Genomic DNA, 144,179 nt, shown 5'->3' on the forward strand with positions numbered 1-144,179 from the left:
CTTCTGTTGAGGGAAGGGTCCATATATGCCTTTTAGGTCTAGTTTGCTTATAGCATTGTTCAAGTCTTTTATTTCTTTATTGATCTTTGCCTAGATGTTCTATCCATTATTGAATGGTATATTGAAATATCCTACCATTAATGTAGGCCTATTTCTCCCTCCAAATCTGTCACTATTTGCTTCATATATTTTTGGTTTTGCCATTGGGTGCATATATATGTATGTCTTTTCAATCGATCCCTTTATCAGTATATTGTGACATTCTTTGTCTCTCATAACAATTTTTGAAGTATTTTTTCTGATATTAGTTTAGCTACCCCAGCTCTCTCTTGTTTACTCTTTGTAAGGTATATTTTTTTTTCAGCCTTTTAATTTCAACTTACTTGTGTCTTTGAATTCAAGGCCTATTTTAAATAGCATATAATTGGGTCATCCTTTTTAAAAAATCAATTTTGTCAACATCTAACTTTTGACCAGAGTTTAACCCATTTACATTTAAAAGTAATAACTGATAATGCAGGACTTATGCCATTTAGCTCTTTAAATGTTTTATGCCTTTTTTCTCCCTAAATCCTTCCATTAATACTTTTGTATTTATTTGATTTTTTTTGTTCTGTACCATTTTGAGTCCTTCTCATTTCTTTCCATATATTTTCTTTCTTGTTACTAAGGGGCATAAATTTAACATTCTAAATCTATAACAATCAAGACTTTCAATAGCATACACAAACACTATTCCTATATCTCTGTTGCCCCACCTTTTTGTTGTACTTGTTATAAATTATATCTGTATACATTTTATGTCCCAAACCATAGATTTGTTATTTCTTTTATGCATTTGTATTTTAGAATCTGCAAGCAAAAAGTGGAGTTAAAAGATAAAAAACACTGGCATTTGTAGTTATCCACATGGTTACCTTTACTGGAGGTATTTATTTCTGCATTTCCCTTTGATCCACTGTCTGATGTTCTTTCCTTTCAGTCTGAATAACTCCCTTTAGAATTATTTGTTGGGCTTGTCTAATTGTGATTAATTTCATCAGCTTTTGTTTATCTGGAAATGTTTTAATCTCTCCCTCACTTTTGAAAAGACAGTCCCACAAGATATAAAGTTCTTGGCTGGCAATAGTTCTCATTCAGCTTTTATAAAGATTTCATCCCACTGCCTTCTTGCCTCCATGGAATTTGATGAGTATTCAACACAATCATATTGGGACTCCCTCTACCATAACATGTCACTTTTTTACAGCTTTCACAGCTCTTTCTTTATTCTTGGTATTGAACAATTTGACTACTATGTGTCTGGGTGTTGTTTATCCTATTTGGCATTTGTGGGGCTTTTCGAATATATGTATTTGTATTCATATTTTTTATTCAATTTGGGAAGCTTTCTGTCACTTTAAACATTCCTTCTGTCCCTTCCTTTCTTCTCCTTCTGAGACTACCACAATGCATAGATTGTTATGCTTTTTTAGGGTAAGGGGTGAAAAGACAGAGCCTGTTGGCTCTCCTGGGAGGGTAGTGGGTGGCTCCTGTGCATTGGAGTTGAGGGGACTTGTAGTGTTATGTGGCTTCTGCAACTTTTTAAAAAGGCAACTTTTTTGAGATATATTCACATACCATACAATCCATCTAAAGTGTACATTCAATGGCTTTTGGTATAATCACAGAGTTGTGCATTCATCAACCACAATCAACACCAGAGCACTCTCATCATTCCAAAAAGAAAAATCCCCTACTTTTTAGCAGTCACTTCTCAATCCCTCTACCCTCCTCCTGCCATACATATCTGCTAATCTAACTCCATCTTTATAAATTTATATTTACACTTTATTTGTAGGAGTCAAACAATACATAGTACTTTGTGTCTGGTTTGTCAGGTAGCACAATTCTTTTACAATTGATGAAGAAATATTATTATATTACTATTTTTTACACTATAGTCCATAGTTTGCTTTAGGTGTATTTTTGCCCATCTACCACCTTATTATTAACATCTTTTTATATAATTTGCATTTATGATTCATGGAACAGCATTCCTATATCTGTACTGTTAACCACACTCATTGTCAACAGGGTTCACTATGCTATACAGTCCCACATTCTATCCTTTAGCTTTCCCTCTAGTGACATACACAATGCTAAACTTCCCCTTGAAAGATTGTTATGCTTGATGATGTCCCACAGGTCTCTTTGGCTCTGTTCATTTTTTTTTTTCATCCATCCTTTCTTCTCTTCAGCCTGAAATCAATTGTCTCGTCTTTGAGTTCACTGATTCTTTCTTCTGATAGTTCTAATCTGTTGTTGAAATCCTCTAGAGAATTTTTCATCTCGGTTATTGTGGTATTCGACTGTAGCATTTGTTCTTCTTAAAATTTCTATTTCTTCACTGAGATTTTCATAGTTTATTGTTTTCTTAATATCCTTTTGTTCTTTTCTGTGTTCTCCTTTATTTCCTAGAGCATATTTGGGGATCACTTTTTAAAATAGTCTTTGCCCAGAATGTCCAAAGGCAAGAGTTTGCTGTTGATTTCGGGGCCATTGTATGGGCCAATATATCCTGTTTGGTTGTCTTATAATTTGAGTTGCACTTTGTACATTTTAATATTTCAAAGTGTAAACTCTGGGATTTAGTTCATGAGCTGTCTTTTCCTTAAGTTTATATCCAGCTAGTGATATGACAGATTTCCTTGAATGCGAGGGACTAATGAAACCATTGAATGGTTGCCACTGATGCTGAAGCTAAAAATCTAATGCTATGATTTATTAACCTTTTTCCTTGTTACTTAGCTGAACGAGTTATAACTGTGCTGTAAGCAGATGCTTTCAATGCCCCTCCTTTACAGCCAGATAATGTCCAATTCAGTTAGCTCAAGGACTTCTCAGGACCATGTTTATTCCCTACTAACAGTTAACTAAAAGAAACAACCAACCATAATAGCTCACTGACAATCCTTGTATAAGAAACGAATCATAATAAGGCAAATTACATCCTTAACATAATCAATCACAATGTGCCAATTTAGATTCTATCACTAACCTCATTCCCCTTTATTTAATCCCATAAAATCTTTAAGCACTTCCTAATTGGGGAAACAGATTTCACTTTGTTCCTGTCTCCTTATTTGGCTGCCTTGTAATAAAATTCTTTTTTCAAAATCCTGCTGTTGCAACACTGACTCCTGTGCACTTTAGGCAACAAGCCCACTTACTGAGCAACACTAACAAAAACAAGCCAGTACCCAAATTACCTTTCACAGCCTTTGCAAATTGGCTCTGCATTGTTTGGTGCTCTCTTTCAGAGAGGAGCCTGAGGAGAAAGAAAATTGCAGGGTCCTCTCCATCTTTTCTGAGTCTGTTTTATCCCGGGCTTGTGCTTTTTCATGGCCTTAGGAGACTTTCCCTGCTTACAGGAATTCATATGTCCTCTCTACTCCCTTTGAAGTCACTTTCCTTCCTTCTCAGGCACTCTATTGCATGTCTTAAAACAGAGAGTACTGCTATGTGCTAGGCATTGAAATACTCCTTTATCAAGGTGGTCAAGAATTTTCAATGTGTTCCATCACTAAAATGGGGAAGAGGTAAAATGTGTTGTCTGTGTACACAGGTATGGAGTCAGATCTTTGAAGTTAACATTCTGATTCCTTTGGTTATGAGCCACATCAACACTGGGCAAGTTACATAACATTGCTGTGGCTTGTTTCCACTGTAAAATGGAGATAATAGTTCCTTATAGGGTTGTTTTTGAGTTTTAAATAATACAATATACTTAGAATGGTGCATTTAGAACAATGTTTGACACAGCAAATACTCAAATGTTAACTGTTAGGAATTTATTTTACGCAATGTTTTAACTTTGCATACATAGCTGGATTTACAATCCAATGTCAACCTAAAGAAACCAGCATTACCATCACAGTGTCTAATACCATGTTTGGACATTGTATTTTATACTGATTACTAGGAAGACTCTTTTGGTCTGATTTACCCCTTTTTTCTGCTGACAGTAGTTATCAAATACAGGCATATGTCCTTCGGATAACCTGATATTAAAATCTGGACTTAGAAAAATAGGTTCAAGAATTGTTTTCCATAGGCATTTCAGTAAAACAAAGACCTTAAAAAAACAAAAAAACACCACTTGTGCTCTGCCACTGCCAAAAAGAATTTGAAGCAGCAAAAAATTAAGATTCAATACAATGAGAACTTTTTTTTTTTTAAAGCTAAGAGCCAAGTAAAAAGGTGTGTATGGGTGAGGAAGAAGTAAAACTGTATCCAAGCACTTTGGCTAAAGGAAATCACTGCAGTTGAAAAGAGAACTTTATTTCCTCAGAAGGCAGCCAAAGTAAAGAGGGAAATAATAGAGATGTCCCAATTTTCAGGAAATTCACCGTTAATCAGGAGGAATACTTTGTTGTTCTCAGCAAGCATAAGGTATATGGAGAACACTGATCATAATGGTTGAGAACTTTGACAATAGTTAAAGAAGAAACATCCATATTTGACAAATATCTTGTCTAATAGAAAACTCAATCTTATTCCAAAACTGTGTTCCTAATTCCACAGCCCCTCCCCAAACGGTTCCTCTCATAATCTTCCCCACTGCAGTGAATGGCAATTCCACTCTTGCTGAGTCTTATTTGAGCTTAATCATCCTTGATGCTTCTCCTTCATTACTTCCCAAATCTGATCTGCCATCAAATGCAGCCATCTCTGCCTTTCAAACATACCCAGAATCTGATCATTTCTCAGTCTCTACTGCCCCCACTTTGATACAGAGGACCATTTCTCTTCGGGATTATTTCGATAGCTTCCTAACTGCTCTCCCCATTTCCACTTCAGTTTGTTTGGATCCTTTTGAAATGTTAAGTCAAATCATGCCATTTATCCTGCCCCACTCAATGACTCTCTATGTCAGAGTAAAAGCCAAAATTCTCTTGAAGCCCTCCATGATGTAGTTTTATCCCCATCATTCACTTTACCTCTTTGATATTTCTTACTATCTTCCCCTTTGCATATTGCTTTGCCACACCGACCTCTTTGCTGGTTTGCAGTTATGTTTCTACTTCAACTCCCCTGCAATTGCTGTTCTGCCTCTCCCAAGTAGCCTCCACTCCCCTCAGCTCCTTCAGGTCTTTACTCAGCACTCTCTCAGTGAGGCTTTCCTGGTCCTCCTATTTAAAGGCCCTCCTCCTTGCATATGACATCTTCTATCTTCCTTTCCTGTTATCTGTCCTCTCAGCCCTCTTCACTATGTAACATGTTTTATCCTTCATTTTTCTTGTTCACTTCTATATTCCCTACCAAAATTCAAGCTGCATGAAGGTATTTTTTTTCCCCCTTGTTACAGAGCCTGGTGCAGAGTGGTAGTCAAAGATCTGTTGTAAGAAAAACTGGATGAAATTTGAAGGTATGGTATGAAAACGTACTTCTGTAAGAGTAATTCTGAAAATGGAGATGGCGGATAGATTATTTTAATGTATATTATTTAACCTAATAATTTTTTACATTATAGTTATGTATTCTTACCCTGCTTTATATATACCGTGAGGGAGCAAGAATTATAGTTTCAAGAAGATTACTTGGTTAAGGACTTCTATGTCTGGATATCTGTCCTATCTTACTTTATGGCTTTAAGTTTTAGATGGAAAATTTAATTCCCTTGTACAAATTAAACAATAATTGAACATTAGGATTTAATTGATGAAAGAGCTAATCTGTAAAGATTACCTTTCTTGAGAATGCATAAAGGAGACCTAAATACAACTTCTCCTCCTTGGCCAGAATATGGACATTCCTTTAATACAATTGAATAAGTAAAATTTATTAGGCAATGACAAATGGACAAAACTAATATTCAAAAAGCTCAAACAGAAAAACACCTAATGATTTAAATTACCTCAATTTTTAAAATTTGAATTTGCTAAAAAATGAAACAGATTTTTCCCCAGTTTATAGTAGGAAAGGTAGGCACTTTGGGAAGAACATGAACGTTGTATGGTCATGGAGGCATTATTTATTTTTTAAATAGTTCTTATATTGTACATAGATCACAAAAAAATGTTACATTAAAAAATATAAGAGGTTCCCATATACTCCACTCCCCATCCCCCTAATCTTCCCACATCAACAACCTCTTTCATCATTGCGGTGCTTTCATTGCATTTGATGAATACATTTTGGAGCACCGCTGCACTGCATGGATTATAGTTTACATTGTAGTTTACACTCTCCCCCAGTCCATTCAGTGGGTTATGGCAGGATATATAATGTCCAACATCTGTCCCTGTAATATCATTTAGGACAACTCCAAGTCCCAAAAATGCCCCCACATCACATCTCTTCTTCCATGGAGGCACTATTTAAATAGTCTAGTAGGCAAAGTGCAGAGAGTCAATTTTCTTGTAGGACTTAACTTAGAAAGGCCTTCAATTACTAAATCCTAACAAAGTTTCTTTATTAATAAGTAACAGATCCTTTCCCAAGAGAACCAGAGACTTTACGGTGTTATAACAGCAAATGCAAACTCTTAATTTATTTCAAATGAGAGTCTCTGGAGTATGGGGTAGGTTTGTCCACAGGTTTTCACTTCTGGTTTCCCATTCTCAGATATGCAAAAAACGAAGTCACAGAGACAAACTCAAATATGTTTTGAAAAGTATTTACTTAGTTTGAATAAATTAATTGCAAATAAAAATTAGCTACAATGTATAGCCTGAATAGAAATGATTAGAACAAATACAACACAGGACTTGATTTCCTTGCATTAGTCACAGGTGTGTAGAATCTAGAAAACTTCAAAATCAATTATATTTCTTTGGAAAAGGGGCTAACAGCAGTTACCGATACATAACTAGTAAACTTATAATACAAGTTTCCTGACATGCATTTCCTGAGTGAACCCAAATGATCATTTCTAAAAACAAGGAAATTCTGACAGTTGAAATAAAATAAAATAGTTCATGGCTTCTAAGCAACATTTTTTTTAACCAAAAGAAAATCCAGAACAGCATTATTATAGGATAAATTAAAGCTGTGCTACCACATACAAAAATTTGTTACTGTCAATTAAGTATCATACAACTTTTCAAACTAAAGAAAACAAATCAAAAGATTAAAAAATAATTCTATCTAATCTAAAAGTGCATTGATTTCTACAAATGTCACAAAAGAGTTTGTTGTAGTGCAACTGCCTATATTTTTCTTGTGGTGCAATAAAAAAAGGGCGAGGGGTGGAGAGAGACGTTCTCTCACTTTTGAAAGCAAAAATCTTATTGGAATTAAAGAATTAAAGGCAACACAATTTTGTTCTTTAACTCTGATGTCACTGGTGCTCATTTGCCAGCCAAACATCTACTTGGCTCACACTGGAAACTCACCTTAAGCTTCAAACCTACAGTTAAGGTTGGTTGCTAGCATTTTAAAGGGGGTACTGTTGTCATTCAACTCTTTGTATTCCTTAGATTTTCTAATGCCCAGATGAGGTCAAATACAGAGTAATTAATTAAACACTTCTTTTCCTAAAAGCAAATCAAGCCAATCTCTTTTCTTGTTATTTTATCTTTTTTCTCATGGGAGTGCTTTTTTTCCTAGAAACAGTGAATAGATGAACCACAGTTTATATCTAAAAAATAAACTTGCCAAATGCAGATACTAAAAACAGATTAGTTATCACGGGAGAAAAATAGATAATCTAGATTAAATTGCATATTCAAAGGAGCATATAAAAATGTGACTTAGCATTATGTTTTTGTTATAGTACTACACACAAAAGAAACAAGAAAAAAACCTTTCCTGATTATCTTCAATGTGGTTAAAAACAAACACATCTCACACAACGGTAATTAATATGAATTTGGCTTTACAAAGTATTCTAATCTACAAAATTTCATATTTAGATGGGGAGAGGGGACAGAGTGAAGAAGGAGATGCTCTCTTATCTTTCCCAGTCTTGCAAATGTTTGAACTATGCTCGCTAAACTACCGTTCACACCAAGGATGTGACACCATTGCTATCACACTATTCTATCAAGACCATTCTAAGACAGTTTCTATAATAAAGATAAATAGAAAAAAATGTTAATATACATGTTGCTGTATTTTACAATGTTTGCAACAAAATGTAAACTAACATAGTTTGAACCAACAGTACCCTCAGTTATACAAAACAATTTTTCAACACTGAGGATGGGTGATTCAAAAACACTAAAATGAAGGCATCAAATTAAGACTATGTCTATTTCTCCCCAAAATAAATCTCCAAAACTCTGAATTCAGAAGTCCTGTACTTTCAGAAGTCCCTTTGCTTGAGTTTCCCAGATTTTTGCTAAGAAATTGCTACTATTTATTATAAATGTTTTAAAAAATTCTTCATCTTAATGCAAATGATCAGAACAGAGAAACTGATATGGACAACAGGTTGGAAATCCCAAATCACTTAGCTTATAAATTTATAACGTAGTCCTGCAGGACAATTGTCTGTTAGTCTAGAGGTCCTTGGAAAATAAGTCTGATGTAGCCTTGTTCACCAGCCAACTGATGTGCGCAAAATGGACAGGCTGCATGAAAAGTATGAGTACCATGAGGAAGTGGGATCTGGGACCAATAGGCAGTTGTCTTTTCTGAACACACATGCCCACATGGGCTAAACGCATGGGTTGGAGGGCCGGCGTCCACATAAAATCCTGCTTCACATCCAAGCCACAGAGGGACATAGGGACCAATGGACCTACACATAGGACATTCACGATCTTTTCCATCACGTTCTTCTTTGTTTCCCCAATTATGATAGCCATGGACATGACCACAGTTTAGATATACCCATGGTTGTTTTTCATCTACAACATCTTTCCTCTTCATACTAGGAAATGCAAGTGTGTTGAACCCTACAGGGCACTGAGGTCGGGCTGCATTAATTTCCTGTCTTAAAGCTTCTAAATGCTTCACTGTAGGAGTGTGGGAAAGTCCTTCTGCAGTACGCCATAGCAAGGTTGCACCACAGAGGTCAATTAATGACCCATCTTGTAACTGATTGGTTTCAATTTCCACCTAAAGGAAAAAAGAAAACAAACAAAAAACTATTCACCATAGGATTTTGGGTTTTCACATCACAGTTTTGGTCTTAAGTGCTGCTTATTCAAGAAACTAGATTTCCTATGATTATTACTAAACTTTAAGAAACTCTGAGCACAGCCATGAAAAAATTAGCTTGAAAACAAGAATAAAATATTAAGCAGGACCATATTCTTTCCAGCCTCCTAAAAGCTGATTTTTGATGAAAACATCTGGCTAATCAGTAAGTCTATATTCTTAATTATGCAAATACCAGGTAAAATTAATATTTTAAAATATATTAACATAAGTATGACAGAAGAATAAATTTTTAGTGTCCTCACTAAAAAAATTAAAATACAACAAATTACCCTCTAGTGTAGTATTTGTTAGCCAGTATCTGATAGTAAGTACTGTGTCAGCAATAGATTTAAGAGTTCTTGGAATATATAATGCGTTTAGTCCAACTCATTCTAAGTGTTTATTGTATCTAAACAAGAGGCTACATCTCAGTACTTACCATTTTTCCTCTTTGCTGAGCAGACCTGGTTTCACGCAGGCTGAATACATTTCCACATACTGATATTTCTCTCCATATTCCAGGTTTGGAGTCTTCTGTGAACCCATTGCGTGGATGCATAACAAGAACTCCATTAGTGGTCAAACCATCCATCTGCCCGTCTGATGTCTTCCATTTGGCTGCCTTCTCCTAGAAAGGTTAAGAATGGCGAGTTTCCACTTATTTGTAGTGTGGAATGAGAAACTGGTATAAAATAATGCATCTCTTAGGAAAAAAGTGTTTACCCCAAGAAAGATGTTTTTTGATGAGTCAAATCCTGCAGCATAAATTCGTGCTGTAAATGGGGGATTCCGTTCACATATGATTCTACAGGCAAATCTTGATATAGTGCTTTGCACTGACTGTGTATCAGAATTACTTTGACTTCCAGGAACTGTGTCAGTTACTACAAAATCGATAGGACTTTCAGTTGACCGGCCAATCTAAGGAAAAAAGAAGTATCTATAAATCTATTCAAAGGAATATGGTGGAAAACCTATTCAAGAAAGGCAAGATAAGGTAAAAATATTAAGTCTCTGAAATTTCTAGAGTTCAAACTTATACTTAACTCTGGGGGCATCCATACCCTTGAAAACTAATCTGTCAGACTTTCTCTGATATAGTAATTAACTTAAAGTGCAAGTTGGAAACTTTTGATTTGATATAAATGAAACCCTCAGGGAATGAAGATATAAAGATAGCTAAGATTTTCTAGATGGCTGGAGATGACAATTTTAACCCTTTTGGATGACAAAAAGGGTTAAAATTCTACCAAGTGTTACTCACTTTCCTTTAGAAGAATATACTGAACATAAGTAAATCTTTTTTGATGACTCCAGGACATTTCACTATGATAGCATTTATATTAAACTGAAATGCAGTGAAGTCTTCAGGTTCTTTAAAGGATCATACTTCCTGATTCTTAAGGGAAAGCCTTACGCAGGCATGCTTTGAGGCCTATGTATACTTAGGTTATCATTTCTTGCTGTTAGACATGCTTGTCTCTAGTAGTATGACCCTCCTTTAACCAGCTATCCTTATTCTGCTATGGGTTGAGAAATTAAATAACTGAACTTAAGGGGATTCTTTCAGGGGACACAAAAAAGAATTTCAGTGCATGGACTTTGTGGCACTTATTTTATAAGCTCAGATTTCTTCCCTGGTTCTTCAAAAACAAGATTCCCAGTTAAGAGTTCTAGATGGGATAAGGTGTTAGGGAATTAAATATTATTTTGGAAGTAACAGATAGTAAATAAATTAGCTTCATTTTCAAAAATGCAACTTGAAAAGGAAAAAAAAATCAATGGGAAAGATAACAAAAGTGTCACAGAGTTTTAAAGAAAACATTAAAAAACTATCAGCTCATTAATGTATATGTTATTAAGTAGTTTCATAAAACTGAAGAATATGGGTACTGAGAAAAATTAATAACCCTCTATATTAAGATGATGTCTCTTAAAATGTCATTCTTTGCATAAGCCTGACCTCAGGAGTTCCTCATATCAGCACATTTTTAGATAAACACTTCATGCTTTAAAGTCTTTATTTACTTTGGATAGTTTTAGGTAGAAATAGGCTGGTTAACAAATAAACTAGATTGGATGCACCCCTTTTTAGGATAATGATATCCAAAGAAAACCTTCTCAGGCATTTTAAACAAAAGCTATTTTCTAAAATAAAAGGCTCTTTCGGAGTCAAAAGATGTAGACCAAGGAATGAATTGAGGATTAATATTCAGAATCAATATACTCAGAAGGGATACTTATTTGAGAAAAGAGATTATTCCAAAAGAGTTAACATTTGATCTGGGCCTTAGAGATTTACAACCTCAAAGAAATATTGGTAATGACAGGTGAGAAGAAGAAATCCTAAGTATATATAAAAAGAAAACACCTACACAGTTACAATGTGATGCCAAAAAATGACTTGTTAGGATAAACTTTAATAATAATTCTTCTAATTGCTACTACTAGCTTTAAAAATGCAAATCTTATCATGTTACTCTCCTGCATCTGATGAAAAATCTCAATGGTTCCTTACAGCCTACCCAAATTTTTATTTTCATATTTCTGACATTCAGGATCAGAAATGACCATCATGCCTAATTTCCTGTTATCTGCTCAAATAAAAGCATACTCTAGCTCCAGAAAGGTTACTTATCAATTTACCATACTGCGTACCTCTTCCTTGCCATCTCTTTTGCAGAATGTTTTTTCTACTTGTTGAACTGGCAAAATTCTACCCAACTTTTAAGGAGTGCAGATAAAAGGACACTATAATAAATTATTTTCCCCATTCCCTCTCCAACTCAATTGAAAGTCTGTCTTTACTTAGACCACCAATGTATCATGTAGACAAATAGATAACCTGTAATGTCTCCATTATTTACTTCATAGTGACAAGAAATGTAGAGTTAGAATCTGAATATTTTTTGGATTCAGCAATAAATGCTCTTGTTCAGCTTCGAAGACAGGCAATTTTAGAATGTTAATAAACCAGTTCCTTAAAGACTGGCTAGTTGGTCAATGTAGTTTCTGCTACATTCTCAGATATGTTGATGTAGAAATGTATGGATTTTCCATAGGTATTCTGCCTATAAAAGGGTACAATCAAAAATATTGTAACTTATTTGATGTCCTTCATAAGATGGTGAAGACACGTTCCACAATTCAGAAAGCCTGGTTTAATCCATTTGCTCTCCAACCAACTCTTTAATCTTTACCATTCAGGATTTCAGTAACAAGGGGTAGACTATAACATACACTACTTTCTAAAACTAAAATTCTAGTCTGTTATTAAATATCTAGGTACCATCTTAATCTAAAAAAAGGTAAGAACATTCATTTTTAACTAGTTGTCAGTGAAATAAAATGTGGAAAATTATCCTAAAGTCTTGTGGTAGGTTTTTCTTAAGATTTAAAGCTTTACCTTCATTAGGAATGTTATTTTATTTTTGGTAAAAGCAAGGAAGACATTAGTAAGCAACACAAAACCCTCAGATTCTAATATTAACTGTAGAAACACTACTCTTAAAAGAAACTGTTCTATTAAAAGGTTTGGGACAAGGAAATATCTTCATAGAAATACTTTACTATTGATTACAATTAAAGATATCTCCAAGCCTTTTCACCTTTATTTAATCTTGTAAAATAAAGAAATACAGAAAAACTACTGGGCTAATAATTTTAGAAGCAACATATATCAGGTTCTTTATATTCTACTTAAGTTCCCCTGCCTGTTCTCCCTCCACCCCAAAAAAAGGCCTTTCCAATATTAAGGGAAAAATATCATGAATTTTGTTTACATTTTTGAGTTTGCCTGGTCTGTATCTATTCATTTATAAAAACATCAGCACTGGATTGATACAAAGAATGAGAAGGAAAACAACACTTTTATTGCACTGGTAGCTTTGGGCAAATAAGCCTGAGAAACAAGTTTGATTTCACATATATGATGTGAATAATTAGAAATTGCCTGTACTTTTTTGTTGCATAAAGAGGAAAGTGGGAGGAAGTAGCAAAAAACAAACAAACAAACCCATAAATGTATACAGAATATTTCTTGGTCTCTTCTTTTGGAATAATGGCTAATATTTTTTGGGTGCTTACTCCTATGAGGCATAGCTCTAAACACTTTGCAACTAACCCAGTCTACACAGAATAGTAAAACTGTGACATAGAATGGCTAATTAACATTTATCAGGATCTTGATTCCACAGCTGATCTCTCAACCGTGTTATACTAACTTCTATATCTGGGGCTTAGAAATCAATATATATTTTAATGAAATACATAATTAAAATATAACTTTTTATTTAATCACAGCAAAAGTCACCAATAGGGTAGATTTTAAACTTTTTTTTTTTTAAAGGAAAAATATTCTGATGTTATAATACCTGAAACATATCAGTGTTGCTGTCATGAGTATATTCAACCACCACCGTCTGGGCCCGAGATAAGGTATATGATATACTATGTTGGTCTTTGTTGCTTATTGCCTGAGAAAGAAAGAGTAAATGGCAAAAATAATCATGCAGGTCAATCAAATTTGAGAATCCTTTCATTTAAAAAAACCTAAGTGTATTAAAAAAAACTAAGTGTATCAGACATATTCAAAGAGTTATAAAGTTAACCTTAAAATAAACAGTCAAATGATTTCCTAACTATTTTGTGACTCGACAGATGACAAGTGTTTGCCACACAGTGTGCCAGATACAAAAAACTCATGGAATTATTAAACATTACAAAAGGAAATAGATATAATACGACTGTTCTGACTTATCCAAAACTAAAAATATTGTTAAAAAGAACTTTTAGTTTTGTTTTCAGAAGTTTTCTGTGTATATAAATGAGGTAAAGAGAAAATCAGAAGAGGAAAAAACCTAGTCACTGCACAAGGAAGTGGAAACAGGTTGTGTAAAAGGAAAATAAATACAAAGACACACAGGAGTGATTATAAAGAGCAAAGAAACCAAATGAAAAAAAAAGTTTCTTAATTAGAATTTGGGCATTATAAAATTTTACTTGGTTTCAATTTTTTATCTAAAATATAATAAAGCCTTAAAACAACTGCCTTAAGATTAATATTGTGAAATTTACAATGAATTTAAAATGTGAAAGTTTCAAATATACAGAGAATAAATAAACACAAGGGTACCAACTACCCAGCTTTATGAAAGCTTCTGACTTTTTTTTAAGAAATTAAACTACAGATATATTCAAGGCTGTCCACATTTCCCTCCCTATTCCTCCTCCTTCTTAGAAGTAACCACTCAAAAATAGTGTTGATCATTCCCAAGCATACTATTATTTTTACTACATATTTATGCATTCATAAACATTACATAATTGTTTTATACAGGTTTTAAAATTAAAATTACTTTGTTAACTCAACATTAAGCAATTGACTTTTCAATTAATAACTGCTAAGTATTCTTTGGAATCCGTAATAACTTAAAACCTGTTTTTTGGGATGCTTTGATTATAATGTGTCTTGTGTTTCTTTTTTAATCTATTAAATCCACTCTTACATTGAGAATGAGAACTATATCAAGTTAAGTTTGGTTCTCAATGGACTGGAAGGGAGGGTTTTAACTACTTATCCTAAATAACTGCCAGACTAAACAATTAGTTTTCTTCATTTCCTCACTCACACTTTCCTGCAAAATTGAAAGAAGATTCAATATTTAATCCCTAAGGTTATTCTTATCTGATAAAGAGGATGAAAATGAGACGTTGAAAACATAAGAGGCATGACAGAGTAAAATGAGAAGAATTGGATACTATAGAGGTAAACATCTCCCGAGAATAGTGGTTCTCCACCAGGTCTATCTAGTATCAGTTGTTAAGGTAGGCATTTGGAAATAGAGTAGTGCATTTTTTTTACTGTCACAATGATTTGAGGGCTCAAATAACATTTAGTGGGTAGGGATCAAGAATATTAAACATCCTGAAACACATGGGATAGTTCACTGTCACACCCAAAATGTCAAGAGTCTTTCTGGGGGAAACACTGCAAAAAGTTCCTCAGATTGGATCAGTAAGTCATGCACCTTGACAACCTGGTTATTAGCATACCCATTCTCTGCACAGGAGCAGAAAGAAAAACCTAAACCGAGAGTCTCTTTTCTATATTCACTCACTGGTTTCCAAGTAGTAACAGAGGAGGCCTAGTCAAGACTTGAGGAGTCTGTTTTAGACAACAAACTGGTTATAAAACAAAGCCTAAAATCCAATTAGCTTCAGTAAGGAGAACTGTGACCTCAAAAAGGGCATTATATGTTAATTTTACTGTCTCTGGCTTAATTTCCAAAGATATACGTGAGATGCTATAATATTAATACACATCCTGGGCATTAATTATTGCATCTGAGGTAGATAAGTACTCCTAGAAATTAAGGCACTCTTTGTAATTTTTCTTATTTGTTCAATACTATCAATTTAGTCTATATTATAAAATTGGGAATAGAGGAAATCACTGGAAATGTAAAGATGTGAAATTCCCTCTATCACTCTAGTACAAGCCCAAGTGTCCTGAAATGGTAGTCCAGCTTTGGGAGATTCTGGTAGGGAAAGGAAGATGGGGCAAGAAACATTAAATAGGCAGAGGACTGAAAAGTTACATTGTGGATACAGTTAGCTATTAGCTTTCATAGTTTGGGTTCAATTAAACAATTACTGAGGTTAACTTATTCAAAGTATCACTTAAAAAGCTATGAGGGCCATAAAATAAAGGTAAAACTAGGGGAGCAGATACGGCTAAAGAAATTGAATGCTGTTCCCCACATAGGGGGTCTGGGATTGGTCCCTGGTGCCTCCTAAAAACAAACAACAAGCAAACAAAGGAAAAAACCAACTCAGGGGAGCAAGGTGGCTCAGTGGTTGAGCGCCAGTTTCCCACACACAAGGTCCTGGGTTCAATCTCCCACCCCGTTCTTCAAAAAGAAAAAAATAAGTAAAACCAAAAACATCCATGGACTCTTAGCTAAGACCCTTAGTTTAAAAAAATTGCTTAATCCAAAAATGCTTCTGATACCTGAATACACATATAACATTCTTCACCCAGTCTTGGCCAGGCCCCTCTAGTAACAGAGCAGAATTCCCTACCTCTCAGGGCAGAGAGCCACACAATCCAAATACTAGGTAAAGCGCCCCCAAACCTACCCCACCTTTTTTAAAAAAACAAAAATAAAGGAATGTTTTCTTCTAATTTCCACTTCCTGAACTGAGTTTGTTGTGTATAAAAAAGTTTGATTCCCCTTCCACATATTCTTCAAATATTATATCTCCGAAGTTTCTTCTCCAATTTAAACAAAGGGGAATTTCTGAAATAGGAATGTGAAGGGAATGCTAGGAAATAAAAGCAAAATATAAATTCTTTCAATTTCTGAGTTAATTAATTCAATATATATATATTTTTTACCTTTGCAGCTTGAGGAGTACAAGCAATATGCACAGTGCTGGGTTTCACCCCATTTGCCTTAGGTCTTTTAAACAAAGCAAACCTACTTTTCCTCCTTCCTCTATCGCCATTTGGGAGAGACCCATTATACCTGATGGAGGGAAAAAAAGTTTAGGTGATTTTGAGTTAAGGACCATAAAATTATAAAACAAATGTTTTACTTTGCTTTACAGAATCAATCCCCAATTAATTATCTATTAGCACATTATAATTACCTCATATTTCTTTGAGCAATTGTTGATCCCCAGACAAGTTGCCAGGGTATGAAACAAAATGAGACGTTTTCTGATTACATTCAACTCACAGAAAAGTAATTTTTGGATTATACATAGCTTTGAGTTGTTTCCTCCTCTTATATTGAAGACACTCAAGAGTCAATTAATGGAACACCTGACTTCTAACAACTTTCCTATTATTTTTAAGGTGAGTACCTACAAGTATTAATATAACCTTTAAAAGTACAGTATATATTGTTCAAAATAGAATCTGCTTTAATTTTCAATCAAATAGTTTAAATGCCTGCATTTTTGAAATAAGAATGTTTAGACCAGTCTGTTAAATCTCATACACATTCATATTATCCTGGCAGAACCTGTTCAACTGAGTTGTCATGCTGAGCAGTAGGCAAAAAACTTTTGTTGTTCAACCCTTATGACCATTTCTCCATAACATTTATGTGTCCTGAAGGTAAGCAAGATATAAGCAAAGACCAAACTAATAGGAAGACATTTAAAAAAATTTTTTTGAGTGTTTACAATAAATCAGGTACTAAGTTCTATCCCATAAAAACTGCATGATAGGTATCCCTGTTTCCATTTTTACAGGTTAGGAAACAGGATCAGAAGAATTGTGTTATTTTCCAAAGGTCACACGTGATGCTGGCAAAGCCAGAATTTTAATTCAGGTCTGTCTGTCATGCTTTTGTAACTCTTCTTTTTTGCTTTACTGAGGTATAAACAGTAGCTTAATAATAATCCCACCTTATTCCCTGACCCTGTCTTCCTTTACCCAACAAAATTTCTGGTCGACTGTATCCCATAGAGTTGGTCAATAATGGAAAATGAGGCAGGAAATAGGGACAATTTTTAAATTGGGGGAGAATGTGATCATAAAATGGCCTGCATTAGTGGCTGACAAGGAAGGACCATGTTCTAAAGCTATGAATTATTTCAATGACTGTCATGTATTATAGTGACTCTTTATAAAAAATAAAAATGCTGATTTCTACTGGAGAAAACCCTTGCTATTCATACTAGCCCTAGCTAAAAATCCAGAACACAGTCCCTTAGCTCCTGCATTAATTTTTGCTATCCTAGGCAGTTTGTTCCCACAAGGACCACTGAGGGTTCCTCACTGACCCTCCCTACCATCCTCCATGTTTGCATAGCTTTTTCCTTTAGATCTATGCTCTCTATTCCCACACTGTGTTCCTGTAGCTAAAGCTCCTTTTAAAGTAGCAAGAGCACAAAACTGACAATCTTATCCAGCCTCACCTCTCCTTCTGAAAAGCTGGGAAGAAATATTATTTGCATTTTACATACTAAGTGCCAAATACAGAGCTCATTACTATTATTAAGAATTAACTGAGAAATTGCTAGGTTAAGGGATGCAATTTAATTTTAAATTCTATTTTTCAAATGACTTGCAAAGTTCTTGCAAGAAGAATTTAACTTAGTATAGTTTTTGGTAGTTAAAAGTTGCCATCAAATCAACCTATGTGATTTGAAGTTGTTATATTTTATTTATTAATATTTTTTAAGTTTTGTTTTGACAAAGATTTATTTTAAGCCTCAAAGAGCCTTAGATGATCTCTTTAAATTGTCATTTTACAGAGAAGCAAACTATGACCCATAATGGTTCAGTAACTTGCCCAAGGTCACACAGCTAGCAGTGTTGGAATAAGTACAGGTATCTAGTATTCCTGACTTCCAGTTAAGCTCAGTAATACCATATTATCTCCCCAGTTTCTCTTACTCTCTCATCTGAAACAACTTACTCTCTCTAAAACAACTGTACAAACCTGACTCTAAAATGTGTTCCAATGTTTCTATAGGCAGAAGGAGAGGAACAGCAGGGAAAGAGTAAGTTTTACAACTTGTTGTTTATGAGCTTTCTAGTTAATAGAGACAGTTACGGCAAATTTGGATTGAAGAAATTGAAATAATGGAACCACCTATGCCTCAGTTTTCAGATTGGGTCTATGGAAATTATGTGGATGAGATTACTTTTGAAGTAAAAAGGCATCATGGTCCTGAGCTCAAGTCATTATATTACCATATGCCTATAAAACTTTCAAGAAGTACATCACAACTGGACCATAAGTTCGAAGTAACAGGTATCTCAGAGAGTCAAAAGAACAAATAAATACTAAAGTCCATGAAATGACTTAAAGCAGAGGATAGAGGAGGGGGGTTTAGGTAGTCTGCTAAAGCAACTTTTCTGGAATATGGTATAGGGAAGACATATGGAATGATTATGTGTTATTAGATAATTTTTTCATTTCATCTTTAGGAACCTTTGCCCCCTCTGGGGCTGAGGGTGACACAAAGTTTATGCAGTATTTGAGAACTTTTAAAAGATGGCATAAATAGGACAATTTAAAATATTTCTTCACTTGGTAATATTGCCTTGCAGTTTTAAATCCCCTGTGGAAGGAAGTAGGATATAAATTCTGAATAAATACTTGTAAAAGAAATGCCGAAGTTTCAATATATTATTAATTTTATGTCTCATCAGATGGAGAAACCTTACCCTAAGACAATGAGTTCACCATATTTTACTGGTGCTTTGGATGGATGATTTTCTTGATCAGGAGAAAACATGAGCTTGGTTGTCTTTCTCAAATATTTACTGATCAGGAGCTTGGGGACACCTTTTGCATTATCTCCTAGAGGGGAAAAGTTTCAATTAATAATGTGAACAATGAATTTCAGGTTAAATAAAAATGTTTTTTTCTAGTAGTCATATTGAACATAGATTTATGCAGAGTCATATAGTACACTAACTATTTGGCATTTCCCCCAATAATAATTACAAATTTGTCACAACAACCATTTAAATTTTTAGGAGCAAAATGTAATCTGGGAACTTCCCCTCCCAGGAGATGGAAAAAATGTGCTTTTCCCTTTTCTCCCACTAAGCACAATTAAAAACCTTGGATATTAAATATAAAAACATAAGACCTTGAAAAAGTGACCAGGACCCAAGGAAGAACACAATGGTGAATTTTTTGGCTATCCTTTTTGCTCAATACATTCCAGACTTGGAGCTGAAGGCGGCAACAACCTATTAATGTCAACCAGCACCGACAAAAACAAAAACAAAAAACATCCCAACAGCAACAAAAAAAGCTTGTTTTCTCCAGCCAAAGGAACAGGAAGGTGGAGGCCCAGTAAGATAGACACATCTGACAATAAGCGCTCTACTCCAGTCAAACATAGAAAACAATGTGTCCCCAGCTCCAGCAAAGGCCAAATGGGAAGCACAGACTCACTCTGCCACCAGCAGCATGTCCCTTCCTCTTGGTGGATACCACATGAACAGACTGGATTTCCATTCCTACCAGTAAAGAGTCACCCCTCCTTCTTTCTACTGGCTGCCAGCTGAGGCTTAATGAAGGGTCAGGACTCACTATAGGGCAGTGGTAATGAGGTATACCCCACTGTGGTATCAGTAGAGATCACATGGGGAGCAGGAATTCTCACCCTATCTGGTAGTAACAAGGATCCCTTTTGTACAGGTGTCAGTGGAGCCAGGCTGAGAACCAGGACTTCTATGCCCACCTGACGGTAATGAGGCAGCACCTCCTATTTCCCTGTCAGAGGGGTAAGAGAGGAAGCCAGTGAAAACAGTTTTAGATAATTTCCACAGTCTCAGATCATAATATGAAAATGTCCACATTTCAACAGAATATCACTCATCATACCAAGAACCAACAAGAAAAACCAAGTTAGACAACTGAAAGATGCCCACACTGAAATGACAAAGATATTCGCTCTAACAAAGATTTGAAAGACCTGTGATAAAAATAATTTAACAATTACAAAACATGCTTGAAATAAAAAAGTAGAAAGTCTTATCAAAAGAATTCTCAGGGAAGAAATAAAAATATAAAGAAGAACCAAATGGAAGTGTTAGAACTAATAAATACATTAACCAAAATAAAAAGTTTAGTGGTTGGGCTTGACAGCAGAAAGGAAGGACAGAGGAAAGAATCAGTGAATGGGAGGACAGAACAATAAAATTACTGAATCTGAACACAGAGAAAATAGACTGAAACAAACAAGCAAACAAAGAGAGCCTCAAGGGTCTGTGGTACTATAACAAAAGATCTAACATTTGTGTCACTGGAACCTGGAACACGAAAAGAGTGAGCAGGGCTGGAAGAGTATGTGAAAAAAATAATGACTGAAAACATCTGAAGTTTGAAATGAAATATGAAACTATAGATTAAAGCAGCTGAGCAAACCCCAAACAGGATAAACTCAAAGAAATCCAAGCTAAAACAAGTCATAATTGAAACTCTGAAAAGTAAAGACAAAGAATAAATCTTGAAAGCAGCCACAGGAAAAGAATATCTTTTACTTATGAGGGAAAAACAAATAGAATGACAGTGGGTTTCTTATCAGAAACCATGGAGGCCAGAAGAAAGTGGCACAATACTTTCAGGGGCTGAGAGGAAAGAACTGCCAACCCAGAATCCTGTTTGCAGTAATAACATTCTTTAGGAATAAAGGTGAAATCAAGATATTGTCAGATGAAGGAAAACTAAGAGAATCTGTTGCCAGCAGACCTATGCTTAAAAAATGGTGAAAGGAAGTTCTCTGAACAGAAGAGAATTTTGAAAGGACTTTGGAACATTAGGAAAGAAGAAATAACAAGGTAAGCAAAAATATGTGTAAATAAAATAAACTTTCTTTTCCCACTTGAGATTTCTAAATTATGCTTTATAGTTGAAACAAGAATTGTAACACTGTCTGATGTGGTCCAAAATGTATATAAGAAATATTTAAGATGCGTATTATAAATGGGGGAGAATAAAGGGACATATAAAGGGAGACAAGGGTTGTATACTGACTGCACTTGAACTGATGAAATGACACCAGTAGACTGTGATAAATTATGTATACAAATGTAATAAAAGTTATATAAAAGTGTACCCTAAAAAATATTATAGATAAATCAAAATGGAATTTTAAAAACATTCAAATAATACCTGAAAAAGAAAACAGAAATGAAACAGAGAAAATAGAAAAGAAAAAGGGGCAGATTTAAACCCTAACATATCAATGACATTGCATGTGAATGGTTTAAATATACCAACTAAAAGACAAAGGTTATCAGCCCTAAACCAAACTTCACTGAATTTAAAAGAATTTAAATCACAGAATGTGTTTTCTGAACACAGCAGAATAAAGCAAAAAATTAGTAATTGAAAGATAATAGGAAAATCTCCAAACACTTGGAAACTAAACAATGCACTTCTCAATAATCCATGGGTCAAATAGGAAGTCTCAAGGAAAGACCAAAAAGAAAAAAAATACACTGCACTGAATGAAAATGAAAATAAACCATCAAAATTTGCAGGACACTGCTAAAGCAGTAGAAAGAAATAGAAGGAAATTTATGAGCAGGAAATTTAGGGCACTAAATTAGTCAATTAGAAAGATGAAATGTCTTCCTAAATCAACAATCTAAGCTCCCACTTTGAGAACCTATGAAAAGAATAAAAATAAACTCAATGTAAGAAGAAGGAAGAAAATGATGAAGAGCAGAAATCAGTGAAGTTGAAAACTGGAAAACTGAGAAAATTCAATGAAATAAAGAACTGACTTTTTGAAAAGAAATAAAATTGACTAACCTCAGGTGAGACTAACACAACAAAAAACACCAGAAAAAAGATATAAAACGTGAATAACAGGAATGAAACAGGAGATATCACTGTAGAACCTGCAAGCATCAGAAAGGTAGAAAAAGAACACTATGAATAATTCTACACATACAAATTTGATAACTTAGACAAAATAGACCAAATCTTGAAAAACAAATTATCATAACTCATCTGATATGAAATAATGTATTTTGAAAAATACAGTTACTATTAGGGACATTGAATTAGCAATTTAAAATCTCTCCAAAAAGAAATCTCCAGGCCCAGATGGGTTTACTAGAGAATTGAATGTTTAAAGAATTCTACACTACACCAAATCTGCACTATCTCTTCCAGAAAACAGAAAAGGAGGAAATTCTTCTCATTCATTTTATGAAGCTAGTATTACCTATTACCCTGATATCAAAACCAGATAAAGTACAAAAAACAAACAAAAGACCAATATCCCTCATAATAGACACAAAAATCCTTGACAAAATATTAAGCAATATTAAAAAAAAGAATTGGGAGAGGGTGTAGCTCAGTGGTTAAGTGCCTGCTTCCCATGTATGAGGTCCTGCATTCAATGCCAGTACCTCCTAAAAAATAAAATAAGAAGTATACACTATGACCAAGTGGGGTTTATTCTAGGGATGTAAGACTGGTTCAATATTTGGAAAAGTAGTCCACCACATCAAAGGCTCATGTTCATATCAATCAATGCAGAAAAGCATTTCACAAAATTCAACACACTCATTCATGATCTCAGAAAAACAGGAACATTAGGCAACTTCCCCAACTTGATAATGGTGGGGGAAAAGCTATCTCTAACATTATACTTTATGGTGAAATACTGAATGCTTTCCCCTAAAGAAAAGGAAAAAGGCAAGGAGGTCTCTTCTTACCACTTGTACTCAACACAGGGCTGGAAGTTCTAGCTAGCATCATAAGGCAAAAAAAGGAAAATAAAAGGTATATAGATTGAAAAGGAAGAAATAAAAGTCCCCAATCTGTAGATAACATGATTGGCAGTGAAGAAAATACCAAGGAATTTAATAAATGAATTCAGTAAGGTCACAGGGTACAAGATAAATATATGAAAATCAACAGTATTTTTAAATATTAGCAAATGAACATGTGAACACTAAAAATATAATACCATTTACAACCACTCCCCCCAAAATAAATACTTAGGTAGAAATCTAACAAAACTTGAAAACTACATAATGCTAATGAATGATGAAATCAAAGGAAATTGAAATAAATGGAGAAAAACTATGCTCATGAATTGGAAGACTCTACACTGTAAAGAAGTCAATTCTTCCCAAGTTATCCAAGTTTAATGCAATTTTTCATAAAAATCCCAAAAAGATTTTCTACAGACATAGACAAAATTATTCTATAATCTATATGGAAAGAAAGAATAGCTAAGACAATTTTGAAAATGAATAAAGTAGTATTTATCGGTCTACATGACTTCAAGACTTATTATATAGGTAATCAAAATTGTGTGGTATTGGCAGAGAGACAGACTTATAGATTAATAGAAGAGAAAACCCAGAAATAGACCTATACAAATATTCCCAGCTGATTTCTGACAAATGCACAAAAGCAATTCAATGGAGGAAAGATAACCTTTTTAGCAAGCGGTGCTGGACACCCATGTGCAGAACCTTGACCTATGAGCCATAGCTCAAAATTTAGCTCAAAATGAATCATGATATTATATGTAAAATGTAAAATTGTAAAACTTTTAGAAAGAACATAGGACAAAATCTTTGGAATCTAGGCCTAAGGAAAGAGTTCTTGAACTTGACACCAAAAAACAGATCCCCAAGAAAACTGATAAACTAAACTTCATCAAAACTTAAAAAAAACCTTTAGTTCTCTCAAAGACTGTTAAAAGGATGAGAAGACAAGACAAGACAAGACAATGGGAGAAAATATTTGTAAATCCCATATACAACAAAGGATTAGTATCTAGAACACATAAAGAACTCTCAAAACTCAACAGTAACAAAAAAATCCAATTAGAAAATGGGCAAAAGACATGAACATTTTGCTGAATAAAGAGATGGCAAATAAGCACAAGAAAAGATGTTCAACATCATTAATCATTAGAGAAATGCAAATTATAACCACTAAGAGGAATCACTACACACTTATCAAAATGGAAGAAATGAAAAATAATGCCAACAGCAATGCTGACGAGTATGCTGAGAAACTGGATTTCTCATATATTCCTGGTGGTAATGGAAAAAGCAAAAATGTAAATTGCCACTCAGGAAAACAGATCTGCAGTTTCTTGAAAAACTAAATGTGTAACAACCATATGGCCCTGCAAGTGAACTCCTGGGCATTTATCCCAGAGAAATGAAGACTTATGTTCACACAAAAACCTGTACATGAATGTTTACAGCAGCTTTACTCATAATAGTCCCAAACTGGAAACAACCCAGATATCCTTTACCAGGTTCAACTATGATATAAAACCATACCATGGAAAACTACTCAATAATAAAAAGAAACAAACTATTATATCTGCAACAACCTGGATGAATCTTTAGATAATTATGCTGAGTAAAAAAAACACAGTCCCCAAAGATTACATACTGTATGATTCCATTTATATAAGATTCTTGAAAAACAAAATTATAGAATTGGAGAATAGATTATAGTGCTTCCCAGGAATTAAGGAGGAAGTGGGAGTGGGAGGAGAGTAGATGTGGCTATAAAAGGGCAATATGAGGGACTCTAGTGTGGTGAAGGAAATGTTGTGGCTGTATCAACATCAATATCCTGGTTGTGACATTGTGCTACAGTTTTGCAAGACATTACCATTTGGGAAAACTAGGTAAAAGGTACACAGGATCTTGTATCATTTCTTACAAAAAAATGTGAATCTATAATTATCCCAAATGAAAATTTTAATTTAAAAAACGTATATCTGGCACAAGTATGAAAAACAAGACATTAACATTTCCTTCCAAAAATCTATAATAAAACAATCCCCAAATATTATCATGTTTATTTCATTAGCAGTTTAATGGAACCAGGTATTTCCTATATTTATTTCTCTTCCTGATATTTGCTAGACTTGTTAAAAATAGGTTTTACTAGTTAACCCACAAATCTCATGGATGAAAATGCCTACTTGTCTTTTTCTACAGCACAAAGAATTATATACCAGCACTTTTGGAGAGAAGGTAACACAGAATATTTGTTACCTAATGAATAAAAACAAGAAGGCCTGTATATTTTTTACCCCCTTTTATTCCTTGGAATTGATATACACAGTCAACCCGGCAATTCAGACAAACACTTATTGTCAGGAAATTCAAAAACTATTAAATAACTTTAAAGAAATGATAATATGCTTAAGATCTATTTTAAGATAAATATTATCTCTGTTCAAACATGCTAGAAAAACCTCTAATCTCCCCTGATGAATTTGTATTTGCTGACCAGATTTTAATTCATTATATTGGTTAAAAGATTACAGAACCATCGTCTAGGCATATCCACAACTGTGAGACATTAGAATTGTGTGGAAATGTTTCAAGTAAACAAACTGTATTGATCAAATTCCCTATTTAGAAAATGAAACTGATGTTAAGCTAATTAAAACCTTCAAGTAAAAGATTTAATTTTAAGGAAAAATTAATTGAAATTAACCAAAGAAAAATTTGGTTCTATATGGACCCAAAAATTACTATGTGAGATTTTCTAATGTATAGTTAAGTCAGTCTATATTACAGGAACAAGTATTCATACCCTCTCATTCCTTCCCCAGGAAGCATTTCATTTTTGAAAGTTAGGCAGAAGCTTAACCAGGAAGCTTAACTGTGATTTTCTTTAATTCTAGACAATAAAGTACTGCCATCAAACCTGAAAACATTGCTTCCACACATTTCTGACTAAGAGGAGAAAGAATTAAGAAATTTAGTAACAGGGAAGTGGATGTGGCTCAAGAGACTAAGCTCCCACCTACCACAAGGGAGGCCCCTGGTTTGGTTCCTGGTGCCTCCTAAAGACAGCAAGTTGACGTGACAGGCATGTGTGGCAAGCTGACTCAACAAGAGACACAAGAAGAAAAAGAGAAAACATAATGAGAGACACAACAAAGCAGGAAACAGAGGTTCCCGGTGCCTCCTAAAGAGGACAAGCAAGACAGTGAGCTGACGCGATGGGCAGGCATGGCAAGCTGATGCTACAAGATGACACAGTCAGAGACACAAGAAGAAAAGCACAAGACACAGCAAAGCAGGGAGCAGAGGTGGCTCAAGCGATTAGGCACCTCCCTCCCATATCAGAGGTCCCAGGTTCGGTTCCCAAAGCCTCCTAAAGAAACAAGATGAACAGATGCAACAACTGCAAGAAATGAGTGGGTGGGAATAAATAAATAAATCTTAAAAAAAATTTTTTTAGTAACATTAAATAAAGTAATTTTAAATTTAAGTAATTAAATTTTAGTAACATTGCTTTTTAAATTTGTACTCCTATTTAGTTACTTTCTATTTATAGGAATTATACTGGCTTTCCACTTGTAGAGACAAAAATTTCCGTTAAAAATAAGTTTTTTTATTTAAAGGTTTAAAAATTAGTTAAATATAGCTATCTTATGGAAAGAGCAAAAATCTCAAGGTGATATGTGAATGCCCATATTTGGCTGGCTGCATGGTCTATTCTAATCCTAGGTCTCTTTGAACAAAGCTATCTGTTTTCTCATCTCTAAAAAGAAGAGACTGAAGTAAAATGAGAATTTTGGAGCTGAAAAGATACAAGAAACCATCTGGTTTTAACATAAGAAATTACAAGTAATATACAAAATACTACGATTTAGTTTTATTGACCAATAGCAGAAGGAACAATTTGTAGACGAGACAAGCAACTAAAGAAGAAAAGCAGAGCTGACATACATTCACCATTCTTAACTTTGTAGAGTCCTTTGTCAATTAGTCAAGAAAGAAAACAACATATTTTCAAATTAGACATAGGTTTGCTTTTACATTTTTTCTCTTTATATATCTCTCTACATTTAAAAAGTATGGGTAAAATACAGAATTCTTCAAAATAAACACCTGAAGTCATGCACTTGAGAACCTGAAATAAGTTATGCACATAAAGTATATCTTAATTCCTCAATTACAAGTCCACCTGTTGTTCCTCGTTAAGGTACAGTGTTGATCACATAAATTCAGTTCTATTCCAATGTGATCTCACACCCAGAACTTGAAATAGTGCCAACAATTATACTCACAACTGGAGGGAAAAAAAAGAGAAAATATTGCTAACAAGGCTGTCTCCTATAATAGCTATTACTTTGAAGTTCTGCTTGATCCTTTAAATTTAAGCATGTTGCTGTTGACAGAGTTAACCATCCCAAGTTTTAAAAAAAATTACATATATTGTGGAAGGGCATTATTTTCTGTGTGGGTTGGGAGACCATGGCTAAAACTCATGCTATGTATATTAGGGATAGTCTTTGATTGATTTAACATTCTAATCATGTTTTTTAAAGGCCACTGAAGTACAATCATTTTCAAATCAAATTTTCCCAAAAGGAACACTTCCTATAATATGTAACTGTCAGTTTCACCTTAAGAAGGAAAACTGGGAAATCAATCTTTGTCCAAATTGCTCCCTCAACATAACATATTTATTTCATTATTTACATTGCACACAACTTTTGCTTACCATCTACTGAACACAAGTACAAAACTCTTACCCTGAAAACTAAAAAAAAGCAAAACAAATATTAAGCAAGGAAAAGAATAAATTTTATGTAGGTATTTATACAATCTTTTGTTTGAACACTTCCATTTTGGTGGGTAGGTAGGTAAGGAAGGCATAAGGGGGTTACTGAGAGAAAAAGGAAAATGTTTTAAAACATAAAAATGTTATGCTTCTTTATAGTGAAAAATATAATGCTGGGTTGCATATATTATCTCTGACGAAAAAGATTTCCATCTATACTATAGAGTTTCCCTGTGGTTGATTTCAAAAGGATGACTCAAACAGAAAGAACTGTTTTGGTATATTTGTGGTAGAGCCATTTTATGAAACCAACTCAGCTAATGACTGGAAAGGTAAATTTATAGCAATTTCTTGATAAGGGTGAAAATTTATTCACCTTCCTTCTTCCATGATCAAAGGATTAATAAGAAGCATTTTTACATAAAAGTAGAGAAAGGCTAGGAGAAACAATGGTGTCAGCAGCAGTAGTATGAGCTTTCTAGCTTCCAGTGTCTTTTAGCTTCTCAATACTGTGGCAGCAGAGGAAGTGAAGTCTATGTTCCCCTTTCCAAGATACTACCTGTGCTAACTCTAGAGTTTGGGGAGCCAAATTCTGTGCCAATATCCTACTGCCTACAGCAGGGGTTCTTAACAAGAGGTCCATGAGCTTAAACTGAAATTCAAAGAAACATTATTCTTGTGGGGACATACTGGTGCGGGTATGATAAATTTATTAAATAATACACAATATAGCATGGACTTAGTAAGGGGTCTGTGGTTTTCACCTGACTGGCAGAGGGTTCTATGGAACAAAAAAGGTTAAGAACCCCTGGCCTATAAGGACTATTTATTTTTAATCTGATGGGAAAGCAATGAACATTGTCCCCAAGGACAATCCTTGATCCTAATCTTAACCAGGGTTTCTCAACCTGGGCACTACTGACAACTTGGGGGGGAGGGTGGGGATGGTCTTGAGCAGTGTAAGAGGCTCAGCAGGCATCCTTGGCCTTTTACTCCCAAATGTCAATAGCACTTTCCCATTCCACCCCGCCCCCGCCCCCCCCCCCCCCCCCCCCCCATGAGAATCACTGCTCTAATCTCTAATTGGGGAATAACAGGATTAGTTTTTAGGAGGGGAATTTCCCCTATTTTTGGCATGGTGCCTGGCATATAGTACAGTACGTAACGTGTGCTTACTAACATCATCATACTGATGTCTTAAGGGATTACTAATACAAAGCCTTCTGTTAGCGAAGACAAATAGCTCTGAAAATAGTTGCAGTTTCAGTATTTTATCTGAATTGGTAAGAGTCTTTGGGAGTGAGATGGGAGAACTACCATCTTGCCTTGATAGCAATTCATTCTTCATTAATGTTTTGTGCATTTAAATATTTTAATATTGAAGCAATCTCAAGTGGTTGAAGGAAGGGGACTGAACCTGGGATGGCCACAGAGAAGTAGCTCTAAGATTATTTTATTTGACCCTCACAATAGCCCTGTGAATTTTACAGATAAAGCAACTGAGTGGGTCAGAAAGGCCAAACAGATAATATATGACAGAGCTAGGTACGAAACCCATATATACTAACACAACATACATGAATTCTTTTAATTTCTATTACAACTAAACCAAGTAAAGTTATTTATCCCCATTTTGGAAATAAGGAAACAAAGACACTAAGGAGTATAGCAGTCTAGGGTTTCTGATACCACTAACACCTCAGAGAAGGTTGGGTGGTGCTAATTTCTAAACAAGAGACCCAATTATGGACCATTTACGAAAGAGACTAGAAAGGATACCTATATAAGATAGAACAGTTACATAGACCATTAACGACTATGCAGCTATGACTATAGCTTTTTGAGATTATCTGAACCTTTGTCACTTTTTCAGCACTCATTTTATTTGTCAACTGTTTCCTGGTAGGGACCAACACAAAGAATTTCAGTAAATGAAGCAGACTTTGCATACTTGTTTTAAAAATATAAAAGAAAGAAGAAACAGAAGGGGGGAAAGCAGGCTGCTGTACCAAGGGAACTTCCTGGTACTGTCAGGAACAAAAACATATCAGAAGTCTAGACAATTTAGGGACAGAAGTTTTCATGTGCTCCACAAAAAGTCACAGCCAAGAAAAAACTGCAGGGCAGTATTCTAGTGGTTGAGTTGAGAGACGGAGAGTGATTTAAATACAAACTCTCCAACCCTAACCCCCGCCCCCCAATAATCACTTAATCTGCCACATCTAGAAAATATATTTTAAAAGAGACAGCTCAATACTAAAACATTTACTGTCCTTGCCCATACTTGGGGCAAAGCTCCTAAAATGATAACATGCTTCTCAGAAAGCAACACTAACAATCCCCCAAGGTTTAATCAAGAAAGTCCTAAACAAAATACTGCAGAAAGCAGCACTGGAAAACTAAAACAAAACCCCAACTCTTTTCCTATTATAAAGTATTATGGAAAGAGAGAACTTGCATAAATGATACCACTGGTTTAACACTGGCAAAGTTTAAGGACAGACTTCTACAATATTGACCATTTAATTTTTCCCAGTAATTCAATTGTTTAAGGCTGAGTTAAAAAGTTGCTTGGATAAAATTTAAACATGGAAAAAATAAAATGGATTTTTCTCAAATGCTTAAGGCCTACATCAAACTTCAAAATTAAAAAAAAAAAGGAACAAAAAGTCCATGGCCATCATTTGGTATTCTCAGAATGAATAAGCCATATTAATCTTATACAGGTTATGGGCTCTTCCAAAAAAACTATTTTTCACCATTATGATTATAATAATGTAGGTTTTCTCTAGTCTTTATTTTTGTTAAAACAGGCAACAACAATAGTCTCAAAATTATCTCCCCTAAAATATTTAATAATTACAAAGGGGAAAAGAGTAAGCTTACACTGGGAGAAACCTGACAGGCATCACCTCAGTCAAGTGATCAAGGTGAACATTACTTGTAATAAGACATTTCTGGCATCATGTGTCCCCTCATGTCAGTACAGTATTGTTTCTGTGGTATGCTGCCAAAAAAATGTATAATCTCAATCTTATCATAAAAACAATTTAGACAAACCCAAACTGAAAGGCATTCTACAAAATAACTGACCAGTACTCCTTTAAAGTATCATGGTTATAAAAGACAAAAGATTGAAGAACTGTCACAGATTGGAAGAGACTAAGACAACACAGCAACTACACACAGTATGGGATCCTGAACTGAATTCTGGAACAGAAAAAAGACATCAGTGGAAAAAGTGGTGAAATTTGAATAAGGTATATAGTTTAGTTAATAGTATTGTACCAATGTTAATTTCCTGGTTTGGATAAATAAACTCTGGTGACACATGTTAACATTAGCAGGAACGGAGGGAAGCATATAATGCCCTGCATTATTTTTCCAATTTTTCTATTACATTACAATTATTTGACAATAAAAAAAAAAAAAAAGACAACAAAAATAAAAAACAAATGAAGAAACCTTTACATTCAGGACAAAACATGAAAAAATGATTTCAGGATTCAAAGTTGGTCTTCCTTTACCCATCTTACAACTTAAAGATGTGAGAGAGTTCCTTATTATGCTGGTTTGTCAAGTCACAGCATGTGCCAATTCTCACATCTTTTCTCTGGTTTGAAACTGCTCTATCTATATAGCCCCCTTGGTCAGAAACGTCGTTATTGCACAAGTGTGGCCACTCATTGGACTGAGCAATAAAGGAACCAAACTGGCTGATCCACACATTGACTAAAATTTGGCAGAACTATACTTTAAAGAGAGAGAGAGAGAGAGAAGAAAAGTATGACCCATTAGGGTCATTTTGCTACTGAACGCTATAGGTGTATTTTTTATTGGAAAACACGTAGTATATGCAATATAGCTTCTAAATTAATGCTGTACACTGAAATATTTTTTTGCAGTATCTGAAGTTATTTCAGTTTTGTCCATCTCCCCACATGAATCCTGTTCTTAAAGAGCTTATGAATGGGAGTAAATAGAGGGGCTGGGAGAAGAAAGAGAAAATGAGGTAGTCTGGTAATTTTGATATATTTCATTTTAAAAGGGTTTTAAAAATATAAAGCTTGGTAAGTCAGAAAACCAAAGACTTTTTTGGGTATTTCCAGGGTCCTTCATGAATGTGCAAATCTACAAACCAGTTCTGTATCACATGATTTTCTCATTCTGTAAAAGAGTGACAATACTTTCCACACTTCGTAAGATTTGTTGTGAAAACTGATTTCACATGCTGCATTGAAATTGGGATGCTGGGCCATCCATCTGCTTGGTTCACTTACTAAATTTTACATTATGTCTTTCTTTCACAAACCAAGTTCATAACACAGGACTCAAATATGTGCTTCAGGAAAACTGCAAATTACTACAAATCATAGATTTTGCTATGCAAACTGTGGGAGTTAGTGATATTTCCAAGGATCTAAGGTAATGGAGAAAAAAAAAATCAAGTACTTGTTGAATACCTAAATATATATTTAATTAGGCATACAAAGTAGGTCTTAATAAATATTTGGTTGATTTATGGTGACACTGTCCCATCAATTAAGATTTACTTCACAGTATCTACAAAGAATGTTTATAATCTTTTCTTTGTCAATAGCTTTGATACTATGCAGAAAGTTCTACTTATCTACTGCTTATAATACAGAATAAGCCATGATATATTGCCAAAGACTTCAAAAGCCACTGTAATTAGTTTCATGATTGAATGCTATAAAAATATTTGATTCTCAATAGGTGGGAAAAATAGCACATCTAAATCAAATAAAATTTAGTACATATAGTTCCTGCTCCTTAACAGAGGTTAACTTCAAGTCCTTGTTTACAATATCATATAAGCTCCATTCAAAAGAAATGGAAAAAGAAAAATGTAGTAAAAAACTCAAATTACAAATAAATCTCAAATATTGTATTTTAACAGTAACTTTACCTACCAATAGAGATAAATCATTACTAAAAGATAACAATTGTTATGACGTTCATTAACAAAAGTTTCATTTTACCAGGCTTTTAATTTTTCTCTTTGGTTTATGAGAAGTTCTCAAAAGTAGCAGCTGAACTTTCTTTGACCAAAATCGGAATGTTTTCCCCATAAAATTTTATAGCAGCAATTTAGAGACATTGTGTGTGGGAAGTTGAGAACATCTATTTTTCAGCAGAGTGAATATTTTGAATCACTCAGTAAGGCATTCTTATAATTTAACCCTTTTCATTAGGAAAACAATAAACACACATAACTGGAATACTTCTATGAATTTCCTCTTTCTCCACTTTAAATATATTTATATTACCACACTACTACAAATATCCCAATTAGGTAAATTATTATGATCGATTACTCTCTCCAACCATTCGAAACTTCACTTGTCACTGACTTAACTTCCATTTTATACATACAAAAGAGCGTGAATACTTCCTCCTCAAAATGATAGTAGAAATTGGATCTAAAGGATCACATATTATTAGGCAGCATGTCAGTTATTCTAGAAAGCAGATTAAGCTTTCCATGGTTTCCTAATGAAAGAAAAAAATCTCAATTATACCTTTCCTAGTGGTAAAAATAAAATGCTTCAGAAATAAACAGTGCTGGGAAGATCTCCTACCCTGGTATCAAACAGACTTAAAATATTAAATCTCTTCCCATCAAATTAGAGGAAAAACAAACAGGTCAGGTAGAAACATTATTTGAAATTCTTATGAAGCATAACTCTCAATATTTTAAAATTTTCTTTGTATTTTCCCCTGCCTTGTGAAAATGTATAAATGAAAAATAGTAGTTATATCAAAGGCAGATCTCTTCCCGGAGTGTACCTTGGGAGATTTATGGTCAAAGAGCTAGATTCTGAATAAGCTGCCAACGGTTAACAAAAGTATAATGACGGTACCATCATTCTGGCTACCAAGCAATTTCCTTTAGAAAGCAACATAATTCTCTAATTCAAAAGAAAACAATGGGCAACATTAAATTAGAAAATATGTAAAAAACCAAACAAACCAAAAACAAAAAGTGGTACCATGGTTTGAATAGGAAATATATTAAAAATGAAAAGCTTTCAGTTTTCTGTTAAATAGTAGCAGGCAATAAACACCTGTAGTTACTTTCCTTATGCTTTCTTTAAGACTGAAATCAGTAATGTAAATCCTCCCTAAAAACACAAAAGCCTTGGAACTTGAGTTTTATTCAATCCTTTCCCTAAGACAGAAGGAAATTTAACTCATATTTAACACACACTTCTACAGATGAACATCAAAAAAATGTGAAAAATTAAATATAAATGATATAATTAATTATGCTTCAACTCATTCCTTTTGCAACCTTACCTCTAACATGAAACACTGACAAAGTGACACTTAAAATTAAGCCACAGAACACCTACCTCTTTATCACCACAAACTAGACAGACAACCTTCTCACCAGAGGAAAAGAATCCAGATAGTATTAAAACATCTCCCAGTTGCACTTGGAATCACACACTGAATAGCTGTCTGCTCAATGTTCTTTCACTTAAGCACCTCATAATGTGTGTAGGTGGACCTGTGTTACGCAAAATAGGTAAACACTACATAATTCTAAATTCTATTGGCTAAAGTCAGAACTCACTTCTCCCTCACCTCCTCCTCCTAAGGAAGTCTGTGGCCCAAAAGGGAAGAAACGGAAGTAAGAGGAAGAACAATTTTTAACACAGGCTTAATTTCAAGTTCTCGAATAAGGTATTTCAAAAGAGAATATTCTATTTCTTAAAGCCTGAATTAACTATATAAATGTCAGCAGTATAGCTAAGATACTGAAATGCCTTTTCATTTAACAAATTTAAATATACTACTCAATTTGCTAGGAAACTCTCCATTTAAGAAAACAGAAGAATCAACAAAATTCATATGTAGAGAAAGAATGTCCTTTTTTAGCAGTATTAAATGAATCAGATTTTTTTTGGTCTGGTTATAAAATACTGTATTATCCAGGCATAAAAACAGGTGAACATTCAATCACATTTTCAATGATCACTCTGGCTTATTTTCAGCATTATACTAAAATAAAATAAATTACATTCATTTGGTGCTCATGAACATAGAGAAATAACAGCAGCACCTGGATGTGAATTAGGATTAGACAAGCTTCATCAAATAGCTACTAATGGCAGGCAGCCTATTTATTGACTTTTGCTCTCAGATAATTCCACTTGTAAGCTCCATTATGGCTTGCTACTCCAAATAGCCTCACACCTTTTCTTAGGAAAAGAAATGTATTTTCTTATAGTGAAGGGTTGTATATGGAACTATTCCATTCTTCTACACAGCCAAAGATGAACCTGCTTCGTGCCTACTTAGATTTAAGATTTTTTTTTAAGTACGCTAATTAAGTCACAAGAGTAAATGCTGGTTCATACGTATCATAATATGAACAAGCTGTATATGCAAATCATCCACACTCCATTGTTTGTATTAATGTTGAACTTGAGGCTGGGTGCCAATAATCCCTTATTAAATTCTCCAGCAGCCCTAAAGTGTTCAAACCTATTGTAAAAAGTAAAAACCCACTCTACCAGAGCCCTAAAATTGGCACTGATATCCATGATTCAAAGTCGCCTATATACAAATGGCTAGCTAGACAATTTGGGACCTAATATGATTATATTTTGGCTGCATGTTACAACTTGTTAATAATAACTAAAGTGCCCTTGGTGACCTTACTTGGAATCATTCTAAATCCATTTATAAATGCACTATATCTTAAAAAGTCATATAAAAATATTTTGGTGGCTATAGTCTATGCAGAGCTTTCTCATAATGTGTCCACAGAACAGCTCTGGTTCACAGTAAAAGGCTATGGCTTTAGGAAAAGATGATTGAAATGACATCTTGTCATCTAATGCCTTGGCACAAAACGAACCATCCTCATTCTTACAGCTGCAAGTCTACTTCTGTCGCTTCCTAGCATTCCATTACTGTGTCATATCCCATGAAGCTGTTATTCAGTAAATATGCTTAAGGTTTCTTTTGGTCATTCTGCTAGCAACAGAATGAGCATTAAGGTTGCTATGAAATAAATCTGCTTTTGTCCAATGTAAATTTAGGGCCAGACCAGGAAACATACCTGTAAAGATGATTTGGACACATAGTTAGGTTTTGCTATTTGGTGATTCTACCTTGTTATATGATTCCAGGCTGATGAAACAGCTCAAGAAGCCGGACATGACAAGTCCAATACTCACACCACATAGAATGTAATTGTGACTGACTCTTTGTGCCTTAACTATATTCCACAACAAAACCTAAGACCTGCCATTCTTTAGACCACCATACTAAGTCTCTTAATTTTGAGATTTCTTGCTCAAACCCCTTGGGCAAGTGAGATAGCAATAGGTCATATGATATCATCATTAATTACTTAATGATTAAAAACAGAGTATTAATATAAAAATTCCTTGTTTCAATCTCTGTGATTATAACTAAACAATCTCCTGAGAATATAAAAAGTCCTTGTTTCAACCTCTGTGTTTATACCAATCTCCTCAGAATATATTTTTCTTAAAAAGCCCTCAGATGGAGACATTAAAGAAGACACTCCCACATTTTCTAAGTGATTATTTCTCAGCTCTTTTTAAAATGTAATGAAGATCCATACTTATAAGGAGCCAAGAAAGGGCTAGAATTAAATTCTAATTCTTTCCTGAATTTTGACCAGTTATTTATAATGATGTCAAATACACAAAACAAGACCACCACAACAAAAACTTCTAAGTAGCTTTTCTGGCTGGTGGGAATTATTGATATGAAACTTTGGCAAATGGACCTGAACCTCAATGAGCTTTCCCCTACTATTCTTCTGTATCAAGCTTGCTTGCTTATAGGTGTCTTAAACTTCCTTATCTTCCTCTACTTTGTCTAACCCTCTGGTAATTGTATTAGCTGAGCTCAGGGATCAATGATAAACTTTAAGTAACCTGTAACATTTTAAAAATTATCTTCCCTAGTCCCCCTCCCCCCCAACCACCAAAACTAAACAAAGTGTACTTACCTCACAATTTCTAGACCTTTTCAGATGTTTCTTTCTTATAATTCTATTTTTCTTCTCAATAGTTGTGGTCTTAGTTTTGGTTTCACCTTTGATACAATTGCCCTCGAGAGTTGCTTCTTCTCTAATGACCTCTGAATACTTCTAGTATTCAGGGTTCAGTCAAGGACTCATTCCTCATAGTCCCTGTACCTCTAGCCACACCCACAGCAGGTGTGTAAATTATTTCTTCCTTTAGTTCCACCTCATTGGTGATGTTTAGATAATATTCCTCTAACCTATAAGCAAATTTACACAGACAACACTTCATATTCTGTAATAAATCTTTTACTGAATATTTACCTGTGTCCAGTTCTTTACTTGCCAACCCAATCTAACTCCCATTCTTTTTAGGATAAGTTTTATTGAGCCTAAGATTTTTCAACAAGGCTTCAATTCTTCCTTGCTAGGGACAAGAAGAAAAGAAATCATTGGAATTACTCTATCAAATAGTCATACATCCTCTCCCATGCAACAACAACAACAACAACAACAAAGGTTTAATATCTACTCCAACGGGTTTCCAGTTCAGTTTGAAGTCAAGCAAATTTTTGTATTTTCAATGTCTCCTTGATTGGTTTTGCTAGTAATTCTGTCCAATATGAGGTTTTTTTCCTTTTGTACAATTTTAAACTGATGCTTCCCCTTTCCTTTAATAAACTACTCAAAAATTTTTAAGTCACATACCTATCCAACTTGCTTTATTTTCATGTCAGTTCCCTCAATTTATAAACAAGAAAAATAGACAACAAAAAATGAAGTACATGCTACAACATGGATGAACTTTGAAAATGTATGCTAAGTGAAATAAGCCAGTCACAAATGACCACATATTGTCTTTCATTAACATGCAATGTCCAGAACAGGCCAGTCCTAACAGAAAGTACATTAGGGAAGTGGACTTGGCCCAATGGATAGGGCATCCGTCTACCACATGGAGGTCCGTGGTTCAAACCCCGGGCCTCCATGACCCGTGTGGAGCTGGCCCATGCGCAGTGCTGATGCGCGCAAAGAGTGCCGTTCCACGCAGGGGTGTCCCCAGCATAGGGGAGCCCCATGTGCAAGGAGTATGCCCCATAAGGAGAGCCACCCAGTGCAAAAAGAAAGTTCAGCCTGCCCAGGAATGGTGCCGCACACACGGAGAGCTGACGCAGGAAGATGACGCAACAAAAAAGAGACACAGATTCCCGCGCTGCTGACAACAGAAGCGGACAAAAGAAGAACATGAAGCAAAATGGACACAGAGAACAGACAAGTGGGGGACGGGGGAAGGGGAGAGAAATAAACAAAATAAAACTTAAAAAAAAAAAGAAGTATATTAGTGGCTGCGGAAACTAAAGGATATGGGGTTTCTTTTAGGAGTGATAAAAATGGTTTAAAATTGTGATAATGGTTGCACAACTCTGTGAATAAATTAAAAACCACTGAAGTGTATGTGTAAGTGGGTGAAGCTTATGGTTTGTAAATTATACCTCAATGAAGCTTTATAATAGATAAGTAAATAAAAAATAAAGCATTTGGGACATTTCTATAAAAACCCTACCATAAAAAGAAGTATAGTCACAGACTCCAGGACCACAGGACACTGGCATACACTTGGAATTCAAATACCAATCTTTTGAAGAACAGATTTTAGAACTTGTATACCTTTAAAAAATTCTAGATATTTTAACTTCTACTACTTGAGTCAGAGAAACTGAGGGAAACTAATAATTTGAACATTCTACAAGACATGTAAGTTTTCACAACTGCTTTTTGGATCAGAAATCAGGAAATTTGTAATTAGGAATGGCATTTCCAATCTCATATTCTGTTTCGGTTTAGGTTAAATTATAGACATGATTTTTGCTTATAATAATCAGCCATAATCTTACATCACCTCCAATAAATGCAAGAGTATCAAATTAAGTTGAATATTCAAATAAACAGCTCAATATAAACCCAGGGCAAATATAATTTCACTTAATTCCTATGAGAACAAGGGCATTATCCAACTAACAGATATGGTATTTAATCCAATGCCTGGTATTTAATCCAATGCCTGGTATTTAATCCAAATACCTGACCTTGTAATAACTACATAAGCCTCTTCATCTATCTACCTTATAGCTAATAGACCTATTTGACTAAATAGCTAAAAATAAAAATCTCTAATAACTTATATTTCTAGATTACTAGATGATATCCCTTTTCTATAGCATGATGAAGAGTTGCTCTCTTCCAGTCTTTTGAATTAGGTACTTCACATTACATGCTTATTAATACTTCTACTAACAACAGCAATTGTGGGCTTCCCATGCAGTTTAACAAACCTAAATATTTGAGCAGTTTTCAAACTGACAGCTATGGTCTCCCTATTTCTAATTGTGTTCACCTAGAGTCACCAACAATTACTAAGTCAACAAATATTATCAAGTATTCACACTATAATGCCAGAAGCTATGGGAGTATTCAAACTAATACAAAATGAATTTCCTATTCCAACACATGTATCCTGGATAGTTATGAACAAAAAGTGTAAATCAATCACTTCAATCCAAATCTGTAAAGGGGAAGTTCCATATTAATGCAGAGACTCTAAGTACTCTAAGTTCAAAGAAAAGTATTACCACTCTGTTGGAAGAAGATTCAGGAAAGGCTTTATAGAAGTATTTGAGTTGGGCCCTTTAGATGGACTAGATTTTGGTAAGTGGAGAAAAGGCAATTTAGGTGGAAGAAACAACCTAAGGTAAAATAAAAAAAGGCAAGGGAAGTGGAGCGGGTATAGCTCAGTGGTTGAGTCCTTCACATATGTGAGGTCCAGGGTCCAATCCTGGTATATCCTAAAAGTGGAGAAAAAAAAAAGGCAAGGGAAAATCCATATTGTATGCTCAGGCAAGGATAAGTCGGTAGGTTTACTGGAGTGAAAGGTGTGGGTAGGAGAGCAATAAAAAGCTTATAAGAATAAAGGCCCATGTCTATGTAAGCTCAGTGACTATCAGTAAGCATTGAATAAATGTTTAATACCTGAATGAGAAAAAGCTTGAATGGCAAAGCAGCACTTTATTTAGTGGGCCTTAAGAGTCAGGATAGGGAAGCAGATTTGGCTCAACTGATAAAGCATCCACCTACCACACGGGAGGTCCAGGGTTTAAACCCAGGGCCTCCTGATTCATGTGGTGAGCTGGCCCACATGCACTGCTGATGCGCCCAAGGAGTGCTGTGCCACGTAGGGTGTCCCCTGTGTAGAGGAGCCCCACATGCAAGGAGTGCACCCTGTGAGAGCCGCCCTGTGCGAAAAAAGCGCAGCCTGCCCAGGAGTGGCGCCGCACATGGGGAGAGCTGACGCAATGGGATGACACAGAATAGACACAGAGAGCAGACAACGGGGGGGGGGGGGGGGGGGGGGGAAGGAGGGGGAGAGAAATAAATAAAGCATGAATCTTAAAAAAAAAAGATAAAGACCTTTACTCAGGAGTTAATCAAAAAGAGTATAAAAACTAAAATTTCAGAAGGGGAAGAAAACAAACATGTATTAAGTATTATATACCACTTACTAAGAACTTTACATATATTACATTCAATCTTCATAATTGTCCTATGACAAATGAGGAAATTACACTAAATAACTTGCTTAAGGTTATTTAGAAACTAACAAAGCATATGTTTTTTCCACCATTCTAGGAAGGAAGAAGGAAAGAGGAAGGGAACGAAGGAGAGGGGGAGGGAGGGAGGGAGGAAGGAAGAACAAAGCCAGGCCACAAGGTAAACTTGGCAACAATGTCTAGGATAAAAGTAATATACTGAATCAAATTTAAAATTTTAATCTATTACTTCATTATGATAAATTGGGTTTTTGCCAAATTTGGGAGGGATATTTGGGATAACCTGACTCAAAATATACACATAAAACTGACTTTGGGGAATCTTGGGAAGTCATTTCAAAGAGAGAGTTGCCCTTCAGAATAAGCTGACATGAGAGGTCAATCTGAAGATTGGGAGGGAAAGGTATACAGCGAAAGGTATAAGATGAAATAGATCATGTAAACCACAAAGTCACAAAAGACAGAAGTAGGCTTGCCCCTCTTTACACTTACTGATTCTCCTCAAATGCCTGGTAATTTTTTACTATTTATGAAAATCTATATTGATAAATGCTGGAAGTTGGTAAGGGCTCCCTCACCATTTGAGTACATTATTGTTCGCCTTCTTCCACAGGGGGAGGGAGCTCTTTCCCTTGGGGTCACAAGATGGAATAGGTTTGCCCTTCATTTTTCCCAGGGTGAATGCATCAAGAATAGACCAATAATATGGCTCTTTTTATTGGGTTAGATGGATGGAATGGCCATTTCTAGAAGGCAAACATGTTAAAGGAGTAAGAAACTGTATATGATGTTGGAGAATATTTACTCAACTATTTAAGACAAGTCAGAATAAAACTGATCAGAAGGATCCTCTGTTTAGGGTTGGATGTGGTGCTCATATTTTTAGATAAGGAGAACTAGGACAAATTTGATTAATCGAAACTAAAGAAATCACCCATCAAACATGATTCTTAATATTGTACACCAGTGTAGTTCAGTTCAAACAATAAGTATGGCAACACTTACTAATTCCCCTTTTTACGTCTTGACCAGAACAGAAAATCTCTTTACACTTTACTCTTTCTAACAATGGATAGACTATCAGGACCTGAAAGAAAAACATTCCCTTAAAGCATGTTAATTTGCAAAAGCCCAGACTGTTACATAACCTTTTTGTTGATATTTATTAAACTATCAACAACAAAACAAGGGAAAATTTTTGCACAAAAATTATTAAATCCATGACAGTAAGAGTATATTTGTTAACTTTTCCAAGAGGCATAACTCTGTATAAAATTTGTTGGGAGAACAATCATAATGTCACTGCAGAGTTTCCTAAAGAATGTTAAGTAAGTCAGGTTTTTAACAATGATGACTTAAATCAGAAGCAGCTATATTCTGGAGCTTTCATTTGTTTTGTTAGAAATAAATTCACTTAATGCTATTTTAACTTTTTACCCATTTACTTCCAATGAGACCTTGACTGTGACAATTGCAATTTTACTAACCATATTTAAAAAAAAAAATCTCCAAATTTTTAATAAAGCCCAACAGAAAACATGGTTTATTTTTATCAAACCGGAATTTACAGGCAGGATTACATTGCTTATTCAATAAAACGAAGTGTTTTCACAAGAGTATTTATCAGCTGTGTTGGTTTTAGAGATTTGGGATAGTACTCCACTGATCCTGGAGCAAACATCTCAGTAGATCTCTCAACTACAAATTTCCATGCTGTCAAAGTTACTGTACCTGCATTTGGAACTAACCTGGAAAATCTTGGTTGCAGCCTCAGTTAACATTACAAAGTTTGAATTTAGCTTCCCATAAATTGCAATTTGGCTTCCCTATAAACAACATTTTTAAGAACTGACCACCACACAGGAATAGATCATTTTTTCAAACTGGTTCTACATTCTTAACTTATCTACTTTCTTCCAATCAATCATCTCAGATAAAAAGAACCTCCATATAATTTAGTCTATATCACAGACTCCATTTACCTGAAAAGAAAGACCTCTGTTAAAGTGAGTTCCCTTTAAGTACTTTCAGCGTAGGCCATGATGTAGTTAAAGAAAATCATCAGTTTTCTTCACACTTAAAACTGAGAACTTATTTGTGTGTCAAAACTAAGATACAAAAGTGTGTGTGGAGGGGGAGTGTTGTTGCAAGGCCCAGAGTAATATAGTCCCTTCCTTACAATTTCTAAAAATTAAATTAGTTCAGTAAAGATTCACGGAGTGTCTATTTGTGGGTGAGGTACTGTGATAAGAGTTATAGATACACAGATGAATAAGAAATGTACCTATCTTAAAGGAGCTAATAAAATTAGGAAAAACTTTTTTCTGAGATTTTCTATTTTTTTGTCACATACATAGTAGTCTTTTTTTTTTTTTATTTTTTAAGATTTATTTCTCCCCACTACCTTGCTGTTTGAATTTGCTGTATCTGTTGTGTGCTGGTCTTTTTTAAGAAGGCACTGGGAACTGAACCTGGGACCTCCAAGGTGGGAGGGAGGCGCCTAATGGCTTGAGCCACTTCCATTCCCTGCTTTGTTGTGTCTCTCATTGTGTTTTCCTCTGTCTCTTTTTGCGTCAGCTTGCCACACCAGCCTGTTGCATCAGCTTGCTGTCTTGCTCATCTTCTTTTAGGAGGTACTGGGAACCGAACTGGACCTCCCATGTGGTAGGCAGCTCAATCACTTGAACCATATCTGTTTCCCCATCACAGTCTTGTAAGTAAAGTTATACATGACACATTTCTGTGCTTTTAAATCAAGTGGTTGGATTTGCAAATGCATTTTTTAAAAGTAATGCATACATTTCAAATGCTGCCAACATTTTTCTTTTTTTTCCCTCCCACTGAAGAAAATTATTTTTTCCTTCCAGGACCTGAAAATTTCCTAAAATTAGACCAGAGTGACAGACTGAGCTGAACTAATTTATCACCTATAATAAGTTTTGTTTTAATTCTTATTTTGCTTCTATTGTTATCTTTCTTTGTCTTAATTATGCCTCCTGCCTCCACTGGAATTTTTTTTTTCAGGAGGTTCCGTGGATTGAACTCAGGACCTCATACGTGGGAAGCAGGCGCTCAATCACTGAGCTACATCCACTCCCCAATGAGAGCTGGTTTTATCGTTTGTTTGCTTGTTTTTAGGAAGTACTGGGGATCGAACCTGGGACCTACATATGGGAAGCAGGCATTCAACCACTTGAGCTACTTCTGCTCCCCACTGGAGTTTCAGTGTAGAGTATATAATAGTATATTTAAAACTTCTACACATATTTTTAATTTTCATACATCTTACAACTCTCAACTGGTTCTTTATTAATATTTTCACACATTAACACTTTTTTGAGTGTGAGCTATGTATCTCTTAAAAATAAATAAAAAATATATTTAAAAAGTAAAACACTGAGTTCTAAATAAGTTAACAGGATTATTTTTAATAAACAGAAATACAAAAAAGATTTTAATTAACATGTTCTTTTTCTTTGAAGACCCTGACACGGAAATAAAGTTACTGATATTTGGATCCCCAAGCTTGGTGGATTTTTTTTTTTAACCTTTAACTACAGAGTATTTGGTCTACTTTCATCACTATGTTTACTGAGCCAATTATCACGAGGACAAATAGCAAAGCTTCCCATTCATTCCAGTTAAATCAATTAGGTTATTCACATATTTATTGAACACTTTCCAAAAGTCCCTTCTTTTTCAAAAATAAAGGTTTATTTTGTTTTGAAGTCAGGGCTCTCAAATTCACTGTATTATTTTGCACCTCTTGCATCTCACTTGCCTTCAACATCGTGGGGGTGAAGAAAGAGGCCAGATAAAGTACAAAATGTGAAGTCAAGGGAAATTTTCAGACAGAGATAAACTGTAAAAATCACTTAAACGTAATGTCAGAACAATCTTTTATAGAAAAGCATAAATGTAGGCATTTTAATATACTCTGGCATTTCATTAAAAAATATTAGGCTCAGAATACCATGAATTCAGAGAAATTATTTGTTTAAACTAATTTGGGGTCTTTTTCATACAACTCAATAAACTGCAATTAGAACCACAAATAGGCTTTGTCTAACTGCTTTTCTTAAAACCTTTTTAAAAAGAAGACTATTTAAAGATTTAAATTCTTAATGACTTATCAAATATATTGGTTCCCTTTTTTGTGATTAAGAAAATGTCTTCAGGAAATATTTTGATTGGAAAAATTTATGAATTTTCCAAGATAACTCATTTAAAGTCACAATGTATTTGGAAACCTACTTTAAATGAACCACCCTGTATTTGTAAAATACACTAAAACCTATATGAAAACCAAACAAATACATTGCTGATTCTAGAAGATGTAAAATACACAGTCTACAATTGCTGGTACACATTGCTGATCTACACAGTCAAAGGAATTTCTTTAATGACTCCAATGTTCAACGATTAAACTAGCGCCTTCTATAGGTAATGTGTGCACTAAGTTTTCAAGCAAATCACTGAATACCTCATGATGGAAACAATGAAATTTCTTTTAGAAATGATTCTCACAATCTTCCCAACTTTTTTCTGAATTTAAACTTTCTCTCTATATCACATATAACACATTTTAAAAAGTAAACTTAATTTACATAATAAAAGCTCAGTAAACATTATTTTATGTTATCATTATTCACCAACAACAAAAAAATCCTTCTAATGCTTAAGAGCTATTTGAAATACCTTTTCCAATCAGGAAGTCTTTCCTTATCCCGCAACCGCCCCAACTGTATATAATCTTTTTGGGCTCCTAAAGTTTATCTGCAATTCTTTTATGCACTTATATCCAGTGTTGAGTTATATATGACCCTGTGCTTTCTTCCACTAAAGCTGAAAAGGGAGAAACTGTCTTGCTTATATTGCAGCAAGTAATACTGATGGTATAAAGGTGAAGTTGTTAAGTAAATGTTAAATTAGATCTCATGGTATTTTTGTTTTAATTTGGTGGAAAAACATTAAAAAAACATTTCTATGGTGTCAAATTTGAAAGAAAAAAAAATTTCCTAAAGATTAGAATGTTAAAGCCTTTTGGAAATGAATGTACTTATTTATACACATATTAAGATAATGAGAAATAGGAGGAGCTATCTAAATGATTACAGAGACAGAAATTTATCATTTTCTACTTCATTTCATAATACAGTGGTTATCTTATTTTCCTTTTCAATAAGAAGCCAGTTTTCATTTCCAGACAAAAATCAGTCACAGAAGTCAACAAGTAAAGTCTTTGTTATTGCCCTTCATCACCCCTACTCCATCTCTCCCCAAGGCCTTGTATGTCTAACAGAGAACCTTAGAGGTCACAGTTCTTTATAAATTTGTCCGAAAGTCCTGGCTACTTAAGGAATTATGAAACGTGTTACCCTAGAAAAAATATGCTAATCTAGTTATAAAGGCACTACCCTAAACCACAAGAGCTAGCTATCATCAAATTTGATTACTATACCTAATTGGAATATTAACAGTATGGTATTTCTTAAAGTAGTAGCAAATGTTAAATTTTTATACATTCTCATTGATATTCTGCTTTCTCATTGATATACTGCTTTCAAAAAGAAATTTGGAAGTGAATTCATATAAACCCCAAATTAGAACTAAATACAAAAACCAGAAAAAAAAACAACAAAAGCCTGTCTTTACTAACTGAATATTAATCCATAAAATGGAGAGATGTATTCACCAAGTGCAATGAATGTCTCATGATGATGGAGGAGGTTGTTGTTATGGGGGGAGAAGGGTGGGGGGAAATGGGAACCTCATATTTTTTTAATGTAACATTAAAAAAATAAAGACAAAAAAAAAAGGAAGATGTCAAATGTTAATGATATCTATTTTCTGCTGCCCAGAAAACATTCACTATTCCTTTGGTAAAAGAACATTTTCATTTTCCTTTTGGAGGAAAGAGCTCTACAGTCCACGTGTATCTGGTGGGGTTGACTCTACGCTCAACCTCAATGGCTGGGCATGTGGCTCAGTCCGGGACAATCAGAGCTTCACAATGGGAGTGGGACACAATAGAAGTGGGAATACGACCAAATCAGAGTCAATGAAATATAGTGAGGAAAAAAGACAGTCACTCCTTCTGGCTGAACATGATCCTGTGAGGACTTGAGTTGAAGAGGCTGAAACTATGTTTTGCTCATACAGGCCTGGAGAACAAAGCCAATACCAAGGAAACTATGCTAGGAAACACATAGGAACTGAGCCCTGATAACATTAGTTGAGCCTGGGGTCAAGTCAGGTTAAAGCCGCATCTAATCCTGGACCAGTTATACAAATGGTAATGTTTTTTCACGTAAAGTAGTTTGAGTTGTTTTCAACAGTCTTAATATATCTACAAACTATTGAAAATGTGTTTGCCCAAAAGTAAATCCAATAAGTCATATAATTTAGTTCCAAAAACAAGATAAAAACAAGACTCTTTTTCATAGATGATTCCGGTTTTTATAAATTTGTCCTTCCCTCTCCCCCATTTCAGAGACTTTATATCTTGTGACTTTATATTGTGTTAATACAAAGGAAAATTTTTGTCACAAAGGAATAAAAAGGCCACAATGGAAAAACAGAAGGTAACAAGTAATTGGGAGAGGGGGGAAATCAGCTACAGAAGCTTTAAATAGTATCCAGATGTGCTTTTTACTAGAAGCCTAAATGAGTGTTGGGGTGAGACTGACGCTTATAAAATTAAGCATATTCAGCTACATACAGAAACTAATACAAAGACGTCAAAACAGGAGAACCAAAATTCCTATTCAAAAAACAGCTGATCAAATTAAAATTCATAGGAAAACTCCATGGGAAATTGAAATATATTGGACTTTTTAAAAACAGGCAAATCACTATATAATTTCGAAAGAGATAACAGTTAATCATACTCATAAAAAAATTTTTTTTCAAGCACACTATGTGCATAGGTGATGTTATTAAGTCCACAAGACATTCTGAAGACACTCAGTAGAAGACTTAACAGCACTAAGTAAATCGCAACTACTAAAGTCGCTATAAGAGTAACAACAGAAAACTAGTACTTCCCATACTTTCTAGGGATTTTGGTGACAAGTGCTAATAGGAAAGGGTGAAAAAAATGCACAGAGAATAAGAAAGAATTAAGACGTATATCCTTATGGTTCTCCAATCATATTGAAGTGAGCTTTTATCTGCATAATTTAGATCTTTGTACTGATACCATGAATAAAAGAATATTTTAAGCACCATGTGTGAGCACTGGGATGAATTACACTTATAATCATATTGAGACCATTAATATGGATTGTATGCAAGAAGATGAGACAAATTATTACTACCTGAGATGAAGTAAAATACAGTGGTTAAGGGAGTTCTACAGCCAGACCGTCTAGGTCTGAATCCTGGCACCATTATTTAAGAGCCAACTTCACTGAATCTTAGTTTCCTCATCTTTAAACTTAAAATAATAATAAACAATGACAGCAATAATTAACACATATATAGTGATTATCATAAATGTCAGGCAACTTTCAAAGAGCTCTACATATTCTTTAAATCCTAATAATGTTCTTAGGAGATAAATATTTTTTACTATACTATATGATACAATACTATTACTATATTACACTACACATTTAATTTTAGATGAGGAATCTGAGGCCCAGATCAGCTTAGCAAATTGCCCGAGATCACACAGCTAATAAGCAATAGGGCAGGCATCTGCGATTGGAACCTGAGCAGTCTTGGTTAAGAGTCTATACTTTTAATCATTACACTCTTTTACCTCTTGATAATGTAATATTACCTACCTCATAGTGTTACAAGAATTAAACAACATATCTAGCACATAGTAATAAGCTCAATAAAGGTTTAGTGTTGTCAGAATTCTTCTGATAGTCAATTTCTATTTACCTGAATATTTATATTAAAATTATTTAGAAATGATCACTACAGCATGGAAACTATTTTCCTATAGAGTTTTTTTTTTTTTTTAAAAAGAACTAAATTGGAATATACACACTTTCCAATTTTAAAACTTACTACAAAGTGACAGTGGTTAAATGGTTTGGTACTGGCACAAGGACAGACTTTTAGGCCAATGGAATTTAACTGAGAATTCTGAAATACCCTCATTATCTATGGCCAACTGAATTTTGACAAGCCCACTCAACTGGGAAAGAACAGTCTCTTCAAAAAATGGTGCTGGGAAAACTGGATATCATATGCAAAAGAATGAAGGTAGACCCCTACCTCACACCATACACAAAAATTAACTCAAAATGGATTAAAGATCTAAATATAAGAACCATGACTATAAAATTCCTAGAAGGAAATGTAGAGGAACACCTTCTGAATCTTTTATTAGGCAATGGTTTCTTAGACTTTATACCCAAAGCACACAACAAAAGAAAAAAAAATAGATAAATGGGACTTCATCAAAATTAAAAGCTTTTGTGCATCATAAAAGCAAAAAGACAACCTAAAGAATGGGAGAAAATATTTAGAAACCACATACTTGATAAAGGTTTAATATCCAGAATTTATAAAGAAATCCTACAACTCAAGAAACAAAAGACAAACAGCCCAATTTAAAAATAGACAAAAACTCGAATAGACATTTCTCCAAAGAAGATAAACAAATGGCCAAAAACCACATGAAAAGATGCTCAACATCACTGGCCATGAAGGAACTACAAATTAAAAATCAAAAACTACAAAATGAGGGAAGTGGCTGTGGCTCAACTGATCGAGCATCTGTCTACCATACAGAGGGTCCAGGGTTCGATACCCAGGGCCTCCCGATCCGTAAGCTGGCCCACGCACAGTGCTGCCGTGCCACACAGGGGTGTCCCCCGTGTAGGAGAGTGCCATGCACAAGGAGCGCGCCCCTCAAGGAAAGCTGCACCATGCAAAAAAAAAAACACAACCCACCCAAGAGTGGCGCCACACACACGGAGAGCTGACGCAAGATGACACAACAACAACAAAAAGTGACAGAGTTTCCCAGTGCTGCATCAGAAGAATGGAAGCGGACACAGAAGAACACACAGCGAATGGACAGAGAGAGCAGACAACAGGGGGAAAGGGGAGAGAAATAAATACAATAAATCTTTAAAACAAAAACAAAATAAAACAAAACAATGAATCACCATTTCACATCCCACTAGAATGGACAGAAAAAAAAAAAAGTAACAAGTGTTGGAGAGGATTATCATAAAGAAATAGGAACAACTGTTCATTATTGGTAGAAATACATAATGTGGTAACTGCCATAGAAAATAGTTTGATAGTTCCCCAGAAAGTTAAGTATAGAATTACCATATGATCTGGCATGCTCACTTCTAGTATATACCCCAAATAATTGAAAGCAGGCATCAAACAGATATTTACACACTGACATTGATAGCGATATTATTCACAATTGCCAAAAGTTGGAAGCAACCCAAGTGTTCATCAACCGGTAAATCTATAACCTCTCTAATAAAAACAAAGAAGTATTTTTTGGGCTAATGTTGGAAATCAACTTTTAATTAAGAATAATAAATCATTCTTCATAAACTTCTGCAGTCTGGTACTCTTGAGGTTACCATAAGTTGGACCTGGGCAAGGGAGTTTGGGGTATCTTTAATACAATAACAGAGTCAGACACAATCAATATGAGTCTAAAGCTTGAAGGAGAGACCTGGGCTAGAAATATAAACCTAGAAATCTTCAGCATTCAGATGTAATTTCCTAGGAAAAGAGTATATAGAGTAAGGAGAGAAGAAAGCCTAAGACAAAGTCTTGAGAAATTCAAACATTTAAGAACCCAAACGAGCAGCAGCAACTCATTAGGAAGAAAGAAAAATGACTGTCACCAAGGTGTTGTTGTAAGGTATGTGGTGTCCTGAAAGTGAAAAAGTGTTTCAAAAAGGAGTAAGTGGGGGAGTGGATGTGGCTCAAGCAGACGGGCGCCTGCCTCACACACGGGAAATCCCGGGTTTGGTTTACAGTGCCTCCTAAAAAAGACGAGCAAGACAACAAGCTGACATGAAAGGCTGGCACAGAGAGCTGACGCAACAAGCTGACACAATGAGATGATGCAACAAGGAAACAAATGAGAGACACAACAAGCAGGGGAGCAGATGTGGCTCAAGTGATTGGGTACCTCCCTCCCACATGGGAAGTCCCAGGTTCGGTTCCCAGTGCCTCCTGAAAAAAGAAAATAAAAGAAAGACAAATAGACACAGAGAATAAACAATGAACAGACAGAGAGAGTGGGCAGCAAGCACAAACAATGGTGGGGATATAAATAAGCAAACAAACAAATAAATAAATGAAGGTTAAAGAAAAGCAGTCAATTGAGTGAAATGCTGCTGAGAGGTCAGGTAAGATGAAGACTGAAAAAAAGGTCCACTGGATTTAACAATATAGAGATAATTAGTGACCTAGCAAGAGCTATTTTAAAGGTATAACAGGATTTTATTATTTGATTTCGAGCATAACTACATATCTTTTTATTTAGAATAGCAAGCAAGCATTTGAGATATGTTGATAGTGATATTAGATATCCCTTTTCCCTAACTCCAGTTCCCATTAATGCCCATCTATCAAGGGTATTATTGGGAGGGATTCTACAATGAGCTCATCTAATGGAATTTTCCTGATTGCAAGTTAAGCTTCATATCAGGAATTTAGGAAAACAAGGTCCCTGCCCTCAAGAAACTTATGTAAGACAATTTACTGTCAATATAATGTGGTAAAAGTAGTGATAGATATGTCTGGGGCCCATGAAAGGAAAGAACACTCATCTCAGTTCAGGGGTTGGGTTGGCTGCTTTGATAAAAACAATATTCATTTATCCAGTTTCTGAGCAGCTCCTATGTGTCCTATATACTAGATCCTGGGAACACAAAGACAAGCTTAAGACATCTGCAACCACGTAGTTTACAGTTTAGTGAAAGGTCAAAACAAGGTGACAGTGCTGTAACAGAGGTATTAACCAAATGTTAGGGGAGTACAGAAGACTGAGATCCTAACTGTGGAGAAGTTTATGAAGTGATATTCATGATGGGTTTTGAAGGACAAAAAAGCCTCAGTCAAAGAAGTTTATTCCAAGGCACAGGCAATAGCATATGTAAAGGCCCAAAACTGTTTTGAGAATGGTAAGAATCTCAGTATGACTTAAGCACAGTATATGAAGGATAATGGAGGAGGAAGAAGCTAGAAAAGTAGGTGAGGGCCAACTATTTAAGGGCTTTGTAAACTAAGAAAATGTTTGGAACAGGGCTCATAGAAAATGGGGAAACCAGAGCAAGGGACTGACATAACTACATTTATTTTTCATTTTCTCAAACTTTATAAACTAAACTCATAATTCCATCCCTTGCCCTAACCTGTCCTATCCCTAGTCTTTCCTTTTTCAGTTAATGGCACCACTATCAATCCAGCAGGTGCTCATACTAGAAACCTGGAAGTACTCTTAAGACCTCCTTCTCCCTCACCTTCCATATCCTGTCTGTCCCTTAGTGTGCCTTGTCATTTCATCTCTAAGACATACTCCATTCTTTCCCACCTCTGGGTCTTTGCTCATGCTGTACTGTCAGCCTAGAAATACTATTTCTGCTCTTTTACCTAGCTGGTGCCTTCCCATTCTTAAAAGAGACTTTTCTCAAAAAGCCCTTTCTGATCACTCAATATGACACAGGTCCCTTCTGTTAATCTCACAGTACCTTATTCTGATCCTTCATGGTATTTATCACAGTAGTATATTATACATGGTATATATGATAATTGTATATTGTTTTTAAATATCTCCCTCACTCCCTAGTCTGTAAGTTTCACTAGACTGTCTCATTTTGTTCTCTCACTCTATATATACGCAGTGCCTGCATAGTTCCTTATACATAGTAGGCATTTAAGAAATACTGGTTTAAATCAAGTTTTTAGGAAAATAACTTAAAAAGTGGTATGAATGAGGTGTGAGGAGGTAGAGGAATATGAGAAGACTAGAACCAGAGAGATCAGATAAAAACAGCCCAGATGAAAAAGGATGAAGAGCCAACCTAAGATGGAAGCAGAGGGGACAGAGCAAAAAACACAGTACTTGAGAAATCAAGGCAGAAATGACAGGTTCCAAACTTGGGCACATAGATAGTAAAACATTAACGAAGTTCTTGGCTAGAGATGAGATAGATCTTCCTTCTCTTCCTTCTCTTTTTTCTCCTTCTACCACCAAAAGTTAGGAAACAATAAGCATAATAAAAATAGCTTTTAAATTACTTTATGCTTGACACGGTGCGGAGGGGTGCGGAGGACTTACATACTATCTCTGTTCCATTCATCAACCTTACTAGGAGGGTATTCAGAACCTTGAGAGGTCAAATAAATTGAGTCAACTATCCAAGGAAAACAGAGCTGCTAATCTATGGGGGTGTGTGTGCATGGGGGGGGGCAACAAACGACGATTTTAATCCAGTTTTCTTCAAATTAAACCCCCTTTTTATTATACCACCTTACTGGAATAACCACCTATGAGGTTTGTTCTCTTAAGGGAAAAATGGAAAACTTGATATATCAGACTGCCAGAATGAGTCTAAGAACACAAGGCCTCAATAAGATGAAAGAATAAGTTTAATGGTGATATGGAAGAGTTGGAGAGAAAGAAGTGGAGTCCTCCAAGTCAAAAGGAATCTTGGAAATTACCTTTTATACTTAAAATCTGGTCCACAGCACAGTACCAGCATCAAGTGAGAGCTTATATTTAAAATGCAGAGTCTCAAGCCCCACCCAGCCCTTCTAAATCAGAATGTGCACTTTAACATGGTTCCCAAGTAATTCACATGACACACTAAAATTTGACAAGCAGCAGTCTGATACCATTATATAGATGAAGACACTAAGCAGGTTAAAAAATAGTTTGCAGAGGTAGAACTCGAGTTGCTTGTCTCCAGTGCTTCATTACACGCTCTTCTAAAAGAAATAACAGCACTTTAAACTTCACTAATCTGAGGTTTTTGCCATGGAACATTTAGGACTATAAAGGAGGGAAAATTATATATATATATATATCTCATCAGCTGATTTAAGAAAGGGTAAAGATATGACAGGCATTTTCCTTTACTAAAATATTTTCTGGACAATAAAGCCCTCTGGGATTGAATTCTCTAATGAAAGCTTCTTTTTAAAAAAAGATAAGTGAACAGAGAGTTCAAAGATTATTTAAAAACGTAAGGGTCATAAAATGAGCCAGGTCATGAAATGAGTTTATTAACGAAGTTATCACTAAGCGTTTTGATCTGTTTCCACTCCATTTGAATTTTAAGTGAACCCATGAATTTTCTTCAATGATTTTATTAATTTTATTTACAAATACACCATATCCAAATATATACTCCCCAAACATTTGTTTTTAATGTCACTACATGAAATTGATACGTTATCCCTGACTTCAAAGAACTTTTTAATTCATATAGTAAGTTTCAACCTTGAATGCTTCATGTTAAGAGACTGAAGGAGACTTGCTATAGGCATATTATTTAAAGTCATGAAATTCTGGTACTGGAAGATACCTTAGAAGGCTATAGAGATTTCATCTAAAATGCTAACCATACAGTTGCTGACAATGCTCTTTCAAAATGCTCTATCAAAAAGCAGTCTTGAGTGGAAAGAGATGTGACTCAACTGGTAAGAGTATCCACCTACTATAAAGGAGGTCTAGGATTCGAACCCAGGGAGTCCTGGTCCATGTAGTGAGCTGGCCCATGCATAGTGCTGCCACGCACAAGGAGTGCCATGCCACGCAGGGGTGTCCCTGGCATAGGGGAGCCCCACGCGCAAGGAGTGCACCCCGCACAGAGAGCAGCCCCAAGCAAAAAAAGCACAGCACGCCCAGGAGTGGTACTGCAGAGAGCTGACACAGCAAGATGACGCAACAAAAGGAGACACAGATTCCTGGTGCCACTGAGAATGCAGGTGGACACAGAAGAACACACAGCAAATGGACACAAGACAGCAGACAACAGGGGAGGAGAAATAAATAAATAAAAATAAATCTAAAAAAAAAAAAAAAAGTAGTCTTGGAAGAGGATGTGGCTCACGTGATTAAGTGCCTGCTTCCCAGGTGGGAGGCCCTGGGTTTGATTCCTGATGCCTCCTAAAAACAAAAAAAGGAAACAAATAAAAAAACAACTCGGGGGAGGTGAAGTGGCTCAGTGGCTGAGTATTGAGTGCTGGCTTCCCACATATGAGGTCCCAGGTTCAATCCCCAGCCCTGGTACCTAAAAAAATTAAAAAGGCAGTCTGAAGTTGCTTTGGAGTTAGCCATTAGCTATATCTGCCAAGAGTACTACTGAGGGATGGTGGCATAAGTGCTATGGAGTGGCTGACCTTGAAGAGATAAGGGAACTAAGGCAAAGAGAAGTTAAGTGAAATAAACAAGATCACATGGACCAGAACTCTAGGTTTTCTGACTTTTGGTATAGAGGTTTTTATCCTGTATGTTTCTCGTCTCAAATAAGTTTATTCAGTGAAAAATGTAAAATCTTTTTCATATAATAGACAATAAAAATCAAGCCAAATCTCAGAATTTAAAAGTCCTATAATAAATACATGTAAATATATTCAAAGATTTAAATGAAGCCCACTACCTCTGTTATATCATTGTAATCAATGAATGATTTCTGACTCAGATTGTTTTCTGACAATTTTACTTCATGGTGAGTTTTTCCATATGACAATTCTTCTTTAGAAGTGCCGTGATGACTCAGGGCACCTAGATGTTATGTAGAAGCTTTCAATTCAGGAGTGGGAGGAGAATCTGAGGGGGCCTACTGAATCATTAACAGCCTCGTTAGTTCTGAAACCTAGCAAATCATCTTTGGAAGCCATTTTAAAGACAGCTTTAAGAGGTAAGTTCTGGCTAAAGACTTAAATGATTGGTCTCTAAGAACTTAAATAAATTCAGGCACACCATTTCTAAAAGAGAGATGCAAAGAAAAAGCTTTGGCAAAAGATGATTTTCTTTTTGTTGAATAAGCGTATGTGATGAATTTTTAAAAATGTTTAGCATCACCAAAGTCAGAGATCTGTTCTATGATGGGCAGGTTAAGAGCCCACTTCCAAATGCATCATGGCTTCTCTGATGAACTGATAGGATCAGCTCAGAAACAGAATCACTCTTTTAAATGAAAATTACAGTAAAACAACAAGTAAATTTCAAAAGCTTTCAGGTACATGAAAGTCTGCCTAAAGAACTGTGGTTTTTAATTAAAAACAGCTACTACTGTGCAAAAGACACATATATACAACACATTTTATCATGAATAATAAACTGAACTAAATTTGGATTTTTGGTCCTTTGACGGTAAACTTAAGTATGAACTGAGAAACAATTTGAAGAAAAATCCATAATATTAACTACGGTCTAAAATTTCATGAAATCAGCTTTCCAGTACATGTAGTTTACTACATCTGGTGTAAACCCAGAGGAACATCAAGTACTGTTGTACTATCTGCCAAGAACCAGGAATACAGCACCAAGGTTTTAATGAACCAACAAAGCACTTCCAATTGTTTTTACATCTGGTTAAAAAAATGTAATTAAACTTAATTGTACCTTCAAGTGATTAAATCAACTGATATGCTGAGTACTTCAATGAGCAACTACCAGTTAGCAAAAAATCAGGACCAATTATGTCATAATTCATTCCTATGCAAGAAAGAAGTTATATACGTTCCTCACCACATTACTTATCTTTTTATCCTGTCTTATCAAAAGTGCAACAGAAGTCCAGGAACATTTTCCCCTTAAGGTTTGTTGTTTTTGATTAACTATTATTACAGTTATGATGAAGTCCCAGTTATATGACAATTTCTGAAAAGACAACAATGAACACCAAGTGCTGAAAATAGCTTTTGAAATTCTGGTAGGCTCTTAATTCTACTATCAAACTTCACTTGTTTAGGCATAAATTTTGGATAGAGGTAGGATGAATTCAGGAGTCTTTCAAATCAAGTAATTTATTACTGGTTCCTACATTATTCAGTTCAAAATAATCATCCTACAGGTCAAATAGTTATCTCTTACTGCCTAGTTGATAGAATATACCAGAAATCACATTAAAAAGGGCAAAGAAAGATAAAGAAAAGATAGTAGGTGTGGCAGTTTGAGAATATTTTAAATCCCAAAAAGAGAAAGATTATTTGTAAACTAAGCTACTCCTCTGGGTGTGATACCCTTTGATTGCATTAAATTCAGTTAAAAAGCTTTCATTGGATTACTTGGTAAGATAGCTTTAGGGCTTTTGATTGGACTATTTAAGGCCTGACTCAGGTTGAGTTTCCTCCCCCTTGCTGGATCTGATATAAATGAAAACACAGAGAGAGACTGACTCAGAAACAGGAAAAGGGAGCCAGCATATTTGATTCTGCAGTGTGAGAGAGAGGACTCCTTAAGCACAAAGCACCCAAGAGGCTGGGACTACAGAGCAGCTCAAGAGGAGATAATGAACCTGGAGGGAAAGGAGAGACTTAGGCAGAGATTGGTGGCCATCTTGCTTCACCACGTGGCAACACGCTAGGATCAATCAACAGTGGCTGACTTTGGTGAGAAAGCATCTCTGATGGTGCCTTGGTTTAGACTTTTCACAGCCTTGGAACTATAAGCTTTTACCCAAAATAAATCCTTTATAAAAATCACCCCATTTCTGGTACTTTGCATTGGCACCTCTTCGGAAAACTAAAACAGTAGATGAAGCACAAAAAGGAAATATAAGTAGAGCAGTTGTCATGAACGTATTACTTATTTAAAGCCATAATTCAGGGGTTCTTAAAAAGGGTTCTATGAGCTTGAACTGAAATTCAAAAAACCATTATTTGTGTGGTGATGTGTTGGTGCAGGTAGGGATATATTTATTAAATAATACAAAGTATAGGGTGGACTTAGTAAGGGGTCTGTGGTTTTCACCTAACTGGCAAATGGGTCCGTGAAACAAAAAAGGTTAAGAACTCCTGCCTTAATTCATTCCAAGATCACTTAATAAATATAAAAATGAAAAATGAAAAACACTGGAAAAGTAAAGGGCATGGAAAACGACTGTGGCTCAATCAGATGAGCTCCTACCATATGGAGGCCCTCCGTTTGTGTCCCGGGACCTCCTTGTGAAGGCAGGTTCGCCCGCAGGCTGCAGAGCACCCACCGGCCCGCAGACGCCGTGGAGCACCGTGGAGCACCGATTTAGCAAGGAGACACAACAAAAGAAGGAAGACAAGCGAGAATACAGAAGAGCCCGCAGCGAATGGACACAGAGAGAGCAGACAGCAAGCAAGTCACAAGGGGGGGAAGGGAAATAAAAATAAACAGACACAGAAAACACAGAAGTATAGCAAATGGACACAGAAAGCAGACAGCACTGCAAAAAGCCACAAAAGGGAGGGGGCAGTAAAGGGCATGACTAAAGCTAGTAATGAATAATAAAGAGATCTAGAGCCAGACTCATGAAGAGATTTGAAATGAGAGAAGCAGAGACATGGAATTATCAGTATCTTGCAATGCACAAGCTGAAAAGAATAAACTGGAACACCTATGCTGCAAAAATCAACAGAGATTAAGCAACAGACTGAACTTTCAAATAATTACTAATTATTGTTAATATTTATTATTACTATTAATTTCAAAATAATATGAGTTTTATCATGGTGTCTCTGTTCACTAGGCTGCCAAAAGCAGATACTATAAAATGAGTTCACGTTTAACAATGGGGATTTATTAGTTTATAAGCTTACAGATTTAGGGCTGAGAAAATGTCCAAATCAAGGCACTATCAGCTAAGACTGGCTGCCAGCAACCCTGGACTCCCCCGTTTCATGGCAAGGTACATGGCGGTATCTGCTTGTCTCACCCTTCTCTTCTGGGTTTTGTTGCTTTCCGCTTCTTGCTTCCCTGGCTTTCTTTCTGTATTCATCTTGTTTATAAAGGACTCCAGTAAGAGGATTAAGACCCCCCTGGGTCATGTCTTAACTGAAGTAACCTAATCAAAGGCCCTACTTACAATAGGCTTTCACCCATTAGCTTTAAGAACATGGTTTTCTGGGGTACACAGAGTTCCAAATCACCACACATGACCATAACATTTAAGTGAACATGAAATATAAGAGGTCCCTTTTGCAAGCAACTTCTTTTAAGCGGAAGCTATAATATTATTACCATTCTCTATTTATAAATTTGAGCCTTAACTCATTAGGTTATGGGTTCTTAAGTAGATTAGGTCACAGAAACTTAGGGAGAATACAGCCCTATTCTAGTATTACTTAAGTAGATCTTACATCATGGATACAAGAATTATGCAGAGTCATAATATGATTTTTTAAGAGTCCATTTTTTTCTTTCCTTCCTTCCCTTGCTCCCTCCCATTACCCTCTTTCTCTTCCTCCTCCATCATGAGTTATTTACTCCACAAAAATGGAAATGAAAGTCATATTCATAATCTCACCACCAATCAAATCAACAAACTGTAAACTATTTTTAAAATGAGCCACACTTCAGTATGGTCACCATCATAACAGAATTTCAAAGTCCTTTTTGAAAAACTACTGCCACTTTTATTTTATAGATGAACCAAAGATAGTTTGTTAAAGACTTTCTGATTTAATGGAAAGCCCAGGAATTAAACATGGGTTCTGTGCTCCATGCTAATGAGCTAGTCTTTATTTATTTATTTTTTTTTTTAAAAGATTTATTTATTTATTTAATTTCCCCCCTCCTCTGGTTGTCTGTTCTTGGTGTCTATTTGCTGCGTCTTGTTTCTTTGTCCGCTTCTGTTGTTGTCAGCGGCACGGGAAGTGTGGGCGGCGCCATTCCTGGGCAGGCTGCACTTTCTTTTCACGCTGGGCGGCTCTCCTTACAGGGCGCACTCCTTGCGCGTGGGGCTCCCGCACGCGGGGGACACCCTTGCATGGCACGGCACTCCTTGCGCGCATCAGCACCGCGCATGGCCAGCTCCACACGGGTCAAGGAGGCCGGGGGTTTGAACCGCGGACCTCCCATGTGGTAGACGGACGCCCTAACCACTGGGCCAAAGTCCGTTTCCCATGAGCTAGTCTTTAAAACAAGTAGTCTGGCTTAGCAGCTCATCCTGATAGTATGTGCAGTATTTGAAAAAAAAAGGTGTGGCTATATCTATACCAAAGGGTAAAGACTGAGTGGACTGAAGAACTAGATTCTAAACAATTTATAGAAAAAGTTTAAAATAGGAAGCTCAAAGTATCCCTTATAAAGTTATATACTTACATTCTTAGTCATCACTATGCAATTTACAAATTAAAGTTCACAAACTCTACTTAATCTCATTAACTTCTACATATCATTAGTTAACAATACAAATGAAAACACTGTATGCCCAATTACATATAATTAAATAAAAGAATGGTTTTCTTTATTCAATGGTATCGGTAAAGAAAAATCATTGAAACAAGTCCGGTTTTCAGGCTGGAAAATTTATTTCTATAAAGAATTAGTGTACTAATCATATCAAAACTAGTTATCTCTACATGTATATTGTTTAAAAGTAGAAGATTAAAAAAATGAAAAGATCCATATTTATGTGGTTTTGTGGCTTTCAAACATTTGGATAAAAACCAACTTTTCTACAGTTTTAATAATAAAGGTAACATTTCTTTATGGGAAATATGCATGTTATGGATACCACCAAACTGAGAAATAAAGCATAAATACAAGGAGAATACTTGAGAGCCAGATTCATCTCTAATACTAAACATGTTACAGCCTTTCAGTTCACTAAATGCATGCTGCAGCATAAGAAATTATACAATTTCAATAAAATATAAATACCATATCTTCTGTCTTGAATGCATGATATAAATGAAACTTATTTACAATGACTGTTTTGAGTACTTAAGTACTAAGAAATATACAAGGTTTTGTACTGGTTAACCAAATGTGTGCAATCTCTTCTATATAACTCACTCTGAGGGGTTATACCATTATTCCAAATGATGCTACAATTGCCCAGAACATTATTAAAACTCCTCTTTAGTCCATGGGTGGATGTGATTTTTAGAAACATTAACTGTCTTCTCAGAGTGAATCTGAAGTTCAGAAAGAGACTTAAGTTATTATTTTTGTCAAAATCCTTTGAGTCATATCTGATAAATAAAATGAGTTATCATATGGCTATTACCTCCTAATCCCTTAAAAACAAGGAGCAAATATAAAGTAATAAGCTATTTTCATATGTGGTTCTTTTTTTTTTTTTTTAAAGACTTTTTTTATTTATTTCTCTCCCCCTCCTCCCCGCCCAGTTGTCTGCTCTCTGTATCCATTCGCTGCAAGTTCTTCTGTGACCACTTCTATCCTTATGAGCGGCATCCAGAATCGTGTTTCTTTTTGTTGCGTCATCTTGCTGTGTTAGCTCTCCGTGTGCGTGGTGCCATTCTTGGGCAGGCTGCACTTTCTTTTGGGCTGGGTGGCTCTCCTTACGGAGCGCACTCCTTGCGCATAGGGCTCCCCTACACGGGGGACACCCCTGCATGGCAGGGCACTCCTTGCACGCATCAGCACTGCACAGGGTCAGCTCCACACAGGTCAACCAGGCCTGGGGTTTGAACCGCGGACCTCCCATGTGGTAGGCAGACTCCCTATCCATTGGGCCAAGTCTGCTCTCCTGTGTGTGGTTCTTAATTGGCTTAGAAGGCAAGTAAAAAGAAAAAGTTCCAAAAATATTTTGAGTAATGATACTGTTGTTAGAATAAGTTATAACTTCCAGGGTGACTACTCGAAAGTAGAACACTTATTTTAGATAAGTGTATAAAATAAATAAATAAGTGTATAAAATTAAAGCAAGGATAGACAACAAGGCCCTACAGTATCTGGTCTTCCCTACCCTTCCTTCACTTTTCTGACTTTATCCCCTCTACTCTTCCTCACTTACTCTAATTCAGCTACCTTAGTCTCCTTGTAGTTTTGCATTCTAGGCATGTTCCCACCTCAGGCCCACTGTACTTGCTGTTCCCTCTGCCTGGAATATTTTACTCCGATATTACCTGCAATGTTTGCTCCCTCAAACTCCTTCAGGTATTTACTCAAACATCTAATGCCATCTCTATCAGGTCTTTTATTACTACCCTTTAAAACTGTATTTTCCCCCTACCCCATACCCACATCAAACATATTCCCTCTTCCCCCCTTTATTTTTCTGTGTGTGTGTGTAAAACTGTTTATTATGGAAAACCTCAAACACACACAAAAGCAGAGAGAATATAGTGTAGCGATTTTTTTCTATATGGCCAGTCTTATTTATCTATACTCCTCTACCCTCCAAATTCTTTTAAAATAAAAATCCAGATATCGTATTGTATCATTTTAATTCATAAATATTTCATTATATATCCCTAAAAGGTAAGAACTCTTCTAAAAACCCACCTCAAAAAAAAGTACAATTTCTTTTCATGAAACATCCAAAGTCTGAATTTCCCCAATTTTCTCATAAATATCTTCTTACAGTTAGTTTGCTCAAATCCAATCTAATTAGGGTCTATACTATGCATTTGGTTGATACACTTGTTAAATCTCTTTTAATCTTATCTCTTCCCTCCTATTCTTACTATTTCTTACTGGAACAAACCAGGTTATTTGCCATTAACACATGAAATATTTCACTTATTTTGTTTATTGTCGGTGTTTTGTTTTTGAATGCAAGCACCATGAAGGCAGAAATTTCAGTCTGTATGATATTAGCACCTAGACCAGTACCTGATATGTACAAGGTACTAAATACGGAATGAACATTTGGCACTATGCCAAAGGCCCACTGCCCACCCAACAACAAAAATGACTAATCACAGCACTCTTTCCCGCTGAGCCTGAACAAGGCCTCCCAGTTTTCTAAACATAGCACTCTAGGCTAAACAAATCAGATTTGGTACCTATGGTGCAATCTATTTGCTATCCCTGCTTTAGCCTCTGCCAAAACAAACAAACAAAAAACAAAATAGTGGACTTCTGTCTCCAAACATTACAATGCACCTTGTATGTTGAAATTTAGCATGATGAACTACTGACTGTATTTCTTGTCAAGTATGTTTAAACATCTCTTAGCTTATTTTAGACAATTAAGAGGAAAAGGCAAACTGTAACCAAGAAAATAATGAAAAAAGAATTGCAGAAGATTCTAGGAAACTGAGGGTGCTACATATATTTAGAATTAGCAATACCCCAAGAGATTTCTTTATAAAATTAAAATTACAATAAATTCTTTGACAAGGAAGTAAATTACATGAGTGTTGAATAAAAAAAAAATTTTTTAACTACATGAATGTTCAAGATTAAATGGGGAATGATGATAGATGTTTGGATTTTATAGGCACCAGCAACACACATTTTTCTGTAAATGGTATTCTGAGATTATTTAAAGAAGTGATACAAGGAACACTATGTAAAACTGTTCTCTGAATTGGAGTTTATTGTGGCAAAAAAGAATCTAAAACATCTTGCACAATAAAGAGCCTTAAAAACAGATCTTACTAGAATCAATTCAATTAATTTCTATTAAATTATCTAATGAAGCTCTTTTCTCTAAGTTTATTTCTGAAGGTTGCTATGCTAACTGAAAGGACCTAGTGAGATGTTCATGTTTAGATTACTTATTTCTTTTAAAAAGAAAAAAAAAAATCCATGATAGTTAACTCAAGAATTTTGTGCTTTCTCTTATTACTTGTAAATTCACTGAGCAACAACAACAAAAAATTATTTAGAACCTAGTAAGTGTACTGTGTTAGGCAATTATTTACAGCCTGTAGAAGGAAAAATATTCGAAGAAGTTTATCTATCAAGATAACATAAAGAAAACCTAGTGGCAGAACTTGAAATCATATTCAAATCTTTCAATGATCAGTATTTGTCTTGAGGCTCCCTCACATTAGTCTGGGAGTAGTTCTCTGGTAGAGGTCAACCTTAAAGAAAAACAATAGTAACTCCCACCATCACCACAAGTGTAAAAGAAAACAACCAAAAAAAACCTCTCCAAACCCAAATCCCTTGAAAGAATGACTTCTATGTACTTCTCCTCTGTGATATATTTAGAGGGGAATCTGGAAAAGATGGCTAGAAATCTATAAACAGAAAGTGCTAAAAGGAATTCACTGTTCATAGACAAACTAGAATTCTGTCCCTTATATATATAAATGCTGCCAAGAATCTTTAATTTTGTATTCTTCAAAAACATCATCAGATTTTCTGTGTTGATTTTCCTCCCTCTTTACTCTGACTCATATTTTCTATTATCTTTGATTAAAAGACATAAATGGAACTTTTGGAATAACATTTTTCAAAAAAAAAACACACAAAAACTCCTAGAACAATCTCAGTGCCATTATCTGTCACTGTGAAATTTTAATGTAGTACAGTTAAATGAACGTAATAAAATAATCCACATAAATCTTTTTGACTTAATACTAGATTAGGTCCAGATTGCTATGGCATGATAAGATGTATATATGTCTGAAAGATAGTTTTCAATTCTAAGTCTTTTGGCTTAAAATCTTTTATCAGCTACAGAAACTTCTGTCTGAAGTTTGTTCACAAAACAGAACTACTGTAGTCCTTATCTCCTGACTGCTGGACAACCACAGGAAAGTGTGCATTGAAAGGACAAACTCTTAATATAAAAGTAACAGTTTGATAACCTGAAAGGAAGCTGGAACAGTGAAATGGAAACATACTTAGGCTTCCCCTTGAAACCCACCTCAGTAGCATTCAACAGTACTAGGCCCACTTCCCCACCCAGTACTTGTCAGTCATTTAAGAGGTCACAGAGAAATTAGAAAACCTTTAAGGTCAGACTTCGCCAGGGGACTCCAGACTTCGCCTTTGGACTCCATGGACAGAGCAGAGACACTGTGTTAATACCTTCCTTAAAGTACAAATGCCTCCAGTAAATGTGGCTTGTAAATGCTATAGAAAAATTTCAACACAACCAACTGTAAGGTCACTTAATTGCCAATTTTAAAGGAAACATAGATCACCACCCCCTCCAAAAAACTGCTAAGGCACAATTTCAGTTCACTTTTTTCAAATCAATAAATACCATTACTATTATATTACAGTATTTCTACCTTTCTGATAAAAACATAGGTGACATTTGCTATAAATGTATTAGATGAGGCATTATAATCACTTCCTACATGCAACTTTCCACACAAATTTAACCGTTTTCATTTCCGACTGTTTTAAACTCATGATCTCTTTTAACATACAAGAGAAAGGGAACAAGTTAGAGACTTGGGGGAAAAAATATCAAAATAACAAATGTCTTCCTTTCATTTTCTGATGCAACCACCAAAATCTGAAATCTGGGGGCAACTATGCAATACAAAATTAATTTCAAGAAGAATTTAGGATAAATGAAAAAGTACTATTACTAAAGTTCTGGTCATTATTCATCTCAGCAATAACTAGCTGAAATGATGGTTGATTCCTAGTTGTTATACCTTCTAGTTTTGTTGTTTCCAAAACAAATGAACTTGCCCTCGGAGTTAACTATTTTACTCCAGAAGAGTTGTTGGCATGAATAAAAAGCATAGAGTATTCATATGCTGTATGTGTACAGTAAGAACAATGTTTTGAAGGATGTAAATCTGATGACTCTGGGAAAACAGTTTCTCTGTATGCTATAAACAAAAAATTGTGAATTGAAACAAAACTGAAGAAAGTGAACCTTCTCCACAATTTAAAACTTTTTGAATTCACAATACTATGAAAAGTGAAAAAAAAACATTTCTCAATTATAGAACTAATACATATTCAATGGAGAAAAAGACAATACCAATTCTGAAACGAAAGATCGTCTGCTATGAAAATAAAAACAAAACATTTTGCAGATAAACAACAGCCTTTGAACCAAAATAAACAAGATAACCTTTTAATATACTTAAAACTTCAGTCTTTACCACAATCAGCACCTTATCCAGAACGAGTTCAATAGTATTCGTTGGCACACTATTTAATGACTAAACCATGGGAAGGTTGTTGGTGCTTTAAAATGAAGACATTTCCTTGTGTGAAGTGATTAAAACCTGTTAAGTGTACGTCTAAATATCTCTGCCTCCCGCATCATCACTCTTCTTGCCTCTTAAGAATCCTACACGTATAAAAATAAAAGCAGATGGTGAGATGAGTTTAAGATTTTCCACCTCTTAGCATTTTTCAAGAAGTCCTTTGAGGTTTTAAGATTCAAAACACTCAGTTAAAAAGAATTATTGTATGAACTACCTAACAATTAGCCAGGCTATTTTTAGACTTCTGCTAACCTGTAAGTAAAATGAGCATCTTTAACTTCTCCACGGGGCATTTGAGAACGAGTTATTACTCATAAATGTTTTCAGATCCTCAGACACCTCAGATGCGCGGTAGCAGACCAAGCGTATTCATCAATTAGCTCTTCCGGGCCTCAGTTTACCCACTTACGGAAACGGGCTTAGTAAGTTGTTTCATAGGGGCCCCGGAGATGTAATTAATTAGTGTTTAAAAAATGCTCTGAGATCCACAGATGAAAGAAGATGCGAGAGACGCGCAGAGATGATGACAGTCATCATAACAATAAAAAGAATGACTAACTTGGAAGCTGCGTTATGTAAGGGAGGAGAAAGAAGTTACCAGATTCGCCCAAACAAAAGAAAAACCCACCGCTCCCTTTGTTTCTCTTTTCCGCCACGCTGCCCTCAGGCAGCAGGAGAGCGCGGCCGGGGGCGCCGGGACTCTGACTCGGCCGCCGCGCGCCCCGCGCCCCGGCGGTGGGGGAGGGCGCGCCGGGCCGGCGGCTGACAAAGGCGCTTCCTCCTGCGAGAGCGCGGGATGGAGCCGCCGCAAACTCGGTTCCCAGCCGCCTCCCCGCGCAGAGGCGCGCGGCGGGCGGGAGAGCCGGCCCAAGCCGGGGGAAGCTGCCGAGGAAGTTGCGCGCCCGCCCTCCCCGCACTCCCCGCCGGCCCCTCCCGCGGCGCACCGTTCCCTCCACCGCCACACTCACCGGGCAATTGTTGGTGCTCTGAACCTCAGAGCGGCCCCCGAGACCCGGGGCGAGGGGGTGAAGTGTGTGGGTGTGGGTGTATGGAGCGCGAGGAGACCGCCCGGCGTGCCTCCACCGCCGCTTTCCTCGCCAGCCGGCCAAGCTCGGCGAGGGGAAGTTGACCAAGGAGCCGAGCGCTGAGGAGCCGCGGGCGGAGGGAGAAGCGCGAAGGCCGCTTTGTGGCGCGCTCCCGCAGGGCTCAAGGCAGATCCAGCCGCGCGGCAGGGATGGTGCTGCTGGTGGAGGCGGCGGCGGCGGCGGCGGCGCCCCCCGACGGTCCCCTCCGCCTCACACCGCCTCTGGGTCACTGACACACACTAGGAAGGAGGGGCGGGGACTAGTGGGAGGGCGGGGCCAGAAGGAGGGGACAGGGCAGGGCCACAGCGGGAGGCGGTGACGCGAACCGAGAAGGATCTTGGGAGTTGTAGTTCTCCGACTGAAGAAAAAAGGATGCGTTGTTGCCGACTGTTCCCGGCTCGCTCTGCACTGCGCATGCTCGGGGGAGAGGCTCGTGGCCCCCTCCCCGTTACCATGGTCACCGACACACTAAAGAAGAGAGCACGTTCAGCGCTGCGGTGGCCTGAACAACGCCGGTCTTGTATTATGGTACTGTTGGGGATCCCGCCCTTAGGCAGTCCATCCCACTTAGCTCCACCCCCAACTCGTAGCCTCACCACTCTAAGGTGTCCAGTGAAATCTAACTACCTCCAGGTATTTCGATTTTCCTGAAGCACAAATGTTCCTTTCCTGGGTTCTCTCAAGCAAACCCACTTTCTTAAATTCAGATTTCTTTACCGAAGATTTGTAGACATGCAGTTGCTTCCAGTAATTTGACATTAGGTTACAAAACTGTTAGGCATATCTCCACTCACAAAATCCCATAATTTCTTTAATTAGACACATTTAACTTTAAGGCCAGCAAAGGTGAAGTTCAGGGTTAAAATCGCTATATTTTACTTGATAGTGCAAAATAATCCCAATTGGTTCGTTTAGGCCTACAGTTTTTAAGAAATACGAATTTTCTAAAGTACCTATAAATTCAAAAGGTAAGTGGAAAGTTGAAAATTGACAACCATATTTATATTGACAAACTTTCATTTGGCAATAAGAGAAGTCTGAACCAATGTAGGAATATGTTGCTGGACTGGTCAGCTAAGTCTACATCCCTTACTGGACACCAAGGTCTGACTAGGTAGTAGAGTTCAGTACTGAAAGACAGGACACATTACTGGATCTCCAGAGGGCTAAGGGCAACCTGTCCCAAGCTCTTTTGTCTTCCTTCTCTACCTAAATCCCCTAAAGCCCCACACTCTGGAGGAAAAGAGCAATGCTTAGAAATCAGAAACACTCAACTGGGAAAAGTCAAGGTTTTCACATAGAGTCTCAAGATGTTTATGTCTGCAGATCACCTACTCACTCCTTTGAAAAACACTTATTGAGCCTCTACTATATTCCAGTCTCTTTGTTAGGCCCCAGAAATAGAGATATGAGAATATAAAAGAAATATTCCTTGGTTGCAAGGTTCTTACAGAATCAGTGTGATAAGCACTATAATAGGCAAGCTGACCAAGTGCTTTATATACAAAATTACCTCAGACTTGTCAAGTTCAGAAAATGCTTCAAAGAACATTTGGACTTGAGCATGACTGGAAATTAACGTATTTGTGTATTTTGGTAGGGAAGGAGGGGAGAGGGATGTGGATGAGAGCATTCCAAGCTGGGGGAGACACAAGTGCAAAGCTCCAAAGGCATGAGACCAGAGTATTTTGTTTCCACTAATAATTCAGCATTTCTGGTGGTAAAAATAGTGGGAGTTGGGGGAAATAACAAGAGGAGACACTGAAAAGGTAAGGGAGAGAGTACGGGTCATGAAGAATCTTGTACAATATGTTAAGGAATGTGGACTTTTTCCTGGAAGCAATGGAGAGGCACACGTGGGTTAAAAGCAGATGAAGGGGAGCAGATGTAACTTGAATGGTTGAGTGCCTGCTTCCTACATACAAAGTCCTGGGTTTAATCATTGTCCCTGGTACCTCAATAAAAAAAGGAGATGAAATTTGATAATAAGTGCATTTTAGAAAGGTCACTTTATGGAAAATGGCATGACTGTGACCTGTTATAGTATTAAAGGAAAAAAAAAGAGAGAGACCTGAACTAAGGTGCTGGCAGCCCCAAAAGACAGAACAGAGGGCAATCACACATTATTGGTTTTTGGGGATGGAGGATGGAGGACAAGTTATCAGCTATGATGCTTTTGGTTGAAAACAGCTGAAAACCCACTCTAACTAGCTTAGCTAATAAAGGAAATTTATTGACCCATTTAGCTAGAAAGTCCAATGAAAAGACAGCCTACAGGGCTGTGTGACTCAACAGCTCAGTAATGTCATTAAGGTTATGTTTCTTTCTTGTCTCATTGCTTTTTCTTCTCTAGTATTAACCTAGTGGTCAATTGACGGTTGCCAACAACTCCTGTGCTCCTCATGCACATCCAAGAAGATAACAAAAGAATCACTTCTAGAAGTTCTTTTGGAAAGAAAGAGAAAACTCATTTCTTAGAAGCCGCAAGACTTGAGTTACATGTCCATGCATAAACTTAAAAAGGTGGCCAGGGGATGGTGTTAGGCTTATTATTTTAGGACTAATAAAAATGCCCTGCCCTTTGCACCAAAGGAGTTGCCTCCTCCAAAAGCACATGGACTGTGATGAGGAGGTTTGGATATCCCAGTGAGAACTGAGAAGACTACCCAGACAAAGAAGAACAGATGCTGAGGAAAGGACCATAATATCTACAACAAAGGAATCAAGGATGGCTTCCAGAATTCTGGTTTCTGTGATTATGAGCTAGTGATGCCATTCACTAAGTTGAAGACAACAGAAGGAACAGGTTTGGAGGGGAAATTTGATGAGTTCACCTTGGGTATGTTGAGTTTAAGATGACTCTGGAACATCTAGGTGGAGAAGTAGAGTGGGCTATATATGACTATAAGGCTCTAGAAAGAGGAAAGATCAGGATAGAAGATATAACTAATATACTAACATAGAAATCGTAGTTGAAATTATGAGAATGGGTGAGGGAGAGTATACACAGAAGAAGAGAAGTCAATAATAGCACCTGGGGAACACCTACACTCAGGAAATGGGCAGGAAGATCATGAAAATGCTTAGAAAGTATCAGGAGAATTAGGAGCATGACTCATTCAGCTAGCAGACATCAGTAAGGCCACACCCATTGAAAAATAGCTACAGATTTCCATATGAAATCACTATTGGTTAATATAAGCTGCTCCAAGCCTCTCTCTGAATATCACCTTGCTTCCTGGGTTACCACAGTCCCTCCCCTACGATACTATCCCATGATCTAGTAGTTAAGGTGGTAACTCCTGGCCTCAGTGAGAATTTTTTCAGAAGAGTGGTACAGACAGAAGGCAGAATCACATTTGCTAAAGTACAGCTTGTTAGCTATTCAAACATATATGATTAAAATATATATAAAATATATATATTTCTAGCCCTAAGAGAGTAACAGGATCTGGAGTTACCAATCTGCCATAAACAAGTAAATAAATGAACAAAACATAGGGAATAATCTTCAGACATTAGGGAACAGGTGGTATAGGACTGTAGTCCCTCATATAAGGGAAACAAATTAGATGAACCCTAACATCCACACAGATGTTCTATCAGGAGCAATTTCCAGACTACCAGGCAGAATAGGAAACCTTGAACCCAAAAGCCTTGCTGGGTTGAGTAGATAGAGGAGGTTAAGGAAGCTAAAGTGGCTATCATTAATAGAATAGAGTTCCAGAAAAGAATGAGTTATGTGGAAAAGTTACAGAAATCTGCAGAGAGGTTCCCTTGAGTCTTTGACTGGACAAAAATAACTTCCAAGGAAAGAACAATCATAGGGGAGTCCTTATGGGGCTGGAAATCCAGCCAGAGTGAAGAGATCTTATTGATTAGGTGGGGCATTCAGGAGAGGGCAAACCTTAGAAATGAGGCAGGGGTGTGGATATGGCTCAAGCAATTGAGTACCTGCCTCCTACATGGGAGGCCCTGGGTTTGGTTCCTGATGGCTCCCAAAGGAAAAAAACAACTAGCAGACAACGAGCACAAACAACAAGCAAAAACAATGAGCAAACAGATGAAGGAGCCATCGGGGGAAGGGTAGGGAGGGAATGAGGCAAAATTATCTTCAAATAAGGGCTATTCTAAACCCATCATAAAGGACTTTAAAAAGAAGCCTCACATGGATCAAACTAATTCACAAGTAGTACCTATCAAGAAAAAAATAGTACTTTTTATTTTTTATTTTTTTTATTTTCAAGTTTAAAGATTTATTTTTTTTAATTCTCTCCCCTTCCCTGCCACCCCCCCAGTTGTCTGCTCTGTGTGTCCATTTGCTTTGTGTTCTTCTGTGCCCACTTGTATTCTTGTCAGCAGCACCAGGAATCTGTCTCTTTTTGTTGCATCATCTTGCTGCATCAGCTCTCCGTGTGTGCGGCACCACCCTTGGCAGGCTGCACTTTTTTTGCGCTGGGCAGCCCTTCTTACGGGGTGCACTCCTTGCGTGTGGGGCTCCCCTGTGTGGGGATACCCATGCATGGCAGGGTACTCCTTGCGCACATCAGCACTGTGTGTGGGCCAGCTCATCACATGGATCAGGAGGCCCTGGGTTTGAACCTTGGACCTCCCATGTGGTAGGCAGATGCTCTATCCATTGAGCCAAATCCGCTTCCCTATAGTACTTTTTAAAGGAATACAACAAAATCAAGCACTCAACAAGGTCAAATTTCTAATGCCTTGTATCTAATAAAAAATTATTAGATATAGATAAAAACAGGAAAATGTGATCCATAAATAGGAGAAAAGTGAGTCAACAGAAGAAAAGGCAGGAATGACAGTCATGATAGAATTAGCAGCCAACAACATTAATATAGTTTTTATAAATATGCTCCAATGCCAAAGGCATATATGAACTCCTAAACATACAGAGAGAAATTAAAGATTTAAAAAATGGAATTTCTGGATCTGAAACAAAAATTTCACTGGGTAGATCTAGAGTAAACACCTCTTTACTAGCTGCAATGCTAGAGTGCGTGCAGTCCCTCCTATCACCTCCCAACCTTCTGCTATGGCTTATAATAAAAATCTTAATTGTTGTCATATGTATTATCTATTGATGTATCAACAAAAGCCTTCAAGCTTTATCCCAAAAAAACTAAAGAACTAAAATAAAATTAGTACAATTGGCTCTAATTAATAACAAGGGGAGAGATGTATGTAGAGCGGCAGAAACATTCAGCCTGGCTGTGTTGTGAGCAACTAGATGAATACATTCTCTAGTCCACACACTTTTGGGCACACCCAAAAGATGGTGCACCAGCGCTGAGCCAAATGTCTCCAGCCCCGCCTCACCCTCCTCCTATAAGCCCTCCACCTATCAGCTATGCCTGGTAAGCCAAACCACTATATAAACACTGCAACTTCCTGAATAAAGCAGATGTGCATCATGAACCCGTCTCCGGAATGAGTCGATCTCCGTTGTACTTACCCCAACGAGCCCCTCATTTGACAGGTAGATTAACAGAAGACTAGACACGCATAAGAAAAAAACGAGTAAACTTAAAGAAATAGCAATAAAATCTAGCCAAAATAAGGCATACAAAGAAAAAAAACTGAAAAAGAAAGAAAAGGACAGAGCTTTGGTGATCTGTGGGATAATATCAAGTGTCCTAATTTATTGGTAACTGGAATTCCAGGTGAGAGAAGGGTGAGAGGAGGTGATAGAAAAATTGCTTGAAGTAATATGGCTGAAAATATTTTCATAGTTGGTAAAAATTATAAACTCACAGATCCAAAGTCAATTACCCATTCAAGGATAAATATGCACACTCACACAAATTCACACATTCAATGCAAATGATTTCAAAATGTTGAAAACCTATGAGAAGGAGAAAATTTTAAAAGCAGCCAGAGGAAAAGAGGCATATGATGTACAGAGGAATAGTGACTGAGATCAGTAAACTTCTCATCAAAAACTATGCAGGTCAGAAGACAGTGAAAAGGCATTTTTAAAGTGCTGAAATAAAAAATTTTAAAAGTCTGTCACATAGTCTGTCACATATCCAGAGAAAACACTTTTCAAAAGTGAAGGCTATCTCTCTAAGCCAAACTCAGCATGTGAACTCACCACCTTGCCCACTGGAGTAGGACATAACTCCCAAGGATGAGCCTCCCTGGCACTGTGGGATTCTTACCAAGCACCAACTAGTGATGCATTTGGAAAAAGATCTTGACCAAAAGAGGGAAATAGTAAATACGAATGAATTTTTATGGCTAAGAGATTTCAAGTGAGTTGAAAGGTCATTCCAGAGGTTACACTTATGCACATCTCAGGAGGATCTCATTACTGCCACAATAAACATTGCCCCAAGCAGGGGAGATCCTGAGGGCCCTAGAGACATCTAGACACTATAAGTAGGGCAGACAATCTCAGGAATTTGGCACTCTGTCAGTGGACCTTGGAATATATGTTCCCAAATGTAACAGAGTTAGACTCATATTTTCCTACACATGACTCTTATGCCCCTTTTATTTGAATCTATAATTAGCACTATGCTCTTTAGATATATGTCCCAGAGACTTAACTCTTCAGTCTGTTCATATGCCGGTTGAGCCCTGAATCTCAGCAGTGTTGTAATGCTCACTTTCCAGTTCATTGGATTTGTCCAGAACAATTAAGGAAAGGATGATGATGGACAATGCCCATCCCAAAACACAGACAGTATCAATAACTACAAGTAAGACAGTTCCATCCATTGGTTCCCTCTCAATTGAAAGCAGAGTAGTCATCACCATCCCAAAGTCCTCAAGACTGAGGAATGAACAAACAAAATGGGGGAATGCAACTGTAGACTTGTTATTATTCTAGTAATGGGGAACTTGTAACATTGATATAAAGGCAGTGGTCGCCAGAGGTTCTGAGGGGAGGAATAGGGAAGAATAAATGTAACATGGGGCATTTTGGGAACATTGGAATTGTTCTGCATAACATTACAATGATGGATACAGGCCATTACACATTTTGTCAAAACCTATAAAATTGTGCTGTGCAAAGTGTAAACTGTAATGTAAACTACAGACATGGTTAGTAGCAATGCTTCAATATGTGTTCATCAATTGTAACAAATGTTTATCAATTGTAACAAATGTATCAATTGTAACAAATGTACTAACAAAAGATGTTGTTAATGGGGAAAATTAGGGGAAGGAGAGGCAGTGGGGTATGTGGGAATCCCCTATATTTCCAATGTTACTTTTATGTAATCTAAAGTTTCTTTAAAAATAAAACATTTCCACTTAAAAAAAAGAAAAAAAGTGAAGGCTAAGGAAAACAATTGCTGAGACAACATCTCCAGCAGAACTACACTACAAGAAATGTTAAAACAACTTCTTCAGCATAAGAAAAACATCATCACATAAAAACTTGGATTTCTACTTAAGAACAAAGAGAGCCAAAAATGGTAAATATATGAATAAGTATAAAATATTTTCCCTTTCATTTTAATTTAAAAATATATATAATTGACTATTCAAAGAAAAAATAACACTCTATTGTATGGTTCATAATATATGTAGAAGTAGAGTCATTGATAACAACTCAAAGGATGGCAGGGGAAGTGGAAGCATATTGTTAGAAAGATCTTATACATAAAGTACTATAATTTGAAGGTAAATTGTGATGTTATAAATACATATTCTAAATCTTCAAAGTGCCCTTAAAAATAAACCGGTATAGCTAATAAGTCAACAGTGGAGATAAAATGCCTCCTTAATGACCATGGAGCTGACATACCAGCCCTGGACTTTCTACCTCCTGACTCCTTTTCATGGGAGAGAAATAAACTTCCATCTTGTTTAAAGGCATCAGTATTTTGTGTTCTGTGTTATGTACTGCTGAACCTAATCAGAACAGCCAGAAGTCTATTATGGTCTCATGAAAGAGTTGTATTTCTCAGAATCGCTAGACCCACATATTGTCCAGAATTTCCCCACATTGTCAGCAACTTACACGTAATTCTGGGGTTCATATATTTGTTGCTAAAATTCCAATGACAATTCACAATCCTTGGCATACAAGAAATACTCAGTCTCACTCTCTCTCTATATATGTATTATATACATACATATATATATATATATATATATAGTATATTACCTTGAAACTCAGCTATGATATTAGGATAGATGCACCACAATTTAGACATATGTTGGAATTTTTACTCCAATGCCAGGTGGAAAAAAATCAAGGTGGCATTCATTTATATATGAAAATCTGTAAATGTCTTTTTTAAATTGTAATTTTTACCTCAATCATACAGTTTTGAATAGTTCTTCAAAATCTGCAAAGCTTTCAATCATGGAAAATGAGTGTGCTCTAATTATCATTTGCTCTACATGTCTAGTTTAATACCTAAATATAGAACTGAAGGACCTATCTCTTTGTTGCTTCTCTGCAGTTTCAAATTTGGTATAATCTAGTCATTTTAGTAAGAAAATGAATCCTGGGGGACTAATAAATTAGATGTTTTGAATCTCTTCAATTCTTAAATGTTTTTGATCTGGGGAGGTTGCATAGTAAATTTCAACAAGTGTCCTCCACCATTTGACTAGATGAAAATCAACTAAAGTTCTCTTTCTACTGTCTCCCCCAAAAAACATGAAAACAGTATTTGGGATATGAGCATAAGAAAAATCATAATATTTATGCCTTTTTGCAAAATATGCAAAAAATCTAATTTGCTTGTAAATGATGCAGAGGAAATTTGAAACCCCGATCTTTTCCTATAATTTGAAGAGACCCTTGCAGACTTAATTTTCTCCTTTCATTGCAAATGTTTCATCTGTGACAAACGAACACAGTTTTTCATGTTAAGCCCAAAATTCTAATATTTTCAACTGGCAAATCGTTATATTCTGTTAGTACATGAGTGCTAAAAGATATTTTTTGCTAAAATTTCGAGGCAGACTTCCCTTTGGGATCATGAAATTCAAATTTGGTCCCTAGACTACATATTGGACTCTTCCTGAACTTCTTAGATTTGAAAATAAAATGTGTGTGTGATGTGTGTGTTTGTTCTAGTATTCAGATAAATAGGCTATCTCTCAGAACTCCTGCCTTTCAATATTCTTCCCCCAAATAAAATTATTCTCCCCTAATGTCCTTAAAGGTTCCAAATAGCTCATAGTTAACATGGAACATGTTCCTATTTTAAAGCTGTAACTGGCACACAATTTGAAGGCTTGGGCTTTCACTCAAAAGATTTGTAGGCCCCAACTGCTGGCTCTGACATTTTAGATATATTTGGAAAATGTCAAAAACAAGCTAGTTAAGATTTTAATGTTTTAAAGGAAGATGCTTATATATCAAAGAATGCAGCCTATATATTCTCAGTATTAGTGTAACCAGCATGTACACAAGCAGTTACTTTAGAACTTTAAAAAATACTGCTTAATGAGAGCAGTGGAAAACTCATTAAGAGAAGACTTAGATTGTGTTTCCATCCCTAAAACTGATTGATTCTCTCATGGACTAAACACATAGTGTGCAGATCAAGCTTCATGCATTCTTTCTTTTATCAAATACTGAGTTCATACTAGTACTAGGCTATGAATACAAAGATTAGTCATGATCCCAACCCTCAAAAAGCTTATAATCTAGTGAACAGATTAGTGAATAGACAAGTGCTATGAAATTTTACAGGTACTTTTCTAGAAGTATATTCAGGTAATAGTGGGAATATAGAAAAGGGAATCATCAATTTTAGACGGGAATGCAATCAGAAAAAAACTCATAGGATCTGATAGTTGAGCTGAGACCTGAAAAAAAAAAGGTAGATGCTTACCAGGTGAGCAAGGATATTTCAGCAATGCCTGCAATATAAGAAAAGACATTGGACGAATAAAATAGTAGGGTCAATTTAGGGAAATACTTGCAGTTCAGGATGGCCAGAATATAGGATGTGACATGGGCCCCTAAATGATGAAGCTAGGGAAAATTTTGGGGATCAGATCACAGAAGACCTTGTAAGCCATGTCAAGGAGTTTGGCAAAGAGAAACTGTTGAATTTTAAACAAAGGTGTGATATAATCATACTTGTTAAGAGTGATTTGTTAACAGAGTAGGTGATAATTCAGGTGAGAGTTGATGATAGACAAACTAAGGCAATAGGCAGTAGCTGTGGGGAATATAGAGGGGTCTGATACCAAAGATATTTAAGAGGTAGAATGAGCAGGACTTAAATGTTGATCAGGTATGGGAGATGAGGGAAAGAGGAGGAAGGGTGAATTTTGAGGTTTCTGAGTGTGTAACTATGCACTGTATTTTGGAGTTACCTATTGATATAATGAACTCTGGAGAAGAAGTGACTTTGTAGAGAGGGAAAATGAATTTCGTTTTGGACAGCTGAGCTTGAAGTGCATGTGAGAAATCCATGTGATGATATCTAGTAGACTTGAGATAAATATTTAGTAGTTATCAGATTGCTGAGTCCAAAGGAGCAGATAAGATCACCCAAGGAGAGTGTGTAGAAGTAATATTATATTACACTATTAAGCTCTTACTTGTGCCAAGCATCCTGCTAACTGTTCTCTCTCTTAAACCTCGCCTCAACCCTAAAAGGTAAATACTAAGTCCCTTTTAACAGTTCAAGAAACTAAGGGTTAGAAGCCTGATATTACTCGATTACAAAAGAGTAGATTGACCCAGAATTCAAATCCAAGTTGCCTGACCTCAGAGCTTGATCTTTTAGCTCCAAGGAAGAATTCTGAGGAATACCAACACTGGGGACTGGCCAGAGGAAGAATCATCCAGGAAGGGATAGAAGGAAGCAGTCAGAGAAGTAGGAGGAAAACCATTATGCATTATCATGGAATCCAAAGGAAGAGAACATTTTTAAATGGGGGAAATTGGATGAGGTTTGAAGAAAGCATTGCATTTGGCAATTAGGTCACTAGTGATTTTTTCTGAAGCAGTTTCTTTTGGGTTATTGCAATATTTATAGTGAAAGGAAATGAAAATACTTGTTAAATTTAAAAATACTGTTTTATCAAATACTTTTATTTCCTTACTAAGATAAAAAAATCTAATAGAAGAATGAAAAGTAACTATTAGTTGTGTGCCTAACCAAGAAATTATGTGGTGTTGAAAAGCTTTATGGGGAAGCAGATTTGGCCTAGTAGATAGGGCAACCGCCTACCACATGGGAGGTCTGCAGTTCAAACCCCAGGCCTCCTTGACCCATGTGCTGCTGGCCCACGCACAGTGCTGATGAGCGCAAAGAGTGCCCTGCCACACAGGGGTGTCCCCCATGTGGGGGAGCCCCACGCGCAAGGAGAGCCACCCAGCGTGAAAGAAAGTTCAGCCTGCGCAGGAATGGCACCGCACACACGGAGAGCTGACACAGCACGATGACGCAACAAAAAGAAACACAGATTCCCCTGCTGCTGACAACAACAGAAGTAGACAAAGAAGAACACGCAGCAAATGGACACAGAGAAGAGACAACTGGGGTGGGGGTGGGGGGGATAAATAAATAAATAAATAAAAAGAAAAGATTTATGGATTCAAACCAGTGTATTTTTAAAGAATGTGATTAAATAATTTATGATTCTCGATCTTTGAGCTATTCCATTTTTTATTACATCATTTGAGGTATGTATGTCTATAAGGTTCTATTCAGTCCAGTTTTTCAGACTGTCCCATGGGAAAAGGGTGGTAAAATGTACCTATGGCTTACCGTATATATGGAATGGGATTTTCTTTTCAAAACAAAAAATTTTTAGGATAATACAGATGGGAAATGTGTGTCCTTTAAATAAATTGTGATATATTCTAAACCAAAGAGTTTATTAAATAAAGGTGTGACTCTTGCTTTGTCTCCACCACCCCTTTTCTGCTCTCTATTCATCTGTCATTCTTCTAATATGGTTTTCAATTAGGCTTTGCACCAATCCTGGGGAGTATTTGGAAACGTAGGAGGGCATTTTTGGTCTTCACAGTGACAAAGGACTGCTATTGGCATTTCATTGGCAGGTGCCAGGATTACTCCATTAGAAAGAAATGTCTCACCTAAAATGCAAATGGCACTCCTGTTAAGAATGGTCTGTAACAGGTGCAGAGTTTGTAGTGATGGAAATGTTCTGGTAATAGATGGTGGTGATGTAGCACAACACTGTGAATGTAATTAACATTCCTGAATTGTATACCTGAAAATGGGAAGTTTTATGTTGTATCTATGTTATCACAATAAAATTTTAATAATAGGAATGATTTGGTAGTCATACATTCTATATCCACTGTTTCAGTGGTTACCCTTAGATTTTTCACGGGGTTCATTTGCTTTAATAAAGTCTAAATCAGTATTTTTAAGTAACTCCCAAACAATACAAGGAATTTAGAAAGATTCTGATCAAACCGTGCCTGTCCTACCTTCCATATTATTGTTTTCTAGTAATTTTAAATTTTAGCCACCTAAAAATCAGTCATCATCATCGTTTTATTACATTCAATGTTTATTTATATGTTCACATCCTCACCAATCCTTATTATTTTCTGTCATATTCATTTTAGTTATTAGAATAATAATTAAAGTGAGTGTGTAATATCCTGTTATGGTTTTTATTTGCATTTCCCTGATGATTAATGAAATTAAGCACCTTTTAGTAAAATATTAGTCATTTGGAAATCTTTTTTTTGTGAAGGATCTGTTTCAGTCTTTTGTCTCATTTTCTATCATGTTGTCTTTTTTTTAATTGATTTGTAGGAATTCTTTATATATCTCTTATCAGTATCAGACATAGTGAATATTTCCTCCCACTCAGAAATGGAACCCAGGAAATTGTTCATGGGAAGCAGGCGCTCAACACTTCAGCTTAGCCACTCACATAGACTAGTTTTTCTGTTTGTTTCTCAGCCTGGGAATCTATTACCACAAAGACAGTGTGAATTCCGATCTTATAACCACCAATCATGCTTAGGGTTAGATTTCTACCCACACAATTTTTTGCTCAGGGAAGATTAAAAAAAAAAAAGTCCTTGCTGCTTATCCAGGCTGATAGGCCAAGTGTTTCTAGCTCCCTTTCACTGACTATGCAGCTCTTGGACGTGCTGGCATTAGCAGCGTCCCAGATGGAAGTCCAGCGCGGTGTACAAGGGCATGACTCCCATATGAGCGTGGAAAACCTGGCCCCCAGCCCGAGGATCTACTTTCAGGTCTTTGGGTTTGAGCCCCCCCATCCCAACATTTTTTTCTGGCAACCGGGATTTCTCTTTCTTTAGAGCTCAGCTGTGCATTTCATTGTTCTTGTTATTATATTAATACTATTAACACATATCGATGTGTTAAAATCAGAAAAGGTGGTTCCAGTTAGCACAGTCTGCCATAATGTAGGCACCTATTCTTCACTCATTTTTAAAAACTATTTCTAACATCTTGCCATAACTACCTAGATTATGAAAAGATTTCTCTTTTCATAAACTTCATGCCAATAATTCCAAGAACATGCCTGGCTTTCTGCAATACAACTTCATGGTGTTTAAGTGAAAAAAGGGACATACCGATTGCTATGTATTACCATCTCTATAGGGTAATACAGAAACTCTTATTATTCCATCAGGAAATACTGGAGAGTAGGTTAGAATGTGGAGAGGGTTTAGGGTCCTAACTGTTTAAATTTGGTATGTTATGAGACCACAGGATCATGATACTCAGTTTGTTTCTCCCTATTTCAGTCCCCAGCTAGCTCAGTGTCCCCTATAATTAATTCATTCCTTCCTTGTTAGATTTCTCTCGTTCTCTAAGTTACCTGGATATCTAAAGTAGAAATCTATCCCCTAAACTCCTCAATTTTTGTTCTCTGTGTGGACTTGAATACAGGAATCCTGGGGTTTGCCAATTAGAGTTCTGCCTTTCTGAGGCTAGATTCCACAGCACTAGCTCTCCCCAATTGGTGCTGCGTTAATGTTTTCTCAAATAATTCACCCATACTATTTCACATCCTGCCTTAATCATCCCGCCTCCCCTTTTGCCTGTCCTGCCTCCACAGTCACCTCTCAGAGATCAGTTTCCTCACAACCCCACCCCACGGGGTTACTGTACAAAGCTCCCAGTCTTCCAACCAGAGTCACCACTGGCCCCCTTCTTGTGTTACCAGCTCAGATTCCTGCCTCCCACCTCGTCTCTTCTCAGATAAAATCAGCATCACATATTAACATAAATATAGTTTTATCTTTTTGTCTAGATTTAGCCAGGCTAGACTGTTTCAATTTAGAGGAGTTTTTAAAATATCCATTGTTTTAAAAATCTTTTTATTATGGATATTTTCAAAGTTTACAAAATCAGAGAGATTGTATAGTGGACCTAATACACCCATTACCCAGCTTCAATAGTTTTCAACTAATGATCAACCTTGCTTTATTCCTACCTCCACCCGACCCTACTTCCTAGTTTATTTTAAATCAAATCCCAGATGCCATATAAATTCATCTGCATTTCCATGTGTGTCTTTTAAAAAGAGGAGATTATTTTTTTAATGTCACTACCATACCATTTTTACACCTAAAAATAGCCCCCAATTTTTAAAATATACTTAAATATCTAGGTAGTTTATTTGAATTAAAATCCAAAAATAAAAAATAAAAAAGAATATACAAAACATAGGTCAACAGGTTTCTTAAGTCTCTCTTTTTAAAAATTTTGTTATGGAAATTTCAAACATACACACAACAAACAGAATCATGTACATACTCAGCACTTAGTTTCAACAACTATCAACGTTCTGTCATTTTTGTCTCATCTATATGTTCACCACCTCCCCCATCCCTGCTCACTTATTTTTTTTACATTTTGTTTTTGAGGTAAAATGTACTTACTTTAAATGTGTAAACCTTAGCTCCACAATTCTGGCAAATGATGTGTCAGTATAACCCACATCCCTGCCATGACATAGGGCATTTCATCTCGCCCTAAGGTTCTCTTGTGCCTCTTACCCCATCAAAGGTAATCACAGTTCTGATGTATTATTGTTGTTGTTTTTACCTTAGATTAGTGCCTGTTTTAGAAACTTACTCTATTTTTTAGAAACTTACTCTCTTTTATCTCCAGCTTCTTTTTCTCAGCATAACTCTAAGAGCCGCCCACATTGTTAGATTAGTTTTTTTTTTTTTTTTTTTGGTAGCTGTCACTACTACAATATACTAATTATTTCTCATTTTGATGGCTATTTGGTTAATTCAAGTTTTGGTTCTTAAGAATAAAACTGCTATGAGCATTCTTACATGTGTGTTTTTGTATATGTTTTCATTTCTCTGGTATAAATTTCTAGGAGTGGAATTATTTGGTCAAAGAGTAACTTTATAAGAAACCTTTCCAAAGTGGTTTTATCATTTTACATTCCCAGCAGCAATGTATGAAATTTCAGGCTGCTGCATTTCCTCACTAATGTTTGGTATTATCAGTGCTTAAGTCTCTTTTTATCATCTATCTATCTATCTATCTATCTATCTATCTATCTATCTATCTATCTATCTATCTATCTATCTATCTCTCCATCCATCCATCCACCTACCAACCTACTTATCTATCTATATACATCAATCTATACCTACATGTACATGTGCATTTATATGTGTTTGTGTGTAAAGAGTCATCATTGAAGAATCCAGGTCATTTGTCCAGTAGAATTTCTAGTCTAGTTTTGCTGATTGCATTTGCATAATACATTTCACATATTCCTCTGTCCCTTGAGTTTTCTGTAAGTTGGTAGTTGGGTCTATAGGTGCAATCAGATTCAAGTTTAGTCTTGGCAAGACTACTTCAAAAGTGGCGTGTACTTTCACTAGGAGATTCATAATGGTCGATGCTCTCCCTCTTTGTGATACTTGTTTCCAGTTGATTATGATTGCCTTAATGCATTAGTCTATTAGGGATTGTAAAAATATTGCATCATCCCTTCTTTATTTGTTAGCTGGAATACTTATGAAAAGAAAACCTGCCTCCTGATCAACTATTTGGTTACTCTGAGGCACAGACTGTAAAAGACAGGCAGGCTAAACGCCTGGCACTTTTCCTTTTCTCATTGCTTTCAAAATAATTGTTGTTGTTTTGAGTAGCACTATAAACATATTGGATATATTTAAATTCATGGCAGTTATTATTTTTATCAAAGTTCAAAATGTGCCATCATCGACCCAACTTATTTGGGTTGGGTCCTATGGCCTTTTGACATGACCCTGGCAGTTTTTGGTAGTGTCCTCAATTTTTTATATGAAAAGATATTTTAAGATCTTTTCTTCTCCCTAATCTGGAACAAACCATTTCTCCATGGAGCTATAATTTCTTTTAGTGAGAAAAGATACTTAGAAACTAAAATCTACATATTAGAATACTCATTACTAATGAGCTGGTCATTTATATCTTTTCAATGGATGGAGGTAGGAAATATGTATTTTTTTAAGAGAGAAAGTCCATTATAAGTTCATTATGAAACTTCCAACTCAAATTCAGGACCAGTTTTTACTTAACCATATTAATCTTTTATATTTCCTTTAAACCATGATGCAAAATCTCAGATACCAAGATATTTACACATTTGATTTCTCCCACAATGCACATTCCATGGTCTCAGAATAACAATATCAATACTAGCACCAAACAATGTGGTTACTGAAAGCAGGCTAATTATTTTTACAGTTTTTTTTTCAGTTCTCAGGGTATATCTAAGTAAAATATATCCAACACATATGACTAAGCTATAATAACACTTAGAAAATTCCCCTTAGGTGTAGCTATGCCACCAACTGGATATATTTGGGTTGACTTGTTTCATTTGAATTTTTATTTTTAGGGATTGCTTTTAAAAATTTAATTTTGTTTTATAATTATGTAAAATATTAACATTATTTCAAATATACAAAACAAGGTGAAAGTCCAGCTTTTAACACTGACTCCTCCACACCATCCCGTGTACTCCCAAGATAACTACTTTCTGTTTTATAATTCTCTTCTCAAGTACAAGAAAACACAAATGTATTTTTGTCTTTCTATATTTCTCCCCTTTCCTTAGATAAATGTGGCACAATATACACACCTTTTTCTCAGGCTTTTTTACTACAAAGAAATATATATATGTATATATAGTTTTATACATGTGTCTATATGTGGATATATACATATATAAAATAACATAAATAACAGAATTCTCCTGTCTTCCCATTTCTCTGAAATTGGCCAACTACAAAGAATACAGAACTTCCTAACTTCAGCAAACATAATGGGCAAGAGACTTGGATTTGATGGTATACTGCCCCAAAACATACGTAGATTTAACGGTAACTGTGATTATTAAGATAGGAGAATATGTAAGTAAATTGGGTTTTATTTTTATTTTTTTAAAGATTTATTTATTTCTCTCCCCCCCCCTCCGCCCCCCGCCGGTTGTCTGTTCTCTGTGTCTATTTGCTGTGTCTTCTTCTGTGTCCGCTTCTGTAGTTGTCAGTGGCAAGGGAATCTGTGTTTCTTTTTGTTGCGTCATCTTGTTGTGTCAGCTCTCCGTGTGTGCCGCACCATTCCTGGGCAGGCTGCACTTTCTTTTGCACTGCACGGCACTCCTTGCGCGCATCAGCACTGCGCATGGGCCAGCTCCACACGGGTCAAGGAGGCCCAGGGTTTGAACCATGGACTTCCCATGTAGTAGACGGATGCCCTAACCACTGGGTCTAGTCCGCTTCCCTTAATTGGATTTTAGATAGGCTAACATTTTTACTAAGAAAGGACACTGCCTAGGTGAGAAAAACAATATGACATGTAGAGAGAGGGATGACTCAAAGTCTAAAAAGTAAATACAAAAGTGTCTAAGGAAACCAGCTAAAAACCTGACTTGAAAGAAAGAGAAAAAAGGAGGATTGTGTACTTAATAACTAAAATAATCCCCTTCTAAGATATTTCAGGGAATCGGGGATGAAAGACGAGCTACCTAATAAGGGTGTCTGGTGAGTAGAAGAATCAATTTTACCAGGGGGTTGAGAGGTAAAATGAAAGGAAAGAGTCCTAACTTGGATGGGAGGGTGTATGTACGGGAAGTCCCAGTAAGAACAGACCAAGTGATTATAGAAGATGGGTAAAGGAGATCTCCATCTTGGTGGGAAATTTAGAGAATAATTTAAGAGTCTGATTAATTAATTTAGCTACATCAAATCAGTGTAAGAAATAAGACTGGACACCTGTGATTTACATATTAATATAGATTTTATGCCCCTCAAGACCTCTGTGTATTGCAGCCATATGTTACACTGATGAATGGATGAGGGAAGGTTCTTGCTCTCAGAGTCTAGAACGGACAGGAGCTAATTGTGCAAGACGTGTGAGCTGGAGGGAGCAAGGGGTGCCGCAGACAGGAGACCTGCAGGGAAGGGAGCCAAGGGTTGTGAAGCACCAGATCCTTTACAGTCATTATTTAATTTACTTTTTACAGCCATTCTGCAAGTTAGTATCACTTGTCAGAAGAAGAAACCGAGGCTTTAAAGAATTAAATGAATTTCCCCAAATTGCCCAATTAATAAACAGTGTGCCTGGGGTTCCAATCCAGGTTTGTCTGACACCAAAGCTCCATCGCTTTCCCCAACACCTCATTACTCTAACAAAACCCTGCAAACAACAGCAACTTTCATTTCAGTCTGGGCCCTTCTGCAGAAGGAAACATCCCTGAACACACTATAGCAGCCCTTGAGGGCTTTGTTGATGCATAAAACAGTTGGGTGGAAAAACCGCATGGCGAAAAAACGGCCCGGCGATGAATGTGTAAAATAAAGACTCTACTGCTCAAGAAATGGTTACATTATGTTCCTTATTCTCTGTTTAAGAAAACAGGGGGCTGTAGAGCATATTTTAGGAAGAGTAAAAATAGATGTAAGAAAACTAATTTTTGGATATAAAGGGATGGGCTTTAAGTACCTGGTAAATTCATTTATGTGGAATACCTCTTTTTTAATGATACCAGATAAATAAAGTTTTCTATATTGGGAAATAGTACAAATAGACATGTTAAATAAAATTTAACACTATTTTGTGTCCCAGAGCCCAACAAAAATAGTCCCAACACTTCAACACCAACTGGGATTATGTGTTAATATTGAATCATACAGAGTCTAAAAACTGTTTCTACAAGTTATAAGAAATTATAATTCATCGGGAATTCAAACTATTAGAAAGGCAAAATAATTTGGCTTTCCCCCAAACCATACTTTTGCAAGAAAGAAAGAGCACCAGAGAGTCTTCAAAGACCTCTCAAAAGTTAATTTCGGTGCCAAGTAAACAAAGGGCTTCTTCAAAAGAACAATGTATATGGTAGGTCTTAAACGTAATGTTTAACTCAATTTCCTTTACTTTTTCTTCTATAGTACTGTATTTGTTTTTTTCATTTTGTTTTGTTTTGTTTTTATTTATCCCCTCCCCTCGTTGTTTGCGGTCGCTGTCTGCTCTCTGTGTAGAGTACTGTATTGATGGCTGGTTTCATAATGATGATGGTGATCCATAATGTGCCCTCTGAGCTATAAAAAGAGAAAAAAAAGATAAACTACATTCAATGCAATTTGAGAGTAATATATTGATTTCTGTCCTTAAACTAGTCAACAATTGTTTATCTGGTAGCTTTCAGATAAGTTAAACATTATTAGAAAATTCCATTCTCCAGTCTATTAATGGGAACATTTAAAAATATTCATAGGAAGTATTCCTATAAGTATAAGAAAGTCATGTTTTGGTCTATTGTTTTGGTCTACTTTTATTGACTTGCATGTTCTTTTAAAAATAGCTATGTAGAATTTTTCAAGTGGTCGGACAGCATTCAAACAAACAAAAAAACAAAAATGCCATTTGTTGATGAATAGTTTTAACATTTTTGTGGTGCATGAAAACTTTGTATAAGAGATAATTACTCTTAGGTTTAGACCTATACATATGTGCACTCAAAAGTGTCTCTTTAGGTCAAGGATAAAAATATAATTAAGTATAAGGATTAATTTTGTTTAAGCCCTTTCACTGATGGTGAAATATTTTTTTTAAAAAATCAAAGAAATGATGTAGCTTATAGTACAAGAGAAAGGAAAACATTATTTTTTCCTAGGCATTTGTATTGTGGATGGAAGATGCTTAACTACAACTACTTTTTTTCCGGATTTTCCGAGATACTTCCAATATCAATATTCCATTCTGAAACCGTGTTAAACTCTTTGCCTTGATTTTTGTTTCAAAATGTTTAGACACTGAAGAGGGTAATTATCTAACATTTTGAGGAAAATCTTAATTTGATTCCAAATGGTATTAGCATAATCAGAGAGTTTCCAAAGGTAGGTACCAACACTCATTAAAAACTATTTTAGAAATACTCTGAATATACTTTCTCCCAGCTTTTAAACCTACATTAATCACATATATACTTACTAATCTACAAGCTGGAACAAGTCTGTCATCTATTACAAGGACAGCATTTCAAACATATGAAAGGATATTTTACTATAATTATATTTTCTATGGAACTATTCAAATATTGAATTCATAGGACAGGTCTTGTCAAAGCAACAATTGAATAATTGGCCTAAAATAGTACTTTATACACCTAGATGAGGCTCAGATAGTAGAGTTCAATAAAAGAACATAATATCCTGTTTTCTTCCCCTTAAAGGAAAGAAGCATTTTGGCTATAGCTGCATAGAGACAGGACACATCCATTTCTTACTTATTAAGGAAAATGTTGAAATGGGACATTATCTCCACTTCCTCGACATCTTCTCAAGAAAGACCAATCTTTTAATTTCCTTTTCTTTTCCTCCTTATAAATTTTAATTGGTTCATATGCTTCAGACCTCAGTGGACACTAAAATTTTTTATTTTTAATGTGGTATGTCTTCGATATCTTATTGCCTATGGTGTGATATAGATGGCTCTTCAGACAGTTTATTCCTTTTTAACATACTTGTAACCTATCAAATAAAGACTTAAAATTTACCCCTTATCTGAGATTAATACATATAATCACATAGAAATTTGCCTATTAAGGTGTTATTTTTACCAACTTATGATATTAAAGGATATTTTTAGTGATGAGATTAATACCAAGCAGGAGAGCTCTTATGAGCACCTATCTGTTTATGTAGATTGGACCTACTGGCTGCCACAGAAGGCACAATACTCAATTCATGTCAAGGTACAGGAAATGAGAGCATTTCTCTGTTTATATTTGATTTCCTGGTCCTGTGTCATTATAAAACTAAGAAATGATGAGAATTCATATAATCATGGCCAATGGCCAAATCTTCTGAAAGCACTTGTGGGTGTATATATATGTTCATGAATAGAGCCATCAAAGATTCTTATCTTGGTGCTTAATAAACTTCAATGTCTAGACAAAAACAAATACAGGGTAGTGTTTGAGCTTTATTTCTGATATATGTGATAGTAATTTGCAGAGACCATTTAGACAGACTAAAAATATATGAATTAGATCTGGTACTTCTGAAAAGAATCCTTTGTATTTTTTCACTCTGGAGAAAAGAGTTTGTCTTTCTTTTAGCTATTTTTCCCCCCTACAACTCAAGGGAACCCATGACCTATATATATTTTTCTTGTAGATATTTTAAATAACATTATAAAAATGACATAGAGTAAATTCAAATTTAATTAGAGAAATATTTCAGAATGCAATTTATAGTCAATATTTTTCTCTTTGAATTTGATAGCTAGTTTCAAAATTAATAAGTGTTTTTGCTCTTTCTTAAATAAAAAATATTCCAATATGTAAATTTGAAAATAAAAACTTAAATATTACAATATGATCTCTGTTTCTATCTATTCATTGTATATATCCTACTTTATGTAACTCATGAATTTAATCTGTAAGGGACTTGTGTGGGCCACTATTAGATGCTTGATACAGTCAGAATGAATTAGATCTTTAAACTTTTCTCATCTGGGCCAAAACAAGATGCATAGCCATTCTTTATGGTCCAAATGCCTGCTCATGTTACATCAGATCACCTACTTCAGTGTTTATCTCTTAGGTTCAGAAGCAGCTCCGGAATCCCCTATTTTACCATCATCTCGTTCAGCTCACAGTCCTGTTTCTTTCTTTGCTGTACCTTTGCTATCTCTCTCCCTATTAGCTCTTTCATCCTACCTTCTAGCTATTGTCCTATCTCTCTCCTTCCCTTTCCACTCAAGCTTCTTGAGAAAGGGTTATGTTCAGTTCTTCCTTTTCCCCATTTTTCGTTCACTCCTTTATTCTCTGTATTCTGACTCTGCCTTCTCCATGTCATTGAAATATTCCTTATCAAAGTCACCAGTGACCTTCTAGTTACTCAGTACTCTGGAAAACTGTCTTTTTTATCTTTCAGTGGCATTCAACTATACCCAGTACTTCTTGAAAATCTTCCCTCCTTTGATTTGTAAGACAGCTGTCTCTTCTGATTTTCCTTTTACGTTTCTCGTATTCCTCTGTGGGCTTCTCTCTCCCATAAATACTGTTTTTATTCCATGCCTATGTACACTGTCCTTGGATGATCTGTCCATTTCCACGGTTTCCACTACTACCCATGTGTTGAGTTGAACTCTAGCACAGATTTTTCCCCCCGATTTATAGAGGAGGACAAGCAACTGGCTGTAGCTGGATATCTCTACATGAATGATCCATAAACAATGTATTCACAACTTAACCCACCATATTTTCCTCCAGATCTATATCAACAAATGGATAGAACCATCCTCTTGACTCTATTTTTTCCTACCCACAACATTCAATTGATTTCTTAAGTTTTCTCAGCTTCGCTCACTTAATATCCCTGGAAATCTATCTATTCTCACTGCTACTGATACTTGTTAATTCAAGTATTCTTCTCTAGGAGATCACTGTCACAGCCTCTTAATGAATCTGCTTCTCTTCTTCAGTTTCATGCCCAATTAATGTATTCTCCACCTGTTGCCAGAATTATCTTTCTAAGAAGCAAATATGACTATGTCATCTCTTAATACAATTTTTGAATGCTTCCCCAATATCTTCAGGATGAAATCCAAACTCCAGCACAGCATACCATGTTCTCAGGATCTGGTCTCTACTTACCTCTTCAACCTCAGCACTTGCTGCACTATCTGTTTTTAAAGGCATGATGAATTTCCCTGAATGCACTTTCTGCAGGTTGCCATGTTTTCATATGTTAATTCTTCCTTGTCCTCTAGGACCTAGCTCCATGGCTACCTTCTCCAAGAAACATTCTCTGAACCCCTCTGATGGGTATAGTTGCTACTGTGGTGTTCTACTTACATTTTCCCTCCTCCTTCAGGATGGAAGTACTTATTCCCCTAACTGCTGGGAGTGTTGACAACTGTCAGCTCTCAGATCAGTTCCCCTTTCAAGACTGACATTGGTTGAAGAGAGCCACATGCTTAAGGCCACACCTTCCTTTCTAGGGGCAGACAATACATAATGAATAGTTGACACAGAGATACAAAGGCCTGCTCTCCTTGCCCCAGTTAAGATTAACTGTGCAGGCCATCCTAGCTCCATATTTTCCGCATGGAAAGGCTGAGGCCTTTGCTACAACTGCACTATAGCCCAACTTTTCCCTCTGCCCAAATCACCTTCCTTCACTTCTTACAGCTGTCAATCCTGAAAGCACACTTCTTATATACAAATCTCCATCTCAGAGTCCATTTCCCTGGGATCTGGAATACCAACACTGGGTTAGGATCCTCAGTGTCACTTGCTTATTCCTATCATAGTTCTTTTTTTTTTTTTAAGATTTATTTTTTATTTATTTCTCTCCCCTTCCCCCCGCCCAGTTGTCTGCTCTCTGTGTCCATTCGTGTGTGTTCTTCTGTGACCGTTTCTATCCTTATCAGTGGCACCGGGAATCTGTGTTTCTTTTTGTTGCATCATCTTGTTGTGTAGCACTCCGTGTGTGTGGCGCCATTCTTGGGCAGGCTGCACTTTCTTTTGTGCTGGGTGGCTCTCTTTACGGGGCGCACTCCTTGTGCGTGGGACTCCCCTATGCGGGGGACACCCCTGAGTGGCAGGGCACTCCTTGCACGTATCAGCACTGCGCATGGGCCAGCTCCACACGGGTCAAGAAGGCCCAGGGCTTGAACCGCAGACCTCCCATGTGGTAGGTGAATGCCAGATCCATTGGGCCAAGTCCGCTTCCCCTATCATAGTTCTTATCCCATTATATCACATTGTCTGTTTATTCATGAGTCTATGCCTAAATATAGTGAGCAACTTGAGAACAAGTATTTTTAATCTTGTCTTTTTATCCTCACTGTTGTATAATAAAGAACTTGGCTGGTCTTTAACCCCAGTTTCTGGGAGATACTCTCTAAATCTTTGTAATTTCTCATGATGGGAGTGTCTGTTATTTGTTGTGGGTCCTAGACCAACCTGATAGTTTATGCTAAGGAGGTCACTCAGGATAGGGCAAGCCCAGAACTCTTAGGGTGGGAGCTGTCTCCACCAGAAAGATCAACCAAGTAATTAATGGGATGGGGTCTTGGGCTACCTCATATCATTTCTGTCTGGGGAGGGGAGCAGGGCTAGAGCTTGATTTCAAACACAGTGTGTTGATTCAATCAATTAAGTGTATGTAATGAAACTCCATAAAAATTCTGGACACCCAAAGCTCAGGTCAAACTCTTTGATTGGCAATGTACATAAAAGTGCCAGGAAAGTGATGGATCCTGCCTCAACAACGGAGGACATGGGAGCTTCATATTTAGATTCTCATCCTGTGTGTTTTATTTGTATCTCTTTTGCTATAATAAAACTAACTGTAAGTGGTTCCCTGAGCTCTGTGAATTGTTCTAGTGAATTATCAAACAGGAGAGGGTGGTGGGAACTCCCAAATTTATAGCCAGAAGTAAGAATGTGGGGATGACCTTGGAATTCCTGAACTTGTCTGAAGGAAGGGTAGTCTGGGGACTGTGACCTTTATCTTTGGAATATGACCTGACTTCAGATAGAGTCAGAATTGCATTGTAGTTGGTGTCAGAAGTTATTGCACTCACTCATCAAATCTTTTTGAATGAATGCATAAATGAATGCCTGAGAGAGAGCCATCTTCAAAAGCTTTGGGGGATTTCTTAGCATCAATTCAATCCTTTGTGGGTCTTATTTCTTTTTGGAGTAGAACCAGAAAATCTGGATGTCTCTTCCAGAGTATATTTTAAGTTTGCTGCTGCTCTTCTTTTATAAAAATTGTGAGGAGCGTGAATTGTGAGGTTAATTTATAGAGGCCTGGGCTGAATTCTCATAGTATCATGTACTAGCTATGTGGTTTTAGGCAAATACAATAACCTCTTCATCGACATAGTAATATTTAGTCCATAAATACTACTTGGTGAGAAATAAATAAGATAATGTCTGTGTGAAGTGATGGCACATAGTAGATACTCAATAAATTTTAGCTCCCTTCTTTTTTTCTTTTTAGGTGAACTACCCTTCATATAATAACTTACAAAAAATTAATTACAGTAGTTTGATCCCACTGAAATGATCTCATTAGATTTCATTATCTTTCTTTTCTTCCACATGGCAAAAAGCCATCATTCTCTGCTACTGTTCTTACATTAGAAGAGAAAAGGGGGACGTTGAAAGCATCTATTCAACAGTGCAAGTTGCTGCTTGCTACTAGTTTTGTTATTTATCATGAGGCATCAAGTTTGCTGAAGGCAAGAGGTGTGGCTAGGCGTGTCTGAGAATGAATCAAAGATGAGTAAATAACATGAATGCAACACTACCTGATGGGTTTCAGTGAAGCCTAGGAGCGGCTAAAATGATTAACATAAAGCATCAAGGTTATAGGGATGGTAGTAAGACATCCCACAGTAGGGATTCACCCATATTCTCAGTTTTCTTCTGCTTCTCAGTACTTGGAAAATCCCATTTCTCAACTCCTTCCCCATTTGGTGAACCATCTGATAAGGGCTAGGCAATCAGTTGAGGGTAGCTAATATGTCCAAGGTAGGGAGAAGTATTTAAGAGCCAATGATCTGTTCTCAGTTAGAAGCAACCTGGAATATTGAAGGACATATGCCCTGGACAGTTCCCCAGACCTGGAGCAAATTCTGCAAAAACAACCTTTTGTTGTGTAAAACTGTTCAGTTTTTTCACTTTTGATGTTAAAACATAAAATAGGTACTACTCATTTCACTCAAGGCATTTGGTTTGACTTACTCATAAATGTGAACTATGAGTTTCCCTTTTCCTTTAATGTTACCATCCTACAGGCCATAGTCTCATGATTATTGTAGTCTATGTGATGGGTATATTCATTTCTTCCTCTTTTAAAGTCCCCCCCTTAATCCAGTCCTTATTTGTTTTACTTTCCTCTGAGAGACCATGCTATCTTTCCCACAGTTCCCTGCTACCCTCACAAATGACTTGATTCCCTAGTATGCCCTCCAACCTATACCGGGTCAAGACCCTCATTGTCTCTGAGGATATCAGTTAGGCATTAAGAGGAAATAAGCCAATTAAACTACTATAAATTAAGATATGAATTTCTGGTAGCGTAAGCAGGCAAAATAAAAACCAAGCAGAGTTTTGTTTTGCAATATAAAAACAGAATGGAGATCTCCAACATTAGCCCTTGGTTAGAGGATAAGGAGGGTAGATTTAATATTTTTTGAGAAACCACTACTATATTTCATGCAATCAAGGTGTTGTCATTTATAAAACTCATGCCCATTTCAAAGATGGTTAAGCTGTGAAAAGGGTGTGCCAGAAATTCTACTGGAATATGGTATATAGTAGATATTGGGGTGGTGTGTTGTGGGGAAACAGCAGGGAGCAGTGAAGTAAGTCCTGAATTTTAATTGAGACCAGGTTCAACTTCCAACGCTGCCATTTACTAGCTGTGTGACTTTGGGCAAAGCTTTTAACTTCTTGAGCCCAAGTGTTCTCATCGGTAAAGTGGGAATAATAATAACATATAACGTAAGATATTGTATGTGAAAGCACCTGACACACAGCAGGTGCTCAGTATGGGTTAGTATCCCTCCAACTTGAGGAAAGAGGCTCCTGTCCAACAAGGGGGTTGATAGAGAACTGGAAAGAACTCTGCTTGTGAGAGAAAAGGCCTTTCAATCTTTTGTGTGTTTAACTTCTTTCATACTATTGTTGCCGTGGTAATAATATGCTTGTCAATCATTCATTCATTATTTCACTCAGTTTCTTATTTTGAGACCCTACTTTTTGTCAGGTGGTAGGGGTATATAGATGAATAAGACATGGTGGTCCTCATGGAGGCTGGATTCTAGTAGGGGAAGAAAAGCATGTAAGCAAATAAGTAAGGAGAATTAAATGATCTAGTCTTAATTTTTTTCCATTCTTTCCATTAAAGAAACAGTAAAGAAAAACTAGGTAGGTTTCCAAGATCTTCTATGATTTGTAAAATGCTGTAGACACATGGGTGATCTAAAATAAACTCTATCACAAAGAAAATTGCCTTCTTCAACTTTTCCCTCTTGTTAGAGTTAATTTTGACTTTGGCATCAGGGTACATTCTATTTTTCTTCTGTTCTCACACTGTGCATCTGTTACCTTCCTTGTCAGGCAAGTATAGAAAATAAATCATCAGGCAAGAAACAATAAGCATATATCTAGAATCTGAGACAGAACTGGTAGGTATAATTTTAGTTCTACCTGCTTTTATAGTGCTTTTTGCATATGGAAGATTGTATCTATAGAACTTTTAGTTTTTCTGGAGCAGCAGCATAGTACATTGGGAAAATAAAGGCATAGGAATCAGAATAAACTTATATTTTGGTTCTGCCATTTTTTAGTTGTATGTGCAAGTCACTTAAACTCACCCAGCCTCAGTTTCCTCATTTGTGAAAATGAGTGACTACAATACTTAATTATTGTAATACACACACATGCCTACTTAGTAGGCCTTTAATAAATATGTTATTATTATTCAAACACTAAGTCCTAAAAGAACGTTTTTTTCTCAGCCTTTGGATAACTGTATGAAATACCCAAACATTTTAATAGCAAATCAAGTGTATAGTAGAGGCAGAATTTGGCCAGGTTATCTTTTGCAGGAGATAGTTATTAAAGGTATCTAAGCTTGGGACATAGACACTACCAGCTGTGAGTACCGAGCTACAGCAGTGAACTCCAAAAACTGGGATGGGCATGGGTTGTAGCCAGACCTCGTGTAGTGTGAAAAGCCAAAATCTGACCCATAATACAAAAGTGGAAAATGCAGTTCCTGGGGATTAGATGTTGGCCAAAAGAGAAGATTTCACATCTGATTAGAGGTATGTAGTAAATTGTTTTTCTAGCTGCTCAATGTCTGAACCCTTTATGTTTTGGAAAAGTCCTAAATTGGTAGGATGTAGGGCCCACTTTATATTCTAAAGAACACAGCCAGTGACTCAGTTTCCATATGCCTAGCATTTAAGGACATGCTATGTGATCTAGACTACTGAGACTCTGGACCAGAGAAACAGGGGCCAGGGGATAATTCATGTTGGTGGAAGTGGTGGTTGTGGCAGCAGCAACCAATGTCCAGTGACAGCACTGTCCAAGGGGCTCCCAATGGCATTTCCATGTCTCATGCAGGTTGGGGAGATGTCAGTGATGGTGGCAAAGATATCCCAACCAAATGTGTTTTTGACTGTGGCTCTGATCTCTTGGCTTCACTTTGTTCTGTCTCACGTTTTGGGTTTCATTCTTTAGGCTCCCCATCAATTATTGGAGCTACCCAAATGGCCTGTCAATAAATTCCTTATCTGCTTAAGACAAACAAAGTCCATTTCAATTGTTTGTACTCAAGAATCTTGACTATTCCAGGGTAAGTGAAAGGATCACAGTGTGTGGACAAATCTGAGATCAGTGTTGGCAGGGACTTGACAAGAAGGTAAAGGAAAGGAGCTCACTGAATATTCTAATGATCCAGACAAAAATGTACAGATAATGTCCATTTGTGACTGGGGCCCTGCCTCCATGAGCCACTTCTTGTCTTGAATATAGACTCCTCTAAACCCAGCTTTCCCAAAGATCAAGATTCTAGCTGATGAAAAGGCCAGAGGGCTGGAGCCATGGCTGGTTCCAACAAAGAGTAAAACATTTCCTTAGGGGACAATCTAAAATATCCAGCAAATACCCAGCAGTATGTCTGGGTATTTTGGCAGCAAAAATACCCAGACATACTGTTATGATGAGACATAATGTGCAAACGTAACAATTATGGATTCTTCCTTGGTGTATCAGCTGCCATGGCTAGTTGATGATGCATTGGGTAGAGTCACTGCCAAAGAAGTAGCAAGTGGCCATCATGTTTCATCTCAGTTTTCCCACTCATGTTCTTTTCCTGTTTCAGGAGAAAAGCTAGGATAACACATTGCATTTATTTATTTATTTATTTATTTATTTATTTATTTATAAAAAATACTTAGATTACATAAAATGTTACATAAAAAATTAGAAGGGATTCCCATATGCCCCACTGCTCACACCTCCCACTTTCCCCCAACACACTGCATTTAGTTGCCATGTTTACCCAGTCTCCTCTGGTCTGTGACAGTATTTTAGTCTTTCCTTGCATTTTAAGACCTTGATAGTCTTGAGGCATAGTAGCCTGATACCCTGTAGAATTGTCTCCCAATCTAGGCTTGTTTCATGTTTTTCTCAAGTTTAAACTGGAATTATGGGTATTGGGACAGAATACCACCGAGATGAACTGCCCTACGTATCCCATCATTTTAAGGGATAAAGGACATCAACATGACTTATCACTGGAGATGTTTTTCTTGATCACTTGGTTAAGAAAGTGTTTGCCATGTTTCTGTACTGTCCAGTTACTACTTTTCCTTTTCTCTACTCTGGTCTTCGGAAGTGAGTCATTAATTCTAGCCCATTCTCGAGGTGGGAGTGGGGAATGGAGGATGGAAGAGGTGAGACTGAGCTCTACCTCCTGAGGGCAGGAATACCTACGTATATTATTACTATTCTGTAAAGAAGGGTGGTCCTTTCTCCATTTATTTATTTATCATTCATTCATTCATCTAAATATTTATTTATATCAGTATGGACTTGAGTACATTTATTTTATATTTTTGGTAATAATATAATACTATGCTATTTATTTTGGTCAAATTGTTCCAGCTTTATAACCATGGGGAACTCTTTCAGGTTGGTTCCTGTGCCCCTTTGACACAACCCCTTCTTTTGTTATTTGAGCACTTCCTTGCTTTCTGGGACTACAAAACACTCCAGACTCATTTTGCAATTTCTCTGCCCTAGGCCTAGAACCAGCCATTTCTCCATGGAGCACTGGTTCCTTTTATTGGAGAAAGGTATTTAAAATCCAAGATCTGGGCACTAGATGTGCTCAGAACATATTTTCTGAGCATTTCCTATGGTCTTTGCCCTGTTCTAAACACTGGAGATACAGCAAATGTCTCTGATCTCATGGAATTTACAATTCTAATGGATCATAAGGATTAAATGTGACGGTGTGACCAAAGTGCCTAGAACAGCACTTGGCTCATAAAAGATGCTCAGTACATGTTAGTGTCTGCTTCCCTTTCCCCTCACTATACTTACTCTTGCAGTTGTTTAAATCCAATTCTTGGGGATTGGAGCAGACTGGGCTATGCTGGAGTCCCAGACAGGAGTGGGTGGGTGTACGTGTTGGTGCTGGTGCAGGACCCCATAACCATGTGCCCCAAAGAGCAAGTTTGATATGTCTCTGAGAAGGCTGATCAGAGTCTGTTACAGTGGATAAGCATCTAACCCTAACTCCAGGGGTACAACTCAAACTATTGCCGGGAGATGAAGCAAAAGCTTGAATTCTCAACTGACCAAAAACAAAAGCAGAGTGCAAGTTGAAGCAAATCAAAGAAGGTCCAGGGTGAAGGCTATGACTGAAGTGGTAAAGCTGGGTCTCTTGGCTGCTGCTCCATGATATGGGAACACCTCACCTGCGAATAAGCCCAGGCAAGGCAGCCTTGCCAGACCTTGGATATCCTTCTCTGCTTTGTAATCTCCCCCAGCCTGCCGCCCCCACCACCTTGTCATATATTCCAGGGTTCAGGCAAACAACTCTCATTATCTGAAGGAAATCTTAGTGCAACTCTAATGTTGACATCATGATAGCCACACCTATCAGGCAGGGAATAAATTGTTAATTACCACCCCCAGTACTGGAGCTTACTTAAGGGAATATCACGCTATGTCTCTTTGCTTCCTACCTTTGTGTTCAGGTCTGTCTTTGGTGCTTGTCAAACTGGTAAGTGTTGTGGGATAGGACCCCAAGGACTCACGGGGTGTCCAAATTGTGACCAGAGGGAGAGGCAGAGGTTAAGCACCAGGGAGGTGGTAACCAGAATCACATCTGAAGCTAAAGAATGTGGGAGGGCTGGGCACTGGTGGGAGAAAGAAGAGTGAGGGGGGTGTCCCCAGAGATAGAGAACACAGGCTGAGGGTGCTAGTGCTCCGCATGTCCACTTACAGTTGAGATGGCAGCTGAGGGGTTGGGCTTGAGGGAATAAAGGCGGTTTACCAGGCCCAGCCCCAGAAGCCCCATTGGTATTTATTATAATATAATTAATAATTAGGTTTAGTAATAATAATAAATTCAATTTTTGTCTTCTGATACCTTTCTAAATCCAAGGTAGTCTTCTGCGAGATAAAACTCACTGCAATCCAGTGAAATGCATCCAGAAGAGAGTTAGACGTTTCAAATAACTGCATTTTTAACTCTATATTGAGTCAAGTCTGCCATTCCCAATGTCTTCTTGGGATGGGAAGGTGACCATTTGTGAAAGCAGGGTTGGTGTGCCCTTATCCCTTTGACTGTCCTGACCCCTTGACTAGGGACTGGGGCATCATGGAGCTTAGAGAAGGGTCAGGACTTCCCTCAGGAGACAAGGGTGGTTTGGGCAAGAAGATGACAATGTCTAACACCGTCCTTTTGTAGAACCTGTTCTCTTGGCACATTCTTGCCAAAAGCATACCGACCAACATTTAAAATACAAGTCAGGTGCGGTGCGCGGGTAGCCATGTAAGATGATGGGTGGGCAAAAGATTCATCCTGAAAGTCAAGCATTTTGTCCTCTTGCCTCCATGCACATTGGGGCATCTCAAGAGCACTTTCTGAACCATGGACAGGATATTTTTAGAGTCTTAGCTGCCTTGAAGTAGAAATAGAACTCAACAAAATTTCTAACTAATTTCTATCCCTCCTTGGCAGCTGTAATACTATACATAGTAAATATCTAGGGTAAACCAAGCAGTCACATGGGAAAATAATATTTCACACCTCTATTTTGGACTTATGTGCAAAATTTGCCACATCCCTTCCTCATGTTGAATATTACATAGTTAAATTGATTATCACCCCAGTTGAACATGGTGATCTGTAATTAAATTATTAGTCATTGTTCTGTTGCATAGAAATATTTGATTTCTCAACTTGTGGACAAACTATGATGGAGGTTCCTGCCTTCCAAGTCAATATTTGCCACTGACTTATGCAAGGTTGAAAATAATAGATTAACAAAAAAGAGGAAATAATTCGAATAATTATTATATTAGGTTCTCTGCTTTTTAAAAAATGATCTTTTACGAAACTTTAGGATCAGTTTCTAATAGAAGTGTAAAACCAAAAGGGCATTTGCCTTTTCAACACCTGAGCACTAGAACCCTGCAGTCCTCTTGCACATATTAGCCATACTTAAAATTCCCTTTTTGTGCTAAAATAGAAGTATTGGCAGAGCAAGTAGAGCTGGGAATGCCAGTATTCCACCTTTATCCTTTATTCCTCTTCACCTTTCTCTCTGTTCTCCATTGCTTTCTTTTTTTTTTTAAGATCTATTTTTCTATTTATTTCTCTCCCCTCCCCCCTGCCCATTGTCTGCTCTCTGTGTCCATTCACTGTGTGTTCTTCTTTGTCTGCTTGCATTCTTGTCAGTGGCACCGGGAATCTGTATCCCTTTTTTGTTGTGTCATCTTGCTGTGTCAGCTCTCCATGTGTGCAGTGCCACTCCTGGGCAGGCTGTGCTTTTTTTGCACGGGGCAGCTCTCCTTGAGGGGTGCACTCCTTGTGTGTGGGGCTCCCCTACGCAGGGGACACCCCTGCTTGCCATGACATTCCTTGCATGCGGCAGCACTGTCATGGACCAGCTCACCGCATGGGTCAGGAGGCCCTGGGTTTGAACCCTGGATCACCCATATGGTAGACATGCTTTATCAGTCGAGCCAAATCCGCTTCCCTCCACATTGCTTTCCATCTAGCTTTCATGTTTCTTGCCTGCTTCCTTCTTCCTCCTTGTTGCCTTTTGTGACTTCTGCTTCCTCCCTCTTAGTTATCATCTTCAAATTTTGTCTTTTTTCTCTCTTCCCTTATTTCCTTCTTCCCCAACTCTCCCTGAGGCTCTGATACATAGTGGTTATGAAGAACATGAGCTCTGGAAGCAGATTAAGACTTCCAGTCCCACATCTAGGCTATAATTGAGCAACTATTTAATCTCACCATGTTGGCACTACCACCCATCAGTCAGGCTCAACCCAGGAAGCAGACCACTCTTGTGGGAGGTGTTGGGAAAGTGATGGTCTGGAGGGAGAATTGGAAGAGCAGAGAGGTCCCTGGTCAGTCCATCTACGAAGGCAGGCATGTCCAACTGCCAAAACGAGTCTGTGAATAAGGAGCTGGTGGAGACATGTATGAAGAACTGTTGCCTGGGAAGGAAGGGCCACATTCAAGGGTTTGGTAAGGAACCTGGGGCTTCATTTGGTTAGCAAGGAAAAAAAGCAGAATGACAATCTAGAACCTGCTGGTACGTCTATGTCTGCCCATTACTACATCTTACCTTGATGACCTTTAGAAAGTAATAGTTGCTGATTCACTTTTGCCTTCCAGATCTCTTGTAAATTCCTCTTGGTTTTTGCCAAATCAAACCTAGAACCATACAGGGAAGAGGATCTGGGAAACCTAGGCCTAGCTTAAGCAGAGTCAGTAAAAACAATCATATGTGTCATTTGCAAAATGTAATAATTAAAAGTTCCTAACTCATGGAGATGTTGTGAAAAGTAAATGAGATTTAAGACATGTAAAGAAAGCACTTAGCACAGTGTCTGACACATTGAAAGTACCCAGTCTTTCAATGTGTAACTAACAGTCAAAGTTAGTTATTATCTCTCCTTGGTTTTCAATGGATTCCCTCTCATGTTGTACTCTTCTACCTAAGCACTATTCCTAGATTTCTCAATGTCATTGTCATCGTGTTATCAGTTTTCAAGATAATTAGTAAATGATTGTGGGAGGTGTAACAATGAAATAGATGTTTATTGACACTTATTAGATGCATACACTGTACCTTTATATATATCGACACATATGATGCTTATAACAACCTTGTGAACTAGGTACACTCCTCACTCACTTGAAAAGATGAGGAAAGTGAAGTAGAGAGATGATTTACTTGCCCAAGATGACACAGGATTTAAACCCAGTACAGTTAACACTGGAGTGACCCAACCCAACTATTTTAAATACTCTGCTTCCATTAAGCCTGGGAATGCCACCTGGCAGAGGATCCTCTTCACCAATATCATACCTTCAAAATTTACAGAGTAATCTCAGAATTCTTTCTCCCCCCACACACAATATTTGGACAAATTATAAATCTGCCCTCTATAGTTTGGGATAATGCCAGCAGTCAGAAAGAGCTTGTTACGTGGCAGTATTGGACAAAGCTTCCTTGATCAAGCCAACAGAGAATGGAGGCATTTGGGGAGGGAGATGGAGGATAGTTGAAGAAAGGTTAAAGCTAGTTCATAATTAGATGTGATTTTCTAACTGGAATGCAAAGTTCCTTAAGTTATTCCAGCTAGTAGCTCTCTTTCCCTTGCCCTAAGTCAACCTGTCCCTATAGCAGAAACTCCAAATTTGCAACTCCACAAATTGTGCTCAATGGGCTCATTCAGTCTTTTAAACACTTCTTTAAAAACTTAAATGCTATACCCAATTCTCGCCCATTCTTACTTTACTCATTCATATTACCCGCTTCAACCTAGAAAGCGTCGGAGCATCTGAGCTTCCAACTTCTATAAGAGCTGGTGTGGAGGAGGGCAGATTTCAAAGGGGCTGCATGGTCCTGGATTTCCACATAGAAATTAGCAGAAACAGAGGGGAATGAGCCCCCAGTTCTCTTATTCTCTACTCCTCCTACCCCTCGGCCCAATCCTCAAAGTTCTTTATGGATAAACTTGCTGTGTGGCATTCTGACAACACTCAATTTATCTTCCAAGAGGCAAGACCCGAACTGTTCAAAAAGCCAAGTGGCAGAGCCACACAATTTCACCTTTGCCAAATGTGACATGCGTTTTATCAATGAAAATCCTGAGACATAAAAGTTGACTAAGCATGGAATGAGTGAAGCACAAACTTTAAGATTGGTTCATAAGTATGTGCAGGTACAATCCCTGCAAATGCACTTGAGATAAGGTTTTTAAATGTGAAGTTAAAGTGTAATATTAGGAAAATATTTGATTTCCTATAGTTTGATTTCCTATAGTTTGGAACACATGTGGGATAAAAACTCAAAGATACTAGGATATGATAAATGATAATGTTTTGGCTATGTTGACAAGCATGTTTGGCATAGATGTAGTTACCTGTCAAAAACAGTGCTGGCATTCATTAACTGTCACTGAAACCTGGGAAATTAAAATGGTGGTGCAGTAAAATGAATTTGGTTTAAAAGCTGGATTTAGTATTTTATGATGCAGATTGACAGCAGTTTCCCATATATAATTTAAAGTATGGGGGTACAGTGAAGGTAACCATAGTACTTACTGATACTGTCTTCCTTTTTAAAATATAGATTTATAAAGAGAAATGAGATTACAGACTCTAGCTTGCTGAAAGTGTTGAAACATAGAAACTTGCTTTTTGTAACAGGATACAAAGCCCCCTATGGATCTGCTTTTGCAGATTTTTCCTGGTGGGCTCAAATTCCTGATTTCCTGATTTGTATGTCTGAATCAGGGCATCTGCCTGATTCCTTCATGTCAATCTTACCATTCTCTTATCCTCTTTCTGACACTTAGATCACTAAAAATTATCTTGCTTTTATGAGTATTTAATCAAATTATTACTTTTAATTAGTATAAATATTATACTTTTGTTCTCCTAACTCCTGACAGCTTTCTAGTCTCTGCTCTCAAAAACTAAATATTTGCTTATGGTTTATAGAATAAGATGATTGCAACCAGAGTCTTAAATTTTAAAAAATGCTTAATTGCTGAAATAAAAGGATCTCAACTGGCATACTGAATATTATTCATCTGGAAGACTATATCAGTTTAACACATAACTACAATTTCAAAATGTGTGCAATCAAGCTTTTAACACAATTAAATAAATTAAAGCAAACCCAAATTCCTTATACACTAATGATGACTTATAAAACACATTACAACTTTCCTATTTTTATCCTTTTCATAACATGTGAAGTCCCTGCCTGTGTAATATATGCACTTTTAGAAAAGTATATTTTTCCAATTCCAAGGTTTCTTTTGAGTGCTCAGAACAGTGCATAGACTATAGGCCCTTGGAATCCTACAAACCAAAACAGTCAAATGAGCATATTTTGGAAGAAAACGAGGTGAAGTGTTCAGATTAAACTCAGTCACTGAATGGAGAATAGTTTTATAAGAAAATGTCTAAGGCACATAATAGCAGCCATAATAATAGGCTAATTGAGATTGGAAAAATAATACTCTCCTTGGGCTCGAGTTTTAGAATTACTCAGAACTGGGCTGGCCAATGGAACTTTCTACAGTGATTTCTAATACTCTATACTCTGTATAATCTGCACTGTACAATTTGGTAGTTATCAGCCATGTGTGACTATTGAGCATTTGAATTGTGGCAGGTGTAACTCAGACACTGGATTTTAAATTTTAATTAATTTTAGTTAATTTAAGGTTAAATTTAAACAGACACCTGTGACAGTGGCTATTGTATTGGACAGCACAGCTTGAAAATGTTATTGATAAAGCTCTGAGCAATTTTTTTTCATTCACTCATTTACGCATGCATGCATTCACATATATATATTTGCATTAATTCAAAAAATATGTTATGAATGTCTTCTTTGTTCCAGGCACTGAGGATATAATGGTGAGCAAAACTGACCCAGGTACTACCTTCATGGAATAGACAGACACTAATCAAATAGTCACACATATTAGGAGAATGTGAAAGATGTACGCTTATCCTGTGCAGCTGGACGCTGTGAGGAAATCCAAGCTTTACAACAACTCTTTAGAGTCTTCTGATATCCCCAAGGCAGTGACCTTTGACTTGGGATCTGAAAGATGTTTGACCCTATAACAGGGATGGATTTTATCAGTTAACGCTACAGAGATCAAGCAGGGTTGGTAGAAGCAAATTCAGATAATTACCATACAGACTACACATGTAAACAAATTTGCTGCTTCTCTTTGGAAAGAAAAAGAAGATCAGGAACTTGGTGGTGTGGAAGCATTAAAGCTGTCGAAACTGAAAATGGATGAATTGATCATTGTTTATCCAGGGAGTTTCCAAGTCAGAGACCCCCTAAAGAGCTTCTTTCTCTTCCACTTATATAAAGCGTAGAAAACACACACCCACAAAAGCACACACATACAAAAGCACACATACATCTTGGTAAGAGGTTAGTTAAATTACATTTCCTTAAAGTCATATTTTGAGATGTTCTTAAATAAATATATCCCTACTGATACTAGCTAAGTTTCTGATATGGACACATTATGCCTCTTGCAAAACATGCCATATAAAACAGAGCTGATTTCTTTGACTTAAATACTTCCTACTGCCCTAGGATGGTTATCTGGGAAACACTTGGTCTGAGGGTTTAGGAAAACAAAATTATCCAAAGCACAAATAGGGATTGAAATCTAATTTGCATATAGAATTCCATCTCCCTGGAAGTTCTAACTGAGAATCTAATTTAACCGTGAAATGATATATGATAATTTGAAAATAATTACGTACTCTCAAATGAGAAGCCACTAAAGTACAGCAGTGCAGAATTAAAGTAGCATGTAACACTCTCTAATTTTACCTGCTGTAATTTTAATTGGGGGGTTGGAGTTGGGGTGACACTGCCTCCTCGAAACATCCTGATCCTGGTAAAATATGTAGGCAAAATATGTAAGAGAGAGATGCACTCTCTCATCTTCAAAAACCAAAAAGCAAAAAGTGTATCTTGGACCTCCCCAGTGCAATTTCATAAATCGGCCCAGGTAATTAGTTTTAAGGAATGCTGCCAGGCAGCCAAGCTCACCCACCCCTGCTTCCCTGTTTTTTTTCCTGGTCTGCCTCAGAGCATTGGAATTAAGCAACAGGCAAAATTATATTGTGTTAATTAACAGAAATCACTACCTAACACACCTTTGGACCATTCTGAGGCATACATTCTATATTGAGTCACCAAGAACCCTTGGGTCAACAGAAGTGTTGAATGCTTTTATCTCACCCACAAATATTGACGCCATGCCCTTCCCTGGGCTTACATGTAAAAACCATGATCCACACTGCCTCTTGAAGCTCCCAAATGGCACCGATTGTACTGACTTCAATTTTCTCAAAAAACAAAAACCAAAAAAAGCCAACAAAATACCCCTGCTCTTCCCTTAGAGGTAGGCATTGCTTCTAGGCGCATCATGGGCCATCAGGGCCTGACGGTCAGGCTTTCTAACCTAAGGTTTTACATCAGAGAATCCTTGCTGGCTGGGCATGTGTGTGTGCGCCCGCAGAGGAGAAGGGAGTAGCGGTCACTAATGGCTTCTCAATCCAGTCAGTCCTCCAAGGCCCGATCCATCACATTTACATTTTGTAGCCTTTCACATGTAGGTTGCGCCACACAAGTAAATTACCTCATGGAATATTTTCACTTTTATTTTTTATTTTATTTTATTTTCAACAACAGACGCAAGATTTATTTATTTTATTTATTTTTTAATTTTTGTCTTTATTCATTTTTTTAACATTACATTAAAAAAATATGAGGTCCCCATATACCCCCCACTCCCCTCACTCCACTCCTCCCCCCATAGCAACATTCTCCTCCATCATCATGAGACATTCATTGCGCTTGGTGTATTTTCACTTTTATAATGTAAAATTTCAAACATATCCAACTGCAGACACAGTTGGGTGAGACAGCTCCACGTACTCCCATCACTCAACCTCCGCATGATCAATCCATCTTTGCCCCCATGCTTTCCCCCTTTCTGTATAACTCCGAAGCAAATTCATGACTGGTTTGCACCTGGCAGGAACTGCTACTAGGGGAGGCCGCTCTTTCCTCCGAAGCCTTCTCTGATCCTTCTCATGGGAAGACGTACCTGCTATCCTTGGGACTCCCCTTGTATTTAGCTCTACATTCCTTCTAGCACCTATCATCACTTAACAGGAATGTTGGTATTTTTGTACATGTCCTCTTTCCTCTTGGACCCCAACTCCCTTGAAGGCAAGGCTTGTGACTTATATTCATCCAGTATTCAATAAATATTTGGTGGGTGAAAGAAGGAACATATGAAGATGGGTTACAGTGGCTAAAATTCAAATTTAGATGAAGATAGAGCCACACCCAATCATAAAAACAGACATCTTTTTACCATGCTATTTGATCTGACTTCTCATTATAAATCTTAAGTACAAACCTTGAGTTTCTTCCAAATGCCAGAAGAACCTTTAGGCATAATATGTTTATCTTGAATTGAATGCTAGAGATCCCAAATATGGTAGAAGAAACATCTGTTATTTATGATAATGTAAGATAAAAGAAGCAGTTTTATGTAGCTAAGTATTAAACAATACAGACTTGAAAATGGTGCTGCACATTTTGCATGGAATAGCAAAAGAAGTTTGGAAAGGACAAGCTTCCACGTGGGAAGAAAACGGACTTTGGAATCAGGCAGATCTGGCGGCAGCCCTGCCCTTATTTGCTATATGACTTCAAGCAAGTGAATATTTCACCTCTCTCACCCTTACTTTCCTAACTTATAAAAGTGGGGAGAATTTTTCTTTGCTTTACAGGATGGTTAAGGATTAAATGAGATAGCACATACGAAATCTCCCAGCCCTGCCTGTGATATAGTTGGCACTCACATGTATTGGTGAAAATACTAGCAACCACTTATTGAGAATTTTACTCTATGCTGGCACTAGCTTAAGGAGAATTCAAATATATTTGAATACAAATTCAAATATTTTAATTAATCATCACAGTAATTAATATTTCCGTTTTGCTGATGAGGAAATTGATGCCTAGAAAAGTTAAGCAACTTAACAAAAAGTAACACAAGCCACAGGTAACAAAAGGTGGAGCTGGAATTTGAAGATTTGAATGCAGGTCTTCTGACTCCAAAGAGGAATCCTTTGTCACTACCACACTGCCTGGCTTTCTTTTGCTAACATTTCTTTTAAACTTTGCATGGAAATGAAGTTTTCCTAAAACTTTAAGGAAAAGTCTTTTCTTTCAATCTTGTATTGCTGTGGTAGTCACATATAACAGAAGCTCAGAAATATTCAGCTCTGAATAACTGGGAGTTTCTGAAAGTGGGGGGTTAATAATGGGAGGATGAACATTTGAAGACGACATTCATTTTTATGTAAAACATTTATAATAGTGGTCTGATAGAAAATTAGCACATTTACCCCTAAAATGCAGAATATATAGAGTCTTTTTGGTATCACTGGTTTTAGTGATATGGCAGGTGAATATGCCTAGAGGCACAATTTCCATGAGGCACCAATAGAAACAGCAGCATAAAAAATCTATAAAATTTGGAAATTTTTTGAATGTCTTAAGTGAGAGAGTTAATAATAGTAATGTGTTTATAACAGTGCCTGGTACATAATAGGCATGAAATGAGCGTTTGTTATCCAGCAAACATGAAGGCTGAAGCATGAAGTCCTTCAGAATCTGAGGCCGTGTCCAGTGCTTAATTAAGTCTTAGGAAAACACTTTAGCATTCTTCAAAGGGGGTATGTATTTTCTTCTACTCCTTATTAGAGGTTCTAATTATGGCATTTCTTCACTATATTAGTTACATTAGTGATCCCAATACAAAAGCCTTTTTAGCAAAGCCTCCACAAAAGCATTCAGTTTAGCTATTGGAAGCTGTGGCAGTTTTGAGATTATTTATGGATTCCAAAAAAAGAGTATGTTTGTAAACTGGTCTGTTCCTCTGGGTATGAGACCCTTTGATTGTATTAGATTCAGCTGATAGGTCTTTGATTAAATCATGTTAAGATTAGGGCTTTGACTCGAACACAGGTCAGTAGAGTGGAACAGTCCCCTCCCCCTTAGTGGGCTATATAAACAATCAAATAGAAAAACAGAAGTTGATACGTGAGAAGAGAGAGCAAGCTCCAGAGACAAGGAAGAGGATCCCGAGGCCTCGCGGAGAGAAATGAACCATTGGCCTGATAGTTTGCAGCTGAAGAGAACCGAGAAGCTGAACCCTATGCCAGCCTACAGCTGAGATCAGAAGAAGCTGGGGCCACGGAGCCTTAAGAGGAAGAAGGAAGCCTGAACCCTCGCAGACATCGCTGCCATCTTGCCTCAACACGTGGCAACAGACATTTGGTAAGAAGGTACCTTGAGCTGGACTCTTTAGGGCCTTTTATCTGTAAGCTTTTTACCCCAAATAAATACCCTTTATAAAATTCAACATCTTTCTGGTACTTTGCATCAGCACTCCATTCGCTAATACAGAGGTTGTTGCTACTGTTCTCTTGAAATAAAAATAAAGGATATGTTCTTCTAGAAAATGCGATTCAGCCTCAAAACCTGTATTCAAGGTCAGACTAGAACGGCTGGTCCCTACAATCTTCCGTGTTCCAAAAACAGAGTTACTGTAGTAAAGAAAAACCCAAGTCAAGTATCCGAAGAACAGGGTGTGATTTAACTAAAGACGCCAGTTTTGTTACATGTTTGGAAAAGTAGCCCCCGAACCAGCTGTCACAAGTATTTCTTAAATTAAAAAAAAAAAAAACCACTTAATTTTTTAGAAGTAATTAGTTGGTATCCAAGAATCTCCCAGCACGGGCCATTGTAAAGTCTCTAGGAAACTTTGCCTGCAGTACTCACCTCGGCAGGCGCTGGACCTGGAGGGCGGCAGGTGCCGTAAACACGTGTTGACAGTTGTGCAAGGCGGGAAACAATTTACACCACCCTTCAGCCAAACCAGCAGCCTAGCCTTGTGCTTATTCTTACAGGCAAAGCTCTCCCTATACCAGCTCTGAAATTCCTGGACATTGTATTAAACATTCCTCGGATAGTTTTGGACACTAACCTCAATATGGTCCAAGCTATGTGTGGCAAAATATAAATCTGTTCCAGCACGGCCACATCCTAAAACTCCCCATGGTTTGGATGGGCAGAGCTAAAGCAGACACCAAGATGGTCTCTACTGGACAAATGTTGAAGAGAACAATTGCTGCCTCCAGTTGCTCTTGAAACAAGTCTATGGGGGTTGGGGGTGGGGAGGAGGACAGGCTTTCTTTTTTTTTTCATCCTGTAGGTTTTGGAAGCTACTAGTAATACTGCAGGGTTCTCTAGGCAGAACACCCAGGTCAGATGCCTTGAATCTGGTGGGGTACCTGGACTTGGGATCATCTCCCCTGAGGGGAAAGAGGAAGGAGCAGGCGCCCCCTGCCTTCAAGAGAAATGTCGCTTGGTGGCTTGGTGTCCTGGCGGTGCTCCGTCAGGCTGCTTTGGCTTGGCTGTGAGGTGGGCAACTTGCCACCAAGAGGGCCTCAGGGGAAGGGAGTCTTGAGAGGTGGCGCAGTATGACAGAGGATCCACCAGGTTGAAACACAAGTCCACATATATCCATCTTGTCCTTGCTCCATCTTTAGTGTAAGCATTTAAGGCATTACCTTCCTCCTGCCTGAATGCCTCAGTTTCCCCAAGTTTAGTTCTCTCCAAGTTTAGCCACGGGCAGAGAGAACACTTGTACCCTAGGGGCTGCTTCTTGCAGCAGGAGATAATGCTCTTGCATGTATCACTAAGCACAGCGTGAAATCTTCCCCACAGGGAGGAGGCATGACCAATGCGTGTCAGATGTTCAGGCTTTCTGTGTGACTCCAGCCAGGGCAGGGATGGAGCTATCTGGAAGCCAGGGTTCGGGAAGGCAAAGGAGCTTAACCCCATGTATAAAAGGCATGGGGACGGGGGTGGAGAGGGTTGTGAGTGCGTGGCGTGGGCTAAAAGTGTGAGGAGGGGGGAGCTCCTGCCGTGTACCTGTTAACTGACCTGGCTGCTCATTACTCAGTGACCTTGGGTCAGGTACTTAACCTTTCTGGGGATAATGAGAGCCACCCCATTATCAGGTTATTTTGAAGTTCAAATGAATACATGTAAAACATTGAGATCTGTGCCTGGCAAAAAGTAAGTGCTCAATCAACATCAGCTATTATCATCAGTGACTCGGGTTTGCTGTTGTGATATGGTCTGATTAGTTTACCTGTGGTTTATACACAGAGTCTCCACTGAGCATCACTCCATAGTTCAGGTGTTCTTAACCTTTTTTTTTTGTTCCATGGACCCCTTTGCCACTCAGGTGAACACCGTGGACCCCTTCTCAGAATGCAGCGACAGATAGTTTTATGACCCTCAATGTGGGAAGTCAGAGAAAATAAAGATAATAAGTTGATTTTTTCAATTCAAGTTCATGGTCCCCTGAAATCTTTCCACAGACCCCTGGTTAAGAACCCTGGCCATAGTTTGAGGAAAGTCACATATACCTGTGAAGGAAAGGGTTGGTGCTTAAGTCTTTAAGAAAAGGATTACTCCTGCCACCGAGTGTGAATTATTTGACAAATTCAGTGTTAGAAATGACTAAAAGAATTTTTTTTAAAAAGCTTCCTTTTTACATCTATATTCACTTGATAATATAATAAGACACTTAGTATCTCAATCTCTCACCTATTCAAAAAAATGCAATTAAAGAATTTCACAAAACATTCAGTTGCAAAACCTGAAGAGGGAAGTGCACATTTCGAGAGCAGTCCCTTGCTCCTGTAGGGATGCCTTCTCCAGTAGATCTCTTGCCATCCTGCACCCAGGGTTGGGAGAGGGCATGCTGGCTTAAGGCAGATTGCTGTGAAAATCTAAAACAGGATCCGATTTAAAAGCCCTCAAGAGGAAGAAAAGTGCTAGGAGTTTCCTAATAACTACATGATCAAGAATTCATTGAGGGGAAGCAGATTTGACTGAGTGGATAGAGCATCTGCCTACCACATGGGAGGTCCAGGGTTCAAACCCAGGGCCCGTGTGGTAAGCTGGCCCACATGCAGTGCTGATGCATGCAAGGAGTGCTGTGCCATGCAGGGGTGTCTCCCACGTAAGGGATCCCCATGCACAAGGAGTGTACCCTACACGGAGAGCCACCCTGTGCGAAGAAAGTGCAGCCTGCCCAGGAATGGCACCGCACACATGGAGAGCTGACACAGCAAGATGATACAACAAAAAGAGACACAGATTTCTAGTGCCACTGACAAGAATACAAGCAGACACAGAAGATCACGCAGAGAGCAGACAATGGGAGGGGGGGAGGGGGAGAGGGAAGGGGAGAGAAATAAATAAAAAAAATAAATCTTAAAAAAAAAAAAGAATTCATTGGGTCTGAAATTTAACATGTGATCAAGGCCAGCACATTCTTTTAAGGAACACAAGGGAGAAGTTATTGTAAATGTGATACAAGAGCTAAACGGTAAGAGAAGGGAGCCAATGATATAAACCCAAAAGAAAAAAAAATGTTTTTCTGATTATTTAAATGGGGAGGAAGGGAGAAGACCCAACAGCCCTTGCACTCTTAGCTACTCCCTAACATGGCAGTCAAAATACTTGGTGCAAGTCATCTTAGGTATAAACCAGGGATAACATGGAGGCATAATTATTGTATCCATAACATAAATCAGAGCAAACAAATTTTATGGAGACTTGGTGACTACTCTGGTTCATTTTCACTGGGGTCTGGTTTCATAGTGTAGCCTAGTAAAGCATGGAGTCAGTGTTGAGGGGACGACCTAGTACTGAAGCTACTGGAAAGCCATTGTTATAAAGCGTATCTTCTATAATTAGTCTATGAGTAATAGATCCCTGATGGACATTAACTCTGAGAAAAGCATCATAGGGGACCTGGGTTTTAATCCAGGGTTTTGCAAGCTTGTACACCTGGCAGAGTCCAAGGAACAGGATGGACTACCTGTGGATTATTACCATATTGTTTACAGTCAAGCTCAGTCTTCCTTCTATTAAAAAGATAATGGGTTTTCAGGACAATTGTTGATGCTTCATAAATAGAAAAATTAAAGTTATAAATCAAATGGCCAAAGTTCATAAGGAAGGAGGTAATTTTAAAAGAAAACAAACCATTGAATTTAATAATTTGAAAGTTTAGAGTTGGACCTTGGAGTTTGGATCTTGCCCATCAGAGAGAGACAACGTGATACTGAATAGGTAATTTGGTTTCCCTATGTATGGATTTGAGTTAATAACTTAGTCTTTCTGGCTATAGGAATACTTTATGAACATTTCAGCCATGTCTATACAGCACAAAATAAAGAAGTGATTGCTGATTATTTGGTTTAGATGATCAGTGAAAATAGTGGAACCAGCCAAGACAAGTCTGAAGACATACTGTTCTCAACTGGCTTGATTACTTACATGGTCTTAATTACCCAATTTTCTGCAGACGTCCATTCACTTTGTGCTCAGCAAATTTCACTGCAGAGTTGTTTTCCTCCTCTGTGAAAATGAGAAACGTTTATATTACTCAAGTCTGAAAGAAAAATGTTAAGGATGATTTAAAACTAGAGAGTGGAAGATTTTCATTTACTTAGCCTCCACATTCTACTTTCTTCTATCACCCAAAGGTTTGCTCCCTCTCCTGTGGTCCAGTCAGACTCACCTGGAGGGCTTGTTAAAAAACAGACTGCTGGGCCCCATCCCCAGAGTTTCTGATTCAGGAGGTCTGGGTTAGGACCTGAGAATTTGCATTCCTACCAAGTTCCCAGGTACGGCTGCTACTAGTGGTCCAGGGACCTCACTTTGAAAACCACAAAAGGGATTGGACTCTTGTCAGCTCCTGAGTTGTCCTCTTGGTAGCTCACCCCATGGCCTTTGGCTCTGCCTTCGGCCACTGCTTCTATCACAGCAGGGCTCTGCCTGGATCTCTGGCCTTTTGGTGTTCCTCTGGGAAGCAGAGCCCCACCCCCCACCCTCTCTAGTATAAGACTTTGTGTGTTTATAACAGATTTAAAAGGATAGAGATTACTAGAGGGAATTACAAATAAGAGGTAAGATTGTGAAAAAATGCTGAATATGATTACTCTAGGGCAGTATTTCTTAAACTTTTTTTCATTATCACCCTTGTAAGAAGTCTTTTTAGACATGATTTTTTCTATTGCACCTCTGCCCATGAAATTTAAATACCGCAGATATGCTGTTAATCTGTTTATTTACTGGGCCCTCTGCAGGACTATACACCCTTGAAATATCTAAGATTCTTCACCCCTCAAGAACCAATCTTTGTCCTCTTGTGGGTGAAATTGTTCCTATTGAGAATTAATGTTCTAATAGATGAAGGTAAAATAATTTACAAAATGTAAACCTTTCATGGGTTCTCTTTGTAGGCACATCTTGTGCTTTGTTTCAAAGCCTTGCTCTGTCTCCCTTCCCTGAGAGAGGCCCAGTTGTCAAACTTTCTGGTGCTTATGCACTGCCCTTCCTACACTTCTCCCCTTTTAAGGAAAAACCCTTTCCCACTTGTTTTTTCCCTTCGGGTCTAGAAGATGGGAAAAGGAAAGAGGAACAAAAATAACACTTACTGCCAGGGAAGTGTTGTGGGAAACAGAAAGATGAACATGATTTTGATCTGGCTTTCAAGGAGCGCACTCTCTAGGAGAGAGAAGGGCTATATACTAACACTAACGTGCAAGGTAGACTATGACTGTGTTATTTAAGAGGTAAAAACTAAGTTATCTTGGAGTCTAGGACTATGGCCACAAATGAGCTCTTAGCCAATGTCCTGTGCTTCTAGGCCACTCATCCGAAGGGTCAGAGAAGGTAGAGTGAAGGGCCCATGTGAGAGAGTGAGCGGAAGTTGGCTGGGGGATTTGGTGAGTATCAGTTGACTGTGGAAGCATCTACTTCTAACCACCCATTTTGATCACTGAGGCCAATTTTTAATTTTAGTCCATATATTTGCATCCCTAATTCTGGTGAGGTAGTTCTTCCTATTTATAGCTCTGTGTTTGCAAATGACCAACTGTTTTTCTTTTCACTTGAGCAGTTAAGCAACTGAATGATTGCATGTGCAAATTTAGGGGCTTGGAAATGAATTCAACCTGTTTCTAAAACGGAATTGGAAAATTAATAGAGAAACCTGTGAAAATCAAATGTTTTATTTCTGAAATATTCATAAATAAAATTATATATGTGGCTTTTGGAAATGATAGATGGACAGATAAGAGGCATGGACAATTTTCTGATTAGTTGATGACTTGTTATTAGAGTCAGTGATTTAACAAAACAAGAAAGAAAGAGAGAGAGAGGAAGTGAGGAAGGAAGGATGTGAGAAAGGAAGGAAGGAAGGAAGGAAGGAAGAGAGGGAGGAGGGAAGAAAGGAGGGAGGAAACTCAAAGCCACAATATCCTGAATATTTTCTGGCCATTCCATTTCCATGTAAGCGTGTCTAGAGTTGAAGCTTAAGTCAACATCCTGGAGAGGGAGTTTGCAATTTTGTTTGCTAGAAATAGCTAAGAGACCACCAAAAATTCACCCTCCTTTTTCCAGATTGGAGGTGTTGCTAGGAGATGGCTGCCCAGTCAGAGGTTACATTTTCTAGCATGCCCTACCTCCCCAGCTCCTTTCATTTCAGTGATCATCAATAGAATGCGAGGAGAAGGGATGTATGCTTCTCTAGGCCTAGGCTTTTAAGACGTGAGTAGGGTTTCTCCATTCTTTCTTTCCCGTCTGCTAGCTGGTTGCAGATAGTAGAACCAAAAAAGAGCCTGGGTCTTTGAATGATCATGAAGAGGAAGGCTGCCTACAAACCAGGAGCCCTTGCACTGAACTGTAATGGGAGTGAGAAACACAAATTTTCTCAGTAATAGTGTTATTGTTCCCAACTATTGGCTAATGGGATTGCTACAAGGATCCTCTCTGAGGAAAAGTAGGTTTCATGTCCACTGGTCCAAGTGGAATATGAGCAGAAGTGACATAGATCACAGTGAGCAGAAGTCATTTCTCTGGAACTCCAGTTCCATATACTTTCCACCCCACCATGCTTCTTCCCTTAGTCAGCATGTGGACATTTCAGGCTGGGTTGTGAAGAAGTCAGGGTTTCTAAAGGCTCTAAGAGTATGTAGGTGCTATTTAGACTTATATAGTTTATTAAAGGTATCGAATAGCAAAGTTTCATTAGAAACTTCTATTTTGAGGAATATAATTAGATTTTCCATAATGTCGCTAAGGAATAAATGGTACTATTGCTAGATAAGTAAATTGTTATTATTACTCAAAAGAAACAGACAGATGTCATGGTCAAGTCTCCTGCTCCTGCATATTCCTGAACAGGTTTATATCTCATTTTCTTTGCCCTTCTTCACCTTAAATGCCAATGTAGATTTGTTGGACAAAAGAATGTGTGGCAGGCATGAGTAGCAACATCTTTGCTTAGTATCATTAACTATAATTCTAAGTAGATTAATGTTCAGGTTCATTTTTTAAACCAGAGTGGGTGGCTTTTATATGAATTGAATCCCCTGTTATTGAGTCTTTCTGAACCTCAGGAGTTCTCCCAAAGACTTCCTGTGACAATGTAGTCCACGGGGTAATTATGTTAGGGTAATAGGTAGACATATTTCATAATTCAATGAGTTTGTATATTTCTTATTGCCAGAATAAAGAAAGAACCTCTATGACTGTCAAATTCAGTAATTATCGAACTACACAGAATTTGGCTTTATTTAACCCATGACACACTCAGTAGATTGCAACATGGTTTGATATTTTAAAGGGTCCATTGTTTCCCCCTCAGACACCAGATATTCATTAAATATGAAGCCTTACATAGTTCTGTAAAAGAAACTCACTTCTCTGGAGTTTTTCAACCTTCTAATTTGATATTAAAGAAGAGATATTCTTTTTTCAGGAAAGACTTCCTTGAAATGGAGTGGCTAATTATGGCCCAGTACACAAACTGGCTTGGGTTTGATGGAATTTAATGTAGTAATAACAATAACAATAACCCCTGTAAAGTCCCCTTCTAGAATACCAAATCGTTGAATTCTGGGGAGGGAGATAGGCTGGGATGTGGTTCTAGCCCATGAATGCTCTAGGAGTCTTTCTGACATTATATACACACATTTGGGTTTATTTGGATTGGAAAAAAGAAAGCATAATTCTCCCTCTTAAAAAATTTTTTTCCCCAGAAGTACTCTTGGCAAATGCCCGAACAAATAAATAAATGCTGTTGGAGAGTATCATAGAGCTGGGCAAGAACAATAGTTAACATTCATGTTCTAGGTGCTTTATGTGAATATCATTTAACCCTCACAATCCAATGAGGAGGTAAAATTATTATTTTCCCCCTTTTAAAGATGAGGTCTGACTGCAAACTGGAACAAAGAGCATGATTTCAGAGTCTTTGGGTCACAACAACAGGCATTATTGCTTCCCAAACTCTGCTGCCCCTTCTTAAGGGTTAGGGAGATTTACAGTGCTTTACATAGAGGGATCGCTAAGTGCTTCATTTGAAAGTAATGACGACTTCCCACAGCAATCCTTTGATGCAGTTTATTAACCAAGAACTGGGGACCCATCAAGAGGGAAAATGACTTGCATAAGGCATTCCCTGCACCCCGGGGAGATCCAGGCAGGAAATGAAGAGGCTCTTACCTTCCCTGCTGGGAGTTCACAAAGTCTAGTGCTCATCTCAACTCCACTTCATGAAAGACAAGCACTATTTCTTCCCAGACAGACTGTACTCATTTGATACCCGCTTTGCATTTCTCCCTAGGGGCCAACATTCTTGGCAAAGAAAAATGAAACAAGGATAGACAGTAACCATTGTAGAGATTATGAAATTGCTTCTTATCGAAGTCCTGTTCCAATCTTTCTTTAGTGCTTTCATAAACCATTGCAGACGGATAGAATTATCTTTTTATGACTCATGGAGTATTTAATGTTTCCATTTTTTGTCTTCTTTACTTTCAGGGAGATCAGACGATGAGGAAGTAAGATTCACCCTGCAGACCTACATGGAATTTTATTTTACCCTAGTGGACTATGGACCTAAAATAAGAAATATGCTCAGTTAAGTGTTGTGTATAAGATTACTGAAAAAGATTTACAGAAGCATAATACAACAATAAAATTCAATATTTTAACAAGCACTTCTTCAATTCTTTCTAGGTGTAAATTACTACAGTAGGTGCTGGAGATACAAAAATAAATATTAAGACATCATCCCTGCCCTCAAGAAGCTCATACTTCTGTGTGTTAATAGGTGACTATTTGTCTGGGTCTGCCTGGGACAGTCTTGGTTTACAACCATTTTCCAAATGTAATTATAAATAGTACCCTCTTTCCCTCCCTAAAAAGTGTCCCAGTTTGGATGGCCAATTATATATACCCTAATGATAATATGTCCTGCTAGATGATGTTTTTGAAATGCTTGTAATTCTTGGTTGTAAATAAAAATTACAAAGTGCAAAGGCCCCCCAAAATGTACTGACACTCTGTCTTCATTTTGGAATTGTTATTTCTGTCACTGAGTATAAATTTAAGTAAGTTCATTGGGAAAGTGGGACATTTAGTTTTACAATTTTTTTAAAAAAATGCAATTACTATTCAATCTCTATAGGGTAGATGAAATATTATAAATTGGATAGAAACTTCATTAGACACACTCAGAGATAATAGCATGTATCATACACCCAGTTCCAATTTTGGTAGGAGTTAATGGCGAATAGCACAACAGGTCTTTAAGGGCAAGGGAAGTTACAGGTCAAGAACACATAGCAGTGGTTGGGGGCACTTGGTGTCACAAGCCTATGACTTAGAATTCAAGGTGGCATCTGCCTTTTCCTCTCAGACTTTTTGGTCTCCATTTCTAAAGTTACTGGACTCATTGCTTTTTAAAAACTCACTGCAGTGTGCTTTTGTGAAAGGTTGTTGTCTGCAGAACTTCTCATTAGACACCATTTTGTGTACTGTTGTCTGAATTTGTATATGTGCATATTTTGATATTAAAGACAAGCTATTTTTAGTTTCCTTTTGGGTATGTTTGGAAAAACTCTTAACTGTTGCTATGCTGCTATGGAAACAGTATCCACGTATACTGACATGTTTACAATTGTTTAAAACACTATAAACTTTCCAGGGCAAAGGCAAACAGCTTACTTCCATCAAAATTGCTCCAAGCTTGCTCTCTTTCTTTTCTTTTAGTTCATTTATTACTGGACCCATGTTGAAATCTGTCTTATCTGTAACTGCATTAAAGGACTGTTTTGCTGACATGCACCATTATTTAATTGATTTCATGTTCATAACTGTAGTAGAACTGAGAGCAGATGAAAATCTTTCCCTAAAATCAGAAATCTTCCTTGGTCTTGTTAGAAACTGAAAACTGAACACCTTCTAGGTTCCCAGATGAAAAGTGGTAATAATACCTTTTGAGGGCATTTTGACGATGTAGAATTTGCAAGTTTAGGAGACACTTGGATTGGAGTTTTAATGTAACTATTATAACTGTGATGTGTCTATACAGAATGAATTTAAGGACTATTCCATTTGCTAGGAAACAGGAAAATCTGAGAAGGAGTTTTTGGGTTTATTCCAAGCATGGAGAAAAGTAGGTGCCTGAGAATCTTTACAATTTTTGAAAAAAAGAATCTGAACAAAGCCACATGAATCAAAGCCAACATGAGTAAGAACAATGTTTGTTTTAAAGGCATCAGGAAAGCGGTTTTTGCAGGGCTTTTTTCTAGGAGTCAAAAAACATTTGAAAGTAGAACCAGTAATTGTAAATCATACAACTGTGGGTCCCGACTACAGAATAAGGCACACGCTCTAGGAGAGTGTAAGAGTACATTCTGGGTTTTAGACACGTAGTGCTTTCTCCTTTAAGAACTCCCCCCACTTCCAAAATTTGGTGCCTATTTTGGCTAAGTATACAGCAAGGGAAATTTTGACTCTCATAAAGGAGACTTCTTTTCTCTTTTCTCTGCTAAAATCTTTTAATCAATTTTCTGAAATAGTTATTTTTAAGTCATAGATGAAAGAAATACAAAATGGAAGCTCTCTGGGAGTGGGAATGGTTCATGGACAACCGGTAGCTGCAGAGACTTCAGCCTTGCTTGCCTTAGGGATGAAAGAGCTAAAAAGCCCTTCTGCCCAAACCCCTTTCCAGCAGTTTTCCTGGACTTCCTCTGCTGCAGCTCATGAGCAGATATTCCTTTTTAAGCCCTTCATAGGACAAGATTTATGTGATTTTTCCCCCCTTCCCTGTGGGAAGAATTCCTTCCCCACTTTGGAGCTTAGCAGCAGCTAAGAAATGTGACCCCAAGGTCATGGCTAGATTAGAACCCAGTAAAACCTGATGGGCTTGCTATAGCATGACTGTGTGGGAAACTCAGAGTACGACAACTGTGGCTTGATATTCTACCACCGCGGGTCACAGGAGGTCCCAAGGGGAAGAGAATCTGGCTTAGCAGCAGCTAATGGCAAAAAGCGAGGAGTTGTGGCATTAATTCCCCTGGGTTGGGGAGAGTGGGTGTCAAGTGGCTCAGGCAACTGGTCCCTTAGAGGTTCTCCTCAAGATCAGGACAAAAGGGGGAAGCTGGGCAGGGGCGGCAGAGGCAATGACTTTACACACGGTGTTCCCCATGCAGAGGCTAATTGGCTTACTCTGTTCAGATTTCTCTTAAGAGGCAGCTTTCCTTTTCTGTTCTGTTGCTTCTGAGGGGATTTCCCAAATTAATCTTCTCTAAGGTGTCTTGAGGGACTGTTTTTGAGGGCTGGTGGGGAATTTCCCTTTTTTGACCAAACCATTGCCTGAGAGATTTATTGTTTATCTTAATCTGGGGAATTTTTTACTGGCATTTGGTTACTTCCTGTTTCCCAAGAGTCTCTGCTCTCTGGGAAATGAGGTTTTACGAGAAGGGGACAAACAGATTCAGGAAAAAGGGCAAGATGGTGTGTTGGATATAGGGGTGCTTTTCTTTTCCTCTTCTCAGTCTTTGCTGCTGTGAAATTGCATTTGGAGACCAGAGACTTTGCTAAGGGCTTTAGACTGATTACACAAAACATTCCACGGGAACTCCAGTCTCACAAATCGCACACGATTGGTTTAACAGAGTATCTCCCCTGTATTTGGGATTGATAGAAACTCCTGGGATAAAAGAAATCATTTTCTCCTTTTGCTTAATGAGGTCGGTGACTTGGTCAATGTCTCTTGGCTGGTATTGATTCCTCATAGCCAGTTCATTGATTCCCCCATAGCCTGTGCTCATATTCATTCTGCTGTAAATTTGTACTAAATTTGGGATGTGTTTCCTGGGTCTTTTAGGCACCTTTACCAGCAAATCAGCGGGAAGGGCTGCTGAAAAGCAGTCCCCAAAGACCATGGGTGAAAATGGTCCCAATGATTCTTAGCTAAATTTTGCTGGGACATCTGGCATTTATGCTCTGTGCACTTGTGACTATAGGTTCATCATTTTAGTATCATCAAGCTGACCTGTCAGTTGGTAGGCATCAAGACACTTCAAGTGACACTTCAATCAAAACAATTCATTAATTCTTTCTCTTAGAGAACCCTTCTATTTAACTACTTCTATCACCTTGCTACTTCCCACTTTAGCTGTGTATGTTTTATCATTGTTCTTACTAATAATTCCCCTGGAGGCAGTTCCCAGAATCTCTCTGACCCTGCACTGAGGAGGTTTACAACCCAGGAAAACTACCTGTCTAGAAGTGACCTATCTCCTTGACTCTTGATTTGCAGTTAAGCCAGATTAGTGTTTGTGTGTTCGCACGTGCATGTGTGTTCTTGCGCTGTGAGGTTCTCAGGGGGATATTTTAGGGAGATAGTTTATTAGCCACAGTCCAGCTTTGCAAAGTTCACCAAGGGTTTTTGGTTCCGTCACAGGAGTAGTTGGCACAGGGTGAGGGAGTGGGGGATGTTCTGATGTGGCAGTTCATGGGAATTCCCAAGGAAAGGGAGAAGCGTCACTTGCACCGGTGCCCCTTTGTCCACTGCACACGTGGCTGCAGCTCTTCCTCTTTGCCATCTGTCCCGGACAGGGGTTCCTAACCTTTTTAGTTCCATGGACCCCTTTGCCAGTCAGGTGAAAACCACAGACCCTTACTAAGTCCACACGATACTGTGTATTATTTAATAAATACGTCACACCTGCACCAACATGCCGCCACAAAAATAATGTGGGATTTTTTTTTTTTTCGTTTCAATTCGAGCTCACTGAGCCCTTGTTAAGAATCCCTGGTCTAGGAGGACTCCTAACCACAGCTTCTTCTCCGGATAAGGAGCTCTGATAGCCACCAACTGTTGGGAGGGTGCTAGTTGCCAAGTGATTTACCTGCACTAACTCGTTTGATCCTCACCTGTGAAGTTGGGCAAACTGATTCCCATTTTACCAGTGAGGAAACCAAGACCCTAAAGCAGGGGTTCTTAACATTTTCATTTCCCCTTTGCCAGTCAGGTGAAAACCCTGGGCCCCTTACTAAGTCCACACTATACTGTGTATTATTTAATAGATACATCACAGCCACACAATATGTCCCCACGTGGGTTTTTTTTTTTTTTAATTTCAATTCAAGCTCACAGACCCCTTGTTAAGAACCCCTCCCCTAAAGGGTTAAGAATCGGCCTAAAGCCACCCAGCTAATAAGTCAAGGGGCTGGAATTCAAATACTGGTCTGTCTGATCCCTAGTAACTGTTTTATTGGGGGGAGGGGCGGTAAACCTTATTTATTTTTTAATCATACCACTAGGAATATATCTCACTGCCTTGAAGCAGCAAATAGGCTATGTTAGCATTTGAAGAATAAGGTGACAGAAAGAGAACAACGTCTTACTCAGCATGACAGTGCTAAGCAGTAACAGGCACCACTCCCAAAGCCCCCTGGCCCGGCAGAAAATGACATTTGGCAAAGAGGGGCTGCCCCGCCACTGCACTGAGGGAGCCGTGGCTTCCTTATCTTTACTGTTGCCAGGAGACCTTCTCAGCAGGGCCCTGTGACTTCCGGGGCTAAGTAAGCAATGCCAGGTTTAGGCTTCCATTCCTTTCTGCTCTAGAGAAAAAGCAACTCTTCCCAAATCTAGTAAATTACAACTTTTCTTTTTTTTTTTAAAGATTTATTTTTAATTTATTTCTCTCCCCTCCCCACACCCCCCCCCTCCCCCAGTTGTCTTCTCTCTGTGTCCATTCGCTGTGTGCGGCACCACTCCTGGTCAGGCTGCACTTTCTTTTTTTTTTTTTCTTTTTAAATTTTCTCCCCTTCCCCTCTCCCCACCCCCCCCCCCCCCCCCCAGTTATCTGTTCTCTGTGCCTATTTGCTGCATCTTCTTCTTCGTCCGCTTTTGTTGTTGTCAGCGGCATGGGAATCTGTGTTTCTTTTTGTTGTGTCATCTTGTTGTGTCAGCTCTCTGTGTGTGCAGCACCACTCCTGGGCAGGCTCCACTTTGTTTTGTGCTGGGCGGCTCTCCTTACGGGGCGCACTCCTTGCGCATGGGGCTCGCCTATGCGGGGGACACCCCTGCATGGCAGGGCACTCCTTGCGCGCATCAGCACTGCACATGGGCCAGTTCCACACGGGTCAAGGAGGCCTGGGGTTTGAACCGGGGACTTCCCATGTGGTAGGTGGATGCCCTATCCATTAGGGCGAGTCCGCTTCCCAAACTTTTCTTAATGAAGCAGGCAAAGGTCCATTTTTCAGTGTTTATTCCTGGATACTGCTACATATGATCATCAAAATCCTCTTTCCCTTTGAGAGAGAGGGTCCCTAAAAGATCTTCCCAAACTTCTCCTGGAGAAAAGCAGGGAAAGGCAGGCTCAGGGACCATCTTGGCAGCTGGTGAGAGGGAAGATCTGCTTTCCATGCCCAGCGTGGCCGCTGCCTCTCACACTTCACATGGTGTCCAGGCTGAAAGGTGCAATGTGTGAGAACCTCCAGAAAAGCACAGCAGCCTTTTGGTGGCAAGAAAGCCCTCTCAACATTCTAATCACCATCTTACTCAATTTCAGGTCCCTGGGTATTAAAACGAAACTCAGCAAAACAAAAATACCCCCCATATTTTTTTCTCTTCAAATTAGAAATGACCTCATGTCTGTCTCTTTACGGATGCAAATGGTGCGATGGGAGGGATGGAATCCCTCCTCAATCTCAACTCACCGTAGGCAGGTAAGGAGAACCCATCAGCCTGTTGCTACTTGTGTGCCAGGAGCTGTCTGCAGCCTCGGGGAGCTGACGTTTGGTACCACAAGGGAGATCCCTACTGCCAAAACAAGTTCTTGCTGTGTGGGATCTGCTCTCTAGAAGAATATTGTGCTACCTCTTACCCAAATTCAATACCACTTTCTTCCATTTCAGTTTCTGTGGCTTAAAATATATAATGGAGACAAGTGTCCAGTAGCAAATAACATATTATATAAATTTGCTGCCATCCTTGAGTTCTTCATTCTTTAATTTTGATTAAAAGACCAGAAATCCTCCTTGAAAGAGAGATTTCTGCTCTCACCCCTGATGGAATTTTGTTCCATTGAAACTGCTCTTCCCAAAGACACCAGGGACCTACATTCTGCTAAGTCTATTGGTCAGTTCTCAGTCCATGTCAGTAGAATTTGACACAACTGATTATGCCCTCTTCTCTACAATAATTTCTTCACTTGGCTTCCACCATGCTGCTTGTTTTCCCTCTTCCTCCTTGGCTATTCCTTCTTAGCCTACTTTGCTAGTCTCTCCTCTTCTACCTGATCTCATGATCTTGGAGGACCCCACGCCTCTTCTCTTGGGCCTCTTCCTTGGGCCTCTTTGCTTGTACACTCCCTTGTGATCTTGTCCAGCCTCCTGGCTTTAAATATCATCTATTAGCTGCCAAATGAATATCTCCAGCTCAAACTTCTGTCTTGATCCAGCCCTCTTCCCAACCACCTCCTCAACATCTCAGCCTGTTCCATGCAAGTCTATACCTCCTCTGTTGATGGCAACTTTATCTTTATTAGTTCGGGCCAAAAACAGGAGTCAGCCTTGATTCCTTTTTTTCAAGGAATCTTACTGGCTCCTACTTCAAAATATATCTGAAACCCAGTCACTTTTCATCACCTCCCCTCCTACCACCTTAAACTGAGCCACTGTCATCTCTCTCGGGTTATTGCAATGATCTCCTACCCTCACCCTGTCACAGTCTATCCTCCAGCATTCAATTAGACTGATACTTAACAAAGTTAAGTCAGATCATGTCCATCCTCCATTCAAAAACTCATAATGGTGCACTGTTCCACTCGGCATGTATACAAGTCCTTGCAGAGGCCTAGAAGACTCACATGCACCTCCCCCATTATTTCTCAGTCTCAGCTCCTGCCGATCTCACTCATTCCACCCAGCCACACCGGTCTCCTTGCTGGTCCTCAAACACCCCAGGCATGCCCCACTGGCCTGGAATGCTTCCCGCAGAAGCCATACAGCCCACGCCCTCACCGTGGCCACAGGTATGCACAGTTCTCACCTTCCCAACCAGGCCTTGCCTGCCACCTGTTTAAAACTACAACTTGCCTTCCCTTCTCAACACCCAGCACTCCTGATTCCCTTACCGTGGTCTAATATTTCTTTTTTTCCACAACATTTATCCCTGTGTATGTCCTATTGAAGTTATTTATTTGTTGTGTTTATGATTTATTTTCTGTTTCCCCACCTAGAATGTAAGCTCCATAGAAAGGCCATCTTTGTTTTGTTCACTGATGTGTCTCAAGCACCCAGATCAGTGCCTGCCACATGGTAGGAAATTAAAAAAAAAAAAAAAAGTTTCAAATCAATGAAATTTCAAAACTTCCAAGATAGGAATGACAGAAATTAGAAAAATCCATAAAAATCATATCTGTGTTGATTCAGTGATTTCAAGAGGGATTTTCAATCTCTTGCTTCCTGATGAAGGAAATGAGCATAAGACTTTGTGAACTCCCATATTAAAACACCCACAAGACTGTTCACTTCAACTGTTGCTTTTGAAGAATTTGATAAGCATCTCTTCCTTCCGTCCCTTCTCTTTTGGTAAACCTCTTTCAAATAATCAAAAAACCTGGATATTTCTGCCATGAAGAGAGCAGAAAGACATTGAGCAAAAAGGACAGAATTTATGAAGTTTCATGGTCAAAACTGTTCCTCCACATTTATCCTCTGCACCCTTGGAAGGAGGATAGTCACAGCCCCTGTCTGGATAGTGCTCACCTGTCAGGGGACTTGGTTTCATGTGACCTGGATTCTCAGGGGCAAGTGGGTGGGACCTTGAAAGTACGTCAGTTTGTGGGTAACACCTTGGACTCCCATCAGTCCAAGTCTGATAACCACCATAGCTGTTACATGTTTTTATTAGTACTTCCTTTTTGAGACATTTCAAGAAGGACTTTTCTCAGTATTATGAGATGGACTACAGTTCTAATGACTCAGAATTTCTGAGCCTGATCGCTATGTCATGGGTACTTGATAAATGTCAACAGGGTTGTATAGAGGTTAAAAAGGGTCATTCATCTCACTCTCCTTCTTGTTGGGAAGTCTAAAATAGTCTCTAGTTTTCATCTAGTTTCACTCAGTTTTAAGCTTTTCCCTCCTCCAGGGATGCCTTCATTAGATTTACTGTAATAAACTGTGTTATGTATAGGATAAATAAGATCTGTGTTATTATTAAATAATTGACTTATGTTTTCAAAAAGCAGCTACTTATTTATAACAGAGGTTCTGTTACTTAAAGTCATCTTATTTGAATAAACAAAATTCATTCCTCAATTTTTAACACTAGGGCTTGAAGTTGCTGTTGTATTTTTAAATTAAAAATGTTAGAGAAATATTATCACATGGGAAATTTGGGAAGATTACTTATAATTTCAATTACTAGTTATGATCATTTGTACATATTTCCTGTTGATAATTTTCCATATGCATGTTGATTATTCCTATAACTGAAAATAATATTACTGTCATTCTTTAAAAATGGGGACCCTTTCTGAACATTCTATGTATACCTATGGTTTACCTGAACATTCTATGTATTCCTATGGTTTAGCATAGGGCTTGGTAAGGACAGGGGCTTGAAAAATGATTGCCAAAAGAATGAATTAATAAGTGGCTTTGTGGGAAACGGACTTTGGCCCAGTGGTTAGGGCGTCCGTCTACCACATGGGAGGTCCGCGGTTCAAACCCCGGGCCTCCTTGACCCGTGTGGAGCTGGCCCATGCGCAGTGCTGATGCGCGCAAGGAGTGCCGTGCCACGCAGGGGTGTCCCCCGCGTGCGGGAGCCCCACGCGCAAGGAGTGCGCCCATGAGGAAAGCCGCCCAGCGCGAAAGAAAGTGCAGCCTGCCCAGGAATGGCGCCGCCCACACTTCCTGTGCCGCTGACGACAACAGAAGCGGACAAAGAAACAAGACGCAGCAAATAGACACCAAGAACAGACAACCAAGGGAGGGGGGAAATTAAAAAAAAAAAAAAAAATAAGTGGCTTTGTGGAGGATCTAAAACGTCATTAAGTGCAGTAAACTCTAATTGATTGTTTTGTTGGTTCACAGGGAGAAACCAAAGTCCCTATACCTGCAAATGCAAACATGAGCCAGGCTGTGACTTCCTTTTCTGTCCAGGACTCCAGGGGCAGGAGGGGACTGAGACAGTCCAATGGTGACATGGTCACACTCTTACCTTGCTTGAAAACAGCAGTGCCAATTCCTTCCCTGCTCTGTGCCTGCAGATCACCTGGCCACTTCTGGCCCTTAAAGCTCTGACATTCAGGCTAAACGCAAATGAATAGGTTGCTAATCCTGAAATAAAATTGCAAATCAGATTTGGGTTGATGTAAAAGCTTGAGAGACAGAATTTTGTTGCTAATTTAGACTACAAATGTCATAAAAAATAGGAACCAGAAAGGTTAGGTAATTTCTAACTTAAAAGCTCTTTCTTAGAATAATTGGCAGGATACAGCATCTGTGTACTTTGGTAGAATTTGAATAACACTTTATTGCTCAGAATAATGTTCTATTCTTGTCACCAAATAATACTTGACGTACATGCTCTTGTAACTCCCTAATTACAGGAAGGGTGTTGCCCTGAATGGCTGGCACACCCTCTGCAGTGAGGCTTCGTTTTGTTGGAACTTTTCAGGTACTGAAAAAGCCCCCTTTTGACACCCATCATTCATGTAAGACTGAGCTTTGTTACTTTTTCTAAATTGACTGAGTCAGGCTCGTGGTGATCATCAGTGAAGGTGGATTAAGGTAGCAGGAGAAATGGAAATATCATTTGAATCGCCCTTCTATAGGAAAGGAGCTGTGAGAAGGGTAGGTCCATCAGTCATAATTTGAAAGGCAAGTTACGAACCCTCTGGTGGAGCCTTTACAAGCTATCACAGCAGCGAGCAGAATTGGGAACACTTCTTTACACCCTCTTTTTTTAGGTTGAGCAAATACACCTGGTCATTTTGGACATTTCTATTTTGACAACTTAGCCAGGGAGAGAACATTCTTGAATTTAAACAATAGCTTCTTGGCATTTTATGTTTCTGAGCTTGAATTTAAGCAAGCTAATCTGCCTCCTTTCATACTGCAGCATTTACAAAATTCCACAGACTTTTGTCTTAAATGACATGGATGGGGTGTCATGGTCTAGGAGGTAGTTCCTCAAGAGGACAGAACACCGCCTTTATTCAAAGGCCGCACGCATACAGAAACCAACAATGCCTGTATTGTGTATTTTTTCAGTTCCTTCAGTGCATTTAAATTCCGATTATGGAAGTATAAGACGTGAATTGTATTTTTAAAATTTCCTTTTTGTTCTTTAGCAATGACTGCCTTTTTCTTCCCAAGTTAAAGAGAAATCCTTTTAGTTTAAAAGTTTTGAGTATTCGAATGTCCCTTAATATCTGTTCTCCCCTTCTTCTGTGATAATAGAACCCCCATTTTTTAAGCCAAGCATGTAGCTGTCGGGGGAAAAAAAGACAATATCTCAGTTTCCCTTGCAAAGGACTAAGTTTTTATGAGATAAAAATGAAAGCGTGTCATGTGGCAACTTTTGGGACTTTCCTTACATGATAACTGGTACATGCTCTTTGCCCCTTCTTTGTCCTTTCCTCCATTCGCGGCCTATGATGGGATATGATAGCAGGGGCTCTAGGTGCCATCTTGGACCATGAAGACAAAGGCCACACAGCAGATGGGTAAGCTGGAAGGCCATACTAGCTTACCTCTCTTTGCAGCTTTATATGAGAGAAAGACAAACTCTCCTCTTGTTTAAATGCCATTTTTTTCTGGGTCTGTTGTATTAGTCAGCCAAAGGGGTGCTGATGCAAAGTATCAGAAATTTGTTGGCTTTTATAAAGGGTATTTATTTAGGTTAAAAGCTTACAGGGAAACGGACTTTGGCCCAGTGGTTAGGGCGTCCGTCTACCATATGGGAGGTCCGCGGTTCAAACCCTGGGCCTCCTTGACCCGTGTGGAGCTGGCCATGCGCAGTGCTGATGCGCGCAAGGAGTGCCGTGCCACGCAAGGGTGTCCCCCGCGTGAGAGCCCCACGCGCAAGGAGTGCGCCCGTGAGGAAAGCCGCCCAGCGTGAAAAGAAAGAGCAGCCTGCCCAGGAATGGCGCCGCCCACACTTCCCGTGCCGCTGACGACAACAGAAGCGGACAAAGAAACAAGACGCAGCAAATAGACACCAAGAACAGACAACCAGGGGAGGGGGGGGGATTAAAATAAAAAAAAAAAAAAAAAAAAAAGCTTACAGTTACAAGGCCCTAGAGTCCAACTCAAGGTTGCTTTCTCACCAAATCTCTGTGCCAATCTCTGTGAGGGTTCAGCCTTTGTCTCTCTTAGTTACAGGCTGGCATAGGGCTCATTTCCTTCTGGGCCTTATGAGCTGCTCAGCTGCTCTGTTCTCTTCAGCTGCAAACTGTCAGGCAAAGGGCTCATCTCTCTTCCCTGGGCTGCAGGATCAAAGTTTCTTCTCTGCCAGGTTTATGGAGCTCTCTCTCTCTCTTCCTGTGTCTTCTTCTTTGAGTGTCCATTTATATCAGCCCCTCAAGGGGGCAGGGACTCAACCCTGAGTCATGCCCTACTGATGTGGGCAAATCAAATTATCAAGTAAACTTAAAACCTTTGAATTTTTAAATACAATCAAACATTATCACACCCAGGGGAGCAGACCAGTTTACAAACATATTTTTTTCTCTTTTTTGGGGATTCATACATAATATCAAACTGTCACATCTGTTTCTCACAATGAAAAATCATCTTAATGTACACAATCACCTATATTGAAAAATATTAAGCTAGTCAGTCTTAAAAGAAGAAATGAACATACTATAGAAGGCATCCATTGGCTTATCTGTTCAACACTCCCTTTTGCCGAGTTGACTTGCCCTCTACTACCATCCACAGTGATAGTGAGTTTCTAAGTTCTAGGATACGATTCCATCTTTGGCTGGTGTATGATAGCCTGACCCAGAACAGGCCAATATAATCTTTTTCTTTGAACTTGAAAATAAGATAGAGAATAAGAGAGAAAAGGCTTTTTGAACTCTAAGACTATAACTGTAGCTATCCGAGCAATCTAAAATATTGGCAACTCTACTTTCCACCATATATTGGGAGACGTAGAATAAATCAGGTTGTGATGGGAAATAACAATGAACCAAAATCAAGGAGGGAAGCACAGATTTAGCACTATTGCTTGCTTACTTGATGTCCATTACCCACTTTCTCCTTTCTAAAAAATATTGATGTTATTCAGAATCCACCCATTCCTAGAAGGAGTTGCTGGTCAGTTTAAGACAATAAATGCATGGCATGGGAAATAGACTTGGCCCAATGGATACGGCGTCCACCTACCACATGGAGGTCCGCATTTCAAACCCTTGGCCTCCTTGATCCGTGTGGAGCTGGCCCATGCGCAGTGCTGATGCGCTCAAAGAATGCCGTGCCACGCAGGGGTGTCCCCTGCATAGGGGAACCCCACGTGCAAGGAGTGCGCCCCTTAAGGAGAGCCGCCCAGCGCTAAAGAAAGTGCAGCCTGCCCAGGGATAGTGCCGCACACACGGAGAGCTGACACAGCAAGATGACGCAATAAAAAGAAAATGCCAATTCCCGGTGCCGCTGATAAGGATAGAAGCGGTCACAGAAGAACACACAGCAAATGGACACAGAGAGCAGACAACGGGGGGGGGGGAGAAATAAATAAAAAATAAATCTTAAAAAATAAAAATGAAAATAAATAAATGCATGGCAATCCCCTGACAACTGTATGGACCCAGTGATGGACATGTGTTCCAGATTGGCCCAATCAGATGGAAGAATTATATTCTGTGCCTGGGGGATAAGTTTCTCTTCCTCTTGCTGGACATGAACAAGGAATTACTGGCCCTGATTTCCACTGGTAGCACTTTTGCGACCAGGAGGGTGACCATCCTGAGTAACATGGGAGATAGCAGCAAGGATAAATCGGAAAAGACTGAGGCCTTGATGGCATTTTTGAGTCTACCCTAGCACTGGATCAAATATGTTAGCTAATAAATGAATGACCTGATTATAGAAGCCAGGGCTTGTCAAACTTTTTTTTAAAAGACCAGATAATACATATTTTAAGCTCTGCCAGCCACACGGACTCTGTTGCAACTACAATACCCAACTACAATTCTCTCTGTCATCGTAGATTTAAAGCTGCTCTAGACAATATGTGACTGAATGGCTATGGCTGTGTTCCAGTAAAACTTTATTTATAAAACCAGGTGGCCAATTCATGGGCTGCTGTTTGCCAACCCCTAGTATAAGCCATTTTGAGCCAGGACTTTCTGTTACTTGTGGCCCAAGCCATCATGTATGATGCACGAGTTCTAGTTCATCTGTGGGGCCCAACAGCCTTTGGACTCCATGAGAAATCCCAGTGTCCAGGGCTGATGGCAAAAATATTTAATAAAGGATACAGCATGAGTACCAATCAACCATAGGATGACTGTGTTGGGAGTAAACTGAATGAATATCACTATTCATTATTGATATTCATTATGTCATTATTCCCCCAATAAATCCCCTTTGTTATTTAAGCTAGCCAGGGTTTGTTTATTTTCGTGGTTTTTTGTTTGTTTGTTTTTTTAAACAAAAGCATAGTCACCATTAAAATTTTTTTTTCATTTTGGGGGCTCCTTTAATTGTTTTATTTTCAGTGAAGATGCTAATAAATTACATATCATTTCTTTTTTTTTTTTTTGAGTCTCCATTTCTTTAGTTTAGTTTTTCAGTGACAGACTTGTAATACCAATTCTTATGAAAACTTTCCCTGATAATGAATTTGTTTTTTTTTAAATTCCTGTGACTCTTATGATCAGTAATAACTATCTAGCACTTGACACGAGGTGTGACTATAAAGTATCAGAAAGATTTTAGCACATCTACCACAACTCAGACATCCAATATATTTTGTTAAATGTAATTGCCATTAGAAGTTATATTCCAATAATGCTGCAATTTCTCAAAGTATCTTTGGAATTCCTCCAGTCTCCTCACTTTAACATCTGAAATTGGTGAAGATCTACTATCACGTTGTCACTTTGCTCGACTCTCAACAGATTCCTGTCACTTGCAAAAAAAAAAGATCCATTTTAAATATTTGCAATCATTATTTCTCTTCCACCTTCCTTCTTTCCTCACCTAATTATTAGGCACCTAGTTATGGCAGTCATTCTTCTAGTATGTCCCTATCATTGATGTGTTCATAGTTTACAGAGGGAGAAACATAAATAAATGAGCTATAACATAACCCAAATTTGCCCAGGTTTCACCAGTCCTTGAGAACAATTAGTTCCTGTAAGAGAAACACCCCAGATTTTGCAGACTTGTGGCCCCCCCACTTACATAGGCAGGAACTTCTCCTCTTGCCAAGATTTCACATGTGCTCCCACACTGACCCCGTATGCTTTCCCATTTCAGCGCTCCTCTGCTGACAGCTGCTGCTTTCAAGGGCAGCAGGTACCTGGTACTTTTTAAAAGGACATAAGTACTCTGCTCCAATGGTGCTTCCTGGTTATCCCACAGCTGCAATAACTCCAGGAGGGCAGGAGCTTTGTCCATTTCTTTGCATTCTTTGGGCCTAGAACAGTGTCAGGCATTTACTAGATGTTCAATTTATAGGGGAATGTTGAAGGAACGAATGTCAAATTAGGGTTAGTCCCTTCAGTCCACACTTCACCGGAACCTGGCTGTCTTCCATAAAGAAATGGGGAGTATGTCTCCCCCTCAGTGGGTGCTTCTCTTGTTTTCTGGGTCCCCATGCAGCATATCTGGCCTCTTCTCCCAAAGTCCTTCATAATTATAGCCTTTTCAAATTCTGCCTCACTCCTTTCTCTGATGACTCAAGCCTGGTCCTTGTTGGAAAACAGACATATTTGAATCCCAACTATCATCTAGACTCAAACTTCGTTTCCTGATTTAATTAGCAATATAGAGTCATAAGAGCTACACTAGACGCACATTCAGGGACGTACCAGAGGAGAGAAGAAGGTGAAGATAGCGGGGAATCAGATGGAGGAAGTTAGATGGCCTGGAAGAGACAATAGATAAAACTGCCTGCTTCGTGTTTTTGCCTTTTACTTAACCTGAAAATTTTGTCATTGTAACTTCCTCCTTCTCCATCTTTTATAGTTTCCTCTTTCCGAGTACACAATAGGTGCCAGTTAAATATTGGTTGGCTAGTTGGCAAAGAGAATTGAGATCTTGGGCGGAGTCCCATCACATTTTCCCTAACGTCTGCTTTTCCATATTGATTGCTCATTGGTCAAGCTCAGTGCAACTTCATTGCTTCGAACTAGTTATGGACTGCACACAACCTACCAAGCATTGTGCTAGATGAAAACCACAAAAATTAACAGACCTAAGTCTATATCTGCATGCAGTGTAGCAGAAGAGATAAAATGTGTCAATTATAATAGAAAGCAGAGAGTTTCAAGGTGTACTAGAAGATGGGTTAACTTGTTATGAAATTCCAGAGGAAGAAAGAGGATTTTTACTTTGCGCTGAAAAGGTTCCATAAAGGAACTCTATGAAGAGTAAGAAGGATTTTAACTTGGGGAGATGGGTGGGGAAGCAAGTAAACTGTAGTATCCCCATCAACAAATATATAGAGGTGAAATTGAGTCTGCAAAGGAGTATAGATCATAGATGCTTCCAGTATTTTCTTTCTTCTTTTATCATTTATTTGTCATCTCTTAAAACATACAGAAGAATAGTGGTATGGCATGTTTTCTTGAGTTCACACTGAAGGAGATGGTTTCATTGAACAAATGCTCAAATGCTGCTGGCAGCATTTTAAAAGAAAGATTAAAGTATGGAGCTGCATGTAAATTGGTCCGTTCAATTCTGCATGCAAAGCAGATAGCTGTTAAACATTTATTCCATCCCTGGCATTGTCTGACTTATAAATGCTAAGGAGTAGCCAAAATGGAGACTTCTATCACCTTAAAGGAATTTTTGTCTATAATTTGTTTATAACGCACTTGAGTAATGGGCAAGCTCCCTGCTCCCTGGGGCTATGCTCCATGTGCAGACACATTCCAGAACGATTAGCCTTTCCCCTGTTGCTGCTAAGAGTCCTAAAAGCCATGCAAATCAATATATACAATAATTTATCACTGCCAGATTAAAATTTTCTATTGATTTCTTCTGGAATGGGAATTTGGACTCCCCAAGGAGCTTTCGTCTTTTAATGGACATTGTAATTTCAAGTTTTGAGATGCTTTGGCAAAAGCTTTTATGAATCACACAGCAGACCCTGGACAGTTTCAAAGTCTTGCTGAGATGGACAGAAGCAAATTTTACTTGCCTGCCTATGCCAACTGTGCACCTCTGTCCCGTACAGCAGATTCTCTACTGCTTGCACATATCCAAGGACTGCTGACAATTTGCAAGCACCAGATGGCTGGTGGACTCCTGTCTTTCCTTTCTGAAAACACTGGTCAACTGGAAATGTAATCTTAGGCTATGCATGTTCGGGTGCCAGCAGGAAGTTGGTGTTCGGAGGGTCCATCTTTTAGGCAGGTTTTAAGGTTTTAAACCCTGTGCTTCTAGAACTTGAATATGCACACGTCTCTCCTGGGGTGGTGCCTGAGATTCTTCATTTCTAACAAGCTCCCAGGTGTAACCTGTGGCAGGACTTTGAACTCATTCTTTTTCCTAAGCGGATACTTCTCCAAGGTAGGAAGGACAGATGGTAGGAAGGTAGAAGGACAAATGTATCATAAACATCAGGAACAGAACCAAGAGAGAGAGTTTGTAGCTCTTCACTGGTAAAGCTCATCCTTATTTATGGGTTTCTCTGAGGCATAACAGTGGAAGAGAGAAAACAGATGATTCGTTCCTCCCTTTTGTGCATTTTAACCCCTTACTCGGAGCCAGGCATTTTCAGCATAGACAGTGTAAATCATAATAAAAGAACTGATAGAGAAGTAGTCTATTTTGGAAAGGCAGATCTTTCAAGCATTTCCCCCAACCCCTTTATTCTTGTCAGGAAACTTTTACTCCAAGAGCCCCTCCAAGGAATCCAGCCATTCAGTATTTCCCAGCAGGACAGCATTATCTGTCGTTGTTCTTTGTGTTCGAAGATCCTTCTGGCCGTGATGTTGCTATTCTGGCGGTGATGTTGCTGAGTCTGGCAGAAAGCCCTAAAATGTGGCCTAATTTCCAAATAGCTTGTCCTTCTGGTGAGTGGTAATTTGTAAAACCTACTGTAGTTTATGGCTCTACCCTGTAGACTTTAAGAACATGGTCTGAAGGGCAAAGGAAATTTCCACCTGGACTAGTTCAGGTGATTGGATGATATTTGTGGAATCATCTTGTGCCCACTGTATGAACAGATAATATAGAAACCAAGGTATCTTATCTTTCTGAGAGAAAGGTCCTTCAAAATCTGGAAGTGGATGATCATTAGATAACTTGTTAGCACAAGCAGGGCTCATCTTGGTATGTTCATAGTCACGCTGCCCAGAGGGAGAACGTTTCTGTATGGACCATCTTATCATTCCTTCCACCCTGAATGGATCTTGAAAGTTAAATTATGACATTGCATGATGCTCAAAAGGGAAGGATGTTTCATAGAAAAGGTGTTTACTAAGCTCTTGAGGGACCATTGCACACTGCTCAAATGACAGATGGCGTTCAGCTTTCACAATGTAGGAGTGCTAAAAGAATGTAGGGTCACGGCAAAGCCAGGGATAACCAGAGAGTAAAAGATGGTTCAAGTTGTTATAAACCTTGCATCAGAAGTGGTGCTACCAGGAAATGCTCTCAACCACCCAGGGAGGAAAGGAAACAGATAAAAAATGATAGTATTTAAATTTTTGAGAAGCAGGTCCGCCCCTGATTTAGCTGTGGAATGCTGGCTCGGTCACCGATGGCTCTGTGTCTTGCCTTCCTAGGTTATCAGATGAGAGATTTTAGGTGCTCCTCGGGGTCCTTCGCCATTTGTAACTCTATCTCACTGAGTGCTTGCTATGTGCTAAGTGCACTGTGAGTTAAAGGCATTATCCTTTAGTCTCTGAGAGTGTTGTGGTTTCTTGTGTTTTGTTTTGTTTTTCAGTCACCCCCATTTTACAAAGAGGAAGTTAAGTTTCAGACAGCTTAAGAAACCAGACCAGGCTTGCATCGCTAATAGGAGGCAGAGTTGGGATTTGAACCCAGGGATTATCGTCGATAACACTTTTCAGTTTCACAAAATGTTGCCTTTATTTTTCTAAGACTTTTACGGGTAAAGTAGGAAGGAATATTTTATTTGCTTGCTTAGAATATCAATTTGGTGAGGGGAAAATTCTTTAAAATATTTGTTACATACCCTCTTATAATTTTTGACATATTGGAGTTTAATCCTACTAAAGGAGGATGTTTAACTGGTGCCATAATTTAATAACAGGTAAATTTGAGAACTGAGATGAGCAGCACACACCTGCCTCCTACTTTAGTTGACTTAGCCACAGGGACCGATATCTTTACTTTTCAGGTCTCAGCCTGTCGTGGGGAAATCACTCTGTCCAGGGCAGGCTGCTCAAAATAGTCACACAGGGGCTAGCTAGTGGATCTAGGATTCACGCTCCTACCCTAAACTTGAGATCCTGGAGTCAGGGGAAGCACTGGCCTGCAGACCCTCTTCCAACAGATTTTCCCACACCCACTGGAGGAGAGTTCTGGTCTAGTTTCCTGGTTTGCACACTGACTTTCCTCCTGAGACTAGAGTTCTGGATTAAACACCACCCTGCCTGGATGGGGCTCTACCCCCTCCCCAGGGCTTGGAGGCAAAGCGGCAGAGGATAGTGGTGTTTTACTTCTCAATATTTCACCTGCATATACTCTCTACTTTTTTTAAACGATTGTAATAGTGAGCCAAAGGGGTGCTGATGCAAAACACCAGAAATTGGTTGGTTTTATAAAGGGTATTTATTTGGGGTAGGAGCTTAGAGATACCATGTCATAAAGCACAAGTTACTTCCTTCACCAAGCTCTATTTTCACACATTGGAGCAAGATGGCTGCTGACGGCTGCAAGGGTTCAGGCTTCCTGGGTTCCTCCCTTCCAGGGTCTTGCTTCTCTCTGGGTTCAAGGTTCTTTCTTTCCAGGGCTTGCTTCTTCCTTGGCTCAGGGTTCTTCTCTTCCTGGGGCTGGCTTCTCTTTCCTCTGTGTGCTTACTTCCCAGGGCTCCAGCTTAAGGCTTCAGCGTCAAACTCCAACATCAAAAACCCTCACTCTGTCCTTTGCCATGCCTTTTATTTCTGAGTCCCCATCCACCAAGGGGTGGGGAATCAACCCCCTAATGACATGGCCCAATCAAAGTCCTAGTCACAACTTAATCATGCCCAGATCTCGACCAGATTACAAACATAATTCAATATTTTTGGGATTCATAGCCATATCAAACTGCTATGATTTATTTATTTATTCCCCCTTGTCTCATTGTTTGTTCTCCCTATCTGCTCTCTGTGTCTGCTTATCTTCTTTTAGAAGGCACTGGAAACTGAACCCGGGATCTCCCATGTGGGAGAGAGGCATCCAATCACTTGAACCACCTCTGCTCCCTGCTTGCTGTGTCTCTCATTGTGTCTCCTCATTGCATTAGCTCCTGCACCAGCCCTTCACATCAGCTTACTGTCTTGCTCATCTTCTTTAGGAGGCCCTGGGAACCAAACCTGGGACCTCCCATGTGGGAGGTGGGTGCCCAACTGCTTGAGCCACATCTGCTCCCCCATATATTCTTATTTACTTCTATTTTTAAAAAATGACTTGCTTTTAAAAAGTACATTCCTTAAAGAAAGCTCCAAGAAATTTTATTGCTTTAAATGTTATATTTACGTCTAGGATCCAGTTTGAGTTCATTTTCATATATGGTGAGAGCTATGGATCAGGAACGTTGTATTTGTTGTTTTGCATATGGATATCCAATTATTTCCACACCATTTATTGAAAAGACTCTCCTTTCCCCACTGAATTGCCTTTGCACCTTTGTCCCTCTTCTTCGGAGTTAGACTGGGTTCTCTTCTTAATAGCTAGATGGGGAGCTAAAATACGAATTACTACCCAGTTGTCTTCAATTACTACCCCTTCCAAGAGACTCCTACAGTCCATCCATTAGCTAGAGCCTGGGTTTGTTATAACTTGGACCTGGAATTTAGACTCTTAGTGACTTCTCTTTGATCACGTCTGCTTAATAATAAAACCTCCTCTTTTCCTGAGGATTTATTTAGTGCTTCAATCCTATCTCTACCAGTCCCCATATTCCCTCTTTTTCTACCAACAGGCTCTTGCTGTCCCAAAGGTTACAACTTACAGAGTTTGAAATTTTATAGTGCGTGGGATAGGGTAGGAGAAGGTTTGAATTTTGTATAGGAGAAATGGCAATGTTATTGACTATCGGCATGTCCCAATTGGAATTAATTATTTAAGGGCTCTTGTGGACAAGATATTTCCCTCATGTGATTCCTATTTTGCAGTAAGACTGAGTCATCTATGTACTTTCCCACATAGTATATACACACAAATGTACATAGACAGACACAAATGCATACATATATACAGCAGGTATCTGGAAATTATTTTTGCATATAACTGTGACATCCCTTCTAGTTAATTTATAGACCTATTTTGTAGGTATGCTTTTAGTGAAATTTCTAAATTGTAAGATCTTAGAGACCCTAAGGGACCATCTGGGATGGGAGGGTTGCCAGCTATAATGAGTTGGTGGTGGTGGCTTGGAGTATTGCATTGAAAAGGAATCTAAAGCTGAATTTAGCTCAGCAGGAAAGAGACCTGCCATTGATTAGTCATGCCTGCCATGGGTGGTGGTGGTGGTATATATATGGTGTATTACCAGTTCTTATACGAGACTAGGCTACTCTCTTTACTCTCCTTGACTGCTGGCCTCTGACCACTGCAAGAATACTATCAGTAATTGCCAGCTTGCTAGTTTTCAAGAATGTTCATTGTATCTTCCAAACATTTATCCTAATTTTACCATATGAAGCTGCACAAACCTGAAGTTATAGCCTATTCCACACCATAGCCCTTCTGTACTGGGTGGAATAGTCTGCTCACCCCACACCCAAATTCACGTCTACCCAGAACCTCAGAATGTGACCTTATTTTGAAGTAGGGTTTTTGCAGATGTAATTAGGTAGTTTAACATGAGGTCATACTGGCCCCTAAATCCAATGGCGTGTGTCCTAATAAGAAGGGCACATGAAGACAAATGGGGAAGAAGGCCATGTGATGATGAAGGCTGACATTTGCGGCTCTATGCCAAGGAAAGCCAAGAATTGCTGGGGCCACAAGAGGCTAGAACAGGGTCGCCCTCAGAGCTTTCTGAAGGGAACAGCCCTGACAACACCTTTTTTTCAGACTTCCCACCTCCTGGACTGTGAGACAATAAATTTCTGTTGTTTTAAGCCACCAATTTTGAGGTTAATTTTCACAGCAACCCTAAGGAATTGATATACCTTCAAATATCAGAGCATAGCTATTACATAATCTCTTCTAGATAAACATCACTATTTCTTTCAACTATTTTTTTCAGATATTGTGGTTTCTGGATCTGGTGCAATCCTGGATGTTATTTAACTTTTTCTTGCTCTCTTTCAGGTTTGCTACCCAGAAAAGGATGGAGAATTTCTTACAGGATCTTACCAGTTCAATAGGATTCTTTCTTTTTGGCTTAACCATATTGATGCTAATAAGTATCACTTTGCACCTGAAATACGGTGATTGGTTATTTCACATTGCGTTTTCAGTAATTAAAAAAAAAAATCTCATTTTACATGAACTACTCAATTTGGTTCTTCTCTTTCCTGAGTTACATATTTTTTATTATCTTTTTTTTTTAAATACATAGATCACACAAAATGTTATGTTAAAAAATATAAAAGGTTCTCATATACCCTCACTCACTACCGCACCCCACTCCTCCCACATCAACAACCTGTTTCATCAGTGTGGCACATTCATTGCATTTGATTAATACATTTTGGAGCATTGTTACACAGCATGGATTATAGTTTACCTTGGAGTTTACACTCTCTCCCAGTCCATTCAGTGGGTTATGGCAGGATATATAATGTCCTGCATCTGTCTCTGCAATATCATTTAGGACATCCTGACCTATATTTGAATTTTTACCTTTTCGATTGCATCTTAATAATAACTGTGTATGCTTGAGGTTCTGTGCTGGGTTATCTATATGTATCTTCTTTAATATCTCTAAGTAGATATTCTATTCCTATTTTTGTAGCTAAGAAAACTGAAGCTCAGAGATACCCACAGAGCAAATAAATTGCAGAACCTGGAATCAAAAGCAGTTCTGCCTGGCTCTAGAGTCTATTCTCTTTCTGCTGACAAATGGTGCCTAGTTTTGGTAGTTTTCAATCGTCTTTCTAAGTAAGAGGTAGTTTTGAATCCTGAATCCAACACAGGGAGGGGAAAAAAAAAAGGTGGTGGTGCAGAGGGGGATTAGATTGTCCTTTTGTCAAAATATACTCTTCTTGGCTTTGTTTCCTAATGTATTAGTCAACCACTAAACAAACAAACAAATAAATAAGTGGAAATGCCATTTGTCCTGACTGGTGCCTGGTGACCCCTTGTTGGTCCCTCATTGCTCCTAGTGATCTTTAAGTGCTGACTAAACCATACAGTCTAGCTCTTTGCTGGGGACTGACGGCCAGTTTATCAGTCTATGATTTCCAGAATCCATGTCTACTGGGACATTTGCTTATGTCCTCTGCTTGGCGCCTCTCCTGTTTTGCACACAGTCTCGTGGGTGGCTCACTGTGCAGCTACCCTTACATGTGCATATCTGTTCAGTTCTCTGGGACAGAAGTGGGGTGGATGAGGGGTTTGCCCTCATTTTAAGTATAATATACTTTTCTCCCATCTTATTCTTTGGTTTCATCACATTAATGCCATTGCTCCCATTTCCAATTTGTAGGTAAGAACTACACTTTCCCTTTTAGTGGAGGGATTAAAGGAATAGATGTTCTCAATAAAGTCTCCAATAATTTCTGTTAAGTGAATTCTAAAGTGAAATTTATGGCTCCAAAATCAATGAAAGACAGCAAATCCAATTCTCAAAAAGACCACCATGTATTATATGTATTATTAATCAACGCATTTGGGGACTATCAACTCTTTCAGATGATCTGTACTGGGAAATCACCCCATTAATAATAAATGGAGGGCCAACAATGAGTATTAATATGCACAGTTAATCCCCTGTGTATCAACGAAATCTAAGAGTATATATAAAGATATATAAAGTTTTTAAAAAAAATTCCTAACCCTTGGAATACTCACTTATTATTAAATTATTACCTTTACTTAATGTAAATTGGTGTAGTCACCAAACTGAAAGACAATTTGGCAGCTCCTCAGAAAGTTAAGTATAGAGATATCAATATGACCCTGCAATCCCACTTCTAGTTATATACCCAAAAATATCAAAAACAGAGACTCAAACAGATATTTGCACACCATGTTCATAGTGGCATTATTTACAATTGTCAACAAATGAAAACAGAAGTACCCATCAACTGATGAATAGATAAACAAAAGTGTGGTATATATATATAATGGATAATTATTCAGTCCTAAAATGAGGTTCTGCTCCACGTAACAAGAAGGATGAAACTTGAAGACAGCATATTGAGTGAAATAAGCCAGACACAAAAAGACAAATATTGTATGATCTCACTAATATGAAATAATTAGAATAAACAAATTCATAGAATCAAAATCTAGACTATAGGTTACCAGGGATGGGTTGGAGGTAGGGATAAAGAGTTAAGGCTTAAAATGTGCAGTTTCTATTTGAGAAGATGGAAAGGTTTTGGAAATGGATAGTGGTGATGGTAGCACAACATTGTGAACATAATTAACAGCATTGAATTATATATTTGAATGTGGTTAAAAGGGGGAAATTGGAGGTTGTATATGTTACTGGAATAAAAATTTTTTACTGTCTTTTTTAAAAAAGATAAATAGATCACACAAAATGTTACGTTAAAAAACATAAGAGGCTCCCATAACTCCACTCCCCCCCCCACCTCTCCACCTTGGCTCCTCCCACATCAACTACCCTTTCAACAGTGAGGCACATTCATTGCATTTGGTGAATACACCCTGGAGCGCTGCCACACCTCGCGGACCATAGTTTACATTGTAGTTCAGTCTCCCCCAGCCCATCCAGTGGGTTATGGCAGGATATACAATGTTCTGCATCTGTCCCTGCAATATCGTTCAGGACAACTCCAAGTACCGAAAATGCCCCATATCACAACTCTTCCTCCCTCTCCCTGCCCTCAACAGCTCCTGTGGCCACTGTCTCCACGTCAATGATACAGTTTCTTCCATTGCTAGAGTCACAACAGTTCTGTAGTAGAATATCAGCAAGTCCACTCCAATCCAAATTATATTCCTCCATCTTGTGGACCCTGAGCTGGTGATGGCCACTCCACCTCTAAATCTAGAGGGGGCTTAGATTCCACATGGTTGATGGATGTGAATCTCCTGCTTGCAGTTGTAGACATTCTCTGTTCCCTGGTGTGGTAGTTGCCCATTCTCACCTCCCCATCAGCTGACCTGGGTCCATCCAACAAACTGGAGCGTAGGTGTTGCAACTCCGCTGAGGCTCAGGACCCAGCTGGGACATGGAGAGTCCAGAGATTCAAGTCTCCTGAGCACATACCAACCCTAGAGCCAACCACAGGACCAGTAAAAGGACAGAAGAGGCATGTGTAGAGCACAACAGTGAACCTAAGTTAGACCATGGACTATAGTTAATAGTGCAATTATTAAAAATATGTTTCCATCACTTGTAACAGATGTACCATACCAACCAATACATGGTGTTGATAATAGGGTGGTAGATGAGAACCCTGTATTTTATGCACGATTTTTCTGTAAATCCACAATTTCTCTAATTTAAAAAAACTTCTTAGCCCATGACATAAACTGACTCAGATACAAAAGTTACACATAAGTTCAAGTACGAATGTGCACAAATTTAAAAACATGCAATGAACGTGTGAGAGGGGTGTGATGTTCACACGGATGTGTAAGTAGGTACTAGTTATGAAGTATGACTACCCAGCTAGAAGCCTACACGCGGTTGTTTTCTTGTTTCCAAGTGCTAGAAAAAGAGCCGGTCTGTGAAACACCATTAATTGCACTGAAAAACTTGATAAACTACAAAAAGCTTCGCGTTCCCTTTGTAAACTTGACCTCTCCTAGATTAGCAACCACGGACTTGAGTCTCCATAGGCCCGCTCCTCTTTGAAGTCCTCAAAAGACTGCCACCTCCCTTCTTACTCTCTATCAGGAAGCCCACGGGCCTCCTCTAATCCCTTTAGTGGCTTCGAAATTGGGCTCTGAGCCCAAGACGGCTCATGAATATTTACCAGGGGGCGTGTCCCCGCCTGCCAGCACGGCTGGAGGCAGCTGGGAGCAGCTGAAAGGACGCGCCAGCTGCACACAGAGGAAACAGTTCTCATTTTGTGTGCTGGGCCGACGAGACGTCCAGCCTCGAGCCGGCTTCAGACGGCCACATTGTGCGTGCGTGGGAGGGGCTTTGCCAAGAGAATGGACTTTTCGGAGTCAGGGCCCAGGAGCTGTAATTTGAGGGGCCCTAATTCTCCCTGCCATCCACCTGCCAGGGCATGTGAAATCCCGTTGATAAAAATCCAGGCATTATTCTCTCCAGGAGTTTGCCCGTTTTTTAGAAAACAAATAGCCCTTGTGTGAATAATTGGAAGCTTTTCATTCTCTGGGGACACCTCCGCCCTTGCAATTCTCTACATTGGAGACTATTTCTTCTGCTTTCTCCCAACTACTCCCAACTGCTCCTTACAACTTGTTTTAGATCATCAAGCCGTCTTGTCTCCATCTCCACCCCCATCTCCACCAACCACTTCATCCTTTAGTTGTATAGTATAATGGCTAAAAGCCAGAATCAAATTCTCCTGGATTCAGATTCCAGCTCCACTACTCACAAGCTCTATGTGTTTGGCAAGAGACTTAGCCTATTTTGACACACTTTCTTCATCTGAATAATGGAGATAGTGATGCCACCTCCCTCATCGGGTTATTCTGAGAATGAAATGCGTTTATATATGTATATACACATGTGTATCTACACAGTGCTTGAATAGTGCCTGGTAGGTAGTAAATACTCAAAACAGGTCAGTTATTGTTGTTTTATCTTTTGAGAGGCACAGGCCTGGTGGAGGACAGCTGAGTGTAAAACAGAGTGGAAGCCAGCTGGGACTGGGTGGTGCCCTCATCAGAAGCAAAGGGACCAGGAAGCAAATGTGGCTCAAATAATTGAGCTCCTACCTACCACGTGGGAGGTCCCAGGTTCGGTTTCCAGTGCCTCCTAAAGA

The 144,179-nt window shown here is 38.0% G+C and overlaps 1 protein-coding gene across 5 annotated transcripts; it reads right to left on the reverse strand.

Annotated features, from left to right (window-relative positions):
* Positions 1-5,996: 5,996 nt before the first annotated feature.
* On the reverse strand, positions 5,997-67,224 carry PELI1 (pellino E3 ubiquitin protein ligase 1). 5 transcript variants are annotated; one of them, XM_058278673.2, is made up of 8 exons: positions 66,836-67,206; positions 37,555-37,657; positions 19,322-19,457; positions 16,532-16,661; positions 13,506-13,607; positions 9,856-10,053; positions 9,572-9,760; positions 5,997-9,048 (listed from the first exon to the last, which is right to left on the reverse strand). In XM_058278673.2, the coding sequence occupies exons 3-8, from the start codon at positions 19,390-19,392 to the stop codon at positions 8,482-8,484; spliced, it is 1,257 nt and encodes a 418-aa protein (XP_058134656.1). In that variant the 5' UTR covers positions 19,393-19,457; positions 37,555-37,657; positions 66,836-67,206; the 3' UTR covers positions 5,997-8,481. The 5 variants fall into 5 exon arrangements, with proteins under 5 accessions (XP_058134656.1, XP_071064967.1, XP_058134658.1 ...); XM_071208866.1 differs by lacking the exons at positions 37,555-37,657; positions 66,836-67,206 and adding exons at positions 27,597-27,701; positions 34,612-34,827; XM_058278675.2 differs by lacking the exons at positions 37,555-37,657; positions 66,836-67,206 and adding exons at positions 27,597-27,701; positions 34,574-34,688.
* Between the last annotated feature and the right edge of the window lie 76,955 nt (positions 67,225-144,179).

Source organism: Dasypus novemcinctus, chromosome 17 (genome assembly GCF_030445035.2).
Source record: "Dasypus novemcinctus isolate mDasNov1 chromosome 17, mDasNov1.1.hap2, whole genome shotgun sequence".
Taxonomy (NCBI): Eukaryota; Metazoa; Chordata; class Mammalia; order Cingulata; family Dasypodidae; genus Dasypus; species Dasypus novemcinctus.

Bases quoted from the DNA above. Each gene is read 5' to 3' on its own strand.
- PELI1 (XM_058278672.2), bottom strand. From the start codon at position 19,392: ATGTTTTCTCCTGATCAAGAAAATCATCCATCCAAAGCACCAGTAAAA. The intron at 16,662-19,321 runs GTAAGGTTTCTC...TCCCTCCATCAG, and splicing joins GGTGAACTCATTGTCTTAGG to GTATAATGGGTCTCTCCCAA. The intron at 9,049-9,571 runs GTAAGTACTGAG...TTTTTCCTTTAG, and splicing joins CTCAGCAAAGAGGAAAAATG to GTGGAAATTGAAACCAATCA.